This window comes from Mobula birostris, chromosome 12 (genome assembly GCF_030028105.1).
Source record: "Mobula birostris isolate sMobBir1 chromosome 12, sMobBir1.hap1, whole genome shotgun sequence".
Classification (NCBI taxonomy): Eukaryota; Metazoa; Chordata; class Chondrichthyes; order Myliobatiformes; family Myliobatidae; genus Mobula; species Mobula birostris.
The window spans coordinates 110,054,502-110,198,680 of record NC_092381.1 but is presented as its reverse complement, the minus strand read 5'-3'; the positions used below and the strand labels follow the sequence as shown (position 1 = coordinate 110,198,680).

Here is a 144,179-nt window from a genome sequence, read left to right as displayed (position 1 = left end):
AACGCCCCAGGGACCTTCCAAAGCATGATTAATTCAGCGACAAAAGGGTTAAAAAACGCAGAAGCGTTTTGGTGGTCTGGAGTGACACGTGGGAGGAGCACATTGTGGAACTGTTTAAACAGCTGTCTGAAGCCAACCTGACAGCGAACCTCACGAAAAGTGAGTTCGGCCACGCTAAGGTCACATATCTGGGGTATGAGGTAGGACAGGGGCAAACGGCACCGATGCAGGCTAAGGTGCAGGCTACCTCTGAAGTTCCCATCCCGACAGACAAGAGGGCCCTGAGAAGGTTTTTGGGGATGGTGGGATACTATCGGAAGTTTTGTAAAAATTTTGCCGATATTACCCTCCCTCTTACTAAGCTCTTGCCGAAGAAAGAGAAGTTTGTGTGGAACGACCTTTGTCAACAAGCCTTCGAGGGTTTGAAGGCGATACTGTGTCACCACCCTGTATTGAATGCGCCTGACTTTTCAAAACCCTTCTCCCTAGCAGCAGATGCTAGCAACGAAGCGGCCGGGGCGGTGCTGTTGCAGACTGACAAAGAGGGAATTGAACATCCAGTGGCTTATTTTTCTAAGAAGTTTAATGTCCATCAGAGAAATTATTCCACTGTGGAAAAGGAATTACTGACAATCATTTTGGCATTACAACATTTTGAGGTTTATATTTGTCCAGCACAGAAACCACTGATAGTTTACACTGATCACAATCCATTAGTGTTTTTGACCACAATGAAGGATAAAAACAAACGCTTGTTAAGTTGGAGTCTGGTATTACAGGAATTTGATATACAGATAAAACATGTAAAAGGAATCGACAATGTGATTGCTGATTGTCTGTCCAGGTGTTAAAATTTAAAGTTCTCTGTATTAACCGAATAGTTGATGACTACCTGCATATTAGTGTATATTTTATAATGTGTATTCATGCTTGTAATTCTTACCCCCGGTAAAAATTCTTTTAAGGGTGGGGGTGTCATGTGTGAAGCCAAGCAGAGCTGCAGAACAGATCCTGTTAATGAGAAACAACGGAGAGCCATTCAAAATGCTAATAAGAGAGAAGAGAGAGATAACGAGAGCGAGACACGTAATTCAGTATGTTGGCGTCTGCCACAGACAGTTTGCTTTGAACCTGAACTATTCATTAACAATCCTGCTGAGACAATAGGAAGTGTGAAGTTTCATGGACAGGTGATACCCCATCAGGGGGATAAAATAGCAGGTTTGCTAAGGCACAACACACACGCCACGAGAACCTGGAAAGAGCATTGTGCCCCACAAGTTGGTGGAAGTTTGGAGGACTGATTCACGGGAATCGGTCAGAAGCTCACAGGGTGTAAAGATACGATTGGTGGGAACCTGGTGTGTGTCCACCCTTGCCTGAAGGTTGGGTTCACCACGGAAGAACGGTCGCATCCGGAACGGAGGGGTCACCGTCAGTCACTACAGCGGGATCAGAAGGCATCGAAAGGTTTGCCTGAAACCTCAACTGTCAACAGCGATTACTTCGAACTACACTAGACTGAACTGAACTCTGCTTCACCTTAAGACTGATCATTTTACCCCTAGACTGCAATAGAGCTTGGTTGATTCCTATTACCCTATTTCTGTGTATATGTGTATACTATCATTGCTAATCTGTTACATTTACATCCTTGCAGTTAGTGTACTGTATTACTTATTTTTGTTAATAAAACTTTATTAGTTTCTCATAATCACAGACTCCAACGAGTGTTCCATTTCTGCTGGTTTGACAACCCAGTTACGGGGTACATAACAATATATATTAAAATAGTGCGAAAGAGAGTTAAAATTCTGAGGTAGGTTCAATGTCCTTTCAGAAATCGGATGGCAGAGGAGAAGAAGTTGTTCCTGGAACATAGTCTATGTATCATCAGGCTCTTGTACCTCCTCCCTGCTGCTGGCAATGAGAAGAGGGCACGGCCTGGATGGTGAGGGTCTTTATGAAGCAGGCTGCCTTCTTGAGGCATCAGCTATTTAACAATCCTCAATGGTGGGGAGGTTTCAATGATATTCACAACCTCTGCAAGTCTTCTAAATTCCAGTGAGTTCAGGCTGAGAGTAGTTTAATGTTCCTTGTGAACATTCTCGTGAACCTCCTCTGGATCCTCTCCAATGTCAGCACATCCTTTCTAAGATAATAGGCCCCAAGCAGCTCACAGTACTCCAGGTGAGACCTCACCACTGCCTTATAAATACTCAGCATTACATCTTTACTCTTCTGTTCTAGACCTCACGAAATGAGTGCTAACATTGCATTTGCCTTCCTAACCACCGACTTGACGTGCAAGTTAACCATTAGGGAATCTTTAACGAGGACTCCTAAGCCCCTTCACATCCCTGATTCCTGAATTTGCTCCCCATTTAGAATACTGTCTATGCCTTTATTCCTTCTACCAAGGTGCATGACCATGCACATCTCAACACTCTTTTCCATCAGCCAATTCTTCACCCATTCTCCTAAAACCCTTCATCGGGACTGGAAAGAAGAAGGACAGAAGCTAGAATAAAAGGGCAGGGAAGTGGAGGGGCACGAGCTTGTTGAGTGAGAGGCAAACCTGGAAGGAAGGAGGTAGGTAGGTGAGGGAGAAAGGGAAAAGTGGGAATGATGCAATGAGCTGACAGGTAACAGGTGGAAGAGGGAATGGGCTGGAAAAGATGGAATATGATTGCAGAGAACCATGGACCATGACATACAGGGTAGGATGTGGGGCACAAGAGGGCAAAATGTAAGGATGATGGACCGAGGAGTGAGAGGGCCAGAGGGATAGGGTACACAAAGAGGGATGGATTTGGGGGAAAGAAAGGGGTGGTTGGGGTTGGGGCACAGAGAGGTGTGGTTGGGGTTGGGGGTAATAGAAGAGTAGTTGGTGGACAGATGGGAGTCACTGGTTGGTTTGGGTTGGGGGACAGAGAGAAGTTCATTTGGAAGACAGATGAGTGGTTGGATCTGGGGGACAGAGAGGAGTGGTGGGGTTGGGGGTCAGAGGAAACTGGTTGGGTTTTGAGGACAGAGAGGAGTGGTGGGCAGTGAGGAGCTGGTGGGTATTGGGGACAGAGAGGAGTGGTTGGGATTGGAGGACAGTGAAGGAGGGTTGGGGACAGGGAAGATCAGTTGGGTTTAGGAGAGTTGGGGTAGGGAAGAGAGAGAAGTAGGAGGGGTTGGGGGACAGAGAAAAGTGGTTGGTGTTAGAGTACAGAGAGGAATGGTTGGGGTTGATGGATGGAGAGTAGAGGTTGGGGTTGGGGACAGAGGGGAGTGGTTGGGTAAGTGGAACAGACAGGAGTGGTTGGGTTTGTGGGGCAGGGAGAAAGGGTTGGGGTAGCGGGACAGAGAGAAGGGGTTGGGGCGGAGAGTGTGGATGGGGTTGGGGGGAGAGTGGAAGGGTTGGGTTTGGGTGACAGAGAGGAATGATTGGTGTTGTGGTACAGTGTGGAGTGGCTGGGGTTGAGAGACAGAGAGAAGGGGTTGGGGGACAGAGAGGATTGGTTGGGTTAAGGGTACAGAGAGAAGTAGTTGGTATTGGGGAAAAGGGAGCAGCGGTTGAACTTGGGGGACAGGAGAATTATTAGGGTTGGGGACAGAGAGGAGTGGTGGGGGTTGAGGGAGAGAGAGGAGTAGTTGGGTTTGGGAAACAGATAGAGGTGGTTGGGATTGGGGACACAGGAGGGGTTGGAGTCAGTGGTTGGTACTGGGAACAGAGGAATGTTTGAAGATAGAGGACTGAGAGAAGTGTTTGAGGATGAAGGACAGAGAAGAGTGGTTAGATATGGGGGACAGAGAGAAGGGGTTGGTATAGGGGGTCAGAGAGAAAGGGTTGAGGGACAGAGAGAAGGGGTTAGGGGACAGAGGAATGGTTGGGGTTAGAGACAGTGGGAAGTGGTTGGGGTTGGAGCATCCAAGAGGAGTGGTTCAGAGCGGGTTCAGAGAGGAGTGGTTGTGAATGGGGGTCAGAAAGGAGAGGTTGTGAATGGCGGACAGAGAGGAGTGGTCGTGAATGGGGGTCAGAGAGGAGAAGTTGTGAATGGGGGACAGAGAGGAGTGGTTGTGAATGGGGGTCAGAGAGGAGAGGTTGTGAATGGAGAACAGAGAGGAGTGGTTGTGAATGGGGGTCAGAGAGGAGAGGTTGTGAATGGGGGGATCAGAGAGGAGAAGTTGTGAATGGGGGACAGAGAGGAGTGGTTGTGAATGGGGATCAGAGAGGAGAGGTTGTGAATGGGGGGGTCAGAGAGGAGTGGTTGTAAAAGGGGGTCAGACAGAAGGTGTTGGGGATGAGGGACTGAAAGGAGTGGTTGTGGATGAGGGACAGAGAGGAGGGGTTGGGGTGGGGGAACAGAGAAGAGTGGTTTGAGGTGGGGTCAGAGAGGAATGGTTGGGGTTTGGGTACACAGATGAGTCATTGGTATTGGGTGAAAGATTGGAAGGGTTGGGGTTGGGGGATAAAGAAGAATGGCTGGGGGACAGAGAGGAGTGGTTGGGTTTGGGGTACAGAGAGGTGGAAGGGATTGGGGAGAGAGAGAAATGGTTGTGGCTTGTCGACAGAGGAGTGATTGGAGTTGGGGAGAGAGAGGAGTGGTGGGGTTGGGGGAACAGAGAGAAAGGGTTAGGGGTCAGGGGAATAGTTGGGGTTGGGGAAAGAGAGGAAGGGTTGGCATTGAGGGACAAAGGGACAGAGAGGAGGGGTTGGGTGGGGACAGAGAGAAGTGGCTGCATTTGTAATATAGAGACAAATGGTTTGTATTGGGGAAAGACTAGAACGATTGGGGTTGGGGACAGATAAAAGTGGTTGAGGTTGGTGGATGGAGAGAAATGGTTGGGTATGTGGGACAGAGTGTAGTGGTTGGGATTGTAGGGCAGAGAGAAGGGGTTGGGGTTGTGAGCAGAGAGAAGGGGTTGGGTTAGGGGTCAGAAAAGAGGTTGGGTTAGGGGACAGAGAGGAGTGGGTGGTGCTGGGTGAAAGAGAGGATGGGTTGGGGACAGAGAAGAATGGTTGGCATTGAGGGACAGAGGGGAGTGGTTGGGTTTGGGGTACAGCGAGAAGCACTTGATATTTGGTGAAAGAGAGGCATGGTTGCGGTTGGGAGGTAGAAGTGGTTGGGGCTGGGGAACAGAGAGGAGGGGTGGAGACTGGGGAACAGAGGAGTGGTTGGGGTAGGGAACAGAGAGGAGTGGCTGGGGCTGGGGAACAGAGAGGAGTGGTTGGCATTGAGGGACAGAGAGGAACAGTTGGGCTGGAGGGACAGCGAGGATGGGTTGGGGTGTGGACAGATATTAATGGTTGGGTTTGGGATACAGAAAGAAGTGGTTGAGGTTGGGAACAGAAAGGAATGGTTGGGGTGAGGACCCCGAGGAATGGTTGCAGCTGGGCGACAGAGAGGAGTGGTTGGGGAACAGAGAGGAGTGATTGGGGTAGAGAGACAGACAAAAACAGGTTGGGGGACAGAGAACAGAAGTTTGAGGCCAGAGGAATGGTTGGGATTGGGGACAGAGAGGAGTATTTGGGGTTGGCACTCAGTGAGAAGTGTTTGGAGTTGGGGGACTGAGGATTGGATAGGGTTGGGGGAAAGAGAGGAAGGGTTGGTATTGGGAGATAGAAAAGAGTGGTTGGGTTTTGAGGGTCAGAGAGGAGAGGTTGGGGGATAGAGAGAAGTGGTTTGGATCGGGACAGAGAGGAGTGTTTGCGGATTTGGAAGACAGGGAAGTGGTTGGGTTTGGGACAGAGAAGAGTTGTTGGTTTTGGTGGAATGGGGGGGGTCGGAGAACTGAGAGGAGTACTTGGATGTGTGCAACAGAGGAGTGGTTGTGGTTGAGGACAGAGAAAGTGGTTGTGGTTGGGGGACAGAGAGTTGTGGTTGGGGTTGAAGGACAGTGAGAAGTGGTTGGGTTATATACTGATGTACAGACAGGAGTGCTTGGGTTTGGCAGACAGAGAGGATTGGTGTGGGTTTGGGACAGCATAGGGTGGTTGGGATTGGGGACAGAGAGGATTGGTAGTTGTTGGGGTACAGAGAGGAGTGGGTGGGAACAGAGTGGGTTGGTTGGGGTGGGGGACAGAGAGGAGCGGTTCGGGTTGGGAGAAAGAGAGGAAGGGCTGGGTTGGAGGACTGAGACAAGTCAGTAGGGTTGGGCCACAGAGAGGAGTGGTTGGGTTTGGAGGACAGAGAATAGGGGTTGTGGTTGGGGACAGAGAGTAGTGGCTGGGTTTGTGGTATAGAGAGGAGTAGTTAGGTTGGGGATCACGGAAGAGTGGTTGGTGTTGGAGGACCGAGAACAGTGTTGGGTTTTATACTGGGGTTCAGAGAGGAGTGATTGGGTTTGGGGGACTGAGAGCAGTGTTGGGCTTGGTGGACAGATTGGATAGGTTGGTGTTGGGGAACAGAGATGAATGGCTGGGGTAGGAGGACAGAGAAGAGGCGTTGGGGTTGGGGGCAGGGAGGAGTAGTTGGGTTTGGAGCACTGAGAAGAGGGGTTGGGAATCTGAGAGGAGTATTTGGTTTGGGGGACTGAGAGAATCATTTGGGTTTAGGGGACAGAGAGAAGTGGTTTGTGTTGGGGCACAGAGAACAGTGGTTGGGGTTTGGGGAACAGAGAGGATTGATTGGGGTTGAGTACAGAGAATTTTGGTTGGGTTGGAGGGCAGTGAGAAGTGGTTGGCTTTAGTGGTGGGGTACAAAGAGGAGTAGTTGTGTTTGGGGAACAGAGAAGAGTCATTGGTGTTGGGTAACAGAGAACATTGGTTGGGGTTTGGGTGACCAGAGAGGAGTGGTTTGATTTTGGGGACAGAGAGGCATTGTTGAGGTTGGGGTCAGAGTAGAGGGGTTGGGTTTTGGCAAACAGAGGAATGGTTGGTGTTTTGGGACAGGGAGCAGTGGTTGGGGTTCAGACACAGAGGGGATTGGTTGAGATTGTGGGACAGAGAGTAGTGGTTTGGGTTTGAGAGATAGAGAGGATTGATTGGGGTTGGGAGACAGAGAAATGTGGTTCCCAGAAGTCAGAGAAATCAACTTTTTTTTAATTTAGAGATTCAGCATGCCCTTTGAGCCGATTTTACCCTAGCTTAATCAGAAAAGTTAACTTTACAATGACCAATTAACCTACTCATCGGTAGGTCTTTGTACCATGGGAGGACACCGGAGCACCTGGAGGAAACCCATGCGCTCATGGAAAGGAACGTACAAAAACCTGCTTACAGAGGACGCTGGTATTGAACAAGCATCGATGCTGTAATACTCTCGCTGTAACTGCTACACCACCACGGTGCTCATTGACGTTGTCAGCTTGGAGACTGCATCAATATAAAGTGTTGTTTCTCTGATCTGTGTCTAGCTTCTTGGCAAGCAAGGAGGTCCCAGATACGATACCCAATATCTCAGGTCCCATATTCTCACTGCTGCTATAAAGAGTTTGTATTCTCCCCATGACTGCATGGGTTTCCTCTGGGTGCTCTAGTTTCTCTCCACAGTCTAAAATTTACCTATGCTTAGGCTAGGATTAAATTGGGGGATAGCTAGGCTCAAGGAGGTGGAAGGGCCCACTCCATGTTGTATCTCAATAAATAAATAAATAAACAAACAAACAAACTATTTTGATTGGATTTATGTTTTTGGATAATTATTTCAGAGTTAAAGTGAGCCTCTTAAAAGCATTCTGAATTGGAGATTATGTGGGGTTAAGTAAAAAATACTGGCATATCTACATCAGAATCAAAATCAGGTTTAATATCACTAGCATATATCGTGAAACTTGTTATCTTTATGGCAGCAGAACAATGCAACACATAATAATGCAGAGAAGAGGCTATGAATTACCATATGAATGTATACAGAAGTTTTCATGCTTTGTTGTCTTTCAAAATTAAATCACAGTAGATTTAATTTTGGATTATTTGACACTGATCAACAGAAAAAGGCTCTTTCACGTCAAAGTGAACACAGGTCTCTACAAAGTGATCTAAATTAATTACAAATATAAAACACAAAATAATTGGTTGCATAAGTATTCACCCTCTTTAAGTCAGTATTTAGTAGGTGCACCTTTGGCAGCAATTACAGCCTTGAGTCTGTGTGGATAGGTCTCTACCAGCTTTGCACATCTGGACACTGCAATTTTCCCCATTCTTCTTTACGAAACTGCTCAAGCTCTGTCAGTTTGCATGGGGATAATGAGTGAACAGCCCTTTTCAAGTCCACACACAGATTCACAATTGCATTGAGGTCTGGACTCTGACTTGGTCACTCCAGGACATTAACTTTGTTGTTTTTAAGCCATTCCTGTGTAGCTTTGGCTTTATGCTTGGGGTCATTGTCTTGCTGGAAAACAAATCTTCTCCCAAGTCACAGTTCTCTTGCAGATTGCATCAGGTTTTCCTCCAGGATTTCCCTGTATTTTGCTGCATTCATTTTACCCTCTACCTTCACAAGCCTTCCAGGGCCTGTTGCAGTGAAGTATTCCCACAGCATGATGCAGCCACCACCATGCTTCACGGGTGTGTTTTTGGTGACGTGCAGTGTTTGGCTTATATGAAACATAGCATTTAGTCTGATGGCCAAAATGCTCAATTTTTGTTTCAGACCATAGAACCTTGTTCCAGCTGACTTCAGAGTCTTCCACATCCCTTCTTGCAAGCTCTAGCCAAGATTTCATGTGAGATTTTTTCAACAGTAGCTTTCTCTTTGCCACTCTTCCATCAAGCTGTGAATGGTGAAGCACACGGTCAACAGTTGTATGTGCAGTCTCTCCCTTCTTGCACGGTCACTCAGTTTTTGAGGACAGCCTGCTCTAGGTAGATTTACAGCTGTGCCATATTCTTGTCTTTTTTGATGATTGACTTAACTGTACTCGAGGGGATATTCAGTGACTTGGAAATTTTCTTGTATCCATCTCCTGACGTGCTTTTCAATAACCTTTCTGCGGATTTGCTTGAAGTGGTTATTTTGTCTTTATGGTATAGTTTTTGCCAGGATTCTAACTCACCAGCAGTTGGACCTTCCAGATATAGGTGTACTTTTACCACAATCACCTTGACTGCTTCTTCTTCTTCTTCTTCTTCTTCTTCTTTTTTGTTTTATGGCGGTTGACAACCAGTTTTCAGTGCATTACCGCCACCTGCTGGACTTGTGGTGTTCCAACCAAATATGTCCTGGAGTTCTCCACTTTAGACAACCTAGTTCAGCCTGCAGTTCTCTATTAGCATCACTCTGTAGTTGCAATTCCTCGTGAATGCTTAATGCACTCATTAGATAATGCCGCAAACTGCCATTCTTCCCTAATTTTGTCACGTTTTCGTGTAGTTGCATTACCTCTATTACATTGATTTCATCTACATCACTTGTAAGACTAAAATCGTCTTGTTAAAGAATAGTAATTATCGCACGTTATACTTTTAAAATTGCTGTTTTTCCAAGTCTGTCTGCTTTTTCAGGTTTTCCTTTTCTCGGATCGTAGCCTGCAGTTGTTTACTGAGACCTCGGAGTTCTTCTTCATTTGCTTCCATGTTTTCATTTTACAATCTGAATGTCGATAATTCACTTTACAACAAATTCCTTTTCCTTTTGTATCCTTGTAATAATTTCCTCCATTTTCCAATCTCTTTCCAACTCACCGTTGTTCTTGTCGGGTACCTCTATTTGTTGTTGGAGTTCTGCACATTTACCCTGGGCTTCAACCATAAAATCTGAGTATTTTCTTTAAGTTCTGAAACATTTCTTAAATTCTTGACCATTTGCGATAAACATACTGCCATTAAGATTCCATCTCCCCTGCCTGTGAACTGTTGGATCCTCTATTCAGCGTTTCTTTGACTTCTTCCCACCTAATCCCTTTGATACCAAGATACTTCTCCGCAGACTTGACGATAATTTTAATTTTCTCAGTTCTTTTGTTCGTTTGCGCTGAGCAATTAATTGCATCCACCATAAAAAGCACAAAATCCTTTCTACTCATTAATAGTGTATCCTTATTTTTCATATTACAGCTCTCACAATTCACCAGTTTATTATTCCCTGTACTTGTTTGCTTGACAGCCTTTTTTTCATCAAATTCTTTTACTGTCTCTGCATAACTGATTCCTTGAGTTACTTTTACATATTGTATCACCTTGACTGCACACAGATGATCTTCATTTAAGTAATTCTGTGACTTCTGAAACAAATTGGCTGCACCAGTGATAATTTGGTGCGTCTTATTAAAAGGGTTAAACCCTTATGCGATCAATTATTTTGTGTTTTATAATTAATTTCGATCACTTCACTTTGACATGAAAGAGTCTTTTTCTGTTGATCAGTGTCAAAAAAGCCAAGTTAAATTCACTGCGATTCAGTAGTATAAAACGATAAAACATGAAAACTTCCAAGGGAGGGGGAGGAGTGAATACTTTTTATAGGTACTGCATGTATATTTAAAATGTTAAATTAAATAAATAGTGCAAAAAGAAATAAAAAGTATTGAGGTAGTGTTCATGGGTTCAGTATCCATTCAGAAATCTGATGGCAGAGGGGAAGAAGCTGCTCCTGAATCATTGAGTGTGGGTCTTCAGGCTTCGGTATCTCCTCCCTGATGGTAGCAATGAGAACAAGGCATGTCCTGGGTGATGGGGCTCTTTGATGATGGACACATTTTTTGAGGTATCATTTGGATATCTACATGGAGGATTCAGAAGTGGCTGAATATGCATTGCTAAATCCTCCGCACAGTTAATGGTGTGTGATTCCTGTTAGTTCATCCATATTCATGCATTACACATCCCATTGTCTGTAAACCCAAGGGCAATTTCCTTCTGTTTGTGCTTTTAAATGAGTTGTTAGACTCATAACAACTGTTACTTAAGGCAATCCCACCAGATGGAATTTTAAACTCATTACCTATTCTGCTGAGCCACTGAAATACACATTTCCCATCTTGCATGTACCAGAAATATCTCCAAACTGGAATTTTAACTGTCTGCTGTTATCTAATAACACATTACCTAATGCTGCATTTCAATGTATTGATTTTACAATTCATATCATGTTCTTGATATTTAATGCTTATTATATTGCACTTTATTTTTCCTCAGCTCAGACTGGTAAAACCTGAGATAGGGACATAGCCAAGCACACACATTTCTCAGTTGCTAAGAACTTTTGGACTATTCCAATGGCGTTTTGTATTGTGGCTTTCTGAAGATTTACATAAATATTGCTGTGTTGGGCTAATGCTATTGTGTAGTGCTTTTGTGTTGATACCAGTTGTAGATTAGACCATAAGATAAGGGAGCACAATTAGGTCATTTGGCCCTTCGAGTCTCCTCTGCTATTCATCATGGATGATCCATTTTCCTTCTCAGCCAAAATCTCCTGCCTTATTCCCCGTATCCCTTCATGCTCTGAATAATCAAGAATCTGTCAACCTCTGACTTAAATATACCCAACAACTTGGGTGTGATAATAAATATTACTATTAAGCCTTTCAATTTCCTCTTTTAACTCAGCATTTTCTGGTGTTTTCCACTTAGTGCTTTCTGTTTGTTGTGTGTGTTTGCAATGGCTGTATCTATTAAGTAAGATGTTCTTGCTTGTTTATCCTGTGTTATTTTATCCAGTTGGTTATTATGAATTGTCCTCTATAATAACCGATAAGTCATACAGATTATTATTATTATTTTGTTTCTTAGCATTTATTGTGTCCTCCCCCCCCCCCCCCCGCCCACACACACACTCTACAGCACAGTGCTGGGATCTGAAAGAGCCATGGGGCTGGAGAGACCCAGAGTTTCCTCTTCAAAGATAGATTGTATCCTTAACAAAAAAGATTATACAAAACCCTGCATTCCTAGTGTCATTTGGTGAATTCATCCAGAATTAGAATCACTGACATAACACCATAAGATATAGGAAGAGAATTAGGTCATTTGGCTCATCAAGTCTGCTCTGCCATTTCATCAAGGCTGATCCATTTCCCTCTCAGCCCCAATCTCCTGCTTTTTCCCCATATCCCTTCATGCCCTGACCAATCAAGAATCTAAATCAGGCTTAAATATACCCAGTGACTTGGCCTCCAGAGCCACCTGTGGCAACAAATTCCACAGATTCACCACTCTCTGGCTAAATAAATTCCTTCTCATCTCCACTCTAAAGGGAATTCCCTCTATTCTGAGGTTGTGACCTCTGGTCTCTGGAAACATCCTCTCCACATCCACTCTCTCCAGGCCTTTCAACATTCAATAGGTTTCAATAAGATCCCCCCTCATTTTCTGAACTCCAGTGAGTACAGGCCCAGATTTATCCAACACTCCATTTCACTCCCAGACTGATTTTCATGAGCCTCCTCTGAACCCTTTCCAATGTCCACACATCCCTGTTTAGATAAGGGGCCCAAACTGGTCACGGTACTCTGAGGTGAGACCTCACCAGCGCTTTAAAAAGCCTCAGCTTTACATCCTTATTTTTATATTCTAGCCCTCTCAAAATGACATGGAATTTGTTGTTTTGTGACAGCAGTGCAGTGAAAAAATGTAAAATCCCTATAAATTTCAAAAAAATGGCAAAAAGAAAGCAATAGTGAGATAGTTCATAGGTTCAATGCCCATTCAGAAATTTGATGGCAGAGGAAAAGAAGTTGTTCCTGAATCGTAGAGGGAGGTTCTTCTCCACACTCAAAGAAGGCACAACAGCGACTATACTTCGTTAGGAAGTAGAGGAGATTTGATAAGTCACCAAAAACCCTCACAACTTTCTACAGAAGTACTGTGGAGAGGATTCTAACTGGCTGCATCACCGTCTGGTATGGGGGGGGGGGGCACCACACAGGATTGAAGTAAGCTGCAGAGAGTTGTAAACTTAGGTCAGCTCCATCAGGGGCTATAGGCTCCCCGGTATCAAGGACATCTTTAAAAGGCGATGTCTCAAAAAGGTGGTGTGTGTGTGTGTGTGTATATATATATTTACTGTAATTCACGTTTTTTCTATATTATTATGTACTGCAATGTACTGCTGCTGCAAAATGACAAATTTCACAACATATGCCGGTGGCATTAAACCTGATTCTGATTCCTGTACTTCTTTTCTGATGGTGCTTGGTCGAGGTGTTGAGGATCCTTCATGATGGATGCTGCCTGTGGAAGATGTCTTCCATGGTGTCATAGAGTCATAAAAAGAGCACAACATAGAAACAGACCGCTCAGCCCATGCCAAACCATTTAAATTGTCTAGTCCTATCAACCTGCACTGGGTCCACAGCCCTCCATATCCCTCCAATTCATACACCTATCCAAACTTCTCTTAAATGTTAAAATCAACCTTGCATGCACCACTTGCACTGACAGCTCATTACACACTATCACCACCCTCTGAGTGAAGAAGTTTCCCTTCATGTTCCCCTTTAACTTTTCACCTTTCATCCTTAACCCATGACCTCTGGTTGAAGTCCCACCCAGCCTCAATGGAAAAAGCCCATTTGCTTTTATCTATACCCCTCTTAATTTTGTACACCTCTTATCAAATCTCCTAATCTTCTACATTCCAAGTAAGGGTGGGAAGGGATTGCTCGTGATGGGACTAGGCAGAGTAACAGTTAAGCATGGACTAGATGGGTTGAAGGGCCTGTTTCTGTGCTGTCATGCTCTATGACTAATGTAAACGAGCAGGTGATACCAGTTACCAGTTAATAGATGATTTGCCGTTTGTGGTGACAACTCAATGCCTGTGAAGTACTGAGGCGAGGTAAATTATGCTTTATTGTCAAACACTCAACAGACTTCATTAATTATTCCCACTGTAGGATGTGTTTGGAAAGTGAAGGTCTTCGCCGTAACTTCAAGGGGACAAACGTGATGTGCTCCAAAATAAATGATTCTGGAATTGAAAGCCTTGTCATATGAGGAGTATTAGATGTCAGCAAAATCAAGGTACTGATTATGGACCAGGAGAGGGAAACCAGAGGTCCTCATCAGAGGATCAGAGGTTGGGAGAGACAGCACTTTAAATTCCTATCTCAGAGGGTGTGTCCTGGGCCAGCACTTAAGTGCAATTGCGAAGAAAGCACTTCCTTAGAAGTCAGCATGGCATTTAAAACTTGACAAGCTTCTATAGATGTGTCATGAACAGTATACTAACTGGCTGCATCGCATCATGGAATCACCACTGCCTTTGAATGGAAAATCCTACGAAAGGTAGTGGATTCAGCCCCAAGAGGACTTTACATCAACGGGTCAAGTCCTCCCAACCACTGAGTACATCTACATAAAATGCTGTTGCAGGAAAGCAGCATCCATCATCAGAGATCCCCACCACCCAGGCTGTGCTCTCTTCTCACTGCTGCCATCCGGAAGAAGGTACAAGAGCCTCAGGATATACACCAGGTTCAAGAACAGTTCCTACCCCTCAACCATCAGGCTCTTGAACAAAAGGGGATAACGACACTCACTTGCCCCATCATTGAAATGTTCCCACAATCAATTATCTCACTTTAATGACTCTATTTCATTATCTCACGTTCTTGTTATGTATTCATATTTGAATTTGCACAGTTTGTTGTCTTCTGCACTCTGGTTGATCTTTCATTGATCCTGTTATAGTTACTGTTCTATAGACTTGCTAGTTAGCCCACAGGAAAATGAGTCTCAGGGTTGTATGTGGTGACATACATGAACATTTATAACGAAATTTACGTTGAACTTTTAACATGCAGTTAAATTCAATTGATTAAAAGAAATCATTTTTTGTGTGTGTTACTCTGGATTTCCAGCAGCTACAGACTCTTGTGTTTATAATCCTGAGAACATGAGTTGTAAAGAATCCTTGAAAGTGAGTCTGTAGGTTGTAGAATTGGTTCAGAGTTGTGATGAATGAAGTTATCCAGGAGTTGGTTTCACCACCCCTCCCCTCCCCTCCCCACCCCCACCCTCGCTGTCATTCTCGCTCTTTTCCGAGCTAATTGAGTTGAGGGCAGTTCTGAATGCAAAAGGCCCAAGGGGTTGCAGTGTTAAGGGCAGAATCTGACGCCTCTTCTCGTCATCTCACCTTGCTAGACTCCCCACTGAACACCCTTCATAGGATCCACACCCTGCTGGCATTCTGTGTCAGACAGATCACTGCTTAAGAGTATACAAGGCCAAGTTATAGTGTCTCAGCACATCCCATAATAATTATATTAAAGGGCAGCCTGACAGTATTGCAATTAGTGTAACACTTGGTAGCACCGGTATCAGAATCAGGTTAAATATCACCGGCGTATGTCGTGAAATGTGTTGTTTTGTGGCAGCAGTATAGTGCAATACATAATAATAGAGTAAATACTGTGAACTGCAATAAGTATAGAGTTAAATAAGTACTGCATAATAAAAATTTTAAATAAAGTAGTGAGGTAGTGTTCATGGGTTCAATGTCCATTCTGAAATCGGATGGCAGAGGGGAAGAAGCCGTTCCTGAATCAATGGGTGTGTGTCTTCAGGCTCCTGTACCTCCTCCCTGATGGTAGCAATGAGAAGAGGGCATGTCCTGGGTGATGGGGGTCCTTAATGATGGACGCTGCCTTTTTGAGGCATTGCTCCTTGAAAATGTCCCGGATACTACGGAGGCTGGTGTCCACGATGGAGCTGACTGAGTTTACAACCCTCTGCAACTTATTTCGATCCTGTGCAGTAGCAACCCACCCCTCCCGCCCATACCAGACGGTGATGCAGCCAGTCAGAATGCTCTCCACCGTACATCTGTAGAAATCATCAGTCAGGGTTCAATTCCTGCATCTGTCTCTAAAAAGTTTCTGCGTTCTCCCCATGACCTCAAGGGTGTCCTTTGTTTGCCCCAGTTTCTTCGCACATTCCAAAGATCTATGGGTTAAGGTTCATAAAACTGTGGGCTTGCTATGTTGGTGCCAAAAGAGCACGGCTACATTTGTGGGCTGCCCCCAGCGCATCCTCGCAGATTTGATTTGACAGGAGTGATGCACTGCAGTCTTTATTTCAATGTGCATTTATTCAGTTATTGAGATACAGCGAGGAATAGCCCCTCCGGCCATCGAGCCACACCGCCCAGTAATCACCTGATTTAATGTTAGCCTAACCACAGGACGATTTACAATGACAAGTTAACTGTCTTTGGACTGGGGGAGGAAACCGGAGCACCTGGAATAAACCTGTGCCATCACGGGGAAAACGTACAAACTCCTTACAGGCAGCGCAGGGATTGTACCTGGGCCGCTGGCACTGTAGAGCATTGTGCTGAGCACTGAGCTACCACTCTGCCCCAACCCAGTCCTCTGGAACCGTTCAGAATGTAGTGATCCTTGAAAGATCATTACTAATGACTCCACAATCTCTTCAGCTACCAAACCCCAGTGGCTGTGTGTCACAGTCGTTTAGTGGTTAGCACGACACTTCACAGTGCCAGTGTTCAGAAGATCCCGGTTCAATCCCGGTGGAATCATCGGACAAAGTCAGCGTGGATTTGTGAAAGGAAAATCATGTCTGACGAATCTCATAGAATTTTTTGAGGATGTAACTAATAGAGTGGATAGGGGAGAACCAGTGGATGTGGTATATTTGGATTTTCAAAAGGCTTTTGACAAGGTCCCACACAGGAGATTAGTGTGCAAACTTAAAGCACACGGTATTGGGGGTAAGGTATTGATGTGGATGGAGAATTGGTTAGCAGACAGGAAGCAAAGAGTGGGAATAAACGGAACCTTTTCAGAATGGCAGGCAGTGACTAGTGGGGTACCGCAAGGCTCAGTGCTGGGACCCCAGTTGTTTACAATATATATTAATGACTTGGATGAGGGAATTAAATGCAGCATCTCCAAGTTTGCGGATGACACGAAGCTGGGTGGCAGTGTTAGCTGTGAGGAGGATGCTAAGAGGATGCAGGGTGACTTGGATAGGTTGGGTGAGTGGGCAAATTTATGGCAGATGCAATTTAATGTGGATAAATGTGAAGTTATCCACTTTGGTGGCAAAAATAGGAAAACAGATTATTATCTGAATGGTAGCCGATTAGGAAAAGGGGAGGTGCAATGAGACCTGGGTGTCATTATACACCAGTCATTGAAAGTGGGCATGCAGGTACAGCAGGCGGTGAAAAAGGCGAATGGTATGTTGGCATTTATAGCGAGAGGAGTTGAGTACAGGAGCAGGGAGGTACTACTGCAGTTGTACAAGGCCTTGGTGAGACCACACCTGGAGTATTGTGTGCAGTTTTGGTCCCCTAATCTGAGGAAAGACATCCTTGCCATAGAGGGTTCACCAGATTGATTCCTGGGATGGCAGGACTTTCATATGAAGAAAGACTGGATGAACTGGGCTTGTACTCATTGGAATTTAGAAGATTGAGGGGGGATCTGATTGAAACGTATAAAATCCTAAAGGGATTGGACAGACTAGATGCAGGAAAATTGTTCCCGATGTTGGGGAAGTCCAGAACAAGGGGTCACAGTTTGAGGATAAAGGGGAAGCCTTTTAGGACCGAGATTAGGAAAAACTTCTTCACACAGAGAGTGGTGAATCTGTGGAATTCTCTGCCACAGGAAGCAGTTGAGGCCAGTTCATTGGCTATATTTAAGAGGGAGTTAGATATGGCCCTTGTGGCTACGGGGATCAGGGGGTATGGAGGGAAGGCTGGTGCAGGGTTCCGAGTTGGATGATCAGCCATGATCATACTGAATGGCGGTGCAGGCTCGAAGGGCCGAATGGCCTACTCCTGCACCTATTTTCTCTGTTTCTATGTTTCTAATTCCTGCCACTGTGTATAAAGAGTTTGTATGGCCTCCCTGTGACTATGTGGGTTTCCTCCACACCCCAGTAAATCAGGCTCAATCTCACTGACGTCTCTCATCAAATTTGCCGTATACAGTACAATATGTAAAAAACCTATAAATTACTATTAGAAATATACAGTATATTGTTCATTATGTGCCATGCTCTATGATGTGGGTGATAATGGTCTCGACCATGATTGTTCTTGACAAATTTTTCTACAGAAGTGGCCTGCCATTGCCCTCTTCTGGGCAGTGTCTATTGGAGATGGGAGGAATACCTTTAGCTAGAGGATGATGAATCTGTAGAGTCTGTGGAGGCCAGGTCGCTGAGTGCATTAACACAGAAGTTGGTAGGTTCTTGATTAGACAGGGCATGAAGAGTTATGAGGAGAATGGGGTTGAGACAGAAATGGATCAACTATGACAGAATGGCGGAGCAGATTCAACAAGTCAAATAGCCTAATTCTGCTCCTTTGTCTTATGGTCTTAATGACCTCAACCACTATCAATACTCTTCAGAGATTGTCCACCTGGCATCAGTGGTCGCATAACCAGGACTTGCGATATGCACCAGATGCTCATACGACCATCCACCACCTGCTCCCATGGCTTCACGTTACCCCGACTGGGGAGGGGACTAAGCAGATGCTACATCTTGCCCAAGGGCGACCTGCAAGCTAGTGGAGGGAAGGAGTGTCTTACGTCTCCTTTGGTAGTTGTGGGCATGCTATGTTGGTGCCGGAAATGTGCCGACACTTGTCGGCTGCTCCCAGAACATCCTCGGACTGTGCTGATCGTTGACAGCAAAATGATGCATTTCACAGTATGTTTCAATGTTTCAGTGTGAGAAATAAAGCTGACCTCTCTCTTTATATCTTTTCCTGTTTATGTGACAAACTCCAAGATGCCCACAACCTTGTTGTTGGGTTTGGAGGCTTGTGCGCCCCAATAACCTGGAGAACTATGTTGGCTGGAGTCAGGGCTTTATACTTTGGCTCTTGGAAGGGTCACCCATGCCAAAGAGGTCAAAGGGTAGAGGTCAGACTGAGAGAGGTCCACTGGTCCTCCTGGTTTGGAGGTTCAGCTCAGGGCTAACAACCCTGACTGGTAAAACAAAATTGTTACGGAAACAGCAATGAAGAATCCTTCTACATCTGAGTGTGAGGGTATTCCTGAGTCTCCACCTGGGACTTGTATGACTGACAGGAGTGAAAACTGAGAGGAAGCTACTGACACAATGCAGGAAGCCCTGAACACCACCAGAGATGGAGGATCTTCACTGCTGCCCTAAATGCCAGCGATGTAATAGTCAGAATAGGATTGGGAATGTGACAAGGGAATGAAACACTGTGATTCCATCCCAATCAGCTGCCCTCAAAGATAAAAGAACAAGTGAGTTTCCATTACAAAGAAGGCACGACAGCAACTATATTTCATTGGGAGTTTAAGGAGATTTGGTATGCCACCAAAGACACTTGTAAATTTCTATAGATGTACCGTGGAAAGCTTTCTAACTGGCTGCATCCCCATCTGGTATGGGTGGGGGGGGGGCACTGCACAGGATCAAAATCAGCTGCAGAAAGTTGTGAACTCAGTCAGCTCCATCACGGGCACTAGTCTCCTCGGCATCCAGGGCATCTTCAAGGAGCAATACCTCAAAAAGGCAGCACCCATTATTAAGGACCCCCATTACCCAGGACATGCCCTCTTCTCATTGCTACCATCAGGGAGGAGGTACAGGAGCCTGAAGGCACACACTCAGTGATTCAGGAACAAATTTTTCCCTTCTGCCATCTGACTGCTGAATCTCAACAGTTGATTGGAAAGCTGAAACTGCTGGGCCTGAACACCTCCCTCTGCAACTGGAGCCTAGACTTCCTGACTGGGAGACCTCAGTCAGTCCAGATCGGGAGCAGCATCTCCAACACCATCACACTGAGCACAGGGGCCCCCCAGGGCTGTATGCTCAGTCCACTGCTGTTCACTCTGCTGACCCACGACTGTGCTGCAACACACAGCTCAAACCACATCATCAAATTCACCAATGACACAACCGTGATGGGTCTCATCAGCAAGAACGATGAGTCAGCATACAGAGAGGAGATGCAGCTGCTAAGAGACTGGTGCAGAGCCAACAACCTGTCTCTGAATGTGAACAAAACAAAAGAGATGGTTGTTGATTTCAGGAGGACACGGGGCGACCACTCTCCGCTGAACATCGACGAGTCCTCCGTAGAGGTCGTAAAGAGCACCAAATTTCTTGGTGTTCACCTGGCGGAGAATCCCACCTGGTCCCTCAACACCAGCTCCATAGCAAAGAAAGCCCAGCAGCATCTCTACTTTCTGCGAAGGCTGAAAAAAGTCCATCTCCCACCCCCCATCCTCACCACATTCTACAGAGGTTGTATTGAGAGCATCCTGAGCAGCTGCATCACTGCCTGGTTCGGAAATTGCACCATCTCGGATCGCAAGACCCTGCAGCGGATGGTGAGATCAGCTGAGAAGATCATCGGGGTCTCTCTTCCCACCATTACAGCCATTTACACCACACACTGCACCCGTAAAGCCAACAGCGTTGTGAAGGACCCCACACACCCCTCATACAAACCCTTCTCCCTCCTGCCATCTGGCAAAAGGTACCGAAGCATTCAGGCTCTCATGAACAGACTGTACAACAGTTTCTTCCCCCAAGCCATTAGACTCCTTAATACCCTGAGTCTAGACTGACATCTACATCATTTACTATTATATTGTAATTTGTCCTCTACCATGCCTATTGTCTTGTTTAACATAGGCGTAGAACATAGAATAGTACAGCACAGTACAGGCCCTTCGGCCCACAGTGTTGTGCCAACCCTCAAACCCTGCCTCCCATATAACCCCCCACCTTAAATTCCTCCATATACCTGTCTAGTAGTCTCTTAAACTTCACTAGTGTATCTGCCTCCACCACTGACTCAGGCAGTGCATTCCACACACCAACCACTCTCTGAGTAAAAAACCTTCCTCTAATATCCCCCTTGAACTTCCCACCCCTTACCTTAAAGCCATGTCCTCTTGTATTGAGCAGTGGTGCCCTGGGGAAGAGGCGCTGGCTATCCACTCTATCTATTCCTCTTATTATCTTGTATAAAGAGTAAAGCCCTAGCTCCCTTAATCTCTGATCATAATCCATACTCTCTAAACCAGGCAGCATCCTGGTAAATCTCCTCTGTACCCTTTCCAATGCTTCCACATCCTTCCTATAGTGAGGTGACCAGAACTGGACACAGTACTCCATGTGTGGCCTAGCCAGAGTTTTATAGAGCTACATCATTACATCGCGACTCTGAAACTCTATCCCTCGACTTATGAAAGCTAACACCCCATAAACTTTCTTAACTACCCTATCCACCTGTGAGGCAACTTCCAGGGATCTGTGGACATGTACCCCGAGATCCCTCTGCTCCTCCACACTACCAAGCATCCTGCCATTTACTTTGTACTCTGCCTTGGAGTTTGTCCTTCCAAAGTGTACCACCTCACACTTCTCTGGGTTGAACTCCATCTGCCACTTCTCAGCCCACTTCTGCATCCTATCAATTATTATTTATTATTTATTGTACTGCCCTGCACTGTTTTGTGCACTTTATGCAGTCCTGTGTAGGTTTGTAGTCTAGTGTAGCCTTGTGTTGTCTCACTTAGTCTAGTGTAGTTTTGTGTTGTTTCATGTAGCACCATGGTCCCAGAGGAACGTTGTTTCGTTTTTACTGTGTACTGTACCAGCAGTTTATGGTGGAAATGACAATAAAAAGCGACTTGGCTTGACATTGACCCCATTAGCACTACCCCCTGATGAACAGTCTCATCCCCAAACATTGATTGTTTTACTCCTTTCCATAGACTTTACCTGGCCTGCTGAATTTCCCCAGCATTTTGCGTGTGCTTCTTGGATTTCCAGCATCTGCAGATTTTCTCACTTTAACACTACCTCACTAATTTTTATGTCTACTTTTGCACTTCTTATTTAACTATTTAATTGCTTACTGTAATTCTTGTTTTTTTTCTATTACTCTGCATTGCATTATACTGCTTTATTTAACTTTATATATTTCATACTGTAATTCACAGTTTTCATTTGTATGTATTGCACAGATTTCTCAACCTATGCTGGTGATATTAAACCTGATTCTGAAAGTGAAAGAAACAATCCCACAAACGTTCATTCTGGTGTCTTGTCTAATCTGTGTAAAAAATATATGCAGATCCCTGAATAATAGATCACTTGCTAATTATGTTATAAAGCAAAAGCTGGTGATTTGCAACCTACCCTTTGTCCAAAGGTGAGCAGGATTATTGGATTCCCTAATTGCTTCTAAATTAGGTATCCTCACTTTAAATACACATACACTTACCCAACAATGGGCTGTCACTGTTAGAAGCGTCTGATTTGACTGAGGAATGTGAATACACAGGACATCCCTGAGATAAGTGATGCAGATCCCAGCCCAAGGAGTATAAATCCTGGGAGAGCACTGGGAGTGACGGTAACTACTGTCCGGGTAACTGCCAGCTGCTGGAGATCGGTAGAGGAACATTGCACCTCCCAATGTCTGACTTCAGCATCGACACCATCCTCTCCAAGAGGGCGGACAGATATGTTTCCAATCCCTTGTCCTGTCCCTGTCAGCCTTTCCTGCTCTATTCTGCAGGTGGTTTTGTGCCCAGCCACTGTAGTGTCAGTTACATTGGACTCCACCCGGACCCCGTTTCTGCGCCGGCTGCAGGTGCCGTGACTGGCGAGGGTTTCCACTTCGGCCACAGAGTGGGTTCATGTTGTCCCCATCGGGCCCACCAGCCCCAGCACCACTTCTGCCCAGGACAAACAGGTAGGTCAAATATGATGGCAGAGTATAGCATTAATGGTAAGACTCTTGGCAGTGTGGCAGGTCAGAGGGATCTTGGGGTCCGAGTCCATAGGACACTCAAAGCTGCTGCTCAGGATGACTCTGTGGTTAAGAAGGCATTCGGTGCATTGGCCTTCATCAGCCGTGGGATTGAGTTTGGGAGCCGAGAGGTAACGTTACAGCTATATATAGGACCCTGGTCAGACCCCACTTGGAGTACTGTACCCAGTTCTGGTCGCCTCACTACAGGAAGGACGTGGAAACCATAGAAAGGGTGCAGAGATTTACAAGGATGTTGCCTGGATTGGGGAGCATGCCTTATGAGAATAGGTTGAGTGAACTCAGCCTTTTCTCCTTGGAGCGACGGAGGATGAGAGGTGACCTGATAGAGGGGTACAAGATAATGAGAGGCATTGATCATGTGGATAGTCAGAGGCTTTTCCCCAGGGCTGAAATGGCTAGCACGAGAGGGCATAGTTTCAAGGTGCTTGGAAGTAGGTACAGAGGGGATGTCAGGGGGATGTTTTTACACAGAGCGTGGTGAGTGTGTGGAATGGGCTGCCGGCGGTGGTGGTGGAGGTGGAAACGATGGGGTCTTTTAAGTGACACCTGGATGGATACATGGAGCTTAGAAAAATAGAGGGCTATGGGTAAGCTTAGGTAGTTCTAAGGTAAGGACATGTTCGGCACAGCTTTGTGGGCCAAAGGGCCTGTATTATGCTGTAGGTTTTCTATTCTTCTATGTAATGATCGCGGCCTTTCACTGTGTACCTGCATGGACATCTTTCCAAAGAGATTCTGGGAGGTTACTAATCTTACTTGTAAGCCCTTTCTTTCTTTTTCCAATATTTTTATTGATTTTGATTTCTATATATAGAATACAGAGTTCAAGAGAATAGATATTATAAAACAAAAGACAAAATATAATAATACCAGATAGAGTATATTGAATCACATTAACAAACTTCTTACTCTATATTCATATGGATTAGATTAGTTTGTATATTAGAATATAAACAATTTATATTCTTAACCATAATACCATAAGGTATAGGAGCAGAATTAGGCCATTTGGCCCATCGAGTCTGTTGTGCCGTTTCATCATGGCTAATCCATTTTTGTCTCAGCTCCAGTCTTCTGCCTTCTCTCTGTACTCCTTCATGCCCTGACTAATCAAGAACCTATCAACCTCTGTGTTAAACATACCCAATGACTTGGCCTCCACAGCCGCCAGTGGCAATGAATTCCACAGATTCACCACTCACTGGCTAAAGAAATTCCTCCTCATCTTTGTTCTAAATGGACGTCCCTCTATTCTGAAGCTGTGTCCTCTAGTCTTAGACTCCCTCACCATAGATAACATCCTCTCCACATCCACTCTATCAAGGACTTTCTCCATTCGACAAAGGTCACTCCTCATTCTTCTGAATACCAGTGAGTAGAGGCCCAGAACCATCAAACACTCCTCGCATGATAAGACTTGCATTCCCAGAATCATTCTCCTGAATCTCCTTTGAACCCTTTCCAACGTCAGCAGATCCTTTCTTAGGTAAGGGGCCTTTTTAGTTGTTGTAGAGGGAGCCCATATGCCTTTGGAATGTGGGAGGAAATTGGAACACACAAAAGAAACCCACACGGTCACAGGGAGAACGTACAAACAGCTGTGGGAATTGAACCCCCACTGGTGACTGCTGGTGGTGCAACCACTATTCTATCGTGCCGCCCTACCTGTTGGTCAGGGCTGCTCTGTCAATCCAATCTTTTGATCAGTCGAGACTTTAATCATTCAGCCATTGGTGCCCATGGCTCCAAGTTCTGGAATTCCTTCTCTCATCCTCTCCACATCTCTTCTGAGAAACACCCAATACTGGAGCATAGGAAAATGAGGGAAGATTTGACGTATACAAAATTATGAGGGGTATAGATAGGATGTTGTAGTTTCAGTGTGTTGTGGCCTAGGGTGGAAATGGGGATAAGCTCCCGCTAACTACAAGTGCCTATGAAAAGTATTCAGCCCCTCCCGCCACCCATGGAAGTTTTGATGTTTTATTGTTTTACAACATTGAACCACAGTGGATTTAATTTGACTTTTTTTGACAATGATCAGCAGAGATAGAATCTTTCGTGTCAAAGTGAAAACAGATCTCTACAAAGTGATCTAAATGTATTACAAATATAAAACACCAAGTAACTGACTGGATAAGTATTCACCCCCTTCAAGTCAGTATTTAGTAGATGCACTTTTGGCAGCAATTACAGCCTCGAGTCTGTGTGGATATGTCTCTATCAGCTTTTCACATCTGGACACTACAATTTTTCCCCTTTCTTCTTTACAAAACTGCTCAAGCTCTGTCAGATTGCATGGGGATCGTGAGTGAACAGCTCCTTTCAGGTCCAGCCACGGGTGTGTTTTTGATGATGTGCAGTGTCTGGCTTTTGCTAAACATAGCATATAGTTTCATGGCCAAAAAGCTGAATTTTGGTTTCATCAGACTATAGAACCTTCTTCCAGCTGACTTCAGAGTCTCCCACATGACTTCTGGCAAACTCCAGCCGAGATTTCTTCTGAGTTTTTTTCAACAGTGTCTTTCTCTTTGCCACTCTCCCATAAAGCTACAACTGGCGAAGCACCCAGGCAATGGTTGTTTTATACGCAGCCTCTCCCTTCTTGCACAATCACTCAGTTTTTGAGGACTACCTGCTCTAGGGAGATTTACAGTTGTGCCATATTCTTGTCATTTTTTGATGACTGACTTAACTGTACTCCAGGGGATATTCAGTGACTTGGAAATTTACTTGTATCCATCTCCTGACTTGTGCTTTTCAATAACCTTTTCATGGAGTTGTTTGGAGTGTTCTTTTGTCTTCATGGTGTAGTTTTTGCCAGGATACTGACTCACCAGCAGTTGGACCTTCCAGATACAGGTGTATTTTTACTACAATCAATTGAAACACCTTGACTGCACACAGGTGATCTCCGTTTAACTAATTATGTGACTTCTAAAACCAATTTGCTGCACCACTGATGAATTGTTGTGTTATATTAAAGAGGGTGAATGCTTATACAATCAATTATTTTGTGTTTTATATTTGTAATTAATTTAGATCACTCAGTACAGACCTGTTTTCACTTTGACACGAATGAGTCTTTTCCTGTTGATCAATGTCAAAAAATGTCAAATTAAATCCACTTAGATTCAACGTTATAAAACATGAAAACTTTCTCAGGGGGTGAGTACTTTTCACAGGCACTGTATTAAATGCTCCCCATGGCATGTTCCTCAAATAGCCTCTGACAACTAGCTCCTGGCCTTCACGTGTGGCTTAGGTACTAGACCCAATGGAACTATTTCTACCGACAATAAAAGGGCCAAAGGCAGGTTCCTGGCATCTTAAAACCATTCGCTTCAGATGGGGCTTGTCAGCTGTGGTTAGGAGAAGGAAGATGCTGATTTCAAATCTCTGCTGCCTTGTGGGTATACTCACTCATGGGGGGGTGGCTTGGAGAGTAAACTCCGAGGGAAAATCCACTGCTGGAATCCCTAAGGACTATGTTAGCTGACTGGCAATTTCTGTGATGGTGCTGGTGCCGAACTGTATCGGTGTCTGCCGTTCCTTTGGGTTCACTAGTTGCACGGGGGCAGGGGGACCCCACTGCATGGGCAACAGCTCGCTCTCCCTATTGTACCACCCTGGCTTGCATATCTAGACAGCTTGGATGCAACATTGATGGCCAATGGCGGCCTCAACTTAGATAGGATAAGTGCAAGCAGGGTCTTCCCACTGAGTTTGGCTGAGAGGTCATGGGTTAAGGGTGAAAGGTGAAATGCTTTAGGGGAGGAAGAGGAGAACTTCATTCAGGGTGATGAGAATGTGCAACAAGCGGCGAGCAGAAGTGGTGGATGGGGGTTTGATTTCGACATTTAAGAGAAATTTAGATAGGTAATGGATGGAAGGGGTATGGAGGACTTTGGTCGTGGTGCAGGTCAATGGGAGTAGGCAGAATAATAGTTCAGCATAGACTAGATGGGCCAAAGGGCCTGCTTCTGTGTTGTAGTGTTCTATGGCCCTAGTACTTGTTCACTTGCCCCAGTCGCTACTCAGCTTTGTTCTTTCATGCTCCTTTTGCCAAATTCCTTGGTCTTGCTGACGTGAGCTGTTTCTGGGCCCCAGCACCAGGTATTCTGAGTCCAGCCCCTATGGGTCAGCTGAGACTTCACTCCCTGGCCCAGAAGGGGAAGAGGAGACGGAGGCATAGAACAGTTTTCACACAGCAGCAGTTGGAATATCTGGAAAACCTCTTCAACACATCAAGTTACCCAGATAGCAGCACCAGGGAGAAGCTGGCCAGGAAAACCCATCTCTCCGAGGAGACCATCAAGGTACGTGACTTCCAGTCAAAAGACAACATCTGCAGGCAGAAACCAAATGGATGAATACCTGCATGATTGTAGCACCTGTTGCATTTCCTTTCACAGCATAGAACATCGAACAGTATAGCATACAGTACAGTCCCTTCGGCCCACAAGGTTGTGATAACTTTTTAACCTATTCTGAGATCAATCTAACAATTCCCTCCTACATAACCCTCCGTTTTTCTATCATCCATGTGCCTAATTAGTTTCTTAAATGCCCCTAATGTATCTGCCTCTACCACCACCCTGGCAGGACGTTCCATGTTCCCACCACTCTCTGCGTAGAAAAAATCACCGCAGACATCCTCACACCCCCCACATACTTTCCTCCAATCACCTTAAAACTATGCTTCCTCATATTTGCAATTTCTGTCTGTTTGTCCACTCGATCTATGCCTCGTATCATCTTGTACACCTCTATCAAGTCACCTCTCATCCTCCTTTGCTCCAAAGGGAAAAGCCCTAGCTCACTCATAAGACACGCTCTCTGATCCAGGCAGGGTCCTGGTAAATCTCCGCTGCATCCTCCCTAAAGCTTCCGCATCCTTCCTAAAACGTGGCGACCAGAGCTGAACACGATATTCCAAGTGTGGTCTAATCAGGGTTTTATAGAGCTGCAACGTTACCTTGTGGTTCTTGTACTCAGTCCCCTGACCAAAGGTAGAGTAGTGGTTAGCACAACGCTTCACAGTATAGGTGATCTGGATTCAATTCCTGCTCTTGCCTGTAAGGAATTTTTACGTTCTCCCTGTGTAATACGTGGGTTTTCTCCAAGTGCTATGGTTTCCTCCCACAGTCCAAAGACGTACCGGTTGGTAGGTTAATTGGTCATTGTAAATTGTCCTGTGATTAGGCTCGGGTTAAATCGGGTGGTGCGGCTTGAGATGCCAGAATGGCCTATTCTGCACTGTATCTCAATAAAAAATGAACGGATAAATAAATAAATATTAATGAACACATCACCAAGTCTGCACATAGCAAGATCCATTAAATGACAATGTGACCAACTACTTTTGCCATGTTGATTGATGGATTGTATTGTAGATTACTGCAAGTCTGGTTTTGTTTGCCTGTATTCATAAGACCATGAGATGTAGGAGCAGAATTCACCCATTTAGTCTACCATTTCATTGCTGATCCATGTGTATGGCTGAATGACAATTAAACTTGAATTTAGTCCAAAGACACCCCTACTTATCCTAGGTGTAATAGTAATTAAATCATTTATATCCACCTCAGATAGTGATAGGACCCAAAAAGGGGAATTGGAGAAGTATGAGGGAAAATAGGAATAAATTAGGGCCAGGGTTTTATGTAGAGGTTTAGCCTTTGACACATAAATCCTAGTTTGATATCTCTTCCAAAAGACGGTGTCTCCAACCCTCTTAGGACTGTGCTGGGAAACATTTATCCACGACATCATCATGGAGTGATGCCTCAAAAAGGCAGCATCCATCATTAAGGACCTCCATAACCCACTAGTTCATAAGAAGGTTTCCAGGAATGAAAGGGTTAACGTATGAGGAATGCTTGATGGTTCTGGACCTGTATTTGCCAAAGTTTAGAAGAATGGTGGTGGAATCTCATTGAAACTTGGAATATTGAAAGGCCGAGATAGAGTGGATGTGGAGAGGATGTTTCCTGTAGTGGGGGAGTCTAGGGCCAACAGGCACAGCCTCAGAATAGAAGAATGTCCCTTTAGAATGGAGAAGGGGAGGAATTTCTTTAATTAAAGAGTGGTGAATCCGTGGAATCCATTGCCACAGATAGTTGTGGAGGCCAAGCCATTGGTATATAGGTAAAGTAGAGGTTGATGGATTCTTCATTTGTAAGGGTGTTAGAGGTGATGGGGAGAAGGCAGGTGAAAGGGATTGAGAGAGATAATAAATCAGCCATGATGAAATGCTGGAGAAGATGTGATAGGCCGAGTGGCTTCATTCTGCTCCTATGTCTTATGGCCTGTAGTTGTTAAACAAATTCACCTTCGTAGTAAATGACCTGGAAACAAGGGGAACATAAATCATCCCAGTTGTCCATTTCTTGGTTTGTTCACTTACAGAAAAGGTAAGAAGACACGATTGGAGTTAGTTGTGATTCCACCACAACTAAGGATGACACAGCCAGTTAGAATGCTCACCACGGTACATCTGTGGAAATTTGCAAGTGTTTTTGGTGACATACCAAATCTCCATAAACTCCTAATGAAATACAATGCCTACAAAAAATATTCACCCCCCCCCCCGTGGAAGTTTTCACGTTTTATTGTTGTACAACATTGAATCACAGTGGATTTAATTTGGCTTTTTTGACACTGATCAACAGAAAAGGACTCTTTCATGTCAAAGTGAAAACAGATCTCTCCAAAGTGATCTAAATTAATTACAAATATAAATTACAAAATAATTGATTGCATGAGTATTCACTCCCTTCAAGTCAGTGTTTAGTAGATGCACCTTTGGCAGCAATTACAGCCTTGAGTCTGTGTGGATAGGTCTCTATCAGCTTTGCACAACTGGACTCTGCAATTTTCCCCATTCTTCTTTACAAAACTGCTCAAGCTCTGTCAGGTTGCATGGGGATGGTGAGTGAACAGCTCTTTTCAAGTCCAGCCACAAATTCTCAATTGGATTGAGGTTTGGACTCTGACTTGGCCACTCCAGGACAATAACTTCATTATTTTTAAACCATTCCTGTGTAGCTTTGGCTTTATGCTTGGGGTCATTGTCTTGCTGGAAAACAAATCTTCTCCCAAGTCACAGTCCTCTTGTAGATTACATCAGATTTTCCTCCAGGATTTCCCTATATTTTGCTGCATTCATCTTACCTTCTACATTCACAAGCCTTCCAGGGTCTGCTGCAGTGAAGCATCCCCACAGCATGATGCAGCTACCACCATGCTTCACAGTAGGGATGGTGTGTTTTTGATTATGTGAGGTGTTTGGTTTACACCAAACAAAGTGTAAGTTGGCAAAAAAGCTCAATTTTGGTTTCATCAGACCATAGAAACTTCTTCCAATTGACTTCAGAATCTCCCACATGCCTTCTGGCAAACTCTCGCCATGATTTCATGTGAGTTTTTTTTCACCTTTTTGCCACTCTCCTATAAAGCTGTGATTGATGAAGTACCCAGGCAACAGTTGTATGTGCAGTCTCTCCCATCTCAGCCACTGAAGCTTGTGACTCCTCCAGAGTTGTCATAGGTCTCTTGGTGGCCTCCCTCACCAGTCCCCTTCTTGGACGGTCACTCAGTTTTTGAGGACGGCCTGCTCTAGGCAGATTTACAGCTGTGCCATATTCTTTCCATTTCCTGATGATTGATTTAACTGTACTCCAGGGGATATTCAGTGACTTGGAAATTTTCTTGTATCCATCTCCTGACTTGTGTTTTTCCATAACGTTTTTGCAGAGTTGCTTGGAGTGCTCTTTTGTCTACGTGGAGTAGTTTTTGCCAGGATACTGGCTGACCAGCAGTTGGGCCTTCCAGATACAGGTGTATTTTTACTAAGATCAATTGAAACACCTTGATTTGCACACAGGTCTCCAAAAACAGATTTCCATTTAACTAATTATGTGACTTCTAAAACCAATTGGCTGCACCAGTGATGATTTGGTATGTCATTTTAAAGTGTTGGTGAATACTGATGCAATCAATTATTTTGTGTTTTATAATTAATTTAGATCACTTTGTAGAGATTTGTTTTCACTTTGACATGAAAGAGTCTTTTTCTGTTGATGAGTGTCAAAAAAGCCAAATTAAATCCACTGTGAATCAATATTGTAAAACAATAAAACATGAAAACTTCCAAGGGCAGGGGAGGAGTGAGTACTTTTCATAGGCACTGCATATCTATTTAAAATGTAAATTAAATAAGTAGTGCAAAAAAGAAAAAAAAGTAGTGAGGTAGTGTTCAGGAGTTCATTGTCCATTCAGAAATCAGATGGCAGAGGGGAAGAAACTGTTCCTGAATCGTTGAGTGTGTGTCTCCAGGCTCCTGTACCTCCTCCCTGATGTTAGCAATGAGAAGAGGGCATGTCCTGGGTGATGAGGGTCCTTAATGATCAGATGCCACCTTTTTGAGGTATCACTCCTTGAAGATTTCCAGTATGCTGGGGAGACATGGAGCTAAGTTTACAACTTTATACAGCTTATTTCGATTCTGTGCAGTACCCCCAACCCCCGTACCAGATGGTGATGGAGCCAATTAGAATGCTCTGTACAGTATATCTGTAGAAATCTGCAAGTGACAAACCAAATCACCTCAAACTCTGAATGAAATATAGCCACTGTTGTGCCTTCATTGATATGTTGGCCCAGGATAGATCCTCAGAGATATTGATACCCAGGGACATGAAAGTACTCACCCTTTCCACCTGATGAAGACTGGTGTGTGTTTCACTTGTCTTACCCTTTCTGAAGTCCACAATCAATTCTTTGGTCTTACTGTCAATGAGTGCAGGGTTGTTGCTGCAACACCTCTCAACCAGCAGATCTATCTTGCTCCTGGATGCCCTCTCGTCACCATCTGAAATTCTGCCAACAATAGCTGTGCCATCATCAAATTTTTAGATGGCATTTGAGCTGTGCAGCCATAGGTGTAGAGAGAGTAGAGCAGAGGGCTACAGCCATAGGTGTAGAGAGAGTAGAGCAGAGGGCTACAGCCATAGGTGTAGAGAGAGTAGAGCAGGGGGCTAAGCACGCATCCCTGAGGTGCGCCAGTGTTGATTATCAGCGAGGTGGAGGTGCTATTTCCGATCCGCACAGACTGCGGTCTCCCGGTGAGGAAACCGAGGATCCAGTTGCAGAGGGAGGTGTAGAAGCCCAGGCTTTGGAGCTTTTCGATCAGAACTGTTGGCGTGATTGTGTTAAAACACTGAGCTGTAGTCAATAAACAGCAGCCTGATGTATTAGTAACAGAATGCCATGGCGTGATTTTAAAGGGAACCGGGGGCGGGGGGTGCTAAAAATTCCACAGATTCATCACTCTCTGATTCATGATCCTCTGGCCTTAGGCTCCCCCACCATAGAAAACATTGTCTCAACATCCACTCTTTCAAGGCCTTTCACCATTTGATAGGTTTCAAAGAGGTCACCCCTCATTCTTCTGAATTCCAGTGAGTACAGGGCCAGAGATACCAAACATTCTTCATATGACAAGCCATTCAATACTGGAATCATTTTTGTGAACTTCCTTTGAACCCTCTCCAATGCAAGCACATCCTTTCTCAGATAAGGGGCCAAAACTGCTCACAATACCCAAGTGAGGCCTCAACAGTGCCTTAGAAAGCTTCAGCGTTATACCTTTTCTTTTATATTCTAGTCCTCTCAAAATGAATGCTAACATTGCATTTGCTTTCCTCACCACTGACTTCACTTGCAAATTAACCTTTAGGGAATCCCACACGAGAACTCCCAAGGCCTCAGAAATTTGGATTTTCTCTCCCTTTAGAAAATAGTCTATACTTTCATTTCTTCTACCAAAGTGCATGACCATACACTTCCTGACACTGTATTCAGTCTGCCACTTCCTTGCCCATTCTCCCAATCTGTCTAAGTCCCTCTATAGCCTCTCTACTTCCTCAAAACTACCTGTCCCTCCACCTGTGTTCTTATTGTCCACAAACTTTACAACCGATACATTTCACTGAATGTTTTGATGTTTCCATGCACTTGTGACAAATAAAAGTGATCTCTAATCTCTAAATTTATCTCACAGACAAAGTTACTTAAAAAAAATCAGTTCACAAAGTGTTAGGGCATTCAGTACATGTGCAAGGTGTGGTATTTTGGGAAGTACCCAAACCCAAGGCACAAACAAAATGCTGGAGGATCTCAGTAGGTCAGGCAGCATCTAACGAGGGGAAAAGCAGCCAATGTTTCTGACCAAGACCCTTCATCGGGATGTGACTCAGAGAACAGCAGGGCTGTGGGGGAGTGTTGTGGATCAGAAGAATGGATGATTACAACTACATGATTCCCAGAAGTGAATGCTCAGGAAGACAGTGGGGGCGGGGGGTGAAGCTGGTGTTTTAACATAGAGTATAGTTCAGGCCTAGGATGGCGGAGTAGAGTTGTAGGGAGAGATTGGGCAGACTTTATTCCCTGGAGTGTAGGAGACTGGGAGGTGAACTTCAGAACCAGGATCAGGTTTAATATCACCGGCACATGTCGTGAAATTTGTTAACTTTGTGGTAGCAATACAACGCAATACATGATAAATACAGAAATAAACTGAATATATATGCATGTATGTCAAATAGTTAACTTAAAATAAGTCATGCAAAAAACAAAATTTAGAAAACTGATGGCAGGGGAGTGAACCTGTTCCTGAATCACTGAGTGTGTGCCTTCAGGCTCCTGTACCTCCTCCCTGATGGTAGCAATGAGAAGAGGGCATGTCCTGGGTGATGAGGGTCCTCAATGATGGATGCCGTCTTTCTGAGGCAGCACTCCTTGAAGATGTCTTGGATACAATGGATGCTAGTGCCCATGATGGATCTGACTAAGTTTACAAGTTTCTGCAACTTACTTCAATCTTATGCAGTAGCCACCCCACCCCCATACCAGACAGTGATGCAGCCAGTCAGAATGCTCCCCACAGTACATCTGTACAAGTTTTCAAGTTTTGTAGGTGATAAACCAAATCTCCTCGAACTCCTAATGAGATATAGCCACTGTGCTGCCTTCTTTATAGCTGCATCGATATGTTGGGACCAGGTTAGTTCCCCAGAGATGTTGATACCCAGGAACTTGGAGTTGCTCATTCTCTCCACTTCAGATTCCCCTGTGAGGTCTGGTGTGTTTTCCCTTGTGTTTCGGAAGTCCACAATCAGTTCTTTGGTCTTACTGACGTTGAGTGCAAGGTTGTTGCTGCGACAACACTCAACCAGCTGACATATCTCACTCCTGTACACCATCTCGATACCATCTGAGATTCCACCAACTACTCATGGGAGTGTTTAAAAAACATGAGGAGGCACATGTTTCCAATCTTTTCCCCAGGGAAAGAGAATCAAAAACTAGAGAGCAGAGGTTTAGGATGAGAGGGGAAAGACCTAAGGGACAACTTCTTCATGCAGAGGGTGGTGGGTGTATAGAACGAGCTGCCAGAGGTTGTGGTTGAGGCAGGTACATCAGCAACATTTAAACTACACTGGGACCGATACAATGGATTCTGTTTAGTCGGGACAGCCGTTTATTTGGGACAGCTCATCCATGACTTTGGATTTCCAGCATCTGCAGACTTTCTTGTGTTTATCAGAAAAAACAAAAACTAAATCAAGAAAATAAACACAAAATAACCTGCAGATGCTGGGATCAAAGCAACAAGCACAGTACGCTGGAGGAACTCAGCAGGTCCGGCAGCATCAGTGGAAACGATGAGTCGACGTTTTGGGCTGGAATCATAGAAACATAGAAAATAGGTGCAGGAGTAGGCCATTCGGCTCTTCGAGCCTGCACTGCCATTCAGTATGATCATGGCTGATCATCCAACTCAGAACCCTGCACCAGCCTTCCCTCCATTCCCCCTGATCCCTTTAGCCACAAGGGCCTTATTTAACTCCCTCTTAAATATAGCCAATGAACTGGCCTCAACTGTTCCCTGTGGCAGAGAATTCCACAGATTCACCACTCTCTGTGTGAAGAAGTTTCCTCATCTCGGTCCTAAAAGGCTTCCCCTTTATCCTTAAACTGTGACCCCTCGTTCTGGAGTTCCCCAACATCGGGAACAATATTCCTGCATCTAGCCTGTCCAATCCCTTTAGGATTTTATATGTTTCAATAAGATCCCCCCTCAATCTTCTAAATTCCAACAAGTATAAGCCTAGTCAATCCAGTCTTTCATCATATGAAAGTCCTGCCATCCCAGGAATCAATCTGGTGAACCTTCTTTGTACTCCTCTATGGCAAGGATATCTTCCCTCAGATTAGGGGACCAAAACTGCACACAATACTCCAGGTGTGGTCTCACCAAGGCCTTGTACAATAGTACCGCCCCACTCCTGTACTCGAATCCTCTCGCTATAAATGCCAGCATACCATTCACCTTTTTCACCGCCTGCTGTACCTGCATGCCCACTTTCAATGACTGGTGTATAATGACACCCAGGTCTCGTTGCACCTCCCCTTTTCCTAATCGGCCACCATTCAGATAATAATCTGTTTTCCTGTTTTTGCCACCAAAGTGGATAACCTCACATTTATCCACATTAGATTGCATCTGCCATGAATTTGCCCACTCACCTAACCTATCCAAGTCACCCTGCATCCTCTTAGCATCCTCCTCACAGCTAACATTGCCGCCCAGCTTCGTGTCATCCGCAAACTTGGAGATGCTGCATTTAATTCCTTCATCTAAGTCATTAATATATATTGTAAACAACTGGGGTCCCAGCACTGAGCCTTGCAGTACCCCACTAGTCACTGCCTGCCATTCCGAAAAGGTCCCGTTTATCCCCACTCTTTGCTTCCTGTCTGCCAGCCAATTCTCTATCCACATCAATACCTTACCTCCAATACTGTGTGCTTTAAGTTTGCACACTAATCTCCTGTGTGGGACCTTGTCAAAAGCATTTTGAAAATCCAAATATACCACATCCACTGTTTCTCCCCTATCCACTCTACTAGTTACATCCACAAAAAATTCTATGAGATTCATCAGACATGATTTTCCTTTCACAAATCCCTGCTGACCTTGTCCGATGATTTCACCACTTTCCAAATGTGCTGTTATCACATCTTTGATAACCGACTCTAGCATTTTCCCCACCACCGATGTTAGGCTAACCGGTCTATAATTCCCCGGTTTCTCTCTCCCTCCTGAACAAAGAAGGAGGGGAAAGGATTTGAAGAATGCTTGTAGGTTTAGTTGAAAGACCAGTAATTTGAAAGACAAAGGGGTGGGGGAGGGGAAGCAGGGACATCATAGGCAAGAAAACAATGGGTAGTAGAAGAAGGAGGTGGAACCATGAGGGAGGTGATAGGCAGCTGGGAGAGGGGGCAGAGTGAAATAGAGATAGAGGAAGGGAGGGGGAGGAAATTACCAGAAGTTGGAGAATTCTATGTTCATACCAAAGGGCTGGAGACTACCTAGACGGTATATAAGGTGTTGCTCCTCCAACCTGAGTTTAGCCTTGGCATGGCAGTAGAGGAGGCCATGTATGGATATATCTGAATGGGAAGCAGAGTTGAAGTGGGTGGCTACCGGGAGATCCTGTCTGTTGTGGCGGACGGAGTGGAGGTTCTCAACGAAGCGGTCCCCCAATCTGCGTCGGGTTTCACCGATGTAGAGGAGGCCGCACCAGGAGCACCCGATGCAATAGATGACCCCAAAAGACTCACAAGTGAAGGGATGGGAAGAGGTATAGTCAAGGTAGTTATGAGAGCCAGTGGGCTTGTAGAAGATGTCAGTGGACAGTCTGTCTCCAGAGATGGAGACCGAGACATCGAGAAAGGGGAGAGAAGTGTCCGAGATAGACCAAGTGAATTTGAGGGCTGGGTGGAAGTTTGAAGTAAAGTCGATGAAATTGACGAGCTCAGCATGGGTGCAGGAAACAGCACCAATGTAGTCGTCAATGTACCGAAGGAAAAGTTGGGGAGCAGTACCAGAATAGGTTTGGAGCACAGACTGTTCCACATAAGCAACGAAGAGGCAGGCGTAGCTGGGTCCCATGCGAGTTCCCATAGCTACACCCTTAGTCTGAAGAAAGTGGGAAGAGCCAAAAGAGAAGTTATTAAATGTGAGAACCAGTTCCGCCAACCGGAGGAGGGCAGTGGTGGTGGGGAACTGGTGAGGTCTATTATCCAGGAAGTAGTGGCGGGCTTTGAGCCCTTCTTGATGGGGAATGGAGGTGTATAAGGATTGGACATCCATAGTGAAAATCAAGAAAATAAGCAGGATTCCCTTTGTTTATTTGGGACAACATGCCGCTTAATTGGGGCAGGAGGTTGTTGCTGAATAGCTTCTAACTAGCATCAGTTGTGTGCACCTTCTGTGGCCGTTAGAAATTACTGCATACTTGGAGCAAACAGTTTTAAATAGCATCAGTTGCGTATGTTGCTGCTCAAAAAGCAGTGAATTTTGTCACCAATAGTTGGTGAGAAATAAGCAGTGAGACAATTTGAACTGTTTTTCTCACTGTGGTTTCAAGCATTCAGGCTTGGAGATGTCAGAGTTGGCTGGGAGTGAAAGTGAAACAATTTCACTACTTCAACAAGTTAGAAACTATGAGGGTATCGACAATTATCTTGAATGTTACAATAAAAATGAAGATTTGGAGGATGTAATCATTTAAAACATTGTATGTAGGCAATCCATTATCTACTTTAGGTGTCTGCTGATATTGTTCATTTACAGTCAATTAAAAGAATGCAGCAGATGAATTCCTCCATTGATAACTATTAGGAACTAATACACAGATTTATAGTACTGTAGTAGACCATAAGAATTAGGCCATTCGGCCCATTGAGTCTGCTCTGCCACTCCATCATAGCTGATCCCCGATCTCACTCAACCTCATACACCTGCCTTCTCGCCTTATCCTTTGAGGCCCTAACCAATCAGAAAATTATCAACTTCTGCCTTAAATGTACCCACAGACTTGGCCTCCACCGCAGTCTGTGGCAGAGCATTCCACAGATTCACTATTCTTTGGCTAAAAAAATCCTCCTTACCTCTTCTAAAAGATCGCCACTCAATAGCCCATAACTGTTGACAATATTCCAAATGCAGTTTGACTAGTGCCTAATAAAGGATCAGCATTATCTCCTTGCTTTTATATTCTATTCCCCTCAAAATAAATGTCAATATTGCATTTGCCTTCTTTACCACAAACTCAACCTGTAAATTAACTTTCTGGGAGTCTTCCACGAAGACTCCTAAGTCCCTCTGCACCTCTGATATTTGAACCTTCCTCCCCATTTAGATAATAGTCCGCACTATTGTTCCTTTTACCAAAATGCATTATCGTACATTTCCCAGCACTGTATTCCATCTGCCACTTTTTTGTCCATTCTTTCAATTTGTCCGAGTCCTGCTGCAATTGCATTGCTTCCCCAGCACTACCTACCCCTCCACCTATCTTCCTATCATCCACAAACTTTGCCACAAGGCCATCAATTCCATTGTCCAAAACGTTGACAAACAATGTGAAAAGTAGCGGTCCCAATACTGACCCTTGAGGAACACCACTAGTCACTGGCAGCCAACCAGAAAAGGTCTCTTTTATTCCCACTCTCTGCCTCCTGGCTGTCAGCCTTTCGTCTATCCATGCCAGTATCTTTCCTGCAATTCCATAGGATTTTATCTTGTTAAGCAACCTCATATGCTGCAGCTTAATAAATGTCATCTGAAAATCCAAGTATATGAAATCCACTACCTCTTCTTTGTCCACCCTGCTTGTTACTTCCTCGAAGAACTCCAACAGATTTGTCAGGCAAGGTTTCCCTTTACAGAAACCATGCTGACTTTGACTTATTTAATCATTAATCTCCAAGTACACTGAAACCTCATCCTTAATAATAGACTCCAACACTTTTCCAACCACTGAGGTTAGGCTAACTGGCCCATAATTCCTTTCTTTTACCTTCTTCCCTTCTTAAAGAGTGGAGTGACATTTGCAATCTTACAGTCCTCCGGGATCATGCCAGCATCAAGTGATTCTTGAAAGATCTTGACCAATGCATCAGTTATCTCTTCAGCAACCTCTCTCAGGACTCTGGGATGTCATCCATCTTGTCCAGATGTCTTATCCACCTGAAGACCTTTGAGTTTGCCTGGCACTTTTTCCGTTGTAACAGCAATGGCACTCACTCCTGCTCCCTGACACTCACAGACCTCTGGCACACTGCTAGTGTCTTCCACAGTGAAGACTGGTGCAAAGTACCCATTAAGTTCATCCATTACTATCTCACCAGCATCATTTTCCAGTGGTCCAATATCAACTCTCACCTCCCTTTTACTCTTTATATAACTGAACAACTTTTAGATTCTTGTATTATATTATTGGCAAGTTTCCCCTCATATTTCATCTTTCCCCTTCTTATAGCTTTTTTTGTTGCTTTTTGTTGGATTTTAAAAGCTTCCCAATTATCCAACTTCCCACTCACTTTTGCTACCTTATATGCCCTTTCCCTGGCTTTTATGCAGTCCTTAACTCTCTGTGTCATCCATGGTTGCCTAGCCCTGCCATTTGAGAAATTCTTCTGTAGGACATATCTAGCCTGCACCATTCCAATACTGAGACATGTGACTTCTGCTTCTCCTTCTCAAACTGCAGTATGAATTCAATCATATTATGATCACCATCTCCTAAGGGTTCCTTTACATTAAGCTCCCTAATAAGATCTGGGTTATTACACAACACTCAGTTTAAGATAGACTTTTCCCAAGCAGGCTCAAGCACAAGCTGCTCTAGAAAGCCATCTTGTAGGCATTCAACAAATTCCCTCTCTTACAATCTGACACCAATCTGATTTTCCCAATCCCCGTGCATATTGAAGTTCCCCATTACAATTGTGTAATTACCCTTATTACATGCCTTTTCCAGCTCCCTTTGCAATCTCAACCCTACATCCTGGCTACTATTTGGAGGCCTATATATGATTATTGTACTATAGTAGTATATGATTTTATATATGATTATATATAGTAGTATTGGTAGTGTTCTAATTTGTTCTGTATTTTATTTAGATACATAATTTGTTATTCAGTTAAACAGTAGTTAATATTTTTTCATTTTAACTATTTCCATGATATTTTGGCTAATTGGTGCAGCCGCTAAATTGGGCCAAAATGCACTGGTCCCAGTGTGTCCCAATTAACCAGAATCCACTGTATATGGATAGGAAAGGTTTAGGGCAGGGGTTCCCAACCTGGGGTCCATAGACTCCTCAATTAATTGTAGGGATCCATGGCATAAAAGATGTTTAGGGGGATATGGGCCAAACATGGGCAAATGGAACCAGCGTAGATGGGCCAACATGGAAGGGTTGGACAGAGGAACAGATTCTGTGTTGTACCAGTCGTTAACCCAGATAAATGTGAGCTGTTGCACCTCAGTAGGTCAAATACAAGAAGACAGTTCACTGTTAAAGGCAAGATCCTTAACAGTGATGCTGAGCAGAGAGATCTTGGGTTCCAAGTTCATAGCTCCTAGAAAGTGGCTACACAGGTCGATGAGGTGGTTAAGGCAGCTTATAGAATGCTTTTATTAGTCGAGGCATTGAGTTCAAAAGTCAAGAGGTTACGTTGTAACTTTATAAAACTTTGGTTGGGCCACATCTGGAGTACTGCATACAGTTCTGGTTGCCCCACTATAGGAAGGATGTTGAGGCTTTGGAGAGGGTGCAGAAGAGGTTTACCAGGATGCTGCCTGGTTTAGAGGGCATGTGCAATCATGAGAAGCTGGATAAACTTGGGTTGTTTTCTCTAGAGCACCAGAGGACATGTATTGAAGGTGTGAGGGGGTAGGTTCCAGGGGGATGTGAGGATAAGTTTTTTACTCAGAGAGTGGTGGATGTCTGGAATGTGCTGCTTGGTACAGTAGTAGAGGCAAGTACATTCGAGGCTTTTAAGAGATGTTCGGATAGACACATGGATGTAAGGAAGATGGAGGGATGTGGACACGGTGTAGGTAGGAGGGATTAGTGTTTTGCTGTTTTTGATTTACTTTTTAGCTGGTTCAGCACAACACTGTGAGCCGAAGGGTCTGTTCCTGTGCTGTACTCTTCTAGGTTCTATGCTGGTTATAGCTCTGCTGTTGTGTGTGAGTTTGCTGGATAGAAGGACCAGAGGGCACAGCATCAGAATTCAAAAATGTCCCTTTAGAACAGAGATTAGGAGGAATTTCTTTAGCCAGAGGGGGATGAATCCGTGGAATTCATTACACAGATAGCTTGGAGGTTGATAGGTTCTTGGTTATTCAGGGCATCAAAAGTTATGGGGAGAAGGTTGAGGCCCTTCATTGGTTGGAGTCAACTAAGGATGTTGCGTCTAGCGCCTTTGTTGCCAGGGCAGAGCAATATGGAGAGCAGGCTGTTGCCTATGCAGCAACCCCCCCTCTCCATATAGCTGATGAATCCAAAGGAATAGCAGAGACCAAAACTGTTTGGTACCACCAGCATTGCAGGAGTTGCCAGTCAGCGTTAAGCTCAACATTGGACTGCCTTAGGACTCCAGCTTTGGATTTTTCCCTTGGGATTTACTCCCGAAGCCTTCCCCGTGAGTGGGTATAGCCGCAAGGCAGTGGAGGCTTGAGATCAGTGCTTTCCTTCTCCCTGATGAGCTGCCAACCATCCGCTCGAAGCAACTGGTTTTAAGGCACCAGTAACCCGCCTTTGCCCCGCTCCTAGAAACAGTTCCGCTGGGCTTAGTAGCTAAGCCACATGTGAAGGCCCGGAGCTGGACTTGATTGTCAGAGGCTATTTGAGGTGCACTCCATTGGGAGCATTTAATAGGTAGTGGGAGCTTGTCCCCATTACCACCCTCCATGGCTATGATAACTAAGGAACTGAATGGGGTTGAGCAGTATAATAAATCCCCCATGATGGGATGGTGAAGCAGACTCCAGACTCCATAGACCAAATGGCCTAAATCTGCTTCTATGTCTTGTGGTATTACAACAGTGACTTCATTGCCCATGAAGTGCTTTGGGAAACCGCAGATGATGGAGAGGGTGGGCAAACTCTCAGGTAAGACCCCACCTGAAACCTGACAATCTGACAGTGCTGCGCTGCCTAGCCCAGTGAGACTTCAGTGCTCCCTAAACCGTCGCCGTGCCCTTCTTCCTAAACTCTCCTCGTTTCCACGTAGGTCTGGTTCAAAAACCGACGGGCTAAGTCAAGGAAACAGAAGACGCCCCCCCAAGGGAAGGTGAGCAGTTCGAGTATGTGTGACACTGTGGAGGACGCGGGCAAGGTCTCAGTCCATTCCAGTACGAAGTCATGATGCATCAGAATTGAGCGGCTCTTGGTGTTACACCCAAACGCTCCCAGTTTCTGGGTCCCAATCTGGCCTGGATTTTGTTAAACAGCAAAACATGGAAGTTTACTTAGAAAAGAGTCCCTGGAAGGAAAATGCTTGACATCCCCTGATTAAAGTGAACAAGAGAAAATATGCAGATGCTGGAAATCCAAGCAACACACACAAAATGCTGGAGGAACTCAGCAGCATCTAGGAAAAGAGTACAGCCGACATTTCGGGCAAAGACCCTTGATTTTACTTTAACCATTCACTTTAATCATTTATATGTGACCACTTGCTGTGTCAAGGGCATTGTCACAACAAATGCTTCAATCCAAACTTTGAACTCACGCCAACTGGGTTTTTTTCCACGTTTTGACTCGTCTAACCTCTGCGGATCCCAATCTGAATTACTGCAGACCAGTTCTGCAAAGATTCTCCAAACCTCTCAAAAAATCATGGTGAATGGTGCTTGCTTTGCACGAAGCCTGGTACTTATTTGTGGTTTGAAGATTTACTCTTCTGCTGGTGAGCTGGCAGTGGTGAAAGAAATCAGATACAGTTGTAGTGTGATTAATTACAGAGTAGTATCGAGATCGCTAGACTGGAGCGACCAGAGTTCAAATCCTGCTACAGTAGCTTGGGATTTTAAATTAAATTAAGTCAACTTGGAATGAGAAGGTAGTCTCAGTAATGGTGAACATGATGTAAACACCTACCTGCTGACAAGTATCCTTGAAAAGAGGAAATCTGTGGTCTTTAACCAGTTTGGTCTTTTATGACTCCAGGCCAAACAGTGAAGTCGAACTTTATTGAGGAAGAATTAAACTTTATTGGTCAACTTTGCCACTAAATATCAGTCCTGTGAATGGTTAATAACCAACAGTAAAAAACTTTATCTGCTCTGGGGGATTGTGAAGTGTGTGTGCGCGTGAGAGAGATTGGGAGAGAGGGGAAAGGGAGAGAGAGAGGGAGGAGAAAATGAGAAAGAGGAGGGGAAAGAAGGGGAAACGAGGAGGGACAAGGGGAGAGAGGTTGGGAGAGGGAGATGGAGAGAGGGGGAAGGGAAGAGGGAGAGAGGAAGACAGAGAGAGAGAGATGGAGGGAGAGGGGAGAGAAAGAAGAAGAGTGAGGGGCAGAGATGGGAGAGAGAAGGGGAAGAGGGGAGAGAGAGTGGAGAGAGAAGCGGGGAGAGGGAGAGAGATTGAGAGGGGGAAGAGGGGTGAAGAGGAAGGGGAGAGAGGGTGTGTCATAGGGAGAGGGGGAGGGAAGGAGGAGAGTAAGGGGGAGAGAAAGAGGAGGAGAGTGAGGGAGATAGGAGGGAGAAGGGGTAAGAGGGCAGGGGGAGAGTGAGAGAAGATTGAGAAAGGAGGAGAGTGGGTGGAAGACTTGGGGGAGAGGGAGAGGAAGTCAGGGAGGGAGAGTTTGGGGAGAGATGAAAGAGGGGGGAGAAAAAGAGGAGGAGAGATGGGAGAGAGAAGGGGTAAGAGGGCGGGGGGAGACAGAGTGGAGAGAGAGACTGGGAGAAAGGGGGAGAGAAGGGAGAGGGAGAAAGATTGAGGGGGAGGGGAGAGAAAGAGGGAAGGAGAAAGGGGAGGAGAGAGAGAGAAAATATATATTTATCTGTGTGCACATGAGTGCATGTATGCTTGTGAGAGAGTATGTATGTTTTTGCCAGGGTGATACATGTTTCTCTGTTCTACTGTAAATGCCCACAAGGAAATGAATCTTAGGGTTGTATATGGTGACAATAATAAACTTTGATAATAAATTTTCTTTGAACTTTGTTTTTGTGTGTTTCTATATGTAAGTTTGTACCTGCTTGTATTCTATGTGTGTGTGCATTTCCTGTGGAAAGCCGCCAGTGAAGGAGTGGAGCTTTGAGGCTTCGACTCGAGAGGCTTCGACGAGAAGAGGCGGAGGACGAGCTTGTTCCCAATTAGTTTTTACAATGTCTCCTGAGACGGTGATGTGCCTCTAATGTGAGATGTGGCAGTCTTGGGGGATCTCCCCTCTCCCGCAGAGTCACATCTGCCAGAAGTGCATACGGCTGGGTGATCTGGAAGACCATGTGAGGAATCTGGAGCAGCAGCTGGATGACCTTCGACTCATAAGGGAGAATGAGGCAGTCATAGATGAGAGCTACAGGGAGGTAGTCACACCTAGGCTGTCGGAAGCAGGTCGTTGGGTGACAGTCAGAGGAGGGAAAGCGAAGGTGAGTAGACAGGTAGTGCAGAGCACCCCTGTAGCCATTCCCCTGAATAATAAGTTTACCGTCCTGGATACTGTTGGCGGGGACGACCGACTAGGTGTGAACCACGGTGGCAGGGCCTCCGGCACGGAGTCTGACCCTGTGGTGCAGAGGGGTGGGACGGAGAAGAGGAGAGCTGTCATCATTGGAGACTCTATAGTCAGGGGAGCAGACAGGAGATTTTGAGGACGTGAGAAGGACACCCGCACGGTTTGTTGCCTCCCAGGTGCCAGGGTCCGGGATGTCTCTGACCAGGTGCACGACATCCTGGTACCAGAGGGAAAGCAACCAGAAGTCGTGATACATGTTGGGGCCAACGACATAGGCAGGAAGAGGGATGAGGTCCTGAAGTGTGAGTTTCGGGAACTAGGCAGAAGGCTGAAGAACAGGACCTCAAGGGTGGCGTTCTCAGGATTGCTGCCGGTGCTACGTGATATTGATGGTAAGAATTGGAGATGACAGTTGAATGCGTGGCTGAGGAGTTGGTGCAGGGGGCAGGGTTTTTAGATTTTTGGACCATTGGGATCTCTTCTGGGGAAGGTGGGACCTGTACAGATTGGATGGGTTGCACCCTAACTCGAGGGGGAGCAATATCCTTGCAGGTAGGTTTGCTAGCATGGTTCAGGAGGGTTTAAACTAATTTGCAAGGGGGATGGGACCCGGAGCGATAGAGCAATGAAAGAACTGCATGAAGTAAAGCCAGATCTAACATACAGAGAGGCTTTGAGGAAAGAGAAGCAGAATAAAGGGTGTAAAGGTAGTAAGGTAGAAGGGCTAAAGTGCATGTACTTCAATGCAAGAAGCATCAGGAACAAAGGTGATGAACTGACAGCTTGGATACATACATGGAATTATGATGTAGTGGCCATTACAGAGACTTGGCTGGCACCAGGGCAGGAATGGATTCTCAATATTCCTGGATTTCAGTGCTTTAAAAGGGATGGGGGAGGGAAATGGGGAGAAGGGGTGGCATTACTGGTCAGGGATACTATTACAGCTACAGAAAGGGTGGGTAATGTAGCAGGATCCTCTTTTGAGTCAGTATGGGTGGAAGTCAGGAACAGGAAGGGAGCAGTTACTCTGTTGGGGGTATTCTATAGGCCCCCTGGTAGCAGCAGAGACACCGAGGAGCAGATTGGGAGGCAGATTTTGGAAAGGTGCAAAAATAACAGGGTTGTTATCATGGGTGACTTTAACTTCCCTAATATTAATTGGCACCTGATTAGTTCCAAGGGCTTAGATGGGGCAGAGTTTGTTAAGTGTGTCCAGGACGGATTCCTGTCACAGTATGTTGACAGGCCGACGAGGGGGAATGCCATACTAGATCTAGTATTAGGTAACGAACCAGGTCAGGTCACAGATCTCTCAGTGGGTGAGCATCTGGGGGACAGTGACCACCACTCCCTGGCCTTTAGCATTATCATGGAAAAGGATAGAATCAGAGAGGACAGGAAAATTTTTAATTGGGGAAAGGCAAATTATGAGGCTATAAGGCTAGAACTTGCGGGTGTTAATTGGGATGATGTTTTTGCAGGGAAATGTACTATAGACACGTGGTCGATGTTTAGAGATCTCTTGCAGGATGTTAGGGATAAATTTGTCCGGTGAGGAAGATAAAGAATGGTAGGGTGAAGGAACAATGGGTGACAAGTGAGGTGGAAAATCTAGTCAGGTGGAAGAAGGCAGCATACATGAGGTTTAGGAAACAAGGATCAGATGGGTCTATTGAGGAATATAGGGAAGCAAGAAAGGAGCTTAAGAAGGGGCTGAGAAGAGCAAAAAGGGGGCATGAGAAGGCCTTGGCGAGTAGGGTAAAGGAAAACCGCAAAGCATTCTTCAATTATGTGAAGAACAAAAGGATGACAGGAGTGAAGGTAGGACCAATTAGAGATAAAGGTGGGAAGATGTTCCTGGAGGCTGTGGAAGTGAGCGAGGTCCTCAATGAATACTTTTCTTCGGTATTCACCAATGAGAGGGAACTTGATGATGGTGAGGACAATATGAGTGAGGTTGATGTTCTGGAGCATGTAGATATTAAGGGAGAGGAGGTGTTGGAGTTGTTAAAATACATTAGGATGGGTAAGTCCCTGGGGCCTGACAGAATATTCCCCAGGCTGCTCCACGAGGCGAGGGAAGAGATTGCTGAGCCTCTGGCTAGGATCTTTATGTCCTCGTTGTCCATAGGAATGGTACCGGGGATTGGAGGGAGGCGAATGTTGTTCCCTTGTTCAAAAAAGGTAGTAGGGATAGTCCAGATAATTATAGACCAGTGAGCCTTACGTCTGTGGTGGGAAAGCTATTGGAAAAAATTCTTAGAGATAGGATCTATGAGCATTTAGAGAATTATGGTCTGATCAGGGACCATCAGCATGGCTTTGTGAAGGGCAGATCATGCCTAACAAGCCTGATAGAATTCTTTGAGGAGGTGACCAGGCATATAGATGAGGGTAGTGCAGTGGATGTGATCTACATGGATTTTAGTAAGGCATTTGACAAGGTTCCACATGGTAGGCTTATTCAGAAAGTCAGAAGGCATGGGATCCAGGGATGTTTGGCCAGGTGGATTCAGAATTGGCTTGCCTGCAGAAGGCAGAGGGTCGTGGTGGAAGGAGTACATTCAGATTGGAGGGTTGTGACTAGTGGTGTCCCACAAGGATCTGTTCTGGGACCTCTACTCTTCGTGATTTTTATTAACGACCTGGATGTGGGGGTAGAAGGGTGGGTTGGCAAGTTTGCAGATGACACAAAGGTTGGTGGTGTTGTAGATAGTGTAGAGGATTGTCAAAGATTGCAGAGAGACATTGACAGGATGCAGAAGTGGGCTGAGAAGCAACAGATGGAGTTCAACCTGGAGAAGTGTGAGGTGGTACACTTTGGAAGGACAAACTCCAAGGTAGAGTACAAAGTAAATGGCAGGATACTTGGTAGTGTGGAGGAGCAGAGGGATCTGGGGGTACATGTCCACAGATCCATGACAGTTGCCTCACAGGTAGATAGAGTAGTTAAGAAAGCTTATGGAGTGTTTGCTTTCATAAGTTGAAGGATAGAGTTTAAGAGTGGAGATGTAATGATGCAGCTCTATAAAATTCTGGTTAGGCCACACTTGGAGTACTGTGTCCAGTTCTGGTCGCCTCACTATAGGAAGGATGTGGAAGCATTGGAAAGGGTACAGAGGAGATTTACCAGGATGCTGCCTGGTTTAGAAAGTATGCATTATGATCAGAGATTAAGGGAGTTAGGGCTTTACTCTTTGGAGAGAAGGAGGATGAGAGGAGACATGATAGAGGTGTACAAGATAATAAGAGGAATAGATAGAGTGGATAGCCAGCGCCACTTCCCCAGGGCACCACTGCTCAATACAAGAGGACATGGCTTTAAGATAAGGGGTGGGAAGTTCAAGGGGGATATTAGAGGAAGGTTTTTTACTCAGAGAGTGGTTGGTGCATGGAATGCACTGCCTGAGTCAGTGGTGGAGGCAGATAGTGAAGTTTAAGAGACTACTAGACAGGTATATGGAGGAATTTAAGGTGGGGACTTATATGGGAGGCAGGGTTTGAGGATCAGCACAACATTGGGCCGAAGGGCCTGTAATGTGCTGTACTATTCTATGTTGTATGTTCTATGTACATATCTGTGTGTGTGTGTGTGTGTGTGTGTGTGTATACATGCATTTGTGTGCAGGTACGTGTATCTGTCTGCCTGGAGCACAGGGGACGTGCCCACGGGTTATTTGAAGGTAGCTGACCCACGTGCCAGCTCTGTCCACAGTCACAATCTGTCAACACTCAGAAAATGAACAGTTGCCATCGCCTACTGCCTCATCAGCCTGTCCCACAGAACCTCAATCGTGATAGTTTACAGTACCAGCCACTAGGCCCATTGTGGCTCTCCCTACCAATCTAGGCTAAATCCACTCCCCAGCTCCCAGTGCTGCAGATTCATCGCCCTATCAGGTAAATTGTTTTTTTAACTGCTGTCCTCTGGCAGGGAACATTTTCCCTCATTCCACCCCTATCACCCTCATTGCTCCCCCATCTGGGCAACAATTTATTACCAGGTCAATTACACCTCCCTTCAGCCTTCCAAAAGAACTCACTCACAGCCTCACCACAGTCCAGTGCACAAGGTCAGAGGATCTGCACTCCAAGCCAAATAACACTTTAAACCACCCTCGGATGCTGTGTGAAAAGATTGCAAAATTATCATTATTTACCATTGAGGAGTATTGCCTTCCGGAATGGCCACAAAGCTTGAAATGAGCTCCCCCTGGTGTCTACAGGAGACAAGTACAGAGCCGCCGAACTTTCAAACATGAGGTGCTGGAAATCCAGAGTCTTCTTCTCAAGCTAATCATCCCTGCTGGGACGAAGGCCACTGACAGGATCTCTCCAGACACCTCTGTCCTGGACCAGTCCTTCAAGATTTCTCCAGGTAAAGTCCATCTTCAAAGATCCTTTATATCAACCTCTGGCTTAATTATACCCAATGACTTGGCCTCCATAGCGACAAATTTCACAGATTCACCACTCCCTGACTAAAGAATTCCTTCTCATATCCATTCTAAATGGAAGTCCCTCCATTCTGAGGCTGTGTCCTCTAGTCCTAGACTCCCCCACCATAGGAAACATCCTGTCCCCATCCACTCTATCAATGCTTTCCAACATTTGATAGGTTTAAAAGAGATCTCCCCTCATTCTTCTGAATTCCAGTGAGTACAGTCCAAGAGCCATCAAATACTCTTCGTATGATGAGCCTTTCACTCCCAGAATCATTTTTGTGAACCTCCTTCGAACCCTTTCCAATGTCAGCACATCTTTTCTCAGATGAAAGGCCCAAAACTGCCCACAATACTCCAAGTGAGGCCTCACCAGTGCCTTATAAAGCCTCAACATTACATCCTTGCTTTTATATTCTACTCCCCTTGAAATGAATGCTCACATCGCATTTGCCTTCCTCACCACTGATTCAACCTGCAAATTAACCTTCAGGAAATCCGGCATGAGGACTCTCAAGTCCCTTCAGGTTTTTTGAATTTTACGGGATGTGGCTGCTAGCCCCAAGCCCAACCCTCCTACTTTTGGAGCCAGACTTGGGACCGTCCATGGCGGAACTGGAAACCCAGAGTATCACAAAATGCCATAGGAGCTCATCAGGTCATGTAGGAATAAACAATCGATGTTTATGGCCAAGTCCTTTCATTGGGACTGTCCCCCTACCCCCCCCCCCCAAATTGTTGACTGTTTATTCATTTCCACAGATGCTGCCTGACCTGAGTTCCTCCAGTATTTTGTAGATGTTGCCACACAAAGCCTTAACCCCTGGGGTCCGAGACATACTCAAGTCTGTAACCAGTCCCAGGAGCTTGTTGACAGCTTCTGGCCAATAACTCATCACTGGCAGGTGCTCATCCTTAAAGTACGTGGATAAAATCAGGTCCACAGATTGCTTTGTATTTCTACAGCACCTTTCACGGCCTTGGAATGTCCCAAAGTTGTGAATCTGTGGAATTCGTTACCACAGGCTACTGTGGAGGCCAGGTCATTGGGAGTATTTAAGGCAAAGGTTGATAGATTCTTTATTAGTCAGGGCATGAAGGGATTCAGTGAGAAGGCAAGAGTCACAGGATCATAGAAAAACACAACACATGAACCAGGCCCTTTGGCCCATCTAGTCCATGCCAAACAATCTAAACTGCCTATCTCATCGCATGCACCCGAGACCATAGACCTCCATGTACCTATCCAAACTTCTCTTAAACATTGAAATTGAGGTAGCATGCACCACTTGTGCTGACAGCTCATTCCACACTCCTACAACTCTCTGAGTGAAGAAGGTTCCCCTCACGTTCCCCTTAAACTTTTCATCTTTCACCCTGAACCCATGACCTCTGGTTGTAGTCCAATTCAACCTCCATGGAAAAAAACCTGTTTGTATTTATACTATCTATACCCCTCATAATTTTGTATACCTCTATTAAATCTTCTCTCAATCTTTTATGTTCCAAGGAATAAAGTCCTACCCTATTCAATCTTTCCTTATAACTCAGGTCCTCCAGACCTGGCAACATTCTTGAAAATTTTCTCTGCACTCTTTCAACCCTATTTATGTCTTTCCTGTAGGTAGGTGACCAAAACTGCACACAGTACTCCAAATTAGGCCTCACCAATGTCTTATACAACTTCACCTTAACAGAATGGGGTAGAGCAGGAAATGGATCAGTCATGATAGAATGGTGGAGCAGACTCGATGGGCTGAATGGCCTAATTCTGCCTCTCTATCTTATGGTCTCATGGTCCCAAAGGTGAGTTACTTTTAAGATACAGGCACAATTGGAATGGAGGGAATGCAGTAATTCCTACACAGAGAGAGCTCCTGCAAACTCCAGTGAGATCCGTGATGGCAGTTCTAACTGAAGAGAGGCATCAAACGGGGAATTTTCTGGTCGCCTCATTACAGGAAGGATGTGGAAGCTTTAGGGAGGGTGCAGAGGGGATTTACCAGGATGCTGCCTGGATTAGAGAGCATGTCTTATGGGGATAGTTTGAGCAAGCTAGAGCTTTCCTCTCTGGAGTGAAGGGGACTTGATAGATGATCAGAGGCATAGATCAAACGGACAGCCAGAGACTTTTTCCCACTTAGTCCTCCTAAATACACTCCTCCAGTCCACAACATTGTGCCAACCTTTGAACCGACTCTAAAATCAATGTAACAATTCCCTCCTACATAACCCTCCATTTTACTATCATCCATTGGAGAAAGGGAAGGAGGAGGGGACCCAGAGGGAGGTAATGGGCAGATGAGGAGAAGGGATGAGAGGAACCTAAATCAGGAATGGAAAGGGGGGGTGTAGAAACTATCAGGTTAGATAATCAGATATTTCCATCAGATTGGAGGTGACCCACAAGGAAGATGAGATTTTGCTCCTCCAGCCTGAGTTTGGCCTCATTATGGCAGTAGAGGAGACCACGGACAGGCATGCCAGAAGGGGAAGTCAGATTGAAATGGGAGGTCACTGTGAGATCCTGCACTAACTTGCGGCAGACAGAGCGAAGACGTTCCCCTGTCTACGTCGGGTCTGTACTGAGTCTATGCAGAGACCGTACTGGGAGCACCAGATGCAGTAGGCAACCCCGACAGACTCTCAGGTGAAGTGTTGCCTCACCTGGAAGAACTGTTTGAGGTCTTGAATGGTGGTAAGAGAGAAGGTGTAAGGAAACTCTTTTTGGAGTTTTGGCTTCATACTGAACCAGAAATTTTGTCAAAAAGGCTACTAACTATTAATCATCAAGTACAGTTACTGAATAAGTTGATTTCTGGTTCTCTAACGTGTAACTTTCATCAATGTTTTTGGCAAAGCACAGTACTGTGGTAATTTTATGTATTGTGCTGTACTGCCGACACAAAAAAAAACTAATTTCATGACGTATACGAGTGATGATAAACCTGATTCTGATCTGGGTCTCTTATTGTGGACTGAGAGTGGGAAGGGGGCCGGGAGAGGGGGATCATGTTTGGGAAAAGCAGAAGGGAGAGGGGAGGAAGCAGGAAGCACCAGAGAGACATTCTGTAATCAATAAACCAATTGTTTGGAATCAAATGACCTTGCCTGGTGTCTCAGGGTTGGGTGTGTCTGCACCTGCGCCACCCCATGTCCCTGGCACTCCTTCTCTGCCACCTGTCTCACACCCCTCCCGCAGCACTCCACCCTCACCATTCCCCACATCCTTTGCTCCTCGAGTTTACAAACACATTCACTGCCCCACATTACTGTACTGTGTAAAAGTCTTAGGCACATAGCTACAGGTACCTAAGACTTTTGCACAGTGCTGTAAAATCTATAACTGGCAAACATTTCTCTATGGAAATTAAAAAATACAAAACCATTTCAACACGAATGAAGTTTCACTAAAATGCAATCAATCTTTACAGAACCAAAATTCAAACTGCAATTTTGGGTCTAATGAAAGCATTTCTGTAAAAGGCTACAGGATATTTTCCTTACTGAAGGTGCCATAGAAATATTTGTTGTTGTACTAGAAGAGATTTATAATTTGAATAGATAGTGAACAGAGTTGAGGAGGAATTTCTTTAGCTAGAGGGTGGTGAATCTGCGGAATTCATTGCCACAGACGGCTGTAGAGGCCAGGACAGTGGGTATATTTAAAATGGAGGTTGACAGGTTCTTGATTAGTCAGGGTGTCAAAGCTTTTGGGGAGAAGGCAGGAGAATGGGGTTGAGAGGGATAACAAATCAGGCATGATGGAATGGCGGAGTAGATTCAATGGGCCAAATGGCCTAATTCTGCTCCTATATCTTCAGGAGCAGCTGTTGACATCCTGTACATTTCTTCCTGACTTGGATTTGTGAGGATTATGGAACAGTGAAAGGTAATTAGTGGATGTATTAATAGTGAACTCCAATAGTCAGCTTGATTATGGGAACTAGCCTGTCCAGCATCCAGGACATCTTCAAAGAGCGATGCCTCAGAAAGGTGGCATCCATCATTAACGGCCCCCATCACTCAGGACATGCCCTCTTCTCATCAGGGAGGAGGTACAGGAGCCTGAAGACACACACCCAATGATTCAGGGGCAGCTTCTTCCCCTCAGCCATCACTTTTGAATGGACATTGAACCCAAGAACACTACCTCAATACTTTTTAAAATTTCTATTTTGCACTACTTATTTAATTTATATTTTTATATATATATATATATATATATATATATACACACACACTTACTGTAATTTACAGTATTTATTATTAGGTACTGCTGCTGCTGCAAAGACAACAAATTTCACGAGATATGCCAGTGATATTAAACCTGATTCTGATTCTGAAAATTAACCATGTGGCATATCAGCATGAAGTCACGCTGAACCTGGAGGTAAAGGGTTAAACCTGATCAGTATTATGTTCACCAGAAAGATCCCAGGTTAACATATTGAGTATTGAAAGGCCTTGAAAGAATGGATGTGGAGAGGATATTTCCTATAGATTAACCTAGGTGAGCACATTAGTCGACATGGTTCAGTTGAACTGAATGACCAGTTTTCAAGCTGTAGTTCTCTTTTGCTCTAAGACACCTACTGAATATTGAAAGGCCTGGATAGAGTGGGCATGCAGAGAATGTTTCTTGGGTAGTGGGATCCAAGAGACAGTGCTGGAGGAGCCTCAGCCCTTAAGCTTGTCCAGGAGGTCTGAGATTCTTGCTCCCTGTGTGGATGAGAGTGGGGGCTGTAGGAAGGATGAGCAACTTAATTGTGGCACTGCGGTTCAGGGAGCCATTCAAGAGGGGGGAGAGAAGAGAAATGCAGTGGTATTGTCAGGGGAATAGACAGAGTTCTCTGTCGTGAGGATGAAGTATCCCAAAGACTCTGTTGCCTGCCTGGTCCCCGGGTTCGGGACATCTTATCTGACCTGCAGAGGAATTTGCAGTGGGAGGGTAAAGATCCAGTTGTTGTGGTCCATGTGGGTACCAATGACGTAGGTAGAACGAGGAAAGAGGTTCTGTTGAAGGAATTTGAGCAGCTAAGAACTAAATTAAAAAGCAAAACCAAAAAGGTGGTAATCTCTGGATTAGTATCTGAGCCATGTGCAAATTGGCATAGGGTCAAGAAGATTAGAGAGTTAAATGCTTGGCTCAAGGATTGGTATGTGAGAAGTGGGTTTGAATTCATGGCAAACTGGCACCAGTATTGGGGAAGGAGGGAGCTGAACCACTGGGACGGGCTCCACCTGAACCATGATGGGACCTGGATCGTAGTGAATCGCATAACTAGGGTTGTGGGTAGAGCTTTAATCTGTACAGTAGGGGGTGGGTTCAACAGATTGGAGAAGCATGGATAAAGTAAAAAGGAAAAGTGTGATAAAGATAAGGAAAAAGCAAAAGATAAAAAGAGAAAAGTAAGAGTGGAGTGAAGAAAAGTCAAGTTCAAAAGAGTAAAAGATTTCAAGATTTTAAAAGCACAATGAGTGTAAGGGCCTGCCTTGCTGAATCCATGCTGCATCTGCCTGATAGCTCCATTTCTTTCCAGATGCCTTGCTCTTTCTTCTCATTCTTGCACTCACCACTCACTACGTTTTAAAAAAAAATTATCTCTGAGATCCCCTCTGTACCTACTTCCAATTACCTTAAAACTGTGCCTTCTCATACTAGCTATTTCAAACCTGAGAAAAAGCCTCTGAATATCCACACAACCAATGCCTCTTATCATCTTATACAGTACACCTTTATCCAGGACTCTCTTAAAGACCCTATCGTATCCACCTCCAAAACCATCGCGGCAGCTGACTCCACGCCCTCACCACTCTCTGCCGTTAAAAAAAAACTTACCTGACATCTCTCTGTACCTACTTCCAAGCACCTTAAAACTGTGCCCTCTCATGTTAGACATTTCAGCCCTGGGAAAAAGCCTCTGACTATCCACACAATCAATGCCTCTCATCATTTTATACACCTCTATCAGGTCACCTTTCATCCTCCGCCACTCCAAGGAGAAAAGGCCGAGTTCACTCAACCTATTCTCATAAGGCATGCTCCCCAATCCGGGCAACATCCTTGTAAATGTCCTCTGCACCCTTTCTATGGTTTCCACGTCCTTCCTGTAGTGAGGTGACCAGAAATGAGAACAGTTCTCCAAGTGGGGTCTGACCAGGGTCCTATATAGCTGCAACATTACCTCTCAGCTCTTAAAACTCAATCCCACGACTGATAAAGTTCAATGCACTGTATGCCTTCTTGACCACAGAGTCAACCTACGCAGCAGCTTTGAGTGTCCTATGGACTTGGATCCCAAGATCCCTCTGATCCTCCACACTGCCAAGAGTCTTACCATTAATACTATATTCTGCCATCGTATTTGACCTACCAAAATGAACCACCTCACATTTATCTGGGTTGAACTCCATCTGCCACTTCTCAGCCCAGTTTTGCATCCTATCAATGTCCTGCTGTAACCTCTGACAGCCCTCCACACTATCCACAACACCCCCAACCTTTGTGTCATCAGCAAATTTACTAATCCATCCCTCCACTTCCTCATCCAGGTCATTTATAAAAATCACAAAGAGTAGGGGTCTCAGAACAGATCCCTGAGGCACACCATTGGTCACCGACCTCCATGCAGAATATGACCTGTCTACAACCACTCTTTGCCTTCTGTGGCAAGTCATTTCTGGATCCACAAACCAAGGTCCCCTTGGATCCCATGCCTCCTTACTTTCTCAATAAGCCTTGCATAGGGTACCTTATCAAATGCCTTGCTGAAATCCATATACACTACATCTACTACTCTACCTTCATCAATGTGTTTCGTTACATCCTCAAAAAATTCAATCAGGCTTGTAAGGCACGACCTGCCTTTGACAAAGCCATGCTGACTATTCCTAATCATATTATGCCTCTCCAAATGTTCATAAATCCTGCCTCTCAGGATCTCTTCCATCAACTTACCAACCACTGAAGTAAGACTCACTGGTCTATAATTTCCTGGGCTATCTCTACTCCCTTTCTTGAATAAGGGAACAACATCTGCAACCCTCCAATCCTGCGGAACCTCTCCTGTCCCCATTGATGATGCAAAGATCATCGCCAGAAGCTCAGCAATATCCTCCCTCGCTTCCCATAGTAGCCTAGGTTACATCTTGTCCGGTCCCGGTGACTTATCCAACTTGATGCTTTCCAAAAGCTCCAGCACGTCCTCTTTCTTAATATAGTCATAGTCATACTTTATTGATCCCGGGGGAAATTGGAATATCTATATGCTCAAGCTTTTCAATCCACTGTAAATCATCCCTACAATTGCCAAGATCCTTTTCCATAGTGAATACTGAAGCAAAGTATTCATTAAGTATCTCTGCTATCTCCTACAGTTCCATACACACTTTCCCACTGTCACACTTGATTGGTCCTCTTCTGTCACGTCTTATCCTCTTGCTCTTCACATACTTGTAGAATGCCTTGGGGTTTTCTTCAATCCTGCTTGCCAAAGCCTTCTCACAGCCCCTTCTGGCTCTCCTAATTTCATTCTTAAGCTCCTTCCTGCTAGCCTTATGATCCTCTAGATCTCTATCATTAGCTAGTTTTTTGAACCTTTTGTAAGCTTTTCTTTTCTTCTTGACTAGATTTTCAACAGCCTTTGTACACCATGGTTCCTGTACCCTACCATCCTTTCCCTAGCTCATTGGAACATACCTATGCAGAACGCCACGCAAATATCCCCTGAACATTTCCCACATTTCTGCCGTACCTTTCCCTGAGAACATCTGTTTCCAATTTACGCTTCCATGTTCCTGCCTGATAGCTTCATATTTCCCCTTACTCCAATTAACATAGAAACATAGAAAATAGATGCAGGAGTAGGCCATTCAGCCCTTCAAGCCTGAACCGCCATTCAGTATGATCATGGCTGATCATCCAACTCAGAACCCTGTACCAGCCTTCCCTCCATACCCCCGATCCCTTTAGCCACAAGGGCCATATCTAACTCCCTCTTAAATATAGCCAATGAACTGGCCTCAACTGTTTCCTGTGGCAGAGAATTCCACAGATTCACCACTCTCTGTGTGAAGAAGTTTTTCCTCATCTCCGTCCTAAAAGGCTTCCCCTTTATCCTCAAACTGTGACCCCTCGTTCTGGACTTCCCCAACATCGGGAACAATCTTCCTGCATCTAGCCTGTCTGTCCTCAGGTTAGGGGACCAAAACTGCACACAATACTCCAGGTGTGGTCTCACCAAGGCCTTGTACAACTGCAGTAGTACCTCCCTGCTCCTGTACTCGAATCCTCTTGCTATGAATGCCAGCATACCATTTGCCTTTTTCACCGCCTGCTGTACCTGCATGCCCACTTTCAATGACTGGTGTATAATGACACCCAGGTCTCGTTGCACCTCCCCTTTTCCTAATCGGCCACCATTCAGATAATAATCTGTTTTCCTGTTTTTGCCACCAAAGTGGATAACCTCACATTTATCCACATTAAACTGCATCTGCCATGAATTTGCCCACTCACCCAAACTATCCAAGTCACCCTGCATCCTCTTAGCATCCTCCTCACAGCTAACACTACCGCCCAGCTTCGTGTCATCCGCAAACTTGGAGATGCTGCATTTAATTCCCTCATCTAAGTCATTAATATATATTGTAAACAACTGGGGTCCCAGCACTGAGCCTTGCGGTACCCCACTAGTCACTGCCTGCCATTCTGAAAAGTTCCCATTTATTCCCACTCTTTGCTTCCTGTCTGTCAACCAATTCTCTATCCACATCAATACCTTACCCCCAATACCGTGTGCTTTAAGTTTGCACACTAATCTCCTGTGTGGGACCTTGTCAAAAGCCTTTTGAAAATCCAAATATACCACATCCACTGGTTCTCTCCTATCCACTCTACTAGTTACATCCTCAAAAAATTATATGAGATTTGTCAGACATGATTTTCCTTTCACAAATCCACAAAGAACTTTCCTATCTTAGAAACCATAGAAACCATAGAAACTACAGCACAGAAACAGGCCCCTTGGCCCTTCTTGGCTGTGCCAAACCATTTTCTGCCTAGTCCCACTGACCTGCACATGGACCATATCCCTCCATACACCTCCCATCCATGTATCTGTCCAATTTATTCTTAAATGTTAAAAAAGAACCCGCATTTACCACCTCGTCTGGCAGCTCATTCCATACTCCCACCACTCTCTGTGTGAAGAAGCCCCCACTAATGTTCCCTTTAAACCTTTCCCCCCTCACCCTTAACCCATGTCCTCTGGTTTTTTTCTCCCCTTGCCTCAGTGGAAAAAGCCTGCTTGCATTCACTCTATCTATACCCATCATAATTTTATATACCGCTATCAAATCTCCCCTCATTCTTCTACGCTCCAGGGAATAAAGTCCTAACCTATTCAACCTTTCTCTGTAACTGAGTTTCTCAAGTCCCAGCAACATCCCTGTAAACCTTCTCTGCACTCTTTCAACCTTATTTATATCCTTCCTGTAATTTGGTGACCAAAACTGAACACAATACTTCAGATTCAGCCTCACCAATGCCTTATACAACCTCATCATAACATTCCAGCTCTTATACTCAGTACTTTGATTAATAAAGGCCAATGTACCAAAAGCTCTCTTTACAACCCTATCTACCTGTGACGCCACTTTTAGGGAATTTTGTATCTGTATTCCCAGATCCCTCTGTTCCACTGCACTCCTCAGTGCCTTACCATTAACCCTGTATGTTCTACCTTGGTTTGTCCTTCCAACGTGCAATACCTCACACTTATCTGTATTAAACTCCATCTGCCATTTTTCAGCTCATACTTCCAGCTGGTCCAAGTTCGTCTGCAGGCTCTGAAAACCTTCCTCGCTGTCTATTACACCTCCAATCTTTGTATCATCAGCAAACTTGCTGATCCAATTTACCACATTATCATCCAGATCATTGATATAGATGACAAATAACAATGGACCCAGCACTGATCCCTGTGGCACACCACTAGTCACAGGCCTCCACTCGGAGAAGCAATTCTCTACCACCACTCTCTGGCTTCTTCCATTGAGCCAATGCCTAATCCAATTTATCACCTCTCCATGTATACCCAGTGACTGAATTTTCCTAACTAACCTCCCATGCGGGACCTTGTCAGAGGCCTTACTGGAGCCCATGTAGACAATATCCACTGCCTTCCCTTCATCCACTTTCCTGGTAACCTCCTCGAAAAACTCCAATAGATTGGACTTGTCTGTTCCTATCCCTTTCCAATGCTATGGTAAAGCAGATAGAATTGTGGTCACTATCTCCAAAATGCTCTCCCACTGAGAGATCCTTCACCATTTCCCAATACCAGATCAAGTACAGCCTCTCCTTTTCTAGGTTTATCTACATATTGTGTCAGGAAGCCTTCCTGAACACACCTAACAAACTCTACCCCATCTAATCCCTTGCTCTAGGGAGATGCCAATCAATACTTGGGAAATTAAAAACTCCCACCACGACAACCCTGTTATTATTACACCTTTACAGAATCTGTCTCCCTGTCTGTTCCTCGATGTTACTATTGGGTGCTCTATAAAAAAACACCCAGCAGAGTTATTGACCCCTTCCTGTTTCTAACCTCCACCCACAGAGACTCAGTAGACAACCCCTCCATGACTTCCTCCCTTTCTGCGGCCATGACACTATCTCTGATCAACAGTGCCACACCCCCACCTCTTTTGCCTCCCTCCCTGTCCTTTCTGAAACATCTAAAGCCTGGCACTCTAAGCAGCCATTCCTGCCCCCAAGCCATCCAAGTCTCTGTAATGGCCACCACATCATAGCTCCAGGTACTGATCCACACTCCAAGCTCACCTGCTTTGCTTATGATACTCCTTGCATTAAAATAGACAAATCTCAAACCATCAGTCTGAGTGCTTCCCTTCTCTATCATCTGCCTATCCTCCCTCTCACACTGTCTACAAGCTTTCTCCATTTGTGAGCCAACAGCACCTTCCTCCATCTCTGCAGTTCGATTCCCACCCCCCAGTGATTCTGGTTTAAACTCTCCCCAGTAGACTTAGCAAATCTTCCCACCAGGATATTGGTCCCCCCTCAGATTCAAGTGCAACCCGTCCTTTTTGTACAGGTCACTCCTGCCCCAAAAGAGGTCCCAATGATCCAGGAATCTGAATTCCTGCCCCCTGCTCCAATCCCTCAGCCATACATTTATCCTCCACCTCACTCTATTCCTATACTCACTGTCATGTGGCACAGGCAATAATCCCAAGGTGACTACCTTTGAGGTCCTGCTTCTCAACTTCCTTTCTAACTCCCTGTAGACTCTTTTCAGGACCTCCTCCCTTTTCCTACGTATGTCGTTGGTACCAATATGTACCACGACCTCTGGCTGTTCTCCTTCCCACTTCAAGATATTGTGGAACGTGATCAGAAACATCCCGGACCCTGGCACCTGGGAGGCAAACTACCATCCGTGTTTCTTTCCTGCGTCCACAGAATCGCCTGTCTGATCCCCCTCCCCCCCAACTATAGAGTCCCCTGTCACTGCTGCCATCTTCTTCCTTTCCCTACCCTTTTGAGCCACAGGGCCGGACTCTGTGCTTCCCCCCAGGTAGGTTGTCCCCCCAACAGGAGTACTTATTGTTAAGGGGGACAGCCACAGGGGTACTCTCTGAGTATCTGACTCTTGCCCTTCCCTCTCCTGACTGTTACCCATTTACCTGTCTCCCAAGGCCCCGGTGTGACTATTTGCCTATAACTCCTCTCTATCACCTCCTCACTCTCCCTGGTCATCGAGCTGCATCTCCAGTTCCCTAACCCGGTCCCTAAGGAGCTGCAGCTTGACGCACCTGGCGCAGATGCGGCCGTCCGGAAGGCTGGGAGGCTGGCCTCACAGACAGAGTTCTTTGAGGATATAATGAGCACAGTGGATATAGGGGAACAGATGGATGTTATTTACTTGGATTTCCAGAAGGCGTTTCATAAGGTGCCATATAAAAGCCTTACCCATGAGATAAGGATGCATAGAATTGGGGATGATGTATTAGCATGAATAGAGGATTGGTTAGCAGAGTTGGAATACATGGGTGTTACTCTGGTTGGCAATCAGGGGTGTGCCGCAGTGGTCAGTACTGGGCCCATAATTGTTCGTGATACACATTAACGATCTGGAAGAGAGACTGAGTGTAGTGTATCTAAGTTTGCTGATGATACTAAATTGAGTGGAAAAGCAAATTGTGCAGAAGTTATGCAGAGTCTGCATTGAGATAGAGATACGTTAAGTGAGTGGGCAAGGGTCTGGCAGATGGAGTACAATGTTGGTAAATGCGAAGACATCCACTTTGGAAGGAAAAATGAAAGAGCAGATTATTATTTAAATGGTAAAACATCGCAGCATGCTGCTGTGCAGAGGGAGGGAAATGCTTGTGCATGAATCACAAAAGGTTGGTTTGCAGGTGCAGCAGGCTATCAAGAAGGCAAATGGAATGTTGGTCTTCATTGCTAGAGGGATTGAACGTAAGAGCAGGGAGGTCATGCTGCAACTGTACAGGGTACTGGAGAGGCCACACCTGGAGTACTGTGTGCAGTTCTGGTCTCCTTACTTGAGGGAGGATATACTGGCTTCAGAAGCGAAGCAAAGGAGGTTCACCAGGTTGATTCCAGAGGGGGTTAGACTATGAGGACAGATTGAGTCGCCCGGGACTGTACTCACTGAAATTCAGAAGAATGGGAGGAGATCTTATAGAAACATAAAATTATGAAAGGGACAGATAAGATAGAGGCAGGAAGGTTGTTTACACTGGTAGGAGAGACTAGAACCAGGGGACATATCCTCAAGATTTGGGGGAGTAGATTTAGGACGGAGATAAGGAGGACCTGCTTTCCCCAAAGAGTGGTGAATCTGTGGAATTCTCTGCCCAATGAAGCAGTGGAGGCTACCTTAATAAATATATTTAAGACAAGGTTGGATAGATTTTTGCATAGTAGGGGAATTAAGGGTTATGGGGAAAAGGTAGGTATGTGGGTATGTGCAGACTTGATGGGCTCAATGGCCTAATTCTGCTTCTATGTCTTATGGTTTAGGTCAGACCAAAGCAGCAGATGGTTCTGACCTTTGACTGGATAATTGCAGACAGGTGTAATTTCCAGATAATTGTTAGTTGTATTGTAGATAAATGTGGATAAAACAAAAATGATGACAGTAGGCTGCACCAACTATAGACCCATAGTGATGTGAGATACAACCCAGGAAGAAGTGATTTCCTTTGTCTATATGATGGAACAGATGAGGATGTCAAAGCCAGGATAAACAACAGCAGCCTAGTAGTCAACGTCTTGAAGAAAGTGTGAACATCCAGAGTCACATCAAGGAAAACCAAAATCAGAATCTTCAACTCAAACGTTAAAACAGTGCTCCGTTGCGGCTCGGAAACTCAGAGAACAACAAAGACACTCCAAAAACTGCAGGCTTTCATCACCCAGTGCCTGAGAAGGATCCTAAACATTAGGAGCACTGTCAAACATCTAAACTCCAACCAGGAGTCCACAGAGAATCAAATACACAAACAGAAAAGGAGCTGGATTGGCCACACTTTGAGGAAGGCAACCAACAACATCAGCAGGCAGGCATTAAAATGGAATTCCCAAGCAAAGAGGGAAAAGGGACGTCCAGAGAACACATGGAGGAGAAGCATTGAGGCCAAGATTAGATGAGGGGGCACTCCAGAAACTGGATCAGAGCAGAGGACGATGGAGGAGAGGGATCATCAATGGCTTATGCTCTTTTGGGAGCTGGGGGGCCTCAAGAAGGACAAGTGTCAGTTGTAGCCCCACAGTCAGACCTTTGTCTGTGAGGGAGGATTGCGGCTTCGGGTCAGTGAGCTGAGCACAGAATCTGGGCCTAGGTCATGTGCTCTCTGTTGGAGTTTGCACACTCTCCCTGTGGGTTTCCCAATGACGTGTGGGGTTGAAAGGTAATTGGCTACTGTGGAAGTTTAAAGACGAGGTCGACAAGTCCGTGAACAGTAAGGATGTCAAAAGTTATGGGGAGAAGGCGAGAAAATGGCGTTGAAAGGAATAATAAACCAGCCATGATTGAACGGTGAAGCAGACTCGATGGGCCGAATAGCTTAATTCTGCTCCCATGGTTTGTAAGACCATATGATATAAGATTATGGTTCATGGCCTCATGGAAACACTCAGCAGGTCAGCCAGTGTCTGTGGAGAGAGAAACAGCATTATGTCTGATGAAAGGTCTTTAGCTTACACATGAACTCTGACCTTTATTATAGATTTTAGCATCTGCAAGGTTCCTTTTTGCATTTTCATATGATGTTGTTGAACGTATGAAAATAAACATACTCTAACAATAATTCATTCTATCTCATCGGATCAACTCTTAAGATCGCGATGGATTAGCAGTCGGTGTAATGCTTTACAGCGCCAGGGATCCAGGTTCCATTCCTCCTGCTGGCTTTAAGTTTGTACATTCTCCCCGTGACCATGTGCATTTCCTCCAGGTGCTCTGGTTTCCTCCCACAGTCCAAAGTGTTCTGATTCGTAGGTTAACTCACAAGAATTCAGGAGAATGAGGGGTGCCCTAACTGAAACCTAGCGAATGGTGAAAGGCCTCGATAGAGTAGATGTGGAGAGGATGTTTCCTATAGTGGGAGAGTCTAAGATCAGAGGACACAGCTTCAGAATAGAGGGAAATCCATTTAGAAAGGAGATGAGGATGAATTTCTTCAGCCAGAGTGCAGTGAATCTGTGGCATTCATTGCTACAGGCCTTTATATTGGGGCTGAAAGGGAAAATGGATCAGCCATGATAAATTGTGCAGACGGGTTGGGGTAAATGGCCCAAATCTGCTCCTATTTCTTACGGTCTTATGGTTAGTTGGTCACGTGGGTGTAACTGGGCAGCACAGGTTCGATGGGCCGGAAGGACCTGTTACCGTGATGTATCTCCAAATAAATCAAAATACAGAAACTTTTCATAGTATTTATTTTGCTTTGATTTACTTTACATAATAAACAGCTTTTTTTAAAATCTATCAGATCCCATTTGACATAAAGTGAATCACTCAGGAACACATCACCCTCAGAATCTCACCGGCCCAGTAAAATCTCCCATCACCATCCCTTCAACTAAACTCCTTTGTACCTAAGTGAAGCAAATTGATGCCTCAATGGGATCTAAAAATGCAAAACAGAGGGAGTACATATATTCTGGGTTTTAAGGTACACACCATAATTGTGACAATTAGTTTTTATCAGTATTTTCAGTCAATCGTTAAACAGAAACACAAACCAGCATCATATAGTTGTGCATATAATATATACATTACATTATATATATATATATATTATATTATATTACTTATATACGTGTGTGTATAAACAAAAGAGATTCTGCAGATGCTGGAAATCCCAAAGAGCAATACACACAAAGTGCTGGAGGAACTCAGCAGGACAGGCAGCATCTATGGAGGGGACTAAACGGTCAATGTTTCAGGCCAGGGCTCTTCTTCAGGACTGGAAAGGAAGGGGGAAGACTCCAGAATAAAAGAAGTTGGGGAGGGGAAGGGTAGGAGGACTAGCTAGAAGGTAAACATGAGAGATTCTGCAGATGCCGGAACTCCAGGGCAACACAGACAAAATGGTGGAGGAGCTCAGCAGGTCAGGCAGCATCTGTGGAGAGGGATAAACAATCGACATTCAGGCTGAGACCCTTCATCAGGACTGGAAAGGAAGGGGGAAGAAGCCAGAATCAGAAGGTGGAGGGAGGGGGGAGGAGTACTACCTGTCAGATCATAGGTGAGACCAGGTGAGGGGAAGATGGGTGGGATAAAGTCAGAAGCTGGGAGGTGATAGGTGGAAGAGGTAAAGGGCTGAAGAAGGAGGAATCTGATAGGACAGGAGAGTGGACCATTGAAGGAGGAGGAAGAGGGGAGCCAGAGTGAAGTCACGGGCAGGTGAAGTGATAATATAATATAATATATATATCTTCCAGTCAGTGTATCAAATGAATGGTTATTCCATCTACTGAAACGACTGTTAATGGAGGGATACGTCATTGGGATCAAGGCACTAGAGTCAACTATGTCTGTAACTGGGTGAACTAGTAACGAGACCGTTATCCACAGTCTGTTTCCGAAGCACAATAACGAACAGAAGTTGAGGAGGAAGAACAGAGGCTGAGGAGAAGAGTGAGGAGGTGGTGAGGAGGTTTTTGTTTGCTTTACGACTGCATTTCTGCTCTCAACATCCACGGAAACCAACAGCAGAATAGTAATCTGAAATGAGAAGAGAGAGCAGAGAACAGCAAGTTGAGACTGAGAGCACAGAGCGATCAGAAATTGGAGGGGGTGCTCAAACCAACTAAAAGGAGGATGAGCCCAACTATCCCATTCACGCCAATCTACGTCCACATCATTCAAAGCGAACGTCAACGTAAATTTATTATCAAAGTACGTACATTTCACCACAGCTCTTTTTGCACTATTTACTTATATAGAGATAGAGATAGATAGGTATACAGATACACACACACACATTCACTCACTCAGTGGCCACTTTATTAGGTACAGGAGTAGATCCCGGTGTGGTCTTCTGCTGCTGTAGCCCATCCACTTCAAGGTTGGATGTGCTGTGTGTTCAGGGATGCTGTTCTGCACACCACTGTTGTAACGTGTGGTTATGTGGGCTACTGTCGCCTTCCTGTCAGGTTAAACCAGTCTGGCCATTCTCCTCTGACCTCTCTCATTGACAAGGCATTTTCACCCACAGAACTGCCGCTCACGAGATGATTTTTTTTTTTTTGTTTTTCACACAATTCTCTGTGAACTCTAAAGACCATTGTGTGTGAAAATCCCAGGAGATCAGCACTTTCTGAGATGCTCAAACCACCCCATCTGGCACCAACAATCATTCCACGGTCAAAGTCACTTAGATATTTCTTACTCATTCTGGTACTTGGTCTGAACAAAACTGAACCTCTTGACCATATCTGCATGCTTTTATGCATTGACCTGCTGTCACATTAGATATTTGCATTAACCAGTAGCTGTACCTAATGGAGTGGCCACTGATTGTCTATTTTCAACTGTAATTCATTGTTTTTATATTGGAATGTACTGTGGTCACAAAACATCAAATTTCATGACAAATGCAGTTAATAATAAACTTGTTTCTGATTCCTTTGAGGTGTTTTTTGTAGACGTTTACAGGAAAATGAAGAAATATAATAGAATTTATGAGTAACTGTACATAAACAAAGACTGACAAACAATGTGCAAAAGAAGACAAGTTTCATAATTGTCTCAGACAAAGTAATAACTTGTTTAAATAAAGTTCAGATATTCTAAATCAAGGATGTAAGAAATAAAGTCAATTCAATCGAGTCTTTGGGCCTTTCAACTGCCTGTAAGGAGTTTGTGTGTTCTCCCGGTGACTGCGTGGGTTTCCTCCGGGTGCTCCGGTTTCCTTCCACATTCCAAAGACGTATGGGGTGAGGATTTTTTGGGCATGCAGATTTAGTGCCAGAAGAATGGCAACACATTGTAGGCTGCCCTCGGCACATCTTCAGACTGCGCTGGTCATTGACGCAAAACCGACGCTCTCACCGGATGTTTCGATGTACATGTGACAAATAAAACTAATCTTTAACAAGCTTTATCTCCTTCACACACCGTAGGTGTTTCTTGAACCTGAAGGTGTAGTACAGTCCCAGGTGACTCAATTTCTCACGTTAGGCTAATCCTCGCATCTCTGGAATCAACTTGGTGAACCTCCTCTGCACCGCCTTCAAAGCCAGTACATCTTTCCTCAAGGAAGTTCAAAGTTCAAAGTGCATTCATTATCAAAGTATGTATACTTTATACAACCTTGAGATTCCTCTCACAACAGGTAGCCGCAAAAGAAAGAAACCCAAAAGACCCCATTAAAAAAGAGCTTTGAGCACCCAGTGTTCAGGGAAAAGGAAAGAAAAAGCTACTCATACAAACAATAACTGTAAGCAAATAGCGTTCTGAATTGAGTTCCACAAAGAGAGTCCAAGACGCATAGTTCAGTGCAGAGCTGAGTAAACATCATGGAGCAGGGAGCTGAACCGGCCCATTGCTCGCCTCAGGCCCCAGCACCCTGACCTTTCCGATCTGGTCTAAATCATCGTCCAATCATTGTGTTCAGTCACCTTGATACACACTGGGGCCTGGGCCCAGGCACCTCGATTCGGCCTGTACCCAGCCTTTCTGATTCGGCATGGTGCTTAAATCAATCAAACCTCGCTCTTGGCGATGGAGCCACTGCCTTGGTTCTGCTGCATCAAATTGCCTCCAATGGGAAGTTACAGACTACTGCTTGCAATGATCGTTTGCCAGAAAAGAGAGTGATCAGCAAAGTATTCAGTTGTTTTCCTCGTTTCGTTAGCTACCAGCCAGAAGTTACTAAGATTCGACAGCGCCATCTGAAGCCACAGAAAGGAGACCTGACCTGCATTCAGTACTCCAGGAGTGGCCTCACCAGTACCCTGTGATATTGCAGCATAACTCTCCAGCTCTTAAATTCAATCCCTCCAGCAATGAAACCGAACATTCCACTTGCCTTCTTGATAGCCTGCTGCACCGGCAAACTGTGATTCATGCTGAAGCACTCCCAAATTCCTCTGCATGACCGCACCATGCAATCTTTCACCACTTAAATAATAATCTCATCTTCTACACCACAGGTGTGAATGTGACATGGACAGTTGGCCCTCCCACGTCCCAAACCCCAACAGGAGCCGCGTTGACTCATGGTGAAGGAGCGTCCACGGGCCAGCGGCTGCTCTCTGAAGAAGAAGAAGCCCCACCTCCTGGGCTCCACTGAAATTCTACCCCGTGCCTCAACCCGCCTCATATATAGCCAATCACTGGCAAGTATAAGAACGGTATTTGTTTTTTGTGAATTCAGTGCTGAATTTTGCTCTATAATGTTCTTTGTAAACCCTCTGTGGTACAAGTAAAGATTCTAAATTCACAAGCTGGGTGTCCCGTGGTCCATTATCAGTCACACTTACCACTGGGACCGCGGTGTTAGTTTCATGCTGACAGGGCCTGAAACTAGAACTGCGTAGTATCTGAGCCTTTCAAAACTTGCCCTCAGTTCCCCAGTCCACCTGGGCAGTTTGAGGATTTTGGATTCAAATATACAAAGTCAAAACCAAAATCAAATTCATTATCAATGTATATGTTACTATACACTACCTTATGATTCATTTTCTTGCGGGCATTTACGGGGAAAAAAAGAAATACAGTAGAATTTATGATTTAAAAAAACTATACAGAAGTAAAGACTGACAAACAACCAATGTGCAAAAGAATTGGAATCAGAATCAGGTTTAATAACACTGGCTTATGTTGTGAAATTTGTTGTTACGCGGCAGCACTACAATGTAATACATGATATAAGAAAAAAATGGGAATTACAGGGAATATATATAAATATATAAATCGTTAAATTAACTAAGTAGTGCAAAAATAGAAATAAAAAGGTATTGAGATAGTGTTCATGGGTTCAATGTCCATTCAGAAATCGGATGGCAGAGGGGAAGAAGCTGTTCCTGAATCATTGAGTGTTTGCCTTCAGGCTCCTGTACCTCCTCCCTGATGAGAACAAAACATGTCCTGGGTGATGGGGGTCCTTTTTGAGTGATTGCTCCTTGAAGCTGTCCTGGATACCACAGAGGATAGTGCTCACGATGGAGCTGACTGAGTTTACAACTCTCTGCAGCTTACAAATAGTGCAAACATTAATAAAAAAAACTAAGTAAATAAATAATACTGAGAATCACAGCTGGGTCACAACCATTAGTGTCCAAATCCTCCATTGAGAATGTCACTGATTCTGCATTTTGGGGCAGGCAAACAGGGTTAATCCTGCGTCTCTTATGGGAAATTTCGGTGAAGGCTGAGTTCACTCCTTAACGGGGTCTGACACTCGGGCAGGTGGGGGCGGGGGGCAGAGGGCGAGGGGGAAAGATGTGAACTGTGTACAGTTGGGAGAGAACGGGAAAGCAGCAGGAGAGTTGGGGTCACCCGTTGTGTCAATGTTCTCCAATGCCTCTGCCTGCTATTGAAGCCCAGGAGGTTTAACACACCAAGAAAGTTCAAAGTAAACTTATCATCAAAGTACGTATATGTCACCATATACAACCCTGAGGTTCATTTCCCTGTGGACATTCACTGCAGAAGAAACAAATACAATTGAATCAGTGAAAAACTACATCAAACTCAGCGGAGCTAAGATGTTGCCAGAGAATGGCTTCTTCGAGTTCATCTGCGAAACAGCTTAACTTTTTCCCTTTAATGTCTTTTTTTCCTTTTCAAGGTGGATGGGGTTCTGTCAGAGCCTGTGATTTACAACTGCACTCAAACTGTGGTTCTTTGCAGCGGCGGTTCCTGCTTACAGAGCTTAACGACTGGCTGTTTTCTGATATCCCCAGGATGCGGCCTGGAAGACACGCACCTTCGGGATGAGGCCCTGCAGTCCCACGGACGAACCAATTCCACGCTGGCGTCACCAACTGAGGCGTCGCTGGAGAAACAGAGCATCACGAACAGCGGATCAGCTGTTGGAGGCACCTGCTCTCGGGCGACCACTCACTTTCTCTCGATAGTAGGGGAGTGCTTGCTTCCGGTTCTCAAGTCAGAAAAGTGACGTGGCAGACTTTAACGTCGTAATCAGCGAGCTGTTTTGTTTTGTTGGTCTCCCCTCTCGCTGTGGAAAAGAGGCGACACCTCTCTGTCCCTTGTTAGGGAGGGAGAGAGAGAGGACCTATGGCATGTTGGACTGTTGGGTGACCAATAGATTTTATTGGACTGCAGATCATGGTTTCTCTTTGGGGGCTTTGCTATTGCTTGCTTGGTGGGTGCTGATGTTTTTGCTGACAACTGGGGGAGGGAGAGGAGAAGGCTTGATGCTTTGCTGCTGCTTATGCCTGGGAGAGGAAAATTTGGGGATCTAAAGTCTTTCTGTCATTCATTCTTTGGGGTTTTCTCCTGTTTCGTGGATGTCTGTGGAGAGTAAGAATTTCAGGTTGTATACATTCTCCGATATGAAATTGAACCATTGAACCACTGAACCAAACGAAACCTGACAAACAAAAAAAAACATAATAAGGAGAAAAAAACAAGTACTTAAATAATACTGAGGACATGAGTTGTGAGGTCCTTGAAAGTGAGCAAACACCACATGGCAGAATTTAAAAACGTAAACACGAGGAAATCTGCAGATGCTGGAATTTCAAGCAACACACATAAAAATTGCTGGTGAACGCAGCAGGCCAGGCAGCATCTATAGGAAGAGGTACAGTTGACGTTTCGGGCCGAGACCCTTCGTCAGGACAAACTGAAAGAAGGTTCTCTTCTTTAAGTTAGTCCTGACAAAGGGTCTCGGCCCGAAACGTCAACTGTACCTCTTCCTATAGATGCTGCCTGGCCTGCTGCGTTCACCAGCAACTTTTACTACATGGCAGATGCTGTTACCTGGATATGGAGCTCTCTGACGCAATATCTTTGGGGGTTCTCACAGTCGCCAAGTTCCTCTTGGGTTGAGTCACTACAGAAATTGCCCACAAAAGCAGAGATCACCAAATGCTACACTGGACAATTGTACGCAACTCTACAACGCCTAGACCCCATGGGAACATGTTCAGTTCCGTTCAAGTACAGGACTGCTGTTCACAGTGAGCTAACTTCTCACAGCTCCCAAGGCTTGGGTCCCAAACAACTCAGTTAAAGCAATCTTGCAAGACTGTAGTCAGAACCCCAGTGTTGTGTATTTAATATTTCAATAATATTTGAATAATCATGGTTGATTAAGTATTCTTGTTTGTTTAAATAATTCATTGCAGGTTATAGGCATAAATACGTGAACTGCTTACACCATGACGCTACCACGTGATACACGTGCACCTCACTTAAAGTAGGTGCAAAGTTAAACCCACAATCCCAGACTCCCATATCTTCCTTTGAATTAGTTTAATGTTTTGAAGTTATGAAATATAACACCCAGAACACAAAGCTATCTACATTGTAGTACATAGCACATAAAATTATACAGCACAACAGGGGTCTTATAGCACCAAATGTTATGCTGACCAATTCCATTATCAATCTAACCCTTCCCTCCTATACACTGCCCATAATCCTCCAAAGGTTGGTCTTACACAGTGAAACGTAGGGCAGTCCTGAGTGTGCTACAATAGAGCAATCTGAGAATACAGGTCCATAATTCATTGAAAGTGGCATCATAGGTTGTTAAGGTCGTAAAGAAAGCTTTTGGCACATTGGCCTTGATAAATCAAAGCATTGAGTACTGGAGATGGGATTTTACACTGAAGTTGTATAAGATGTTCATGAGCCCTAATCTGGAGTATTGTGTGCAGTTTGGTCACCTACCTACAGGAAAGATGTAAATAAGGTTGACGGAGTGCAGAGAAAATTTGCAAGGATGTTGCCAGCTCTGGAGGACCTGACTTATATAGAAAGACTGAATAGATTAGGACTTTATTCTTTGGAACATAGAAGATTGAGAGGAGATTTGACAGAGGCGTACAAAATTATGAGTGGTATAGATAAGGTAAATGCAGGCAGGCCTTTTTCCACTGAGGTTGGGTGGGACTACAACTGGAGGTCATGGGTTAAGGGTGAAAGGTGAAAAGTTTCAGGGGAATATGAGGAGGGTTTGAGAATGTGTCGAATGAGCTGCGGGCGCAAGTGATACATGTGTGGCCGATCTCAATGTTTAAGATAAATTTGGATAGGTACATGGATGGTAGGGGTATGGTCCCGGTGCAGGTCGATGGGAGTAGTCAGTGTGGCATGGACTAGATGGGCCAAAGGGCCTGTTTCTGTGCTGTACTTTTCTATGACACTACCTTCATAACCCACCCGCCATTCTTTTAGAGTCTTGGAATTATGGAACACTTCCCGACTTTCATTAATATTGAACAATGTTGGTACAAAAGAATGAGCCCTAGAAGGGAATTTTAAGGTGAGTGGAGGGAGGCTTAGGGGAGATGTCAGGAGTAGGTTTCTGGTGCCAGGAACGCACTGCCAGGGTGGTGGTGGTGGTGGAGGTAGGTACATCAGGGCGTGTAGGAACTACATGAACTTTGCCGCGTATTTATTACGTGTACTATAGAAACTAGTCACGAGTTGGGGGTGTGGTAAGAGTGAAGGGAATAAGTTATGCATTCATGCTTACTTTGCGGCAGTTTGTACCTTGGGACCGCGGAGGTCATATCTTTTGCTGACCGCTGGCATAATGCTCAATAGTGCTTAACCGTATGTTTGCTAATTGCTAATAAAGGATCAAACTGGGGAATTCAACTCTTTGAAGCCATGGGCGTGTCACACACGTGTAACAACTCTCTCTGGGGTCACAGGCTGGCAGCAATTGTCTTGTTTCGATTTTGGATCAATTTTGCCACTACAGGGACATTTAAGAGACTCTTAGATAGGCACACGGATGAGAGAAAATGGAGGGTTATGGGCTGTAGGACACGAGGGGTTAGATTGACGGTGGAGTAGGTTAAAAGGTTGGCAGACCATCACGGCCTCCAAGAGGACCACAACCTTGTCGTGGTTTGGAGGCTTACATGCCTGAATGACCTGGAAAGCTATGTTGACAGGAATCGGGGTTTTATGCTTTGGCTCTTGGTAGGGTCACCCATGGCAAACAGGTCAAAGGGTAGAGGCCAGACTATGAGTGGTCAACCGGTCCTCCAGTTTCGGGGGTTCAGCTCAGAGCTAACAACCCTGACTGGTAAATCAAAATTGTTACGGAAACAGCAATGAAGAATCCTTCTATATCTGAGTGTGACAGTATTCCTGAGTCTCCACCTGGGACTTGCATAACTGACAGTAGTGAAAACTGAGAGGAACTACTGACACGATGAAGGAAGCCCTGAACACCGCCAGAGATGGAGGACATTCATTACCGTCCTTAACGTCAGTAACACCATCGTGGTTTGAAGGCCTCATACTGTGGTCTGATGTTCTATATTCGGTTTGATTCCTCTTACGGTGAGCTAGACCAGGTATGGCAGGCCAGATAGCCCTGCTTCAATGAACAATCTATTTCAAACCAACTCTCTCATACTCGTGAAGTGATCTAAACGTACTTGTTACTTGGTGAATTTTTTTGTTGACAGCTCCATCACCTGAAGGAGTTTTAGGGCCCCCAATCCTGAAAAAGAAGTGACAAGAAAAAGAAATTTAAAAAAAGAGAAAAAAGCCTCCTTCCCCTCTGCCCACCAGCTTTTTAATTCCGACACCTTCCCCCTTCTTTCTCAGTCCTGAAGTAGGTTCTCGGCCTGAAATGTCGACTGTTTATTTATTTCCACAGTTGTGGCCTGACTGCTGAGTCTCTCCAGCATTTTGCATGTGTTGCAAAAGAAATTATTAGTTAGAAATCTCTCCCAGCAGCGCCCCACATGTGACCATGGTGATGAAAACCCCTAATGCCCCACGTAATAATCTGGAAGTGTAGCAAGAGCAGATTTTTTGGATTAATGAAAGTTACTTTGGTTATGACTCCAAACACAAAAGTGACCAGTGTCTCTACTTCCCTGGGAGCCTTAAGAAATTCAACAAAGGATGTACTGATATTGGAGAGGGGTCAAAAGAGGTTCACAAAAGTAATTCCAGGATGGAAAGGCTTGTCATATGCAGAGTGTTTGATGGCTCTGGGCCTCTACTCACTGGAATTCAGAATGAGGGGTTACCTCATTGAAACCTATCGAATGTTGAAAGGCCTCGATAGAGTGGATGTGGAGAGGATGTTTCCTATGGTGGGGCAGTCTAGGACCAGAGGACACAGCCTGAAAAATGAGGGGTGTCCTTTTGGAACAGAGATTAGGAGGAATTTCTTTAGCCAGAAGTGGTGAATCAGTGGAATTTGTTGCCACAGGCAGCTGTGGAGGCCAAGTCACTGGGTATATTTAAGGCAGAGATTGATAGATTCTTGATTAGTCAGGGCTTTAAGGGATAAGGGGAGAAGGCAGGAGATTGGGGCTGAGAGGAAAAATGGATCAGCCATGGTGAAATGGCAGAGCAGATTCGATGGGCCAAATGGCCTAATTCTGCTCCTATATCTTATGGTCTTATGACCCCTTTGCAACACCAATTTTTAGTGATAAAACATAGAAAACACCCTATCTTGATGCATAATGACTTAGTCAGGCAACTGCTCTGAATGTGACTGCAAGAAACTGCTGAAGGTTGTGGACATAGCTCAGCGCATCACAAAAAAACAGCTTCCCTCTATGGAATCCGTCTATACTTCTCAGCTGCCCGTACAATCCAAGACCATAAGACAGGAGCAGAATTAGGCCATTCGGCCCTTTGAGTATGCTTCACGATTTGATCATGGCTGATACATTTCGCCCCTCTCCTGCTCCTGTATTTTCCCCATAACCTTTCACACCCCGACATATCAAACACCTGTCAACCTCCACCTTAAATGCACTCCAGTGACCTGGCCTCCCAGGTGGCGAGATAAAATTCAAATTCACTATAACTCACCACCCTCTGGCTAAAGAAATTTTTCATCATTTTCCTTCTAAATATGTACGTCTTTACCAAAGTAAAGTGCTCCTTCCCTCCGCTAGCCTGCAGGTCACCCTGGGGCAAGGTGCAGCACCTGCTTAGCCCCCCCCCCACCTCGGATCAGGGTCACGTGATGCCATGGGAGCAGCTGGTGGATGGTCGTATGAGCAGCCGGTGCATATCACAAGTCCTGGTTATGCGACCACTGACGCAAGGCAGACAATCTCTGAAGAGTATTGATAATGGCTGGGGTCATCCGTCTTGTAAAGACACTGTCTGGAAGGCGGCAATGACAAACCACTACTGTGGAAAAATTTGCCAAAAACTATCATGGTCGTGGAAAGACCGTGATCGCCCACGTCATATGACTTGGCACATAATGATGATGTCATACGATATGGCACAGAATGAATGAATGTCTTGGCCTCCATTGCCACCGGAGGCAATGCATTCCACAAATTCACCAGCTCTGGCTAAAGAAATTCTTCCTCATCTTCATTCTAAACAGACGTCCCGCTATTCTGAGGCTGTGTCATAGAAACATAGAAACATAGAAAATAGGTGCAGGAGTAGGCCATTCGGCCCTTCGAGTCTGCACCGCCATTTATTATGATCATGGCTGATCATCCAACTCAGAACCCTGCACCAGCCTTCCCTCCATACCCCCTGATCCCCGTAGCCACAAGGGCCATATCTAACTCCCTCTTAAGTATAGCCAATGAACTGGCCTCAACTGTTTCCTGTGGCAGAGAATTCCACAGATTCACCACTCTCTGTGTGAAGAAGTTTTTCCTAATCTCGGTCCTAAAAGGCTTCCCCTTTATTCTCAAACTGTGACCCCTTGTTCTGGACTTCCCCAACATCGGGAACAATCTTCCTGCATCTAGCCTGTCCAATCCCTTTAGGATTTTATACCTTTCAATCAGATCCCCCCTCAATCTTCTAAATTCCAATGAGTACAAGCCCAGTTCATCCAGTCTTTCTTCATATGTAAGTCCTGCCATCCCAGGAATCAATCTGGTGAACCTTCTTTGTACTCCCTCTATGGCAAGGATGTCTTTCCTCAGATTAGGGGACCAAAACTGCACACAATACTCCAGGTGTGGTCTCACCAAGGCCTTGTACAACTGCAGTAGTACCTCCCTGCTCCTGTACTCGAATCCTCTCGCTATAAATGCCAGCATACCATTTGCCTTTTTCACCGCCTGCTGTACCTGCATGCCCACTTTCAATGACTGGTGTATAATGACACCCAGGTCTCGTTGCACCTCCCCTTTTCCTAATCGGCCACCATTCAGATAATAATCTGTTTTCCTATTTTTGCCACCAAAGTGGATAACTTCACATTTATCCACATTAAATTGCATCTGCCATGAATTTGCCCACTCACCCAACCTATCCAAGTCACCCTGCATCCTCTTAGCATCCTCCTCACAGCTAACACTGCCGCCCAGCTTCGTGTCATCCGCAAACTTGGAGATGCTGCATTTAATTCCCTCATCCAAGTCATTAATATATATTGTAAACAACTGGGGTCCCAGCACTGAGCCTTGCGGTACCCCACTAGTCACTGCCTGCCATTCTGAAAAGGTCCCGTTTATTCCCACTCTTTGCTTCCTGTCTGCTAACCAATTCTCCAACTACAGCAATACCTTACCCCCAATACCATGTGCTTTAAGTTTGCACACTAATCTCCTGTGTGGGACCACTAATCTCCTGTGTGTGTCCTCTCCCTCACCAACAGAAACATCCTCTCCACATCCACTCTATCTAGGCTTATCAACATTCAATATGTTTCAATGAGATCCCCCCACCCATTCCTCTGAATTTGAGTGAGAAGAGGCCCGGAGCCATCAAACGCTCCTCATATGACAAGCCTTTCAATCCAGGAATTATTTTTGTGAACCTCCTTAGAACCTACTCCAATGTCTTAACTTCTCACTGCTTCAGTAAAGTAACCAGCATAATGAAAGACCCCACCCCAACCCAGATATTCCCTCTCCTACTCTCTCCCATCAGGCAGAGTATTTAAAAGCCAGAAAGCACACACCACCAGGCACAAAGACAGCTCCAATCAAGCTGTTACAAGACTTCAGTGAAGCCCTAGTACGAAAAGATGGACTCTTGATCATACAATCTACCTGGTTATGACTTTGCACCTTGTCGTCTGCCTGCACTGCACTTTCTCTGTAATCATAACTCTATTCTGCAGACTGTTATTGTTTTTCTTTGTACAACCTCAATGCACTGTTGTGATGAAATGATCTGTATCAATGTGCAAAACAAAAATTTTCACTGCATCTCGGTACATATGCCAATAATTAACCAATTTACCAATTTTCAATTGCTGCACTGAAGTCCAAAGTTCAATGTAAATTTATTATCAGAGTGCATATATGTCACCATATACAACCCTAAGATTCATTTTCTTGCGGCATAATCTACAACAGGATCAATGAAAGATCAACCAGAGTGCAGAAGACAACAAACTGTGCAAATGTAAATATAAATAAACACCAATTAATAACAAGAACATGAGATATTGAGATAGAGTCCTTAAAGTGAGATCAGTAGTTGTGAGAACATTCCAATGATGGGGTAAGAGAGTGAAGTTATCCCATTTTGTTCAGGAGCCTGATGGTTGAGGGGTAGGAACTGTTCTTGACCTGGTGGTGTGAGTCTTGAGGCTCCTCTACCTTCTACTTGATGACAGCAGCCAGAAGAGAGCATGGCTCTGATGATGGATGCTGCTTTCCTACGACAGCGTTTCCTGTAAACCTGCTCATTGGTTGGGAGGGAGGGCTTTACCTGTGATGTACTGGACTGAATCCTACCTTTTGTAGGATTTTCCATGAATACAGCAAGTTTAAAGTGAGCGGGGCCTGGGTCTACTTACCATAACCCTAACCCCAGCCACACACCTGTCCCCAGTTCTGTACATACACCCCGACTGCACTGGGACTTCCGGCTCACATTCTGGACTAATGCGTGAACCACTGGGATTTCCAAACAATCAGATAGAGCCATAGAAAAGTAGAGCACACAAACAGGCCCTTTGGCCCTTCTCGTCTGTGCAGAACCATTTAAACTGACTACTCCCATCAATCTGCACCAGGACCATAGTCCTCCATACCCAATACCATCCATGTACCTAGCCAAACTTCTCTCAAGTGCTGAAATTGAGCCTGTGTGCACTGGCAGCTCATTCTACACTCTCACAACCCTCTGAGTAAAGAAGTTTCCCCTCAAACATTTCACCTTTCACCCTTAACCCATACCTCAATCAAATCTCCCCTCAATCTTCTACAATAAAGTCCTAACCTATTCAATCTTTTCTTACAACCCGGGTCCTTCAGTCCCGGCAACATCTTGGTAAACTTTCTCTGTACCCTTTCAACCTTATGTTGGAATATTCAGCATTTACTCTAAGAAGTCAGTCTGTTTCTGTCACAAGCAGCACTGTAGTGTGGTGGTTAGCACAACACTTTACAGGACCGGTGACGTGGTTTCAATTCCCACTGCTGCCTGTCAGGAGTTTGTACGTTCTCCCCGTGGGTTTCCCCTGAGTGCCCCGGTTTCCTCCCAAAGTCCAAAGACGTACCGGTCGGTAGGTTAGCTGATCATTGTAAATTATCCTGTGATTAAGCTGGGGTTAAAATTGGGGGGTTGGTGGGCAGTGTGGCTCGAAGGGCTGGAATAACATGTTCCATGCTGTATCTCAATAAGTAAATAAATAAATGCCGCACAGTGAGTGCCGGTTTATCTTTGCACATTCAGAACAGATTTCTGCCCCACAACAGATGCTGGCACTCTGCACAATGGGAACATGGCAGAGAAAGCTCTAAAGATGCTACAAACACCCAACAGGTTGGGCAGGAGCTGTGGAGAGGGAAACAGGTTTAACATTTCAGTTTGATGATCTTTTATTACTGCTCATTTAAGAGGCTGTTAGAATATGCAGGGGATGGAGGGGTTTGGCTATGTACAGGCAAAAGAGGTTAAGTTTGATTCAGCATTGTGGTCAGTACAGGCATTATGGGCCAAAGGGCTGTTCCCATGATGTATTCTATGTTTCACCATACACTCATTGGTCACTTTATTGGTACATCTGTACATCTCCTCATTAATGTAAATATCTAATCAGCCAATCATGTGGCAGCAACTCAATGCACAAGAGCACGCAGACATGGTCAAGAGGTTCAGTTGCTGTTTGAACCAAACGTCAGAATGGGCAAGAAACGTGATCTAAGTGGTGATAGTTGTGCTAGATGGGGTGGTCTGAGTATCTTCTGGGATTTTCACACACAACAATCTCTAGCACTTTCAGAAAATTGTGCGAAAAACAAAAAATTATCCAGTGGGCAGTAGTTCTGTGGTAAAAACGCCTTGTTAATGAAAGAGGTCAGAGGAGAATGACCAGATTGGTTCAAGCTGACAGGAAGGCAAGAGTAACTCAAAACACCACATGCTACAACAGTGGTGTGCTAAAGACATGGGTGACCATGGTCTTTCCATGATCAAGATTGTTCTTGGCAAATTTTTCTATAGAAGTGGTTTGCCGTTGCCAAGACAGGCAACACCAGCCATTATCAATACTCTTCAGAGATTGTCTGCCTGGCGTCAGTGGTCACATAACCAGGAGTTGTGATATGCACCGGCTGCTCATAAGACTTAGAAACATAGAAAGCCTACAGCACAATACAGGCCCTTCGGCCCACAAAGCTGTGCTGAACATGTCCTTACCTTAGAAATTACCTAGGCTTACCCATAGCCCTCTATTTTTCTAAGCTCCATGTATCCATCCAGGAGTCTCTTAAAAGACCCTATCGTTTCCACCTCCACCACCGCCGCCGGCAGCCCATTCCACGCACTCACCACTCTCTGCATTAAAAAGCTTACTCCTGACATCTCCTCTGTACCTACTTCCAATCACCTTGGAATCCACTGTGCCCTCTTGTGCTAACCATTTCAGCCCTGGGAAAAAGCCTCTGACTATCCACACGATCAAAGCCTCTCATCTTATACACCTCTATCAGGTCACCTCTCATCCTCCGTCACTCCAAGGAGAAAAGGCCGAGTTCACTCAACCTATTCTCATAAGGCATGCTCCCCAATCCAGGCAACATCCTTGCAAATCTCCTCTGCACCCTTTCTGTGGTTTCCACGTCCTTCCTGTAGTGAGGCGACCAGAACTGAGCACAGTACTCCAAGTGGGGTCTCACCAGGGTCCTATATAGCTGCAACAGCCATCCACCACCTGCTCACATGGCTTCACGTGACCCTGATTGGGGTGCTACACCTTGCCCAAGGGCGATCTGCAGGCTAGCGGAGGGAAGGAGCACCTTACACCTTATTTGGTAGAGACGTATCTCATCCCGCCCCTCTGACATATATGTACTTTGATTATAAATTTACTTAGAACAGTGAGGATACCATCCATGGAGTCACGGCTGACAACACGACTGTTGAAGGTTACCTCTGCACTCTGGATGGAGGGGCAAACACTCCATACTTCGGGGAACAAGTGTAGTATCGAACTCCAAACACCGAGCCGTCATGCTTCCCGGTCGCCTTGTCCAGCTCTATCCCATACCAATATCCTGAGGGGACAACAGGTGAACAGTGACAACGGTCAGTGGGAGATACTCCATACCAGCAAAGGTCAAGATTCAAGGTAATTTGTCACGTGTACATCAAAACATACAACAAAATACACTGTTTGCATTAACAACCAACACACCCAAGGATGTGCTGGGGGCAGCCCGCAAGTATTGCCACACATTCCGGCGCCAACTTAGCACGTCCACAATGCTCGGCAGAACAACACAGAACACAACAGTTGCAGATACGGACAGAGAAATGGCAGATGGAGCTTAACCCAGATGAAGAAGATGGGGCAGTGTTAAGATGGCGCTAAATGGCAACGTCTTTGCTTGACTCTTCAGAAACAGCTTTATTTCTATCTTTGACATCTCTTTTTTTTTTCCTTTTCAGGGTGTGGAGAGGTTCTTTTGAAGACCCTGACCTTGAGTTACACTCTGACTTTGGTTCTGTGCAGGAAAGGGACCCGCTCTCAGGGCCTCACAACCGGCCACTTTTTGATGTCCTAAGGACGCGGCCTGGAAGACGAGTATGCTTTCAGAGTTCCAGGATTTCATGACTCTGGGGACATGTTGATTCTAGGCCAGTGCCCCTGACTGAAGCATCACAGGAGAACACGGAACATCGGGAGCAGCGGGTTAGCTGCTGGGGGTTTTGTGTCCAGAGAGCTGCGCCTTTTTGGTGCCGACTCTCTGGGCTCAGAGCTCAGAAAAAGTGACACAACAAATGTTTAACATTGTAAATCAGCCAGTTGTTTGTTGTGTCTCCCCTCTCGCTGTGAAATGGGAACACCTGTTTTTCCCTTACCAGGGAGAGAGAGAGAGCCTGTGGTATGTTGAATTATCAGGTGAATGTGCAGTTTTTAGGGTACTGCAAGTCTGTGTCTTTATTGTTGCTATGATGTACGCCTGAGTACTCGGTGGAGGGAGCTGATTTTTTTTTTGCTAGTGGAGGTGAGGGGTTGTTGCTTTGCTGCTGCTTGTGCATGGGAGGGGGAGCTGGGGGGGACTTAGTGGTTCTAATGTTTTAACTGTCATTCATTCTACATGGATGTTTGCGAAGAAAAAGAATTTCAGGATGTATATTGCATACATTTATCAGACATGAAATATGCCTATTGAAACGTGAGGTGTTGCACCTCGGTAGGGCAAATGCAAGGAGACAGTACACTCTTAAGGGCAAGGTCCTTAACAGTGTTGCTAAGAAGAGAGATCTTGGAATCCAAGTTCATAGCTCCTTGAAAGTGGCTACACAGGTCGATGAGGTGGTTAAGGCGGCTTATGGAATGCTTACTTTTATTAGTCAAGGCATTGAGTTCAAAAGTTAAGAGGTTATGTTGCAACTTTATAAAACTCTGGTGAGCCACATCTGGAATACTGCATGCAATTCTGATCACCTCACTATAGGAAGCATGTTGGAGATCATGCAGAAAAGATTTCTGGTTTAGAGGGTATGTCATCAATATGTTGAGTCCAGGATAGATCCTCAGATATATTGACACCCAGGTCTATATCGGTTGTTTGTCAGTGAGTGCTTTCATAAATTCTATTGTGTTTCCTTATTCTCCTGTAAACGCCTGTAAGAAAATGAATCTCGGGGTAGTATATGGTGACATATATGTACTTTAATAAAATCTACATTGTCTTATTCAATGCAGCTACAAAGAAAACACAATACATTAGGAGTTTGAGGAGATTTGGTATGTCACCAAAGACTCTTCCAACTTCCTGCAGACGTACTATGGAGGACATTCTAACTGGCTGCATTACTGTCCGGTATGGGTTGTCAGGGGGAGGGTGGAGGTTCTGCACAGGATTGAAATAAGCTGCAGAGGGTTGTAAACTCAGTCAGCTCCAATGTGGGAATTAGCCTCTGTAATATCCAGGACATCTTAAAGGTGTCTCTAAAAGCTGGCATCTATCATTAAAGACTCCCATCACCCAGGACATGCCTTGTTCTCATTGCTACCATCAGGTAGGAGGTACAGGAGCCTGAAGACACACACTCAATGATTCAGGAACAGCTTCTTCCCCTCTGTCATCAGATTTCTGAATAGAGACTGAATCCAAGAATACTATCTCACTACTTTGTTTAATTTCTTTTTTTGCACTACTTATTTAATCTAACTACTTAACCAGAATCAGAATCAGAATCAGCTTTATTATCACCAGCACGTGACATGAAATTTGTTAACTTAGCAGCAGCAGCTCAATGCAATACTTAATATAGAAGAGAAAAAAATAATAATAAATAAATACATAAATTACAGTATACATATATTGAATAGGTTAAAAAAGTGCAAAAAAACCCAGAAATAATGTATATTTTAAATAAGTGAGGTAGTGTCCAAGGGTTCAATGTCCATTTAGGATTCAGATGGCAGAGGGGAAGAAGCTGTTCCTGAATCGCTGAGTGTGTGCCTTCAGGCTTCTGTACCTCCTTCCTGATGGTAACAGTGAGAAAAGGGCATGTCCTGGGTGCTGGAGGTCGTTAATAATGGACACTGCCTTTCTGAGACACCGCTCCCTGAAGATGTCCTGGGTACTTTGTAGGCTAGTGCCCAAGATGGAGATGACTGGATTTACAACCTTCTGCAGCTTCTTTCAGTCCTATGCAGTAGCCCCTCCATCCCAGACAGTGATGCAGCTTGTCAGGATGCTCTCCACAGTACATCTATAGAAGTTTTTGAGTGTATTTGTTGACATGCCAAATCTCTTCAAACTCCTAATGAAGTATAGCCACTGTCTTGCCTTCTTTATGACTACATCAATATGTTGAGACTAGGTAAGATCCTCAGAGATCTTGACACCCAGGAACTTGAAGCTGCTCACTCTCTCCACTTCTGATCCCTCTACGAGGACTGGTATGTGTTCCTTCATCTTACCCTTCCTGAAGTCCACAATCAGCTCTTTCGTCTTACTGATGTTGAGTGCCAGGTTGTTGCTGCGACACCACACCACCCTCTCTTCACTACCTGAGATTCTACCAACAATGCTTGTATCATCAGCAAATTTATAGATGGTATTTGAGCTATGCCTAGCCACACAGTCACGTGTATATAGAGAATAGAGCAGTGGGCTAAGCACACACCCCTGAGGTGCACCAGTGATGTCAGCGAGGAGGATATGTTATCACCAATCCACACAGATTGTGGACTTCCAGTTAGGAAGTTGAGGATCAAATTGCAGAGGGAGGTACAGAGGCCCAGGTTCTGCAACTTCTCAATCAGGATTGTGGGAATGATGGTACTAAATGCTGAGCTATAGTCAAAGAACAGCATTCTGACACAGGTGTTTGTGTTGTCCAGGTGGTCTAAAACCATGAGGGGAGCCATTGAGATTGCATCTGCCATTGACCTATTGTGGTGATAGGAAAATTGCAATGGGTACAGGACCTTGCTGAGGCAGGAGTTCATTCTAGTCATGACCAACCTCTCAAAGCATTTCATCACTGTTGATGTGAGTGCTACCAGGCGATAGTCATTAGGGCAGCCTACATTATTCTTCTTAGGCACTGGTATAATTGTTGCTTTTTTGAAGCAATTGGGAACTTCTGCCCAAAGCAGTGAGAGGTTGAAAATGTCCTTGAATACTCCCGCTCGTTGGTTGGCACAGGTTTTCAGATATATACCTAATGTAAATTCACACCTTTTTTCTATATTATTATGTATTACATTGAACTGCTGGGGTAAGGTCAACAAATTTCACAACATATGCTGATGATATTAAACCTGATTCTGATTCTTCAATGCAGCCAAACATCAAGCCCTTAAAAGCTGGAATTCTCTTTATAAACCTCCCCCCCCCCCACACATCCCCGCTCTCTCCCTTTGTAAGATGCTCCTTAAGGCTTACCCACTTTACCAATAAGTTGGTCAACAGTTCTTGGTTCGCTATGGGTCTTGATGTCATGACCTTTGATGTCACTACTGCAAAGCACCTTGGGACATTTTACCATATTAAGGTTGCTACAAAGGTTTAGATGCTACAAATAAAGAGGCTGCCTTGTGCTATTCCAGTTGCCACACTACAAGAAGAAAGTAGATGCACAGCAGAGAATCACCAGGATATTGCCTGGAATAGAGAATACTTGTAAAGAGAGGTTGGAAAAACTTGGGCAACACGCACAAAATGCTGGAGGAACTCAGTAGGTCAGGCAGCATCTACGGAGGGGAATGAACAGTTTTTCTTTAAGACAACCATGACCTCTTTGTTCCTTCTCTCTTTTCCTCTGCTTCTTAGCTCTTGTAATACTTAATAAATGGCCATGAGCAGCAGGTTTATGCCTCTTTCTTGACTTCTAAGAAGAAGTGGCCAAGTGGTTAAGGCATTGAACTAGCGATCTGAAGGTTGTGAGTTCGAGCCCCAGCCGAGGCAGCGCGTTGTGTCCTTGAGCAAGGCACTTAATCACACAGTACTCTGCAACAACACTGGTGCCAAGCTGTATGGGTCCTAATGCCCTTCCCTTGGACTACATTGGTGTCGTGGAGAGGGGAGACTTACAGCATGGGCAACTGCTGGTCCTCCATACAACCTTGCCCAGGTCTACGCCCTGGAGAGTGAAGACCTTCCAGGCGCAGATCCATGGTCTCGCAAGACTAACGGATGCCTTAAAAAGAAGTGGAGAGGGTCAGTAACTTTCAATTCCTCCGTGTTATCATTTCAGAGGAGCTGTCCTGGGCCCAGCACGCAAGTGCAATTATGAAGAAAGCAAAGGGGTTTGCTGGGATTTGACATGACACCTAAAATTGGTGATATATGTGTATTTTGATCTTAAAATTTTCTTTGAACTTTGAACTTTTTCCAGATTATTAATCACTTGGATCCATAAAACCACAAGATATAGGAGCAGGATTAGGACACCTGGCCCATCAAGTCTGCTCCACCATTTGATCATGGCTGATCCATTTCCCTCTCAACCCCATTCTCCTGCCTTCACCTCGTAACCTTTCGCACCATGGCTAATCAAGAACTTATCAACCTCTGCCTTAAATATAGCCAATAACTTGGCCTCCACAGCCGCCTAGGCCAATGAATTCCACAGATTCACTGCTTCTGACTGAAGAAGTTTCTCCTCATCTCTGCTCTAAATGGACATCTTCGATTTTGAGGCTGTGCCCTCTGGCCCTAGAGGGCAAATTCCTCATCTCCGCTCTAAATGGAAAACCCTCCATTTTGAGGCTGTGACCTCTGATCCTAGAGGGCACAGCCTCAGCAAGGCCCTGGTTCTTAACAAAGAAAATTGCACTGTAGATTTTATTACCCACTCATGTCCTTTCTGCCAATCCCTGTACCCTGAAAGACAGGGGGGTGAACCCCTAGGAACCCCTCCGCCTTTCAAACTGGTTTGTTTTCCATAGAACAAGGGCTCCAAAAAAAAAAACCGTCCCAATAGTGAACAACTAGAACACAGGAACTCACAAACGCCACACCCCAGCTTCACACACCTGGTGCAAAGTCCGTTTTCCCATAATACCGAATAATTCCCGGCTTCTGCCCGGCCACCAGGACCTGGTCTCCAATCTTGATCTTCGTGCCCTCAGGATCCAGGCTGCCCACTGACAGGGACTTTCTTCTCAAGGCTGTGGAGAGGTACAGGTATGGAGGAACAGGTACCAAGGTGAAATGGTTAGTAATCAAAGAGAGATCTCTGGCACAGTGAGCGTAATGCTTTATAGCATCAGCTGTACGATCGGGGTTCAATTGCAACTGCTGTCTGTAAAGGAGTTTGTACATTCTCCCCATGGCTGCATGGGTTTCCCCCCAGTGCTTCGGTTTACAACCACAGTGCAAAGGCATACCAGTTAGGGGTTAGTAAGTTGAAGCCATGCTATGCTTGCACCAGAAATGTGGTGACACCTGCAGGCTGATTTGATTGGATGAAAATTACACATTTCACTGTATGCTTTTATCATACAGCTGTCAGGCTCTTCAACCAAAGGGGATAACTTCACTCAACTTTGCTTGCCTCGTCACTGAAATGTTCCCACAACCAAGGAGCTCCCTTTCAAGGACTCTCCAGCTCATGTTCTCGATATTTATGGCTTATTTGTTTATTATTATTATTTCTTCCTGTTTATATTTGCACAGTTTGTTGTTGTCTGCTCTCTGGCTAAATGCCGAAGTTGGGTGGACTTTCATTGATTCTGTTATAGTTATTATTCTACAGATTTGTTGAGATTGCCCACAAGAAAATGACTCTTAGGAATGGATATGGTGACAGATATGTTCTTTAATAATAAATTTACTTTGAACTTTGAGATAAACCTAATCTTTATAAAATTCAGTGTGCGGCCCCACTTTAAATAACAGGCCTCCTCCACTCCCCTTCTCCATCCCAACCCCTCAATACACATCTATCATTTGGGTATGGGTGCTTTCTTAGCCAATATTGGGGCCTTTGTGACTGTTAAACATTCAGGTTGTCAGTCAGCAGAGAGAACAAATAAGAAAGATGGCAAGGGAATATATCAGGGGTTTCACCACCCTCACTACATTGGATTTAACACTGAGGTTCGGTTTCTTTAGTTAAAGTGATCATCATCCATTAACTAGACTCTGAAAACTTGCAATCACTGAACCACACTTCATTTACTTCGTGCGGAGCACAGTATGGGGGCCCCAAGCAGTTCGGAACATTGAACAGAAATATGTCAATTTTATACAGAAATTGACTGCTTACATCCTCCAAGAAGATCACAACCTTGTCGTAGGGTTTGGAGTCCCATGACAGCCCTGACCTGGAGAGCTATGTTGGCAGGAATCAGGACATTATGCTTTGGTTCTTAGTAAGGTCACCCATTGCCAAACAGGTCAAAGGAAAGAGGTCAGACTAAGACTGGCCCACTGGTCCTCCATGTTCTGGGGTTTGTTTGACCCTGACTGGTCAAACAAAACTGTTACGGAAACAGCAATGAAGAATCCTTCTACATCTGAGTGCGAGGGTATTCCTGAGTCTCCACCTGGGACTTTCCTGGCTGACAGTGGTTAAAAACTGAGAAGAAGCTACTGGCATAATAAAGGCAGCTCCAAATACCAGCAGATATGGAGGACCTTCATTGCTGCCTTAAATGCCAATGGCATAACATGCAGTAGAGTAGAGTGTCTAGTTGGATACAAATATTGACCAATTGGTAACTTTCTGTATGTTCAAATTCTTACTTACATAATAAACCACCAATCACACTCCAACACCACAGGTATTAATAGCCAATAGAATTTATGCATTAACATCCAAAAATACTTCAGAATTAGTAAAGTAACTGACCAATAGTAAGTGTCATCCTAGAGTCCTTAATTTGCATCTTTATCTGGCCTCGATATGTCAAATGACTCTGGTCCCTGCTATGCTCTTCAAGAGATCTTTCTTCAAAAGCCTCACTTGGCTGGGTTGACTGCACACTAGATTCCACTGGATTGGACCATTGGTTAATCAAGCCAGCTTCTTATTTGGGACAACTCTTAAAGAACAAAAATGAAACAAGAAAATAGCTGGGATTCCCTCTACTTAATTGTGGTTGGTTGCTGCAGATTTTGCATTAAGCTGACAACTCGGCCTCATAAAACAGATAAAAGCCAAAGAAACAGGAAGGTTGTCACCCGATGCACCAAACAAGGTGTGGGGAGGAACTAATTAGGGCAGGAGACTTGCAGAACTGTTCCTAACTTGCGTCAGTCGTGTGCACTTGTGTGCTCACTGTGCCTAAGCACAGTAACTGTACACAGTTTTTAAATAGCATCAGTTGAATGTACTTGTGTTCAAAAAGCAGAGATTTTTGTCACTAATAGTTGGCAAGAAATAAGTAGAGAGACAATTCAGGACTGTTTTGCTCATTGCGGTTTCAAGCATTCAGGCTTGGAGATGCCACAGAGAAAATGAAACAATTTCTCTACTTCAACAAGTTAGGAACTACAAAGAAGAAGGCATCAACAATCATCTTGAATGTTACAATGAGAATGAAGATTTGGAGGATACAACTGTTGATAACAAGGTATGAAGGCAGTCCATTATCTACACTAGGTGTCTGCGCTGATTTTGTTCATTTACAGTCAATCAAAAGAACACAGCAGATGAATTCTGTCAATAATTATTAGGAACTAATACAGTTTTATATTACTGTACGAGTATCAGTAGTGTTCTATTTTGCTCTGTATTTCATTTAAATGCATAATGTGTTATTCAGTTAAATGGTAGTGTGCCTTTTTTATACCTTTTTAAACTATTTTCATGAAAATTCAGCTAATTTGGGCAGCTGGTTAATTGCGCCAAAGATGTACTGGTCCCGATATGTCCCTATTAACTGGGATCTACTCTACTTGTAAATTATCATTGCCTGGACATGACACTTTGCTGCCACTTCCACGAAGGCTCTTGGCTACAAAAGTGTTCATGTGTGGGTTACCAATGAACAAATAACAGTGGGCCTCTGGGTAGAGCCTCTGCCTTGGGTGCTGTCAATATGGAGTCTGTCCGTAGGTTTCCGCTGCATGGGGTTAATTGTGGAACAAACTTTTAATTGGCTATTTTTAGGCGGTACACATGGAATCACCCTTGGACAAGGTGTAGCACCTGCTTAGCCCGGTTAGGGTCACATTAAGCCATGGGAGTTGGTGGTGGATGGTTGTATGAGGAGCCAGCGCAGATCTCCCAAGTCTTGGCTATGCGACCAGGCAGACAACCTCTGAAGAATACTGATACTGGCTGGAGTCACCCGTCTTGCAAAGACACTGCCCAGAAGGCGGCAATGGCAAACCACTTCTGTAGAAAACTTTGCCCACATCACACAACATGGCACATAATGACGATGAAGACATATGGAATGCTAAACTTTACGGTGAATTTACATACTGACACCTAAATCCCTGGCTGCTCCCATCTCCTCTCTCATCCCCAGGGTTTGCCGGTCAGTAGGTTCATTTGCTCCTACTGGCAGGTGAGGGGCAGAATTTTGGGTGGAGGGATTGATGAGAATGTGGGGAGAGTACAAGGTGGGTTGAAGTAGAGTGAATGTGAAGCTGATGGTCAAGCACAGACCCGATGGGCCGAAGAGCCTGCTTCCATGCCATGTGCATCTCTCTCTGGCTGAAATGGATTTAAACAGCCCATACAAACTGCTCACGTGATAAGTGCCCGATGCTTTTATACCTTTCCTTACGTGCACACCAAATAAAATTACCTTTCTTGTCCTTTTTGGCCTTTCCTGTCATCCGTGCAAAATCCATCCGGGGCGTTTTGGGTGTCGATGTGACCGAAGAAGGGGTTTGGTCAGGAATTTTGCTGATTTTAGACACGGGAGCAAAATAACCTGAGGAACAGATGCATAATAAAAGCATGAACGTTCTGCAAAGTGTTCTCGGGCGGCGGGGTGAAGATAAGATGATAAGATGTTTCATAAAGTGCTGGTGAACCAATTAGAAGCTGCAGATATTGGAGGAAGTATATCTTACAGGGAGAGGGGTGGAGATATGTATATACCAAAGGAGGTGTAAGGCACTCCTTCCCTCCATTTAAACTGCCTGCTCCCATCAACCTACACTGGGACCTTCCATACTCCTAACATCCAAACTTCTCTTAAACGTTGAAATTGAGCTCGTATGCACCTACTTGTGCTGACAGCTCATTCCACACTCCATAAAAGGTCTCTATTCAATGAGGAAAATTAAAACAGATTTCTGTGGGGCGGCATGTTAGCGTAGTGGTTAGCCCAATGCTTTACAGTACCAGTGATCCAGGTTCAATTCCCACCACTGCCTGTAAGGAGTTTGTACGTTCTCTCCCTGACCGCATGTGTTTCCTCCGGGTGCTCCAGTTTCCTCCCACAGTCCAAAGACATATGGATTAGGGTTACTAACATGCAGACTTGCTATGTTGATGACACCTGTTGGGCTACCCAGCGCAATCCTTACTGATTAGATTCGATCTGATGCAAACTGCACCTTTCACTGTATGTTTCGATGTTTCAACATACATGTGACAAATAAAACTAATTACTCTAACAGAAGTATCTCGCGTTTCTGCCGGGCCTGATGAAGCTTCCCCAAGGGCAGGGGGATGTTCCCAGGACAGAGGCTCCCTCCTTACCGTGCTTGGGAGGGCAGATGAAGTAGCTTATCCCTCCAACACTTCCATCGTTCTTCCCCTCAGGCTCGTCCAGCTCCACACCGACCCACTGGCCGCTGGCAAACTCGGTGGTGCCACAGAACCGCAGAGTTCCGGCCTGCAAAGAGCATACGGCTGCAGTGAGGCGTCCTGGGACAGAACCGGCTTCTGTACTCGGGCTGTGAGCCCCTTATTTCGGCAAGGATGTGCCAACTTTGGAGCGGGATCAGAGGAGGTTCACAAGAATGATTCCAGGAATGAAAGCGTTGTCATATGAGGAGCATTTGACGACTCTGGGCCTGTACTTACTGGAATTTCGAAGAATGAGGGGGTAACCTCATTGAACTCTATTGAATGCTTAAAGGCCTAATAGAGTGGATGTGTAGAGAATGTTTCCTATAGTGGGAGAGTCTAAGACCAGAGGACACGGCCTCAGAACAGAGGGGTGTCCCTTAGAATGGAGATGAGGCATTATCCAGAGATTGGTGAATCTGTGGAATTCATTGCCACAAGCAGCTGTGGAGGCCAAGTCATTGTGTATATTTAAGGCAGAGGTTGATTGATTCTTGATTAGTCAGGGCGTGAAGGGATATGGGGAGAAGGGAGGAGAATTGGGGCTGAGAGGAAAATGGATCAGCCATGAAGAAATGGCAGAGCAGACTCGATGGGCTGAATGGCCTACTTCTGCTCCTATGTCCCATGGTCTTACGGTCTTTTAAATAGCTCCTGGACTGGATTTTGGCCCATCAGATCCTTGCTGCTGTTGGCCACCTGTAATTCTTCAAATACACCCACAATGATTATCCAATCAAATATGTTTGCCTGTCCTGCCAAACACTGTGGTTTGCCATCAGGACTTGAAATCTTCCAGCATGTTGCAGGCAGGGTTGATTCAGGGGAACCTGTAGATGGAGTATATTGAGATTGTTGGGCAGAGTGGTAAGCGCAATGCCATTACAGCCCAGGGCGTCGGATTTCAGATTAGGCTAGGATTAAATTGGACAACTGCTGGGTGGCACAGCTCAAAGTGCTGATTCCATGCAGTATCTCAATAAATAAGTAAAAACATTGTGTGGGATCTGTTCCCTGGGAGGGCGGAATGGGCCTTAGTTCAACATTGTCCAGAAAAGAACTCTGTAATCCTTAGCAATATACTGCACACAAAATGCTGGAGGAACTGAGCAGGTTCGGGCAGCGTCTATGGAGGCGAGTAAACATTTCAGGCCAAGACCTTTCATTATGGGCTGAGCTTCCAGTAATTGCCCCCCTCTTCACTGTTCCCCATTTCTGTCTGTGTCTGTCTCTCTCTCTCTCTCTATCTCAACTTCTCTCCTTCTCTGCCTGTAGCCTCTGTCTGGTGCTCCTCCTCCTCCTTCCCTTTCTTCAGTGGTCTTCCACCCCCTCCTATCAGACTCCCCCTTCTCCAGCCCTGTATCTCTTTCACCAATCAACTTCTAGCTCTTTACTTCATCCCCTCCCCCCTCCCAGTTTCACCTGCAAACTTGTACTTCTTCTTCTCATTCCGACCCCCGCCCCAACCTTCTTACTCTGACTTTTCCCCTCCTTTCCAGACCTGAAGAAGGGTCTCGGCCCAAAATGTTGTCTGTTCACACTATTCCATGGATGCTGCCTGGCCTGCTGAGTTCCTCCAGTAGTTTGTGTGTCTCGCTCTTGCACCTTACCTTCTCCCCATCCACAAGGACGCGGTCCCCGAGTTTGAGGCCCAGCGAGGTGAGCATTAGGTTGCCGGGGATGTTGTCGTAGTTGGGCAGGGTGACCTTGGGGAGGTTGCAGCTCAGGGGCACGGCATCCAATAACAGCTGTTTCAGCTCCTTGGCCACCATGGCTGCCTCGGCCTTGTCCAGGCTCATGTCCATTGGGTCGGGAACGACATCGGCGGGAACTTGCCCCTTGCGGTTCTGTTGGGCGGGAAAAGAGAGGAGCTTAAGAACAAAGCGAGCCTTAGGGATGGCATTCCTGCTGGACAGAGTGGGATCTCCGCTCGAGTCAGGAGTATCAAGTCCCAGCACACAGGCACTAAGAGACGACAGACAGACAAACACTGGGGCTCCAGGCCTCAGGCTCCACCAGAGACCCTGGGAACTGCATCGACTGGAACTGCACAACTGTGCATGCAATGGACAGAATGGACTTTGTGGCAAAGAGTTAATGATGTTCAAAGGAGCAGGTAGGGATAGGGAGGGAGGTACACAGGAAAGGAGAGGGACAGGGAGAGATGGAGGGAGTGGGACAGAGGGAGATGGGGGGTGGAGAGAGGGAATGGAGGGAGATGTGTGGGAGAGAGGGATGGAGGGAGATGTGTGGGAGAGAGGGATGGAGGGAGATGTGTGGGAGAGAGGGACAGAGGGAGACAGGTGGGAGAAAGAGAGAGAGAGATGAGAAAGATGGGGGGAGAGAGGGACAGTGGGAGATGGAAAGAGAGAGGGGAACAGAGGGATGGGGAGACAAGGGAGAGAGGGATGGGGAGACAAGGAGGAGAGAGAGATGGAAAAAGATGGCAGGAGAGAGGTGGATGAAGGAAGGCTGGGCAGAGAGACGGGGAGATAGGGGAAGTGAAGGATGGTGGGAGATGGGGGAAGAGAGGGACGGGGAGACAGGGAGAGAGAGGGATGGGGAAGACGAGGAGAGATGGATGGGGAGGCAGAGAGAGAGACAGAGGGAGAGGGAGAGAGGGTCAGAGGGAGACGAGGGATGTAGAGAGTAGGACGGATGAGACTGGAGGGGGAGAGGGGATGGAGGGAGGGGAAGAAAGGGTTGGGGGATATGGAGGAAGAAAGAGTTATGGGGTAGATGGGGGAGAGGAATGGAGGGAAGGGGGTAGAAATGGACAGAGGGCCATCTCATGCCATCTTTTAGCTCCTCATTTGTTCCTACTTGCCTATACCTGCAAAGCATCTCTTTTTTATTCTCAAGCAGGGCTCAATATCTCTTGAAAACCAAGCTTTCCTACACCTGTGATCTTTACCTTTTATTCTGATGGGCCCATACAAACTTTGTACTCTCAAAATTTCACTTTTGTCCCAATCTACACTTGTCATATCCTTCCAAAACAATCAAAAATGGCATTTCTCCAATTCAGAATCACAACCCACAGACCAGAAATAATTTTTTCCATATTTATTTTGAAACTAATGGCATCATAATCACTAGATGCAAAGTGTTCCCCCCTACACAAACTTCTGTCACCTGCCCTGTCTCATACCCTGACAGCAGATCCACTATGCACACTCTCTCGTCGGGACTTCTATGTACTGATTAAGGAACCATTCCTGAACACGTCCTGACAAACTCTACCCTATCTGCCCCTTTTACGGTATGGGATTCCCAGTCAATGAGAAAAGTTAAAATCACCCTTATAACAACTTTATGTTTCTTGCAACAGTCTGTAATCTCTTTACAGATTTGTTCCTCTAAGTCCCTAGGACTGTTAGGTGGTCTGCAATATAGCCCCATTAACGTAGTCATACCTTTTTTTATTTCTCAGTTCCACGCACAATGCCTCATTAGATGAGTTCTGCAGTCTGCCCTGACCGAGCAGTGCCGTGATATTTCCCCTGACTAGTAATACCACCCCTCCCTCTCTGTCAAGCCTAAAACAACAGAGCCCCAGAATATCGAGCTGCCAGTCCTGCCCCTCCTGCAACCAAGTCTCACTAATAGCTATTTAAGTCCTCGATCCGGGACTTATATGCATCTAGAGTCAGGAAGCGAGCAAGCAGCATCATTGTAGACCCATCACACCCTGGACATCACCTGTTCCAGCTCCTTCCTTCTGGTAGGCACTTTAGATCACTGTATGCCAGGACAAATAGGTACAAGAACAGTTTCTTTCCGTATGCCATCAGTCTTATGAACACTTGAATTTTAGTCTATTATAAACCAAGTCCACCTGTACATACACAGGTATACCTCGTTGTATATAGTTCACGATTATTTGCACTATTGTTTTGTTTGCTTTTTGATTCTGTACAGCGAGAGCTCAGGGAAACCGGCATCAAATTCCCTGTATGTGTCCACATACCTGGCGATAATAAAGGATTCTGATTAAATCATAATTCCACGTGTTGATGCATACCCTGACCTACTCAGGGAATAATCTAATAATTCCCTCCCACATAGCCCTCCATTTTCCAATCATCCAAAAACTTCAAAGTTCAAAGTACATTTATTATCAAAGTATGTATAACCTTGAGATTTGTCTCTCTACAAGCAACCACAAAACAAAAATACTCAATAGAACCCATAAAAAATAAAACCATCAGCAGAAAGAGAAAAAGTATCGTGCAAGCAACATTCTAAGAGTGTCTCAAATCTCAGAATCAGAATTAGAGTTAATATCACTGGCATTTGTCCTGAAATGTGTTGTTTTGTAGCAGAGGTACATTGAGGATGATGAATCTGCCTCTACCTCCTCCCCCAGCAGTGCTTTCCGTGTGCCTCACAGCCTCTGTGCATAAAAATCTCCCTCTGACATCCCCCAGCACTTCCCTCCATTCACCTTAAAATTATCCTCCAAGCAGATGACAAACTTGTCGTAGGGTTTGGAGGTTTACGTGACCCGGAGAGCCATGCTGGCTGGAGTCAAGGCTTTGGCTCTTGGTAGGCTCACCCTTGCCAAACAGGTCAACGGGTAAAGGGCAGGCTAAGAGTGGGTCCTCCAGATGACCTTCCAGTCTTGGGGAGGTTCAGCTCAGGGCTAACGACCCTGACTGGTAAAACAAAATTTTTACGGAAACAGAAATGAAAATTTCTTCTACATCTGAGTGTGACGGTATTCCTGAGTCTCCACCCAAGTGTTATATGTCTGACAGGAGTGAAAACTGAGAGGAAGCTACTGACACGATGAAGGAAGCCCTGAACACCACCAGAGATGGAGGATCTTCACTGCTGCCCTAAACACCAGCGGTGTATTGGGCAGTAAGTATCTTAAAATGATGCCCCCTTCTATTAGTCATTTATGCCCTGGGAAAAAGGCATTGGCTGTCCCTCTATCTATATCTCTAATCATCTTACACACCCCTATCCTCCTCCCACCTCTCACCCTCATTTACTCCAGAGAGAAAAGTCCTAGTTCGCTCAAAAGCCCTAACCTCATAAGACATGCTCTCTAACCTATGCCTTAACCTAGGGGTGGCCAACCTTTACATTCTATGTGTCAATTTTCTCATGCATGAGTTCAGATGCGATTTTTTCACGCACGAGTTCTATATTAACATATTTTTACAAGAATTGAATGGGGGTACAAGAGTTGTATGACGCATCTGAACTCGTGCATGAAAAAATTGACGCATGGAATGTAAAGGTTGGCCACCCCTGCAATCCATAAATCCTGCACCTCTAAATAAATAATTCTCCTGTGACCTTCTCTAACGGGGGACGGGAAGTGGAAGAGGGGCATTAGGGGAAGAGAGGAGAGGAGGCGGGGATATGGAGGGGAGGGGGAGAGTTGGTATGATGTGTTATGTGTTAGGGAGGTGGGAAGAGGCTTTAACTTCACTGAACAGACAATCAGACGCATGCGCACGTTCGCTGCTTACCCGGACGGCTGGATTCGCCCCGTGCTCCAGCAGACACTTGACTGCTCCCAGGCAGAGGTTGGAGGCAGCGATGTGCAGGGCCGTTCCATGGTTAAAGTCACTGCAGGTGGAATTCAACACTGCAAACACAGGGAGGCTGTAGTGAGTCCTGGTGTGTCCCGTGGATGGGGAGAAGATCAAGACCGACAGCCCACAGAAAGACCCAGACATTACCAGCTGCACTCAAGCCGCCGGTACTATGGGGTGAATGGCCTACTACTGGGCTGGAGGAATCTCCAGTGGCTGAAGGAGAACCTTGGCATCAGAATGACAAGTGGCACATGGGTAGAACCGGTGCCTCATATATACAGAGAGACCGAGACAGACAGACAGACAGAAAGTCAGACAAAGAGACAGAGAGAGGCAGTGAGACAGAGACACAGAGAGAGACAGAGAAAGAAAGAGATATGACCCTCCTCTCTTTTCATTGAATGGAAATCCCAAACTGCATCCAACCACACCAACCAGAAACTCCAGTGGAACAGAAACCTCACCCACCACCCAGAACACATGTGCTCTCCACCACCGCTGGGGTGGGTGCACCATCAACAAAATGCATGGTAGTTATGAGCCTGCTCTCCTCCCAGACCTGCAGCTCAACCGACGTGAAGGCTCAGTGAGCCATGTGCACACTAAGAGGCCCCTCTCCAAGTCACACATGCTCCTGACTTGAAATATCGCCAGTCCTTCATTGTTGCCCGGGGTCCACATCCTGGAAATTCCTCCCCAGTTTGCACCATGGGAGCACCTTCACTGGGAAGGAAGCTTTGCTGAGGCTCAACGCCACCCTCCCCGGAAGGATTGGCTGGCCAGCCTAGGGCAGCCCATAATCTGTTGCTGATACACCTACCTTTTGATTTGTGAGCCTTAAGCAAGATGCGCGTTATTTCCGGCACGTCGAAGTAAGCGGCATAGTGGAGGGCATTCATGTTCGTCCAACGACTGCGTAGACCGACGTCAGCCCCGAGGGAGATCAGCTGGTTGCAGAGGCGTGCCGCAGCTACGGGGTCCCCTGCACAGAAACAGCAACCTCACCTTCACCAAACAGACAACGAACCAACTGAACCTAACCCAGAATACATCGGGGAACCTAGGAGTCACAGAGCACTGGAACAGGCCCTTTGGCCCATCTAGTCCATGCTGCATGTTAATCCGCCTATTCCCATCGACCTGCACTCTCACACCACCCTCTGAGTGAAGTTGTTCCCCTCATGTTCCTCCTAAACCCATGACCTCTAGTTTTAGCCTCAGCCATTCTCAGTGGAAAAAGCCTGCTTGCACTTAATTTTGTATGCCTCTATCAAATCTCCCCTTACTCTCTTATGCTTCAGGGGATAAAATCCTGACTTATTCAACCTTTCCCTGTAACTCCGTTCCTCAAGTCCCGGCAACATCCTTGTAAATCTTCTCTGCACTCTTTCAACCTTCAAAGATTCAAAGCACATTTATAATTAAAGTATATAACCCTGAGATTCATCTCCCCCCACAGACAGTCACGAAACAAAGAAAGCCATGGGAAGGAAGAGAAAGTATCGAACACCCAACATGGAAACAAAAAAGCACAAATCACGCAAGTGGCAAGAAAACAAGTGAAAAGCACAGAATATAAAACATCAAACCACAGAGTGATCGAAACAGTCCAGCAATGTTGAATTTAGCTCAGTTCAGTTCAGTTTAGCACTGTTGTTCATTGAAACAGTCCAGGAATGTTGAGTTTAGCTCAGTTCAGTTCAGTTTAGCACTGTGTTGTTCGTTGACTGCAGGCCGCGGAGACAGTCCGCCCAAATCAACATCACACAAAATAGCAACAAAAAATGCAGTAACCCGAAACCACGGACACATACCATGAACCACAAAGTCTTTTTGACACTTTTGCAGCAACTGATAAAAGCTTGGTCCAAGGGGCGTGGGAGTGTTTATGAAACAGCTGGAAGGAGGATGGAGAAGGTTTAACAGCCACCATTATTGGAATACCTCTCCCTCTCCCTCTTGTTTGCTGCTGCCGGAGTCTTGGCACTGGACAGGGTTTGATTGGCACGGTTTGTGGGGAGTCATTTTTAGAGGACTCCACAGTTCATGTTATGATGACTGGTTTCTGGTTACCCCTTTTTCAAAAATCGCTATTTTGTGTGATTTTGATCAGGGCTGACTGGCTCTGAGGCCTATAGTCAATGAACAACACAGCCCTAACTTGAACAGAACTGAACATTCCTAGGCTCTGTGGTTTGACGGTTAATATTGTGTGTGTTATTCACTCATTTTTTTCTGCCGTTTGCGTGTTTGTTTTTTTTTGCACGTTGAATGCTTGATTTTTTTTTTCTTCTTTGAATGGGTTCCATGGAATTTGTTTGCTTCGTGGCTGTCTGCATGAAGATGAATCTCAGGGTTGTATTCTGCATACATACTTTGTTAATAAATGTACTTTTGAATCTTTGGATAATCAAAACACAAAATGTAAGTGGTCAGAGTTGCAAATGAACATCTCTAGAAGGTTACAGAGAGAGAGATAAGAAAATAAAAAGCTTTGATAAAAAGGGCAAGAATCAATCTTTCTCTCTCCCTCCCTCCTTCCCCTTTCTCCCCCAGCTCCCTCCATGACCACTCCCCCTCTCCTGTTGGTGACACAGCAGATTGTAAGATTGGAACAGCGAGCTGTTGTTCTCCCCTCTCACTGTTGCAGGAGCGATCTCTCTCTCTCTCTCTGTCCCTCAACAGTGATAGAAAGATCTTGTCTGAGATGTCAAAGTGTTGGGATGGACAGTGGCGTTTGATGGACTCTAGATCATGGTCTCCAGAGGGCTTGCTATTGCTTGATGGTGGGTGGAAGGGGGCTGACCCTTTTGCTGGGCAAATGGGGGAAGGAGGAGGGGGTGTTGATGCTTTAACTGCTGCTTATGTATGGGAGAAGGAGAGTGGGCTTTGGGGTTCTGATGGTTCTGTCATTCACTCTTTGGGATTTTTTTCCTGTTTCGTGGCTGCCCTGTGTAGAGTAAGAATTTCAGGTTGTATACAGTATACGCTCCCTGATATTAAATTGAACCATTTGAATCTTTGACAAGTTTCAAGTTGGGGTGTTGGGAGCAGGGAAAGCACGAACAACGTACACGCTACTGGCAGAGCTCAGCAGGTCAGGCAGCATCAATGGAGGGAAATGGGCAGCTGACGTTTCCGGTTGAGGCCCTTCACTTGGACTGAAACTTCGAGGCGAGATGGCTGGTGCAAAGAGGTAGAGGAAATGAGCGGAGTAAAAGCCAGCAGGTGATGGGTGGATCCAGGTGAGGAATGGTGAGAAGCAGATGGAGGAGGGGAGAGTGGGAACAGTGACGGAGGCTGGGAGGTGATGGGTGGATCCAGGTGAGGAGGGATGATAGGCAGATGGAGGAGGGGAGAGTGTGAATAGTGACGGGGGCTGGGAGCTGATGGGCGGATCGAGGTGAGGAGGGATGATAGGCAGATGGAGGAGGGGAGAGTGTGAATAGTGACGGAGGCTGGGAGCTGATGGGCGGATCGGGGTGAGGAGGGATGATAGGTAGATGGAGGAGGGGAGAGTGTGAATAGTGACGGAGGCTGGGAGGTGATGGGTGGATCCTGGTGAGGAGGGATGATAGGCAGATGGAAGAGGGGAGAGTGTGAATAGTGACGGAGGCTGGGAGGTGATGGGCGGATCGAGGTGAGGAGGGATGATAGACAGATGGAGGAGGGGAGAGTGTGAATAGTGATGGAGGCTGGGAGGTGATGGGCGGATCGAGATGAGGAGGGATGATAGGCAGATGGAGGAGGGGAGAGTGTGAATAGTGACAGAGGCTGGGAGGTGATGGGTGGATCCAGGGGTGGAGGGGCGAATAGTAGATGGGAGGGTGGGAACAGTGACAGAGGCTGGGAGGTGATGGGTGGATCCAGGTGGGGTGACCTGTGTTAATATTATTCTGTGTCTGTATGCACTGGATCGTAACTATATGTGCTGTGTGTGACTGTATGGGCTGTGTTTTACACCTTGACCCCGTAATATGGAAGGTCTACTTATTAGCCGATGGAAAATTGCTCTGAAAGTGGCTTCCACCGTGCCAGTTAATGATGGGCCTGCTCAAGGTATGTAGCTGCCTTCCTATTGGTTAACTCCTGTGCCCTGAGGCACCCGTTTCTGCTCCTAAGCCATGTGCTGTGATACTTGTGGCTGCCTTTTGGTCCTCAGGTGTATAAAGGTGAAGGAGTGAGTCTCTCTCTGTTTTGGGACCCTGAGCCGCAGGTAGCACTGGCGAAACCATTTGGACGGTGTATTGCAGTTCCAAAGTGGTGTTAAGGTGGTGGCTGGATCCAAAGCAGTCTAAGAGCAAGGAACGACACGCTGTTCAGCTGATTTAAGTGCCGGGCCAGGTTAAAAAGGTCAGGGTGCCGGGACTGGAGGCAAGAGCCGGGCTAATCCGCGACGTTTGCTCTGCTCTATGCTGGACTACAGCGACACCTGGCTTTGTGTCCATGGTCTCACGTCACTTACTCGGCTTTGGAATGGACGATGGCTGGTGTCTGTGCCAGCTGCAGCAACATCTGGCTTTGTGTCTTTCATAAAAACCAGTTCCGAAGCTACTTGATTACTTTTGATGTTTACAAGTTTTTTTTTCTCTTTCTCTCTGTGCATTGGATCTTTTTTTTGTTCGGTTCTTTTGAGGTTTCTTTGTTTTGTGGCTGCCTGTGAAGAGACGAATCTCAAAGCTGTATGATGTATATACATGCTTTGATAATAAATGTACTTTGAACTTTGAGTTAATAGGGGAGGAACTCATGTTTCAGGTAAATACCTCGTTAAGTAGTTGTTTATTGCTTGTTTGATGTTGTGTAACTTGGACAGATTTAGCAAGTGCATGGAATGCGAGCAGTTTCTATAGTTTGAGTGACTTGGATGAGTGCTTGTTCGATTTACAGGCATGTAAAGTGTTTCATTGCTTGCTTGTGAATAAACAGTTGCTGTACTTGCTCACAATCAGTGTCTGCTGTTTCACTTACCAAACCCGCAAACCTGCTTTTGCACAACACCACCTCGGGAACGACGTTTCATTCAGTTCTATGCATGCGTATGGTTGAATGAAAACAAACTTGAAAGACAGGGGTGACGCCCTGCCACTTTTCCCTGCGATTATCTGCCCCATTTGGGAGCGAACACACAGACTCCGAAATCTGACCACTTTCACCACCTACCGACGCCGTGCGCTCCGGCCTTGCAGGCATAGTGTAGCAGGGTCATGTCCGTCAGCCCATCACGGTCGTTGACGTGGCAACCTCGCTTGAGAATCTGTATTGGCAACAAAGATAAATCAGCAGGAGGCATTCTCAGTAATCAGGGGGGTGGGGGGAATCTCACTCGTCCCATGCTAAAGCAGGTCAGACGAGCATATTAACAAAAGGCAGAGGTTAACCTGGGTAAAAATGGACCACTGGATATTTGAACACCAGTTCTCAAATCCTGGATGCTCCCAGGACTTACAGACATGAGATAAAGGGGGAGGCTGGGCAATCTCGGACTTTAGTCCTTGGAGCATGGGAGATGTATAAAGTCATGAGGTCCCTCATGATAGACCCAGATTCCCTTATTTTATCGCCTGTATGTCAAAACATCCCGTGCAGCACTCACAAAAAGCTGGAGCAATGCAAAGGAAAGGGAGTTGGTGTTTCTGGCCGAGTCTCTTCATCAGGACAGGAAAGGAAGGTGGAAAAGGCCTGAATGGGAGGCGGAGGAGGAGTACAAACTGGAAGGTGATATAGAGAGAATAGGCTGAACGTGAAGCCAGGTAAAGGGGAATATTCAGTACTGTGCAAAGGTCTTAGCCATATACATATAGCTAGGGCACCTAAGACTTCCGCACAGCACTGTAGTAATTTTTACGTTTTGGACTGTACTACTGACTCAAAACCATAACAAATTTCATGACGTATGTGAGTGATGATAAACCTGATTCTGATCTGGGTCTCTATTGTGGACTGAGAGTGGGAAGGGGACAGAGAGAGGAGAATCACGGTTGGGAAAAGGGGAAGGGAGAGGAGAGGGTGTGGGAAGCACCAGAGAGACATCCTGTCTGGAATCAAATGCCTTTGCCCGGTGTCTCAGGGTTGGATGTGTCTGCACCCTCACCACTCCCCACCTTAAACCTATTCTCTTCATATCACCTTCCAGCCCTCAATCGCCCATTTCATGCCCTCTTCTCATTGCTACCATCAGGGAGGATGTACAGAAACCTGAAGACACACACTCAACAATTCAAAAACAGCTTCCTTTTCCTCAGTCATCCGATTTCTAAATGGACATTGAACACATGAACACTACCCATTTTATTTTTTCTCTTTTTGCACTAGTCATTTAATTTAACTTTATATATATATTTACTGTAATTCAGTTTTTATGTATTGCATTGTATATATTTACGGTAACTCAGTTTTTATTTTTATGTATCGCATTGTACTGCTGCTGCAAAGACAACAAAGTTCATAATGTATGTCGGTGATACTAAACCTGATTCAGAAAGGCAGCATCCATCATTAAGGACCCCATCACCCAGGTCATGCCCTGATCTCACTGCTACCATCAGGGAGGAGGTACAGGAGCCTAAAGACACACACTCAACGATTCAGGAACAGCTTCTTCCCCTCTGTCATCCAATTTGTAAGTGGACATGAACACTACCTCACTACTTTTTATTCTCTTTTTTGCACAACTTATTTAATTTCATAAAACGCATATATCCTGTAATTCATAGTTTTTGTTATTCTGTAATACAATGTACTGCTACCGCAGAGCAACGAATTTTCCTACATGTGGCAGTGATATTAAACCTGATTCTGATTCTGAGAGACGGGATCACATGCAGCTGAAAAGCTTGCCTTGCACTCTATTGATACAGATCAAATCATTAGACAGTGCATTCAGCTAGAACCAGGTAAACCAATAACATAATACAGATCCAAGTGTAACAGCTACAGAGGAAGTGCACTGCAGTCAGACAATGAGATGCAGGCTTATAACGACATACGTAGTTTATGAGGTTGACAGACCTGAGGGGCAACTTCTTCACACAGGCAACGGTGGGTACAGGGACGAGCTGCTGAAGGGAGTCATTGAGGCAGCTACAGGACAATAAAACTCTCAGGGAACATTTGGATAAATTCACAGGTAGTAGGGTGTTTCGAAGGATGTGGATCAGACACCATGGTCGGCATGGACGAGTTGGGCCGAAGGTTCTGTTTCTAAACTATATTAGAAGGGGAGGGGGGAGGGTAGATGCTTTGCTGCTGCTTGTGCATGGGAGAGGGGGAGGAGAGGCTCTGGGGCTTAAGCGCTTTTTCCTGCCATTCACTCTTTGGGTTTTTTTTCTGTCTGGTGGATGCCTGTGAAGAGTAAGGATTTCAGGCTGTACACTGTTTCCATTCTCTGACATTAAATTGAACCATTACTCTTTGAATTATAAGCTGATGGTCAAACCAGAGACCGACGGATTCAGGTGGAGAGGGATATAGAAGGTTACAGAGCCAAGCAGGTAGGTGTGTTCAGGCACACATCATAGATGGGGTAGCTACCGGGAAACTTTGCCCCCCACCACCTGAGGCATCTAATATTTTCTGGCTTATATGATAGATGGAGCCCAAACAGCCTGAAGCATTGTTGGGGACCCCACCACCTGTCCCACAATCTCTTTGACCCACAACCGTCAGGAAGGAGGTACAGGAGCATCAGGACTCGGACTGCCAGACTGGGCAACAGCTTCTTCCCTCAGACTGTGAGAGTAATGAATACCCTGTCACTCCCGAGGTCTCGTCACTACCACAGCGAGCTGTTTACTGCTTACCTTTGCTGCACACTACATGCACTTTGAACTATATTTTATGAATTTATTTACGGTAATATATTGTTTTATGTACTGTGTGTGATATATGTTTTGCGTGTGCTCCACGGTCCAGAGGAACATTGTTTTGTTTGGTCGTATATATGTAAGTCAGATGATGATAAACTTGAACTTGAAGCTTCTAACACCTGCCAGCTTGTACTCCTTCCTCTCCCCTCCTCCCACCTTCTTATCCTGGCTTCTGCCCCCCTTCCTTTGCAGTCCTGACAGAGCAGAAGTTCTCAGCCTGGGGTCCATGGACCTCACAGCTAATGGTAAGGGTCCACGGCATAAAACCCCTTGTGATAATAGGTCTCGGCTGAAATGTTGACTGTTCACTGCTCCCTACCACCGAAGTCTCGTCACTAGGGCAGTGAGCCATTTACTGTTTACCTGTGATGCATACTACATGCATTTGGAATATTTTATTAACTTACGGTAATTTATAGTTTTATGTGATGTATGTCATGTGGGTGCACCGTTGGTCTGGAGAAACATTGATTTGTTTGGTTGTGTATATGTACAGTCAGATGACAATAAACTTGAAACTTGAGCACTTGAAAGCACAGAAGGCAACAGCTGGTAAATGGGATTTGTCCAGGCTGGTCCTTGATGGCCACCATGGACGAGATGGGCTGAATGGCCTGTTCACAACAGATCAAAAGGAACACCAGGACGTACTCGTGTGCCTGACTCCACCACATACTTTCCTCGATTGTTCTATGACTTTGCTAAAGTGAACCTTAAAGACCAAGCCTGAAAACTAACTGGTTGTTAAGTTCACAAAGGTCCAAGTAGATTTATCATCAAGGTACATACTGTATAAAAGACCATAAAATATAGGAGCAGAATTAGGCCATTTGGCCCATTTCATCATGGCTGATCCAATCCTCCTCTCAGCCCCAATCTCCTGCTTTCTCCCTGTACCCCTTCACGCCCTGACCAATCAAGAATCTATCAACCTCTGCCTTAAATACACTCAAAGACTTGGCCTCCACAGCTGTCTGTGAAAAAGAATTTCGCAGATTCACCACTCTCTGGCTAAAGAAATTCCTCTTCATCTCCATTCTAAAAGGGCACCCCTCTATTCTGAGGCTGTGTCCTCTGGTCTAAGACTCTCCCATCATAGGAGACATCCTCTCCACATCCACTCCATCAGGCCCTGTCTCCATTCGATGGGTAACTTCATTGAAACCTCTCATTCTTCTGAATTATAGTGAACACAGACCCAGAGCCATCAAACATTCTTCATATGACAAGCCATTCAAAGAACATCCCTTGAACCCTCTCCAGTTTCAGCACATCCTTTCTAAGGGGCCCAAAACTGCTGACAATACTCCAAGTGAGGCCTCACCAGTGCTTTATAAAGTCTCAACATTACACCTTTACTTTCATATTTCAGTCCTCTTGAAATGAACGCTAACACTGCATTTGCCTTCCTCACCACAGACTCGACCTGCAAATTAACCTTTAGGGAATCCTGCACAAGGACTTCCAAGTCCCTTTGCACCCCAGGTTTTTGTATTTTCTCTCCATTTAGAAAATAGTCAACCCTTTCATTAATTCTACCAAAGTGCATGACCATACACCTCCCGACACCATATTCCATCTGCCACTTCTTTGCCCATTTTCTAAATCCGTCAAGGTGCTTCTGTAGCCTCTCTACTTCCTCAAAACTACCTGCCCCTCCACCTATCTTCATATCGTCTGCAAACTTTGCAACAAAGCCATCAATTCCATCATCCAAATCATTGACATATAATGTAAAGAGAGTCTATCCCAACACCAACCCCTGTGGAACACCACTAGTCACTGATACATGTCACCAAATACCACCCTGAGATGCATTTCCTTGCAGGCATTCACAGTCGAACACAGAAATCCAATAGAGTTAATGAAAAACTACACGCAGACTGAAAAACAACCAGTGAGCAAAAAGAAGACAAACTGTGCAAATAAATAAATAAAATAAATAATATTGAGAACGTAAGTTGTAGAGTCCTTGAAAGTGAGTCTGTAACTTGTGGAATCATTTCAGTGTTGTGGTGAGTGAAGTTATCCACACTGGTTCAGGAGCCTGATGGTTGTGGGGTAATAACTGTTCCTGAACCTGGTGGTGTGGGACCTAAGGCTCATTGTGGTGAGTGAAGTTATCCACACTGGTTCAGGAGCCTGATGATTGTGGGGTAATAACTGTTCCTGAACCTGGTGGTGTGGGACCTGAGGCTCATTGTGGTGAGTGAAGTTATCCACACTGGTTCAGGAGCCTGATGGTTGTGGGGTAATAACTGTTCCTGAACCTGGTGGTGCGGGACCTGAGGCTCATTGTGGTGAGTGAAGTTATCCACACTGGTTCAGGAGCCTGATGGTTGTGGGGTAATAACTGTTCCTGAACCTGGTGGTGTGGGACCTCAGACTTCTATGCCCCCTGCCCAATGGCAGCAGCGGGAAGAGAGCTTGGCCTGGATGGTGGGGTCCTGACAACGGATGCTGCTTCCTTGCAGCAGTACCACAAACTGGATGACACAATACACAAGTTCTGCTGGCCTCCCTATCCAACACTTCATCACACCTGACTGTACTCCTGAAGGTCAGATGACCCTGTTCAGACTGAGCTTGGGTCTGTTTAAAAGCAGCAATCGATCACTAATACACAGCTGGACTGGGGTTAACTGAGTCATGCACACGGTGTATCAGGAGATATATGGCTCTGAAGAATCAATGCTCCCTTGGGCTTTCAACCACCAATATTCATCACTGCCCCAATAATGCTTCGTAAATAACCTCATATTTCTCCCTTTGCATTGCTACACAGGTTTATTTATTGATGCCTTTTTCAGGGAGAAAAGAGAGGCTCACACACAAAATGTGTGGCACGTGGCCAAGTGGTTAGGGCGTTAGACTAGCGATCTGAAGGTTGTGGGTTCGAGCCTCGGCTGGGGCAGCGTGTGTGTCCTTGAGCAAGGCACTCAACCACACAATGCTCCAGTCTACCCAGCTGAGAATGGGTGGCAGCAAAAATGCTGGGGGTTAACCTCGTGATAGACTAGCGTCCTATCTGAGGGAGAGTCTCGTACTCTCAGTCACTTCATGCCACGGAAATCGGCATAAGCACAAGCCTGGTGGGCCACAAGGCTCGTGACAGACTTTAATTAACACACAAAATGCTGGAGGAATACAGCAGGTCAGGAAGTATCTGTAGAGAAGAATAAACAGTCAATGTTTCCGGCCGTGAAGGGTCTCGGCCCAAAACCTACCTTCTCACTCTGGTATCATCACCCTTCCTTTCCAGCCTGATGAAGGGTCTTGGCCCAAAATGTCAACTGTTTATTCATTCCTATATATTCTGCCTGACCTGCTGAGTTCCTCTGTGTTGCTCTGGATTTCCAGCATCTGCAGAATCTCTTGTGTTTGAGATTTATGGCCAAATACTGAATTAACTTTATCACTAAATTTGTCCCACACACAGCACCGCCATTCCCAGAGAGAGATATATGAAAAGGCTGTTGCCCTGTCAAACGACAGTCACTTCATCCTCCCCAGTTTCCTGAATCATGATTAGAGGTTCTTTGTCTTTACAGCTCTCCCCACCATTGAGCACATCTACAGTTTGTACATTGAGCACTGCCACAAGAAAGCAGCATCCATCATCAAGGACCTCACCATCCTGGTCATGAGCTCTTCTCACTGCTGCCATCGGGCAGGAGGTACAGGAGCTTTAGGTCCCACACCACCAGGTTCAGGAACAGTTATTACCCCACAACCATCAGGCTCCTGAACCAGCGTGGATAACTTCACTCACCACAATGAGCTGACATGAATAACTTCACTCACCTCAACTCTGAACTGATTCCACAACGTACAGACTCACTTTCAATAACTCTACAACTCATGTTCTCAGTATTATTATTATTTTTATTTGCACTATTTGCCCTCATTTGCAGATCGGTTATTTGTCAGTCTTTATGTGTATATTTATTTATTTATTTGTGTTTTTAGATGCAGCGCGGAATAGGCCCTTGTGGCCTTTGAGCCACATCGCCCAGCAACCCTCGATTTAATCCCAGCCTAGTCACGGGGCAATTTACGATGACCAATTAACCTACCAACCAATACTGAGTACAGCTGACAATAATAAAAGTAATCATCAATCTTTTATTTTAAAATTCTGCCGTCTTGAAATTTAACTCTTTTTTGTTCACAGAATCAGGGAGCACTACAGTACAGAAACAGGCCCTTCAGCCCATCTAGTCTGTGTCAAACTATAATTCTGCCTACTCCCATCAGCCCGCACCTGGACGACAGCCATCCGTACCCCTCATTCATGTACCTATCCAAACTTCTCTTAAATGTTGGAATCGATCCTGCGTCCACCACGTCTGCTGGCAGCTCGTTCCACACTCTCAGCTTCATCTGAGTGAAGGGCTCCCCTTCAATATTTCACCTTTCACCCTTAACCCATGACCTCCAGTTCTAGTCTCACTCAGGGGAAAAGCCTGCTTGCATTTACCCTATCTCTACCCTTCATAATTTTATATCATCATCACCATCATCGTTGTGTCATATGACGTGGATGATCATAGTCTTTCCACGACCATGATTGTTCTTTGCTCATATGGCCATCCACCACCTGCTCCCGTGGCTTCACATGACCCTGATTGGGGGCGGGGGGGCTAAGTAGGTGCTACACCTTGCCCAAGGGTGACCTGCAGGCTAGCGGAGGGAAGGAGCACCTTACACCTCCTTTGGTAGAGATGTAGCTCCACCCCACCACCCAATTTGTATACCCCTATCAAATCTCCCCTTCTTCTCCTACACTCCAAGGAATAAAGTCCAAACCTATTCCGCCTCTCCCTGTAACTGAGGTCCTCAAGTCCCGGCAACATCCTTGTCAATCTTTCTGCAATCTAATTGACTTTGTTAGTTTGAGGGGTGTGGCTGTGATAACATATTTGCTGCCTGTCCCCTACTGAATCTGCCGTCTGCCTGCTTTTGTTTGTTTATTTATTTATTTATTGAGATACAGCACGGAATAGAACCTTCCAGCAATCCTGATTTAATCTACAGTGGCCTTATCTTAGGGCAGTTTACAATGACGAATTAACCTGCCAACCGGTACGTCTTTGGACTTTGGGAGGAAACCACAGCACCCGGAGGGAAACCCATGTGGTGACGGGGAGAACGTACGAACTCCTTACAGGCAGCGACGGGAATTGAACCCGAGCCGCCAGCACTGTAGAGTACTGCGCTCACCACTACGCCACTGTGCCAACCCTGCACTGCTGTAGTCCTTGTGGTGTACACCCCTCATGGAGCATGATTCGGATTAACGAGTTCGCGCACCGACTCACTTCGTTTCCGATGGTGTCAATTTTGTGTTGCACTTGGGGAACCCACTGCCGGATGATTGCAAAGAGCTCAGGGATAGTCGTCTGCGGGTTGAAGAGGATTTCCTGACAGGCCGGGTCATTCGGATCAAAGAAGGTGAAGGCTGTTCAGAACGGGGAGAACAACATTTCAATCAAACACTGGAGATGCAGGTGAAAGCGTCTCATCTCAGAGGACGGGAGGGTGGATGGGGAGGGGGAGCGTGTGGAGGGGCAAGGAGGATGAGGTGCACAGAGGCGAGGGGCAGGGTGACCACGTGGGACGGGGTAAAGGAGATGGTGAGGGGAGAAGGGAAGATATTGGAGGAAGGGTGAGGGCAGACATGGGATGAAAGGGGTGTGAGGGATACGGGCTGGGAGATTGGGGGGGTGAAAGAGAGGGATGCAAAGAAGGTAGAGGAGAGGGGAGGAGGTAGGGGAGGGTGGGAGGCAGGAGATAAGGAAGGTATGAAAAGAGGAAGGGTGAGGGAGGAAGTGATGGATGGAGGGAAGGCAGGAGGTGGGGAGGGAAGGCAGGTGGGGAGGGAAGGCAGGAGGTGAGGGAGGGAATGGGGCATGAGATGAGGGAGGGTGGTAGGCAAGAGGCAAAGGAAGTATGAAAAGAGGAAAGAGGAGGGAGGGACGGAGGGGGAGGAGGTGACAGAGGGAGAGGCTTTGAGGAAAGAGGCGAGAGAGGAAGGACGGGAGGAGGCAAAGGGAGGGAGGGGAATGAGGAAGTGTGGACGGGGCTCAGATGATTGAAGAGCTACCATAGTCCTTGGGCAGTGGTGCTGGGGCCGAGGGGTGAACCATGGGCTTCTTGCGTCTCTCCATCACTGGGCTGTGGAAATCTGCGGGCTGCTCCTGGGGCTCAAGGGGCTCCTCCTCGGAAGCCACATCTGCCATGTTCTCCTTCGTCATGTCTGAAGGCGGCCTGCAGAACACAGAGAGACGGCAACATTAGAACCAACAGCCATTGGTATAAAGAGGATCAGAAACGTGCTGAGGATAAAAACCACACAGGGAACTACTCTCTGTTGCTTTAACAGCAAGCACTGGGAAAGGAACATTCAAAACCTACTCCTCAAAGTACAGAGTACATATATGTCACCATATACAACCCTGACATCTGTTTTCTTGCAAACATTCACGGTAGAACAAAGAAATACAACAAGTCAATGAAAACCTGCACAGAAGCAAATCACCATTGGGCAACAGAGGGCAAACTATGTAAATAGAACAATTAAATATTACTGAGAACACGAGTTGTAGAGTCCTTGAAAGTGAATCTGCAGGCTGTAGAATCAGTTCAGAGTTGCGGTGAGTGAAGTTATCCACACTGGTTCAGGAGCCTGATGGTTGTGGGGTAATAACTGTTCCTGAACCTGGTGGTGTGGGACCTGAGGCTCATTGTGGTGAGTGAAGTTATCCACACTGGTTCAGCAGCCTGATGGTTGTGGGGTAATAACTGTTCCTGAAACTGATGGTGTGGGACCTGAGGCTCATTGTGGTGAGTGAAGTTACCCACACTGGTTCAGGAGCCTGATGGCTGTGGGGTAATAACTGTTCCTGAACCTGACCTGAGGCTCATTGTGGTGAGTGAAGTTATCCACACTGGTTCAGGAGCCTGATGGTTGTGGGGTAATAACTGTTCCTGAACCTGGTGATGTGGGACCTGACACTCTGATACCTCCTGTACAATGGTAGTAGTGAGTAGGGAGCATGGTCTGGATGGCGGGGGTGGGGGGTCCTTGATGCTGGAAGCTGCTTTCCTGCAATAGCGCTCCATGCAGATGTGCTCACTGGTGGGAAGGAATTTTCTGTGAAGAACTGGGCTGTATCCACTACTTTTTGTAAGCCTTTTAGAACTGGTGCAGGAGCAGGCCATTCCACTCATCAAGCCTGCAGTCAGAACAATAACACAAGTGGTGTATGCGAGCTCGATTTCAAAGTTTAAGAGAAGCTTGGATAGGTGCATGAATGGTAGGGGTATGGAGGGTTATGGTCCCGGTGTAGATTGATGGGCGTAGGCAGTTTAAATGATTTGGCATGGACTAGATGGGCCAAAGGGCTTAGATAGGAACATAAAAACATAAGAAATAGGATCAGGAGTCGGCCATCCGGCCCGTTGAGCCTGCTCCACCATTCAATAAAATCATGGCTGATCTGGCCATGAACTCACCTCCACCTACCTGCCTTTTCCACATAACCCTTAATTCCCCTACTATGCAGAAATCTATCCAACCTTGTCTTAAATATATTTACTGAGGGAGCCTCCACTGCTTCATTGAGCAGAGAATTTCACAGATTCACCACTCTTTGGGAAAAGCAGTTTCTCATCATCCCCGTCCTAAATCTACTCCCCCGAACCTTGAGGCAATGTCCCCTAGTTCTAGTGGAAACAACTCTCCTGCCTCTTCCTTATCCATCCCTCTCAAAACTTCACATGTTTCTATAAGATCCCCTCTCATTCTTCTGAATTGTATTTTTTGATGTTGTATTTTTCTATGACTCTATTTCTGACTTCTCATCTTAATTCCCCTTTAAAATACCATAAAAATAACCAACACACATCAAAGTTGCTGGTGAACACAGCAGGCCAGGCAGCATCTCTAGGAAGAGGTACAGTCGACATTTCGGGCCGAGACCCTTCGTCAGGACTAACTGAAGGAAGAGTTAGTAAGAAATTTGAAAGTGGAAGGGGGAGGGTGAGATCAAAATGATAGGAGAAGACAGGAGGGGGAGGGATGGAGCCAAGAGCTGGACCGGTGATTGGCAAAAGGGATATGAGAGGATCATGGGACAGGAGGCGTAGGGAGAAGGAAAAGGGGGAGGGGGGGAAATCCAGAGGATGGACAAGGGGTATAGTCAGAGGGACAAAAAGGAGAGACAGAAAAAGAATGTGTGTATATAAATAAATAACAGATGGGGTACGAGGGGGAGGTGGGACATTAGCGGAAGTTAGAGAAGTCAATGTTCATGCCATCAGGTTGGAGGCTACCCAGATGGAATAGGAGGTGTTGTTCCTCCAACCTGAGTGTGGCTTCAATCTTTACAGTACAGGAGGCCGTGGATAGACATGTCAGAATGGGAATGGATGTGGAATTAAAATAACCAATAAAAATAACCAGTAGGTTACATCACAGTCAGTAGGGACTGGAAATAACATCTCGTCCTCACTGACAATTAACGCCGGCACTTCTCAAGAATGTTCTTCTCTCTCAACATTCACTACTGTGTGGTTAGGCACAGTTCAAAAGGTGTCAAAAATTTGCCGATGACACAACAGCTGTCAGCAGGATCTCAGATGGTGACGAGGAGGCGTACAGGAGTGAGATAGATCAGCTGGTTGAGTGGTGTTGCCGCAACAGCTTTGTATTCAGCATCAGTAAGATCAAGGAATTGAGTGTAGACTTCAGTAAGGGAAGGTTGAGGGAACAAACACCGGTCCTCATTGATGGATCAGCAGTGGAAAGGGTGAGCAGCTTCAAGTTACCGGGCATTAATTTCTCTGAAGATCTCTCCCGGACCTGGTTTAGAGGTTCCAATGCACAAGATCGCAAGAGGCTGCGAAGTCACAGGCTCAGCCGGTTCCATCTTGGACGCACCATCCCTCCCACCACCGGCACCACCAAGGACATCTACGAGAGGCAGTGCCTCAAGAAGGCGATATCCACCTCCAAAGATCTTCAACATCCTGGACATGCCCTCTTCTCATTGCTACCATCGGGGAGGAGGTACAGGTGCCTGAAGGCACACACTCAACATTTTAGGAACAGTTTCTTCCCCTCTGACATCTGAATGGACATTGAACCCATGAACACCACCTCACTATTTCAAGGGCATTGGAGTTTCCATTCCAGGCTGTGATGCAGCCAGTCAATATACTCTCCACCACACATCTACAGAAGCTTGTCAACGTTCACGCTGAACCTTCGCAAACTCCTAAAGTTTTTGAAATTACACTTACGTGCTGGGCCGTGGACAGGTCCTCTGAAGTAATGACAATGAGGAATGTAAAGTTGCTGACTCTCTGATCTCTGATCAGGACTGTCCCATGCACCTCTGGTTTCCTTCTCCTAAAGTCAATAATCAGCTCCTTAGTCTTGCTGATATTGAGCAACAGGGCTGCTGTTACGCCACCAACAGGCCATAACAACAACCTCTTACAAACACAAGGAAGTCTGCAGATGCTGGAAATGCAAAGCAACACACACAAGATGCTGGAGGAACTCAGCAGATCAGGCAGCATCTATGAAAAAGAGTGACATTTCGGGCCGAGACCCTTCTTCAGGACTGAGAAGGAAGGGGGAAGATGCAGAATTAAAAGGTGGGGGGGGGGGAACGTCTTATGTTTGGTCTTTTACAGATTTTGTAAATTGGAAGAGATTGTTCTCAGGGTGCTGGGATCACCAGTTCACGGTCAGTCAGGCCCGGTATAAGTGTCAGTGTTCTGTACCCTTGCCCTGAGTACAGGAGCTTGTAGATCCATACTCCACAAACAGACCTGATGGGCTGATTGACACAAGTCTGCTCCTATATCTGATGTTCCAGTCCTAATGAAGCATCCCGGCCCGAAAGATCAACTGTTTGCTCATTTCCTCAAGCCTGCTGGGTTCCTCCAGCATTTTGTGTGCGTGGCTCTGGATTTCCAGCGTCTGCAGACTTTCTCTTGTGTTCTAATATAAGCTGTTTTCCCTTATCTAGTCAAGTTTATTGACAAGTGCACAAGTACGGTGAGGTACAATGAAATCCCGCGTGTATCAGCTTCACAGACATGTAGATACGGAAAACACACAATATAAATTAAATAGCATAACATAATCATAAAAAGAGAGAGAAGATAAAGACTGGAAACACAAAGGCACAGCGTCAAGGCCACTGCAATTCAAGAGGATTGCTGGGGAAGGGGTAGGTTCATACAGGCCGGCTCTACCCTGGTAGTTACCATTAGAAAATAAGACATAGCAGCAGAATTTGGCCATTCGGCTCATCGAGTCTGCTCTGTCATTCCGTCGTGGCTGATTTCATAGTCATAGTCATACTTTATTGATCCCGGGGGAAATTGGTTTTCGTTACAGTTGCACCATAAATAATTAAATAGTAATAAAACCATAAATAGTTAAATAGTAACATGTAAATTATGCCAGTAAATTATGAAATAAGTCCAGGACCAGCCTATTGGCTCAGGGTGTCTGACCCTCCAAGGGAGGAGTTGTAAAGTTTGATGGCCACAGGCGGGAATGGCTTCCTATGACGCTCTGTGTTGCATGTCGGTGGAATGAGTCTCTGGCTGAATGTACTCCTGTGCCCAACCAGTACATTATGTAGTGAATGGGAGACATTGACCAAGATGGCATGCAACTTGGACAGCATCCTCTTTTCAGACACCACCGTCAGAGAGTCCAGTTCCATCCCCACAATATCACTGGCCTTACGAAAGAGTTTGTTGATTCTGTTGGCGTCTGCCACCCTCAGCCTGCTGCCCCAGCACACAACAGCAAACATGATCGCACTGGCCACCACAGACTCGTAGAACATCCTCAGCATCGTCCAGCAGATGTTAAAGGACCTCAGTCTCCTCAGGAAATAGAGACGGCTCTGACCCTTCTTGTAGACAGCCTCAGTGTTCTTTGACCAGTCCAGTTTATTGTCAATTCGTATCCCCAGGTATTTGTAATCCTCCACCATGTCCACACTGACCCTCTGGATGGAAACAGGGGTCACCAGTACCTTAGCTCTCCTCAGGTCTACCACCAGCTCCTTAGTCTTTTTCACATTAAGCTGCAGATAATTCTGCTCACACCATGTGATTTATTATCCTTCTCAACCCCATTTTCCTGCATTCTCCCCATAATCTTTGATGCCCTGACTAATCTAGAACCTATCTATCTCCGCTTTAAATATACTCAATGACTTGGCCTCCACAGCCATCTGTGGTAATGAATTCCACAGTTTCACCACTGTCTGGCTAAAGAAATTCCTGTTCTAAGGGATGATCTTCTATTCTGAGGCTGTGCCCTCTGATCCTAGGCTCACCCACTATAGGAAACATCCACTCCACATCCACCCTATCTGGGCCTTTCAATATTTGATAGGTTCCAATGAGATCCACCTCTCATTCTTCTAAGCTCCAGTGAGTACAGGCCCTGAGCCATCAACCACTCCTCATACATTAACCTTTTCATTCCCAGAATCATTCTTGTAAATCTCCCCTGGACCTTCTCCAACACATCTTTTCTTAGATAATCAGCCCAAAACTGCTCACAATTCATCGAGTGTGGTCTGACCAATGCCTTAAAAAGCTCCAGCATTCAATTTTTGCCTTTTTATTCTAGTCCTTTTGAAATAAATGCTCACTTTACATTTGCCTTCCTCACTATCAACTCAAGCTGCAAGTTAACCTTTTGGGAATCCTACATGGGGACTCTCAAGTCCTTTTCCAATTCTAATTTTTGAAGTTATCTGCATTTCAAAATCGTTCATGCCAGGAGTTCCCAACCTGGTGTCCATGGACCCTTTGCTTAATGGTATTGGTCCATGGCGTAAAAAAGGTTGGGAACCCCTGGTCTGTGCCTTTATCATTTCTACCACAATGCATGACCATACACTCCCTGCACTATATTCCATCTGCCATTTCTTTGCCCATTCTCCCAACCTGTCCAAGTCCTTCTACTTCACTAATACTATCGAAGCAAACCTGGCCACAAAGCCACACATTCCATTAAAACAGTCTTGTCAAAACTAGTTTCCCTTTCATTAAGCCACGTTGAGTCTGCCCAATCCTATTATCATTTACTTAGTGAAATCATTCAACAAATCTACAAGGAGTATTGTCACAAGAAAGCGGCATCCATCATCAAACACCTCTAAGGCCGTGCTCTCCTCTCACTACAACTTTTGGGCAGGAGGTACAGGAGCATTAGATTCCACACCAAGGTTCAGGAACAGTTGTTACCCCACAACCATCAGGCTCCTGGACCAGTGTGGATAACTTCACTCACCACACTGAGCCTCAGGTCCCACACCACCAGGTTCAGGAACAGTTATCACCCCACAACCATCAGGCTCCTGAACCAGTGTGGGATAACTTCACTCACCACAATGAGCCTCAGGTCCCACACCACCAGGTTCAGGAACAGTTGTTACCCCACAACCATCAGGCTCCTGAACCAGTGTGGATAACTTCACTCACCACAATGAGCCTCAGGTCCCACACCACCAGGTACAGGAACAGTTATTACCCCTCAACCATCAGGTTCCTGGACCAGTGTGGATAACTTCACTCACCACAATGAGCCTCAGGTCCCACACCACCAGGTTCAGGAACAGTTATTACCCCACAACCATCAGGCTCCTGAACCAGTGTGGATAACTTCACTCCCCACAATGAGCCTCAGGTCCCATACCACCAGGTTCAGGAACAGTTATTACCCCACAACCATCAGGCTCCTGAACCAGTGTGGATAACTTCACTCACCACAATGAGCCTCAGGTCCCACACCACCAGGTTCAGGAACAGTTATTACCCCACAACCATCAGGCTCCTGAACCAGTGTGGATAACTTCACTCACCTCAACACTGAACTGATTCCACAACCTACAGACTCACTTTGAAGGACTCTACAACTCATGTTCTCAGTATTATTTTTTATTTGCACAGTTTGTCTCCTTTTGCACATTGGTTGTTTGTCTGTTTATATACAGTTTTTCATAAATTCCACTCTATTTAGACCATAAGATATAGGAGCAGAATCAGGCCATTCGGCCTGTCGAATTTGCTCCTCCATTTCATCATGGCTGATCCATTTTCCCTCTCAGCCCCAATCTCCTGCCTTCTCCTCGTATCCTTTCATGCCCTGACTAATCAACCAATACTTCTTTATCTCCCTGTAAATGCCTGCAAGAAAATGATTCTCAAAGTAGTGTGTGGTAACATAGATGTACTTTGATAATAAATTTACTGTGAACTTTGAACCACTCTTCCTAAAATCTGATCATAGTTGTCCATAGTTCAAGTTTAATTGTCATCCAACCACACGTGAATGCAGCCAAATGAAACAGTGTTACGCTGGGGCCAAGGAGCAAAACACAGTACCAACAGTCACACACAGCACAAGGCACATATAGAGCATATAAGATCAGTAAAATACATATCAGTCTCCTCCAAGAGGAACACAACCTTGTCGTTGTATTTGGAGCTTTGCATGCATCAGTGACCCGGAGATCTATGTTGGCTGGAGTCAGGGCTTTATCCTTTGGCTCTTGGTAGGGTCACCCATGCCAAACAGGTCAAAGGGTAGAGGCCAGACTAAGAGTGGTCCACTGGTCCTCTGGTCCTCCAGGTTCGGGGGTTCAGCTCAGGGCTAACAACCTTGACTGGTAAAATAAAATTGTTACGGAAACAGCAATGAAGAATCCTTCTGCATCTGAGTGTGACGGTATTCCTGAGCCTCCACCCGGGAGTTATACGACTGACAGCAGTGAAAACTGAGAGGAGTCTACTGACATGATGAAGGAAGCTCTGAACACCGCCAGAGCTGAAGGACCTTCATTGCTGCCCTAAACGCCAGCGGTGTAACAGGCAGCAAGCAGTAGTAGTAGTAGTAGTAGTAGTAGTAGTAAAGTACAGTCACATATCAAACAATGTAGTCCAAGATGCTGAGTACATGAATGCCTCAAAATCTGCAAACCCAATCAAGCCTGTCATCTGCCGAGTGAGCACTGGGGGGCAGCACTGACTCCAGCCTGGATGCCGTGCCACACTGCCTCCAGTGGAGCACACCAACCACGCCTCTTGTTCATAGAACATAGAGCAGTATCGCACATAGACGGACCCTTTTGGCCCACAATGCTGTGCTGAACTTATTAATTAAACACCTATCCAATCACTATAACCTACTCAACATCCACAGCCCTCTATTCCAGGGGTTCCCAACCTGGGGTCCACGGACCACTTGGTTAATGGTAGAGAGGTCCATGTGTAAACAAGGCTGGGATCCCACGGTCTATTCTCTGCACACTCACGTGCCCATCTAAAAAATTCCTAAATTGGTAACAGGTTTCCATATTTTCCCCATTACTGACGGAAATAAAGGTCTGATTTAAAAACAATTGCACCAGCAAAAGCATCAACTCTCCGCTCACCCGCCCTGGTTTCCCCCCCACTCCACCAGCTGCCTTGCAAGCAATAGCGAAGTCCGCAAAAACACCTCGTTCTACAGTCCCTCAAGAAAAAACACTGTCCATCCCAACAGATTCTCTCTCTCCACAGTGAGAGTGGAGACCAACAACTGGCTGTTCCGTGTTGCAGCCTGCAGCGAGCTCTGCCGTCTCGGTGTTCTGATTCCCCCACCAGGCTTCAGTCAGCAACAACCCTGAGGGATCGGTTTGTTGCTACAGACGGCTGTGGAGGCCAAGTCATTGGGTATACTTCGAGCAGGGATTGATTGCTGAGCGGATAAGCATTACAGGGAGAAGGTAGGAGAATGTGTGCGTGCTACGTTATTACTGGAATGTGTGGCGAAACTTGCAGGAACATCCTTAGGCTGTGTTGGTTGTTATCACAAACGGCACATTTCATTGTATGTTTCGATGTACATGATAAATAAATGAATCTGAATGTGTTGGAAAAAAATCAGCCATGATGAAATGGCGGAAAAGATCCAATGGGCTGATGGCCCAATTTGGATCCTACACCTGTTTTTTTTATTTATTGAGATACAGCGGGGAATGGGCTCTTCCAGCCTCACTGCCCAGCAATGCCCCGATTAAACCCCAGCCTACTCACAGGACAATTTACAATGACCAATTAACCTTCAATGGATATGTTGTTGGACTGAGAGAGGAAACCGGAGCACCTGGAGGAAACTCACATGGTCACGGGGAGAGCGTACAAACTCCTTACAGACAGCGGCGGGAATCAAACCTGGGTCACTGGTATTGTCCTAGCCACTCATGGCGTTTGTCACAGAGAGCCAACCAGTTACCTGGAGGTTTGTGGTCTGATCCTAAACCCTCAGTGAGAGGAAACTACTCCATACCTGCGCCGTCAGGCTCTCTAAGGACTTTCTTCTCAAGGCAACCCTCTCACCGGGGCCTGGGCACCAACTCGGCTGGTTGGCTAGCTCTGCCCACAGCCACGTGACACAGCAGTGAGAAGGTTGCCTTTCGTAAGCAACACAACTCTAGGGTCAGCATGATTTGCGGCTCAACCGTACAGGAACATTGGGATGTTCTGATCAAAGAAACCTCGATTTCAACGAATGCTGCCCCTTACAGAATTATCGGTGGCCCAGAAATAACAAATCGTACACCAGCATAAAATCATAAAAAAAAGGATATTTACCAGATTTGCAACTTTATCAAACAGTTAACAGAGAAAGAAAAAGAAACGTAAAAGGGCTTGTTACAGTTAAACCAGCCCAATTGTGCACATAAACATTGGAGCTCGTTTCCGTAGTAGCTTTACTCATGCCTCTGAATTCTCATCACTAACCATAGGTATAGCTTCCCTTCTTGGAATCCTCTGCCTCTCGAAGCATTCCCTGCCAAAGGGTCTCCTCTTCAGATGGGATCCTCCTAGCATCTACCCTAGTGTTTCTCTCTCCACACCTCCCACCAAAAGACCCCAAACCAGACTGCTGCCCTTCAGAAAACTCCTCCCGCCCAGCTCTCTAGGACCGTCTATCATATCCCATAATCCTGACTGGTTGACACAACATTCCTAAATAGGACAGCATGGCTCCTTAGCTTTAGCTGAAGCCAAAACACTCTTACCAGCAGAACACACTGCTTTTACAGAAACTGCTAAAATAAAATATCTCACAACATAGCAGTAGAAATCTTAACCAGGGAATCACATAAACTTCAGGGGTTCAACCCTTGATCAACTCCGGGATGATCAAGAATTGAACCAAAATCCTTCAATAACTTTAAGGACTGCACAAATTCTCATTTAAAAGGTCAGGATTTGAGAAACCTACAGAACTATGGGTTGATGCATTGTGAGATGAGCCATTTCATTAATGACCGCACATTCAGGGGGATGGTAAGGTTTATTTAGCACTACTTGGCTCTTCCTTGGTCCATCTCTCTCTCCTTCCAGATTACTGATGTATAAGTAGTAGTGGAATCTTGGTCTGCACAAATTGCCTGTCATATTTCCTACCTTGCCTTTGACAGACTCTTCCGTGGGCCGCCAAGTAGCTTCAGAAATCCTGAAAAAATCTGCAAAAGGCGAAAAAAGCAAGGCTGAGGAGGGAGATCTGGCAGGGGGAGCTAGTGAGTTGCTCAGAAGAGAACTAAAAGACAGGGTGGCTGAACAGCCTTCTTCTGCACCATAACCAAACTATGATTCCAAAATATGCATGCAAATCCACCTCTTTAATCCCTTTGAGCTCATCTGGGGACAGCGTTAATCCTGCACCCCTCCCCCCACTTACTAAACAAAATAATCAATTAAAATATTGATTAGTCAGCAGTGATATAAGGGAATGGCTTCTGACTGAAGGCAATTCTGACGAATTATTAGCAAAATGTAAAAAGATGATTCAGTGCAGAGGGTACCACCAGGAAGCAGCCAGTGACTAGTGTCTCAGCTTGCAATTCATCACCGCTGCCTAAGGTCAGACACTATAGATTGAAATCCTGCAGCTTCAAAGTTCAAAGTATATTTATTACACTGGTCAACAAAGACTTTGCTTCCTGAATACTTTTGGGTGTTGGGCATACTTATGGATCTTGGGCAGCTGCTCATGAAATTTCCCTATCACACACCATTTTTTTTTTAAATCACCTATATTTGTTATTTTCAGAGGTTTTTGCGGACCTGGGCTACTTCTTGTAGCTACTTGGGGGTATGGAGGGAAGGCTGGTACAGGGTTCTGAGTTGGATGATCAGCCATGATCATACTGAATGGCGGTGCAGGCTCAAAGGGCCGAATGGCCTACTCCTGCACCTATTTTCTATGTTTCTATGTTTCTTTGAGCTGATCTGTGAAACGGTGTAAACTTCCATTTTCATGTCCACTTCTTTCCATTTCAAGGTGGCTGACGTCCTGTCAGAGTCCATGCTCTACAGCCGCACTCAAACTGCAGGTTTTCATGGCGGCGGGTCCCTGCTCTCGGAACTCACTGGGCAGCCTAGCACATTGATATCTCCAGGAGCGGCTTGGAAGACGTGCACCCTCAGGGTGCAGCCCAGTGGACAACGCGATCGCTCACCGGCGTCGCCGACTGGAGCAACGCAGGAGATTGGAACATCGAGACAGCAGTGTACATTGCAGACTGTAACATTGAAACAGCCAGCTGTCGATCTCCTCTCTCCTGCAGTGGTAGGAGTGATATCTCTCTCTCCCTCATTAGTGAGAGAGAGAGAGAGCCTGTGGGATGTTGAAGTGTTGGGATGAACAGTGTTTTTTTTTGATGGACTTTGGGGGCTTTGCTATTGCTTGTATGGCAGGAGCTGGGGGGAGGGTTGATGCTTTTGCTACTGCTTGTGCATGGGGGGGAGGGAGGCTTTGCGGTTCTAACATTTTTCTGTCATTCATTTTTGGGGTTTTCTTCTGTTTCGAGGATATCTGTGAAGAGTAAGAATTTCAGGTTGTATACTGTAAACATTCTCTGATATTAAATGGAACCATTGAATTCAAGTCTGAATAACTGATGCGGAGATTAAGGAAGGTATTTTTGTTGGTTTGCAAATCAAAACAGGTCATCAACGACAGGCAATTTGAAGAACTTCTAGAGGGACCAGAGAAAATCACATGGAAGGCATTCAACGATGTTGTTGAAAATTTACTTGGTAATTAACAAAGCACCAAACTATGTGTAGCTGGTTGACAACATACTTCAGCCATACAAAACCATGAAGTGCAACATGTCACTAAAGATTCATTTTCTGCATTCCCATTTAGACTCCTTCCTGCAAATCTTAGTGCTGTCAGTGACGGTCATGGTGAAAGGTTTCACCAGGACATTGTGGTCATGGAGAAACAGTATCAGGGCAACTGGAATCCATCAATGCTGGCTGATTATTGTTGGACACTTAAGTGAGAAGCCTCAGACACTGAGTACAAATGAAAATATTCAAAAAGACATTTTTAGCTTAGTTGAAATACTGCAAAACGTCAGCACTGTTAAGCAATTAAACACATTATATTCAATTAAAGTGAATCTCCTGTTTCTCTGAATTCCTACGCGATACAAGTAGTCTGAAATTATATTTGTGTTTAGCTTCTAATGGCCTGTCATAAGTTAAAAAATTCTGAGGGAGCAACACCTTCAAGAAGATTTGTTGTCCAGTGGTGGTGAAGTATGTATACTGGATACAACCTTGAGATTTGTCTTCCTGCAGGCAGCCACAGAACAAGGGAACAATATAGAACCTGCTTAAATACATAACTCCACACAAGACAGTCAATTAAACACACAATGTATGAAAAAAGCACAAATTGCACAAACACAATAAACAATAAACAGGTAACATGAACCAGAATTCCTCGGAGGTGGGTCCACAGACAGAGTCTGTGCATCATTGCAGAACGTTCGGGAGCCTGATGGCTGTAGGCCACAGGCACAGAATCCGTTCAGCGCAGATGCCGGTCCAAAAGCCTGATGGCTGCGGGCCACAGCCACGAAGCCATTTCAGCGCTGAAGCGAGTGAAGCCGGTCCAGGAGCCCGATGACTGCAGGCCACAGGCATAGAGACACATCAATGCTGAGGTGAGTGAAGTTGGTCCATGAGCCTGATGACTGCAGGCCCACACTTTACACTTTGACGGAGTAGCTGCAGGGAAAAGAGGAATGTGGCTGCCAAGAACACTCAAAGAGACTGAACCACTAAAAAAAATCAAACAAATCCAACGATGGTTGACCGCAAAGTTGGAGTTAAGCCCATCTGGTGAGAGAGGTGAGGGTATCAGGGTGGCATGGAAGAGTAGCGGTTAACACATCACTTTACAGCACCAACGATCACTGATCAGGGTTCAATTCCCACCGCTGTCTGTAAGGAGTTTGTACGTTTTCCCTGTGACCACATAGGTTTCTTCCGGGTGCTCCGGTTTCCTCCCACAAACCAAAGGTGGACAGGTCAGGATGAGAGAGGTGTGGGTATGCCATGTTGGTGCCAGTTATGTGGTGACACCAGCAGGCTGCCCCAGCACAATGCCCACTGATTTGATGTATACAAATGATGCATTTCACACCCCTTTCCTCCTCAGGGTTTCCCCTCTCCGCACCTGAGATTCAGATTTACATGTACACCAAAAGATGGGTGACGGGGTGGAGATACGTCTCTACCAAAGGAGGTGTAAGGCTCTCCTTCCCTCCACTAGCCTGCAGGTCACCTTCGGGCAAGGTGTAGCACCTGCTTAGTCCCTCCCGATCAGGGTCATGTGAAGCCATGGGAGCAACCGGTGCAGATCACAAGACAACTGACACCAGGCAGACAACCTCTGAAGAGTATTGATAATGGCTGGGGTCACCCGTCTTGTAAGGACACTGCCCAGAAGAAGGTAATGGAAAACCACTTCTGCAGAAAAAAATTGCCAAGAACAATCACGGTCATGGAGAGACCGTGATCAACTACGTGATACGACCCAAGACATAATGATGACGATGAGATATAGTCATAGTCATACTTTATTGATCCCGGGGGAAATTGGTTTTCGCTACAGTTGCACCATAAATAATAAATAGTAATAAAACCATAAATAATTAAATAGTAATATGTAAATTCTGCCAGGAAATAAGTCCAGGACCAGCCTATTGGCTCAGGGTGTCTGACCCTCCAAGGGAGGAGTTGTAAAGTTTGATGGCCACAGGCAGGAATGACTTCCTATGACGCTCTGTGTTGCATCTCTTAGTCCAACAAATAACAATAGTCCGGCTCGCCATTAAACAAAAACAGTGAGTGGCAAGTCCCTGGAATATAATGCCAGGGAGAATGGTCCAACGGTTCCACTTAATATCAGAGAATGTATACAGTATACAACCTGAATTTGTACCCTTCACAAACATCCATGAAACAGAGAAAACCCCAAACAATGATTGACAGAAAAACCTTAGATCCCCAAAGCCCCACCTCCCCCCTTCCGCACATGAGCAGTGGCAAAGCACTGACACACCCACCCCATTTGTACCAGCAGGAAAGATCAACACCAACACCTCCCCACCACCCACCGGGGAAGCCATAGCAAGGCTCCCAAAATCTATAACCCAGCACTTCAACATCCCACAGGCACCCTCTCTCTGTCAATAGCAAGGGAGAGTGAGGTATCACACCTTCCACAGAGAGAGGGGAGACCAACAGCTGACCGTTTCGATGATACTTTCATTACAGATGCTGCATAATAACATTGAAGAGACTCTTGGGCAAATGAGCATGCAGAGAAGGCAAGGTATGGCCAATGAACTAGGAAAACGGATCTGATTAATTAGTTGTTCATTTAATTCGTTCAGTGCAACATCGTTGTCAAAGGGCCTGTCTCGTGCTGTACTTTTCCATGTTCTATGTAATTTTATCCTGACTGCCTTCTACCACTGTAATCAGCAATAATTTCTGCTTCAAACCTGCCGATGGGTGTGAGCTGCTCCTAAACCAAAATCACAACTGTTGTATGCTGTGGGTAATTGCAACCCTCCCACCAAACCTTCACCATCACCATTCCTGTTTCCCTCTTTCACCTTATCTTCTTACCTGCCTATCACCTCCCTCTGGTGCTCCTCCCCCTTCCCTTTCTTCCATGGTCTCCTGTCCTCTCCTCTCAGACTCCCTCTTCTCCAGCCCTTTATCTCTTTCACCAATCAACTTCCAAGCTCCTCACCTCACCCCTCCCCCTTCCAGTTTCACCTATCACCTGCAACCTTGTATTTCTTCTTCTCCCTCCCCACCCCACCAACCCTCTTACTCTGACTTTTCCCCTTCCTTTTTAGTCTCGAAGGGTCTCAGCCCGAAACGGCCACTGTTCGCATTTTTCCGTAGAACGCTGCCTGACCTGCTGATCCTCCTGCATCGTGTGTGCCTTGCCCTGGACTTCCTGCAGATTTTCTCATGTTTGTTTTATGCTGTGGTTTTGCCAGCTTTTAAAAATACAGTCTGCAAACCCTTCACCAGAGGGTTGTTGAGCACCTTCGGTGTTGTCGCCAAAAGCGGAAATTCCCGGCGGCCACCCATTTCAATTCCATTCCCATTCTCACGTCAGTCCATGGTCACCTTTTGTAACTTCAAAACATTAAATTGATTCAAAGAAACTTACAGGTGCCCCAAAAAATGGGTGCACTTCCTGTTCACTTTAAGTGAGGTGTGAATGTATCACATGGTAGCATAAGGATATATGGAATTCACGTATTTATAACCCACGATGAATTATTTAAACAAACAAGAATACTTAATCAAACAACATATATATACACACTGCTGTGTACATACATCTATTGATGCTTCCGGACACATCTTCAGTGATGTTCCTGGAATCATCGGGTGTTTCGGGTCTTTCAACATCATACAACCTCCTCTAGGTGACCCAGCCGGGGCTGATCAGACCCCAGCTTGTGTCCAGATGGCTAGCTACTTATGACTCCATGGCTCCCCTCTTTTGAGCCACAGCCATCTTGAGGCCCTCTCTGCCGCATCGCTGGTACTGTGGATGGCTCTTCTCTTCCTCTCTCCCTCGATGCCCAAAATGCTGAAGGCTCTAATTGAAGAATGGGCTACGAATCCCCTGCAACCAACCTCCACTGGGAGACACCTTGTTCTCCATCCAGCCTGCTGACAGTTGCTGACCAGTCCTATGTACTTGGAGAGCTTCCTTTCAAAGGCCTCCTCCAAGCTATCTTCCCTTGGGACTGTCAGCTCCAGCAGCACCACTTGCTTAGTAGACTCAGACACTAGGACAATGTCTGGTCGCAGGGTGGTGACTGCAATATGGTTGGGGAACTTCAGCTGCCCTTCGAGGTCCACCAACAGCTGCCAGTCCCTTGCAGAGGTCAGGATGCCTGCAGATGTTCTTTTGGCGGGTATTGGCTGCTCCCCAGCTCTGACAAAGGCAATGGTCTGCTTGGAGGGTCGGGACCGCTTCGCCCACTCAACTCCTGCGCTGACGGCTTTGGTTCTTCAAGTAAGATGTTTTGGAGCCTTCCTTCTCCTCTGCTCCGAACCGTTCAGCTGCGATACTGACAATAATTGTTGTCATGGCTTGCAGCTTCCTATCAACCCCTCCCTTCGCTGTTGCCTCCAGAGTCTGGTTAACATCTTCATCAAACTGCTTCCACAGTGAAGTCATGTTAGCTGCAGGCCATTTGATCTGCCTCCTGTTAGACTTCATGTTAGAGGGATTAGTTTGCAACACTTGGAGGTTCCGGGCACTATGGTGTGACTCCGGGCCTGGCCCCTCCTTCGTCTCACCAGGTTGGACACCTGCGCGTTGCGCTGCTCCTGCTCCCGCTCAAATATTATTGAAGTATCAAAGACACAACACTCCTCTTCTGTCATGATGGGGCCACTCTCAGGTTGGAGGAGCAACACTTCATATTCCATCTACGTAGCCTCCAACCAGATAACATGAACATCATGTCCTCCAGCTTCTGGTAATTTCTCCCCCAACCCTCCTTCTCTCTTTTAATTCCAGATGGTCTCTCATCCCTCCTCTTCTCCCCACTTGCCTATCATCTCCCTCTGCTGCCCCTTCTTGCTTCCTTTCTCCCATTGGTCCACTGTCCTCTCCTATCAGACTCCTCCTTCTTCAGCCCTTTACCTCTTCCACCTATCATCTCCCAGCTTCTGACTTCATCTCCCATCCTCACTCACTCCCCTTCCTCCTCACCTGGTCTCATCTGTCACCTCCCAGTTTGCATTTCTTCCCCTCCCGCCAATTTCCTATTCCAGATTCTTCCCCCTTTCTTTTCACTCCTGGTGAAGGGTCTCAGCCAAAACATTGACTGTTTATTCCCCTCATAGATGCTGCCTGACCTGCTGAGTTCTTCCCACGTTTTCTGTGTTGCTCAAGATTTCCAGCATCTGTAAAATATTCTGAGCTTATTGTCTGAAACCCTTCCTTCATCAAAAGAATAACTAAGTTCTAATAGACCCATTTACCTCCCACAAAGATCTGGTGGTCTTAAGGAGAAAATTACCATTCCAACATGTCAATCCATGGCCTCCACTTCTGCCACGATAGGGCCATTCTCAGTTTGGAGAAGCAATATTTCATATTCAGTCGAGGTGGCCTCCAACTTGATGGCATGAACATTGATTTCTCCAGCTTCCAGTAACTCTCCCCCCCCCCACTTCCATTCCCCACTCCCTCTTCCCCTCACCTGCCTATCACCTTCCCCTGGTGTATCTCCTTTTTCCTATGGTCCACTCTCCTATCAGATTCCTCCTCCTTCAGCCCTTAACCTCTTCAACCTATCACCTCCCAGCTTCACACATCAATCTCCCCTTCCCACCCACCTAGACTTACCTATTACCTCCTAAATTGTCACCTTTCCCCTGCCCGCCTTTTTATTCTGGCATCTGCCTTCTTGCTTCCCAGTCCTGAAGAAGGGTCTCGGTCCAAAACGTTGACTCTTTATTCCTTTCTATAGGTGCTGCATGACCTGCTGAGTTCCTTCAACATTTTGTGTGTGTTACATTGTCCTGCTCAACTGTGGGATAATGGATTCCACTGCTTTCAGAAAGAGTGCATTCCTTCCTACCTATTTAGCTGCAGATTTAGTACCATACAGACTTAATATTCCTGGATTTTGGTATCTTGAGGATAGGTAGATTAAAGAACATGTCTAATGGGAAACATTCATCAATATCTTCATTATCATCTTTATGTGCCATGTTGTAAGACATGGGCAATCTTGGTCTTTCCATGACTGTGATTACTTTGGCATATTTTTCTACAGAAGTGGTTTGGCATTGTCTTCTTCTGGAAAGTGTCTTTACAAGACGGGTGATCCCAGCTTACTTATTTATTTTAATTATTATTTTTCATGTTTTTTGTTTGTTTCTTTGTATTTACTGTGAAATCCCCAAGAAAATCAATCTCATGGTTATATATGTTGATATATATGTACTTAATAAATTAATAATAATAATTTTACTTTTTGAGCCCAAGAGCCACAAGGTAATGTTGCAGTTCTACAAAACCCTGGTTAGACCACACTTGGAGTATTGTGTTCCGTTCTGGTGATCTCATTATAGGAAGGATGTGGGAGCTTTAGGGAGGGTGCTGTGGAGTTTTACCAGGATGATACCTGGATTAGACAGCAAGACTTCTGAGGGTAGGTTGAACAGGCTGGGGCTTTCCTCTTTGGGCTGAAGCAGGATGAGAGGTGACAAGACAGTAAGAAGCATTGACTGAGTAGATAGCCAGAGACTTTTCCCCAGGACAGTAATAGTGAATACAAGCGAGCATGATTGGAGGAGAGTTTGTGGGGGATGTCAGAGGTAATACTTTTACCCAGTGTGTGGTGGGTGAATGGAACACCCCACCAGGGGTGGTGGTAGAGGCAGATACATTAGGGACATTTTTTGGATCGGCACACACAGAAGAAATTCAGCAGGTGCTGGAAATACAGAGCACAAAATCCAACACACAAAATGCTGGAGGAACTCAGCAGGTCAGGCAGTATCTATGAAAATGAATAAACAGTCAACGTGTCATGCCGAGACCCTTCATCACACTTACTTATTGCTCTCCATAGATGCTGCCTGACCTGCTGAGTTCCTCCACCATTTTGACTGTGTGTGCGTTTTGTTCTTAGATTTATTTAGGGATACAGACCCTTCAGGCCCTTTGAACCACACTGCCCCAGTAACCCATGACAAACCCGACTACCATGAACCTAATCATGGGACAATTTATAATGACCTACCCGGTACGTCTTTGGACCCTGGGAGGAAACCAGAGCACCTGGGAAAAACCCACGCATTCCACAGGGAGAATGTAAGGACTCCTGACAGATGGTGCCAGAATTGAACTCCAAAATGGCCCGAGCTGTAATAGCATCATGTTAACTAGGCACACGGATAATCGAAAAATGGACAGCTATGTGGGAGAGAAGGCTTAGATTGATCTTGGAGTAGGTTAAAAGGTAGGCTTAAAGTTCAAAGATTCAAAAGTACATTTATAATCGAACTATGTATGCAGTATACAACCCTGAGATTCATCTTCAGCACAGACAACCATGAAACAAGGTTACACCATGGAATCCATTCAAAGAAATCATCAAACTCCCAACACACAAATCTAAATTGCACAAGCGGCAGGAAAAAAATTAGCAAAAACCACAGAATATAAAACACCAAATCACAAAGTTATTGAAAGAGTCTAGGCATATTCAGTTCCGTTCAATCTAGCGCTGCGTCGATCATTGACGGCAGGCCACAGAGACAGTCCACCCCGATCAAAATTGCACCAAATAACAACAAAAAAGGAGTGACTATTGTGGGCTGAATGCCTGTACTGTGCTGTACTGTTCTATGTTCTACTCCTGACAATATCTCCACACTGGAAAATCTATGGGAGATCCGGGAATATCAATAACTGTTGCAAGCTGGTTTTTGTGCCAAGGAACCACAGGAGATGGTGCCTCAATAACTACAATTCACCTTGCAGTTTGTTATAATCTCAGCGAGGAGCAGACAACAGCTCCCCAAAGTGCAAGGTCAAATTGTAGATTCTGTGACACCGGTGAGTATGAGAGGAGTCATCGTCCTTTTGGACTGAGTTGTGGTTAGTCTAAAGCTTTCCAGTGATCACCGTTCAGGGTCTGATTCACGCCACTGTCAATAAGGAGTTTAAATGTTTTCCCCTGACTGTGTATGCTTCCAAAAGGCCTGCCTTGTGCTGTTCCTCTCACATTCTAAAGACGTACGGGTAAAAGCTGATTTATACTTCAGCGTCAAATTGACGCCGTGGGTACGGCATGGCCACAAACCCTACGCAGAGCCTACACAGATCCCTACGCCATAGCCTGACGCGCACCTCTCCCAAAATGTAACTACGTGTCCTGGCAACGCAGACCGCAACAACTGTGATTGGTCCGCTTGGCAGCATCGTATTTCCTCCTACGCTGCAATAGCTTCCCATTGGGCAACTGAAGGGCGGGGACGGAACTCTGGCTGCAATGCTTTCCATAAAGCTTTACAGACCTCCAAAATTATGGAGGACACGTCTCGCATTTACAAAAAAAGACACTCGCTTTAAACTTGTTTACCCCGAGAAAGACTACCATGACCATGAAGCCTTACATGGGCAGGTGTGTGCGCATGCGTGAGATGCCCAAATTGCAGAGTGATGCAGACACACCAACGCACAAGTATAGATGCTCACAATGCACGTGGGCCACATGTGTAGGTTACGGCGTCCATTTGACGCGCAGGTATAAATCAGCCTTAAGAGTTGTTAAGTTGCACTGGAAGCATGGCAGCATTTGCAGGTTGCCCCTGGCACATCCTCATCTGTGTTGGTCATCGTCACATAACAGTGGAGAACATTCTAACTGACTGCATCACCGTCTGGTATGGCGGTGGGGTGGGGAAACACTGCAAAGGATGAAAATCAGCTGCAGAGAGTTGTGAACTCAGTCAGCTCCATCATGGGCACTAGTCTCCCCGGCATCCAGGACATCTTCGAGGAGCGATGCCTCAAAAAGGCAGCATCCATCATTAAGGACCCCGATCACCCAGGACATGCCCTCTTCTCATTGCTACCATCAGGAAGGAGATACAGGAGCCTGAAGACACACACTCAGTGATTCATGAACAGCTTTTCCTCCTCTGCCATCTGATTTCTGAACGGACATTGAACCCGTGTACACTATCTCCTCACTAGGTTTTTTAACTCTTTTTGCACAACTTATTTAACTTAACTTTTTCAATATATACATACTTCTTCCTTTAATTTACAGTTTTTATTATTGGGAATTGCATTGTACTACCGCTGCATTACAACAAATTTCATGACATAAACCTGATACTCAGTCTGTGCTTGTGGAGAAGACGTTTTCAACAGTGGGAGAGTCTAGGACCAACCAGACAGCACAACCTAAGAATAGAAAGGCGTCCCTTTACAACAGAGATGAGAGGGAATTTCTTTAGCCAGAGGGTGGGGAATCCGTGGAATTTATTGCCACAGTTGGCAGGGCTATTGGGTAAATTTAAAGCAGAAGACAGACAAGACTGTAAGATGATAAGATATAGGAACAGAATTAGGCCACTTAGCTCATCGAGTGCACCCCCAATTCCTCTCGGCTATTAGATTTCTGAATGGACATTGAAACCACAAACTCTACCTCACTACTCCTTAAAATATTTTTTCAGGACTTATTCATTTAATTTAACTACATATGTAGTTAAGTTAAATGAATATATCCTGTAATTTACAATTTTTTAATTACGTATTGCGATGTACTGTTATGGCAAACCAACAAATTTCACGGCATTTGCCAGTGATATTAAACCTGATTCTGATTCTGACAATGCATTTCACGATATATTTCAAAGTACACGTCACACATAAAGCTAAACTTCATCTTGAGAAGGCCATGCAGCAAAAATGGAGCAGCCGGGAGAGCCGCTCCTTCACAGCTCCATGGACCCTGGCTCCTGGCTCCACCCTGGTTTCTGGAACCATCTGCATATTCTCTGCTCAGTGCCCTGGCTTTATTTCCTTGCCGATTTATTCAGAGGTACTGCACAGAGTAGGCCTACCCCCTCCAAGACGACCACAACCTCGTCATGGGGTTTGGAGGCTTGCGTGCCTCAATGACCTGGAGAGCTATGCTGGCTGGAGTCAGGGTTTTACATTTTGACTCCTGGTAGGGTCACTCGTACCAAACAGGTCAAAGGGTAGAGGCCAGACTAAGAGTGGTCCACTGGTCCTTCAGGTTTGGGGAGGGGGGGGCAGAGGGGTTCAGCTCAGGTTTAACAACCCTGACTGGTCAAACAAAACTATTACAGAAACAGCAATGAAGAATCTTTCTACATCTGAGTGTGACAGTATTCCTGAGTCTCCACATGGGACCTGCGTGACTGACAGTAGTGAAAACTGAGAGGAAGCTACTGACACGATGAAGGAAGCCCTGAACACCACCAGAGATGGATGATCTTCACTGCTGCTCTAAACGCCAGCAGTGTAACGGGCAGTGAGTAACCTACCCAGCACCCGGTGGAAACCTTCACACTCCACGGGGAGGACTTTCATAGTCATAGTCATACTTTATTGATCCCGGGGGAAATTGATTTTGGTTACAGTTGCTCCATAAATAATAAATAGTAATAGAACCATAAATAGTTAAATAGTAATATGTAAATTATGCCAGTAAATTATGAATTAAGTCCAGGACCAGCCTATTGGTTCAGGATGTCTGACCCTCCAAGGGAGGAGTTGTAAAGTTTGATGGCCACAGGCAGGAATGACTTCCTATGACGCTCTGTGTTGCATCTCGGTGGAATGAGTCTCTGGCTGAATGTACTCCTGTGCCCATCCAGTACATTATGTAGTGGATGGGAGACATTGACCAAGATGGCATGCAACTTAGACAGCATCCTCTTTTCAGACACCACCGTGAGAGAGTCCAGTTCCATCCCCACAACATCACTGGCCTTACAAATGAGTTTGTTGATTCTGTTGGTGTCTGCCACCCTCAGCCTGCTGCCCCAGCACACAACAGCAAACATGATTGCACTGGTCACCACAGACTTGTAGAACATCCTCAGCATCGTCCGGCAGTTGTTAAAGGACCTCAGTCTCCTCAGGAAATAGAGACGGCTCTGACCCTTCTTGTAGACAGCCTCAGTGTTCTTTGACCAGTCCAGTTTATTGTCAATTTGTATCTCCAGGTATTTGTAACCCTCCACCATGTCCACACTGACCCCCTGGATGGAAATAGGGGTCACCGGTACCTTAGCTCTCCTCAGGTCTACCACCAGCTCCTTAGTCTTTTTCACATTAAGCTGCAGATAATTCTGCTCACACCATGTGACAAAGTTTCCTACCGTAGCCCTGTACTCAGCCTCATCTCCCTTGCTGATGCATCCAACTATGGCAGAGTCATCCGAAAACTTCTGAAGATGACAAGACTCTGTGCAGTAGTTGAAGTCCGAGGTGTAAAAGGTGAAGAGAAAGGGAGACAAGACAGTCCCCTGTGGAGCCCCAGTGGAGCCCCTGTGTAAGGAATCTCTTTCAGAGATTCCTTACACAGGACGCCGGTATTGAATTCTGAATCCCCGAGCTGCAATACCGTCGTGCTAACCACTTCACTACCATGGCACCCGAGGCCCAGAGACGTGCAGTGGGTAGGTTAACGGTTACCAGGGTGTTGGTGAGTGATCAGAATCAGGTTTAATAACACCAGCATATGTCGTGAAATTTGTCGTCTTTGCGGCAGCAGTACAATGCAATACATAATGATAGAAAAATGTGAATTACAGTATATATATATTAAATAGTTAAATTAAATCAGTAGCGCAAAATAAAAATTAAAAAGTAGTGAGGTAGTGTTCATGGGTTCAATGTCCATTCAGAAATCTGGATGGCAGAGGGTAAGAATCATTGAGTGTGTGTCTTCAGGCTCCTGTACCTCCTCCCTGACAGTAGCAATGAGAAGAGGGCATGTCCTGGGTGATGGGGGTCCTTAATGATGAATGTGGCCTTTCTGAGGCATTGCTCCTTTAAGATGTTGTGGATACTACAGAGGCCAGTGCCCAGGATGGAATCAGGAGGAAGCTTCTCAAATGTTTTCTTTGTTGGTATTGGGGAGGAGGGGGTGCTTGACAGGTTGGTTCAGAGGGGCTGAAGGGCCTGTGTGCTTGCTGTACGACCGAACAACTTTGTGACCAGAGGCAACCGGACAAGAAGGGAGGCCAGAGGCGAGAGAGTTTAGAGGGAAGGAAGGGTGAAGGAATTCTGGTCAAGATGGCGCAGAGCTGTGAGGTCCATCGAGGTTGTGGCTGAGTCTTTGTTTTTTCTCACATTGCTAGGGACAGTTTTGGGGACAGTGCAGGGAGTTAGGGTTCAGGGACAGGAATAAGGGCGAGTTGGAGGTGAGGGAGGGGCTTCCTTTGCCGCTGTTGTTCTGCTGAACACCGTCGACCTGCAATGTTGGTGCCAGAATGTGTGGCAAAACTTACGGACTGCCCCCACTCTGCCCCGCCCCCAGCACATCCTTAGGTTTTTAATGAAAATGACACATTTTGCTGTAAATGAATCTGAATCTGACCGACTTCTGTCAAAGATTAAGGGTTAGCCCTATTTATCACACGCACTGCAGATTGAAACAGATAAGTGAAATGCCTCATATTTTGCGCCAACATCGAACACAACCTGAGGATGTGCTGGGGGCAGCCTGTAAGTGTCAGCGCACTTCTAGCACCACCGTGGCGTACCCACAATTTACTAATCCCAACCTGTATGCCTTCGGACTGCCGGCGGAAACCCAGGCGGTCATGGGGAAGACGTACAGACAGCGGCGGGATCGAACCGGAATTTGGCACTGGCATTGTAAAGCGGTGCCCTGACTGCTCCGCTTCCACGTCACCCTGAAAATTAAATGATGCCATCTTGATCACAGTTTAAAAGAAATACCGGTCTTCACTTGTCTGAGACCAGGATGGGAGGGGGAAGGAGATGGGGAGGCGTGAGGCCAGGTGTGTGTGTGTGTGTGTCCAGGCAAAGATGGGAGATGGAGAGGAGGGATATGACAGTGGAGAGATGGAGAGGAGGGATATGACAGTGGGAGGAGGAAGGAGATGGGGAGGTGTGAGGCCAAGTGTGTGTGTCTGGGCAAAGATGGGAGATGGAGAGGAGGGATATGACAGTGGAGAGACAGACAGTGGAGAGATGGAGAGGAGGGATATGACAGTGGAGAGATAGACAGTGGAGAGATGGAGAGGAGGGATATGACAGTGTGGGGGGAGGAAGGAGATGGGGAGGTGTGAGGCCAAGTGCATGTGTCTCGGCAAAGATGAGAGATGGAGAGGAGGGATATGACAGTGGAGAGATAGATAGTGGAGAGATGGAGAGGAGGGATATGACATTGAGGGGAGGAAGGAGATGGGGAGGTGTGAGGCCAGGTGTGTGTGTCCGGGCAAAGATGGGAGATGGAGAGGAGGGATATGACAGTGGGGGGGAGGAAGGAGGTGGGGAGGTGTGAGGCCAAGTGCGTGTGTCCGGGCAAAGATGGGAGATGGAGAGAAGGGATATGACAGTGGGGGGGGGGGGGGGGGAAGCAGGCGGACAGGAAAGAAAATATTCTCTTGATAAAAAATCTCCATTATTGGGAAGTTTTTCTACATTTAGTTTTGAAATAATCTCAGCAGATCAGGAGCGAAGCGTAGCAGTGCACAGCTAAATTCAGAATGAAATGTGTTCATCCATTCCACTGCACTCTCTTTCAATAAACCTGTCAAAATTACTCATCCTCATCAATAGCAACAGCCAGTAACAGTTCATAAACCTGAGAACTGATTAAAACATATTTTAATTAACAATAAATCCGGTGGAAACTATTTCACAGTGGGAGGTGGGAACGGTCCTTACAATTTTTTTCCCCTCTGCTTAACACAAAATGCTTTCTAATCTTTAAAAGCAAAGACTATTACTTTTGGGGAAAGTCAACCAGACAATAACATATTTTATCAAATATATTATTTTAGTGAAAAATCAGCCAGGCAATGAGATACTGTAGTAAATATATTATTTGAGTGAAAAAAAATCAGCCAGGCAATGAAATATTTTAGCAAATATGTTATTTGAGTGGGAAATCCGTCGGCCGGCAATGATAGATTTTTACAACATATATTATCAAATTTCTTCAATAATAAATAGTATTGCTCGGTTAAAAAAATCTATATTGTATAATCAGACTCATGATCGAGAAATACAGTACAAGAAACCTTACCATGTTTTTTTTCCAATTGATTTATTTGTTGAATAATAATTCTGATGTTTATCAGTAATAACTATAGCAATATGAACAATTTTAAAAGGAGCCTAGACGCTGCCGATTTGCCAAACATGCATTATGAAGGAGGTTTCTATCTTGTTTTTGCTGCGTGTTTGTTTTTTTTTGGACCCAGCAGACGAGGATGCTTACAGACAATAGACACACAGCATCAGCGGGTTGCAAACTGCGTCAGTGAAAAAAAATAACACAAGACTCCCCCAAAATCAAGCATCAAATGCTACCGATATTTCTGTGGACTGCCCCTCTTCTCTCCATCGTTCACGTCCAGCAAGAAGCAGAAATATCTCAGAGTGTCAAAACACCATTTTTTGAAGTATCCCTCTCGCCCGACCAGCGCCCTTTTAGACAGCGAACAACAGGGCAATAACATATGCTTCAGAGTCAAATTGTTACATTGTTACACCAGTGTTGCAACAAAAGAAAAGACAAAAGAGCTACAACGATATAAGATTTCAGTCTTACCAGGCGGCTCTGCTCGTCTCTCTGCGCGCTGTCGTGTGTTGGTGAGAAGTCACCGAATGTCTCCTCCTACTCGCTCTCTCTCTGCCCAAGATGCTGGGCTTTCTGCGTCAGACCACCTCGCTTCGGCACTCGCGACTCCTCCACTGACGCGAGGGCGGGAGGCGAGGCTTCGACTTCAGCTTCTAGAAACCACTTCCATTCAGGTGGTGGAGGATCAGCCGGCAGGCTATTAGTCTTCGACAAAGAACAGAATCGTCTAATGGTCCTAAAAATAATATATAACAAAATTCACCATCTATAAATAGATACAATAGAACTTGTTAAAACCTATACATATATAAAGTCTAGCCAACGACCAATGTGCCATTTCCAGAAATGTTGAAATTTTATTTATTTATTTATTCATTCATTCATCTATCAACCTATCTGTCTATCTATCTATCTGGCTGTACATCTATCTGTCTACCTGTCTGACTCTCTTTCTGTTTATCTGTCTGTCTATATCTGTCTATCTACCTGTCTATCTATCTATCTGCCTATTTGTCTATATCTGTCTGTCCTTCTGTCTATCTGCCTGTTTGTCTGTCTGTCTATCTGTCTGTCTATCTTTCTGTTTATCTGTCTGTCTGTCTATCTGTCTACCTATCTGTCTATATCTGTCTATCTATCTGTCTGTCCTTCTATCAGCCTGTTTATCTGTCTATCTGAATATCTACCTATCTATCAATTGATTGATTGATTGAGAGAGATACAGCACAGAACAGGCCCTTCCAGCCCTTTGTAATGCGCCACCCAGCTGTCCCTCGATTTAACCCCAGCCTAATCACGGGGCAATTTAGCCTACTAACCAGTAGGTCTTTAGACTATGGGAGGAAATCAGAGCAGCTGGAGGAGACCCATGCAGTCACCGGGAGAAAGTGGCCGGCTGGTGCTGCAGTGGCTTCAGCGCCAGACTTCGGAGCGAAGGCTCCCAGTTTCAAATCCAAGTCGGGCCACCCCCCCCCAAGCACACTTTCCACCCGTGCCGGGTTGAGCGTCGAGCTAGCCACTCGGCCTCGTAAAAAGAAGGGTCGAGCCAGGAACGTTCATATCGTGACCCGGTTAATCCAAAAGGAGACCAATCCTGACACTACGCGCCGGACAAGAATGGCTGACTGTCTGGTGCGACGCACTGGGGAGGAAGGACAGGGAGAATGTGCAAACTCCTTACAAACAGCTGGTGGGAAATGAATTCAGGTTGCTTGTACTGCAATGAGTTACACCACCCTGCTGTCTATGGAAGGAGAAACAGAATTGATATTTCAACTCTAAGATATCAAATTTCCAGCAAAACAATTGTTTAAAATTTTTGAAATAGAATTTTTAAATTGTTTTAGATTAACAGCAATATGTTACCTAGCCATTAAATGTTAACTTTTGTAATAGTTTGTGGGTTAAGAGTGGCTATTATTTGTGTATGTGATCCTTCAAAACAGATATCATCACCCTTAAGCTAAAGGACACTCTTTGTCTTAACCAAGGAACTTGGATAAGACAAAGTCATTGATAATAGTTACTTCCTGCCATCTCCAGCCCCACTTTATGCCTTGAATCCATCCTTTAACTCCTCTGTATGTATAATCTATTGTTAGAAACATGGGAGTAGGAATAACAGAGAAGATGGCGAAAGAACTCGGTGGGTCAGGCAGCATCTGCAAAGGAAAATGGACAGTCGACATTTCAGGTTAAGAACCCTTCATCTAGTTGGAGGCTCCAGATGAAATTCCACTGTCCATTTTCCTCCTCAGATGTTGCCGGACCTGCTGAGTTCCTGCAGCAGCTTCTTAGTTGCTCCAGGTTCAGAGTGCTTCTACTTCCTTACGAGTTTGCAGCAGTACTTCTACTTCCTTAGACATTCACAAAGCTTTAGCATGACATCTAAAACTCTGACAAACTTCTATAGATGTGTGGTGGAGAGTATATTGACTGACTGCATCACAGCCTGGTACGGAAACACCAATGCCCTTGAATGGAAAATCCCACAAAAAGTAGTGGATACGCTCAAGTCTATCACAGGTAAAGGCCATCCCACCATTGAGCACATCAACACGGAGCGTTGATGCAGGAAAGCAGCATCCATCATCAGGGACCCCCACCACCCTCATGCTCTCTTCTCACTGCTGCCATCAGGAAGAAGGCACAAGAGCCTCAGGAATTGTACCATCAGGTTCAGGAATGGTTACTAACCCTCAACCATCAGGCTCTTGAACTGAAGGGATAACTTCACTCAACTTCAGTTGCCCCATCATTGAAATGTTCCTGCAACCAATGGCCTCACTTTCAAGGACTCTTCACCTAATGTTCTCACTATTTATTGCTTATTTATTTATTATTATTTCTTCTTTTTGTATTTGCACAGTTTATTGCCTTCTGTACTCTGGTGTAAAGCCCTAGTTGGGCGGTCTTTCATTGATACTGTAATGGTTATTAGTCTATAGATTTATTAAGTGTGCCTACAAGAAAATGAAGCTCAGGGTTGTATAGGGTGCCATATATTTACCTTTATAATAAAATTTGCTTTGAACTTTGAGTGTCTTGCATCCCCACAGGAACATGAAGAGGAAGGTTAACTCTCAATAGTCCACCAATCAAGGAGCAGGAGATGATGGCGGTGCGACGCAGCGCACAGCGACCACTCCGGTGAATGATATCTGTTATCTGTCAAGTACTGTGAACAGGGCGCCATGCACAATCCTGATTTGATGGAGACAGACGTGAGAAGCACGGAGGAACATCTGGAGAAACTTCTGAAATGCCTTCTTCGCTGCCGCTGCTACTGTGTGATCCAGAATCTCCGGAGGAGAAGGCCCCGAGTCCTCCGCTTTGCCTGTTGCTTGGCAGCCGGGGTGGGGTGGAAGCGCTCGGTAGAGATGGTGCTCGGAGGCTCGAAGTTTTTGGACAGACTCAGAGTTGGCTGTGGTTGAGTGCTTCCAATGCATCCGCGGTTGTCGGCGCCTGGAGGTTTATGGCAAGGCGAGTTTTTCCCTTTTGCTGCCTGCTATCGGGACTATCAGGAGTCAATCGGAACTTTAAGACTTTTTTTTATCGAGCCCATGGTCTGCTCTTTGTCAAATTATGATATTGCTTTGCACTGTTGTAACTATATGTTATAATTATGTGGTCTTGTCAGTGTTAGTCTTTGGTTTGTTCTTTTTTTGTGTGATATCACTCTGGAGGAACATTGTATCATTTCTTATTGCATGCATTTCTAAATGACAATAAACAAGGACTGAGGGTCCTCATAATCTAATCTAAAGTTTATTTGTTAACAGATAGTGTTAAGAAAAATGTATCAATCTCAAATTTAAAATTAGTTAATAGCAACAAATGCCTACCATAAATTCCTGTGTACATAAGTGCTACCAAAAAAGCATGATTCTGATAGTTAATATATGCCTCCTAATCCTATATGCCCATACCAACATTCTCTTAATATATCATATCATTTGCCTTCAACCTGTGCAGAATTATTCGAATCATTACATGCCAGGGAATATGACTCCAGTTTGTCATAGACTCATAGAACACTACAACACAGAAACAGGTCCTTTGGCCCATCTAGTCTGTGTCAAACTATTAATCTACCTAATCCCATCCACCTGCACCTGGACCATAACCATCCATACCCCTCCCAAGCCTCAGAACATGCCGGAGGAACTCAGCAGGTTGGGCAGCATCCGTGGAAAAGATCAGTCGACGTTTCGGGCCGGAACCCTTCATCAGGACTGTAGAGGGAAGGGGCAGAGGCCCTATAAAGAAGGTGGGGGGAGGGTGGGAAGGAGAAGGCTGGTAGGTTCCAGGTGAAAAACCAGTAAGGGGAAAGATAAAGGGGTGGGGGGGGGGAAGCAGGGAGGTGATAGGCAGGAAAGGTGAAAAAGGAATAGGGGAAAACACAATGGGTAGTAGAAGGACCTCCTCTCTTGCCACCATTCAGGGCCCCAAACAGTCCTTCCAAGTGAGGCAACACTTCACTTGTGAGTCTGTTGGGGTCATCTATTGCACCTGATGCTCCCCGTGCGGCCTCCTCTACATCGGTGAGACCCGACGCAGATTGGGGGACTGCTTCGTCGAGCACCTCCGCTCCTTCCGCCAAAACGGACAGGATCTCCCAGTAGCCACCCACTTCAACTCTGCTTCCCACTCCCATTCAGATATATCCATACATGGCCTCCTCTACTGCCATGATGACGCTAAACTCAGGTTGGAGGAGCAACACCTCATATACCGTCTAGGTAGTCTCCAGCCCCTTGGTATGAACACAGAATTCTCCAACTTCCAGTAATTCCCTCCCCCTCCCTTCCCCTATCCCTATTTCACTCCACCCCCTCCCCCAGCTGCCTATCACCTCCCTCATGGTTCTGCCTCCTTCTACTACCCATTATGTTTTCCCCTATTCTTTCTTCACCTTTCCTGCCTATCACCTCCCTGCCTCCCCTCCCCCACCCCTTTATCTTTCCCCTTACTGGTGTTTCACCTGGAACCTACCAGCCTTCTCCTTCCCACCTTCCCCCCACCTTCATTACAGGGCCTCTGCGCCTTCCCTCTACAGTCCTGACGAAGGGTTCCGGCCCGAAACGTCGACCTATCTTTTCCACAGATGCTGCCCGACCTGCTGAGTTCCTCCAGCGTGTTGTGAGTGTTGCTTTGACCCCAGCATCTGCGGGTTATTTTGTGTTTACATACCCTTCCCATCAATGTACTTATCCAAATTGACTTTAAGTGCTGAAATTAAACCTGCATCTCACCACCCTCTGTGAAGTTCACCTTTCACCTTTAACCCTTGACCTCTAGTTCTAGTCACACCCAACACTAGCAGAAAAAGCCTGATTGCATTTACACTACCTAGACCCTCATCATTTTGTATAGCTCTATCATATCTCCCTTCTTCAGAACTTGGAGTTCTTCCTGTTTTGTATTCCTTGCTGAGATTGTGAACATGCAGGTTGGTGCTACGTTAAACATCAATGTCTCCAGTCTGAAAATGCAGGAAGGAATGAATTTTGTTCTCTACTTGAGGTCCATGGACCCCTTGGTTAATGGTAAGGCTCCATGACATTCAGAAAGTTCAGGCAGCATCAACGTTTTGGGCTGAAACCCTTCTTCAGAACTGTGGAAGTGTCTCAGCCTGAAATGTTGACTGTTTACTCCCCTCCATGATGCTGCCTAACCTGCTGAGTTCCTTCAACAACGTAAACATGAGGAATTCTGCAGATACTAGAAAGTTCCTTTAACATTTTGTGTAGCTGCATTGATTTGGTTTTCCAGTATCTGCAGACTTTCCTGTGGTGATGGCATAAAAAAAATTTGGAGCTTCTGAAACAAAGAAAAACGGGGCATTCTTGCCCAAGAGAAGGACGAGAGGGAAAAAAACATGGTTAGATGCCACTAAGTAGATGGCAATGCCTTAACCATTTGTGTGTTGTAAGGCCACTAGGGCCCCTTCCATCCTTATCAAGGGGAGTGCTAACCTTCTCTCCTTTCATACAACACAGTTTTCCACTGGACAAAAATGTTATTTAAAGCTTGAAATTACGATTCACGTTAAGGTAATGATGAGTAATTCAATTGCTTATATATTTCCTAGTTCACATTCTCAATTTTACATTAAAACGATATAATCATATCTGATATCTGTGTATTGAGCCTGAATTTCATATTTTATTGCGCTGCTAAAGCAATTGTTTTAATTATGCTAATGTATGCACAGTTTCAGCCAATTATAATTCGCTAAATATATTAGCTACAGGGCGTCACTGAAAGTTTGCGCAATAAATCTAACGAAAAAGCCTGGATGCAGTATGGAAAGGGAATGATTTTACGGCGGGTTAAATTAACGCGAAATTTAATCGTATAGACAAAACTGCTCCAACTGTGCGGTTTGCGCATGCTTCAATGGGTGTCCCGGCGCTCCGACGGTAAAAGAGCGATAACTTGCAGTCTAAGATCCAAGATTGTTTCATGTCATTTCTGGTACAAAAGTAAAGTATAAAGCAGAACCAAATAATTGTTACTCCGGATCCGATGCAGCACAAGAAGAAACATAATAAGATAAAGAACACAATAATAATTAAAAAAGACAAAGTAGTTTATATACATAGATCGAATGGCTGTCCATTAAGTCACAATCAGAATCAGTTTCAATACCACCGACATTATGTCGTGAACTTTCTTGTCTTTACGGCAAAGTACAATACAATACCTACTAATTGAGCAAGGCACTTAACCACACATTGCTCTGCGACGACACTGATGCCAAGCTGTATGGGTCCTAATGTCCTTCCCTTGGACAACATTGGTGTCGTGGAGAGGGGAGACTTGCAGCATGGGCAACCGCCGGTCTTCCATACGACTTTGCCCAGGCCTGCAACCTGGAGACCTTCCAAGGTGCAAATCCATGGTCTCACGAGACTAACGGATGCTTATAAATGTTCCACTCTCAGAAAACAGAGGTGTTGGTGGGCTTTCCTGATCGTGTGGAATGTGTCCAGAGGTGTCAACAGCAACAGCTCCGCATCAGATGCCACATCTTTGGCTCTTCACTCAGCCCTGGAACATCTGTACTGCAAAGATGCATTCATCAGGATGCTCTTCATTGACAAAAGCAGAAACATCAAACCCTCAAAACTAATCAATACCTCTATTCTCTACTTCCTCACTCACAGACCCCTGTCTGTTCAGATTGGCAACATCTCCTCCATGATCTCCATCGGCACAAGGGTGCCACAAGCCCCCTGCTTTACTCACTTTACATTTATGACTGTGAGAAAAGTACAGCTTGAATGCCATATTCAAGTCATAGGCTGAGTCAAAGGTGGTGATGAATCAACAAATGAGAAGGAGATTGAAAATCTCCTGAATGGTGCCATAGCAACAACCTCTTACTCAATGACAGCAAGACCAAGGAGCTGATTCTAGACTTCAGAAGAAGGAAACCAGAGGTGTCTGAGCCAGTCCTCATCGGAGGATCAGAGGTAGAAAGGGTTAGCAACTTTAAATTCCTCCGTGTTTTTAACGGAAAGCCTCATCTGCTCCAAGGATGAGGCTTTCCGTTCCAGGACATCGCAAATGTCCTCTTTCTTTAAGGAGAGTGGTTTCCCTTCTACCGTCATCAATGATGCCCTCACCCGCATCTCCTCCATTTCTCGCACTTCGGCCCTCACCCCATCCTCCCGCAAACACCACAGGGACAGAGTTCCCCTTGTCCTCACCTACCACCCCACCCGCCTCCGGATCCAGCACATTATCCTCCGCAACTTCCGCCACCTTCAACAGGACCCCACCACTAAGCACATCTTTCCCTCTCCACCCCTCTCCGCTTTCCACAGGGATCGGTCCCTCCGCGACTCCTTTATCTGCACTTCCATCCCCACGGATCTCCCACCCGGCACTTATCCCTGTAAGCGTAAGTGCTACACCTCCTCTCTTGCAACGATTCAGGGCCCCAAACAGTCCTTCCAGATGAGGCAACACTTCACTTGTGAGTCTGTTGGGGTCATCTATTGCATCCGGTGCTCCCGGTGCGGCCTCCTCTACATCGGTGAAACCCGACGCAGATTGGGGGACCGCTTCGTCGAGCACCTCCGCTCCGTCTGCCACAACAGACAGGATCTCCCGGTAGCCACCCACTTCAACTCTGCTTCCTATTCCCATTCAGATATATCCATACATGGCCTCCTCTACTGCCATGATGAGGCTAAACTCAGGTTGGAGGAGCAACACCTCATATACCGTCTAGATAGCCTCCAGACCCTTGGAATGAACATAGAATTCTCCAACTTCTGGCAATTCCCTCCCCCTCCCTTCCTGTATCCCTATTTCACTCTGCCCCCTCCCCCAGCTG

At 45.6% G+C, this 144,179-nt stretch overlaps 1 protein-coding gene and 1 non-coding gene across 5 annotated transcripts; both read right to left on the bottom strand.

Moving 5' to 3' along the window:
* Positions 1–63,757: 63,757 nt before the first annotated feature.
* Positions 63,758–136,408, bottom strand: clip3 (CAP-GLY domain containing linker protein 3). Of its 4 annotated transcripts, none has more exons than XM_072274464.1 (15): positions 136,301–136,408; positions 120,045–120,103; positions 109,645–109,808; positions 108,860–108,999; positions 100,834–100,927; positions 96,491–96,652; positions 95,602–95,720; positions 91,726–91,962; positions 90,026–90,161; positions 89,121–89,249; positions 85,392–85,526; positions 79,821–79,944; positions 72,919–72,983; positions 70,277–70,349; positions 63,758–65,047 (listed from the first exon to the last, which is right to left on the bottom strand). In XM_072274464.1, exons 3-15 carry the CDS (start codon positions 109,793–109,795, stop codon positions 64,993–64,995), a joined length of 1,620 nt encoding a protein of 539 aa, XP_072130565.1. In that variant the 5' UTR covers positions 109,796–109,808; positions 120,045–120,103; positions 136,301–136,408; the 3' UTR covers positions 63,758–64,992. The 4 variants fall into 4 exon arrangements, with proteins under 4 accessions (XP_072130565.1, XP_072130562.1, XP_072130564.1 ...); XM_072274461.1 differs by lacking the exon at positions 63,758–65,047 and adding an exon at positions 65,054–69,884; XM_072274463.1 differs by lacking the exons at positions 63,758–65,047; positions 136,301–136,408 and adding exons at positions 65,054–69,884; positions 122,157–122,175.
* A 5,294-nt stretch (positions 136,409–141,702) lies between these two features.
* On the bottom strand, positions 141,703–141,829 carry LOC140206491 (U6atac minor spliceosomal RNA). Its single transcript, XR_011888179.1, has one exon. It is a non-coding gene; the product is annotated as a U6atac minor spliceosomal RNA (small nuclear RNA).
* Positions 141,830–144,179: the final 2,350 nt, after the last annotated feature.

What these genes read in the sequence shown, in the direction of transcription:
- clip3 (XM_072274461.1), bottom strand. Translation starts at nt 109,795, where the DNA reads ATGACGAAGGAGAACATGGCAGATGTGGCTTCCGAGGAGGAGCCCCTT. An exon ending in CATCTGCCCTCCCAAGCACG is followed by an intron (nt 89,250 to 90,025) that starts GTAAGGAGGGAG and finishes TCTGTTCCTCAG; the next exon opens with GTTATTTTGCTCCCGTGTCT. An exon ending in TCAGAGAGCTCCATATCCAG is followed by an intron (nt 69,885 to 70,276) that starts GTAACAGCATCT and finishes TTTGTTTGTCAG; the next exon opens with GTTTCGTTTGGTTCAGTGGT.